This window comes from Callospermophilus lateralis, chromosome 11 (genome assembly GCF_048772815.1).
Source record: "Callospermophilus lateralis isolate mCalLat2 chromosome 11, mCalLat2.hap1, whole genome shotgun sequence".
Lineage (NCBI taxonomy): Eukaryota > Metazoa > Chordata > Mammalia > Rodentia > Sciuridae > Callospermophilus > Callospermophilus lateralis.
In genome coordinates, this window is record NC_135315.1 from 53,676,963 (window position 1) to 53,807,241 (window position 130,279).

Genomic DNA, 130,279 nt, shown 5'->3' on the forward strand with positions numbered 1-130,279 from the left:
ACAGCTTCTTTTGTTTCCTCCAGTCATTCACCTTTTATTCATCGTGAAATCATTCCATTCCCACTTCAGACTTGTTCCAAAATTGAACTGCCTTTCTGAGCAGAAATGTCCTGTTTTTCTCATATTTAAAAATGCAAATTGTTTGTTAAATCCTTTTTCCTCTATGAAAACTGAACATAGGAAACATATTAAAAATGGAGCATTTCTCCCTGTAAATATGAGTGTGTATGAATTCTTTTCCATCAGATACCTAAAATATATATTTAACATTTTGCTTGAAAATAATATCTTGACATTGCTTTCTATTTAAACTTTTGATTTTAAAACATGTTTGTTTTATTGTCTCTGTGACTTTGCATCTCTGTCAACATTGTTTGTCTGGTCCTGAGACCCACTGTATCCCTTTGGCACCCATATCTGTACTATTGTCCTTATTCTTCAATTGTTGTAATGGAAGTAGGTGGATTGCCTTGTGAAAAAGATTTCTGGAGATGCTGGTAGTAATCCTCATTTTATTTTATATTATTTTAAGAGACCATCTAGTCATTTTACTAATAAAGCAACTGAGATTCAAAGAATAGAAGAAACTTTCCACAAATCACACAGCAGTCCAGACCCCAGTCATCTGACTTGCAGTCCCAAACACTTCCTGGTGAAATTCTTCTATCTGGAGTCAATTAAAGCCATCAGGAAGAGTCTTGCAAAGGATGTGGGTCCAAGAGGGGCTTTTGTAGTCAACTGTTAACTCGATTTGTTACTACAGGTACATCATTTTGTTTTCTTAAATGTCTGTTTCTTTATTAGGCAGCTGTAAAATGTAGGTAATAATTCTCAGGAAGAGAGAACCTTTTACTAATGCTCTCAGTAGGATTTTATGGGAATTTTAGACAGACTTTTGTTCTACTTTAGAAAAACTATTCAGTAAATGGAAAGCAAGACTTTATTACTATTATTATTTTTTGGTAATTACTGCCAAGTTAAGAGGCACTTCCGCATTCACAGGTGATATAGGAACAAAGTGAAAAAGGGACGGATACAGTGAGAAGAGCAATCCCACACCCTTCCTAAATCTGGTGTTACAGCATGAATCCAACTTACCTGTTAAATTGCCTCCATGGGTCTAATTTAAATCATTCTCACATGGTGCCATTGAAGCCAAGATATTCTTGCTTTCTATTTTTACAGGAAGTTAGCATTTAGCTTTTCTTTCATACTGTCCAGGAAGTTTATATTTTTGGCTTATGTATCTCAGCTGTATCTAGTTTAAAAATCTTAATCTTCCAAGAAATTTTCTCTCAGTATTTTAGATAGCTACCATATCTACTTTTTGTACCAAATTCATGTTCATCACTATGTGTGTATACATTTTATTGATATTCTTGTTGTTGATTTTGATTCTTTACATGATTATCTAGGAGGCCATAAGTCTGGAAATATTATAATATATAAAGTAATAATCTCTATGGCTCCAGTCTTGATTGCTACCCTGTGTCTTTCATAGGGAGAAAGGTCACATCTTATTCATCATATCAAATCGTACCCACACTATGTGCATAGCATATTAGTATTAATATTGGAAATCTTCATGTACCAACTAACTAATACGTTTCATTTGTGTTCTTTATCAGTTATTAAGCAAGGAGAATTAATGATGTGGTTCAGTCTGAATTGCCCATGTGAAAATACAGCTAGTGCCATTCTTTGCGTAGACATGAAAAATTTGAGGAAGCAGGAACTTTCTAGGATTTTACTATACCCCAAATATCAGGAAAGGTTTGAAAGAAAAATTATATCCAGATTTCTGTTCACCAGAACTGGCTTCTCTGATAAGTGACAGCTTCATAGTTTTCAAGTATTATCATAGTGGCAGGTTAAATGTGATTGCTCAAGAGGCTTGAGATTATTTAAACTTTCACATCATTTTAGGAGAGAAAACAAACAAAACCTAAGGATATGGTTTGCAAAGTATTCTGTACTTTTTATTTCCTTCACAATAGGGTAGAATAGACAAAATTATAGAGGAAAATGACCAAAGACTTCACATTTTGTGCCTCTCTTCAGTCATTCCATTGCATCCGGACTTGATCACTCTTCACTTATAATTTTTGTATGAACTTCTCGACTCTTTACCCGCAATTTGTTGACCTGAGACTCTGCAATGTCAGCCCTTTCCTCTGCTTCCTCCAATTCATGCTGGATCTTGCGGAATTTAGATAGATTTGTGTTGGATTGTTCCTCCTGAGAATAAAAATGGAATTGTAAGAAGACCATACTGCACATCTTTCTAGACTAAAGACTTAAGGGATGAAAGGATTTGGCATCTATAGATAAGCAGAATCTTACCATCTCCTAGATTTTGCTTATCATTGAAATTAATATTGTGATTTAACTGGGGCTTGGTGCCTCATAAATAATCACATCCTTAATTTTTAAACCAAAGCATATTAAAAGATGTGTACCACAAATAGAACAATAAAAAATGTTAAGATCAGAGGAGAAGGAAAGAATATTAAAGTCAAAGTTGTTAATACTTGATGTTAGATAATGACTGTTCCATAAAATTAAGTATTCTTTATCATATTAAGGATGAATTTAATAATAGTTTTTAAAATTGAAATAAATGATGTATTTTATTATGAATGTTTTGGCACAATACATTCACTTTTTTCTTCATACTTTGGATGTAAAAATTGTACTGACAGACTCCCTAATATAAAGTAATCCTTACATTGTAGGAACTAAGCCTATTTAAATACCAAAAGAAATTTTCTTTAATAAAGTAAGGGTCTTACAACTTAGTAATTTACCCATGCTACAACTGCACTCATGAATAAAATGGCCTGTATTTTCTTCCCCCTGTTCTCTCTTGGATAGGTTCTGGTATGAGGGTTATGCGGGCTTCTTAACATGAATTGGAAAGCTCTCTGTCTTTTCCCATGATCTTGAACAGCTTACATAGCTGGGGGATTATCTGTCCCTTGAAATTTTGAAAGACCTATCCGGTCCTGGGTCCATTTTCAGAAGAAATTCTGAAATAACTTATCCAGCCAAATTGGTAATTTATATTCTCCTAGAAAAATCATAATTTTCCTCAGATTTCAATTTTTTTGGTAGGTTTACATAGTAATCACACCAAAATTTTTTTATGTCCATGGTTTATTTCTTTTCTTATTTATAATGTTGTGAGTTTATATTTTCTCTCACTTTCCCCTTGATTAAACTACTCAAAAGTATATCAATTCCCCAAAGTTATTAGATATTACTAAAATAGTCAAATTAGAAAATAGTACACTCTAGTTAATCAGTTTATCAATTTCTACCTTTTTTTAATAGTGCTTCTTATTTCCATTGTTTTGTTATTCATAATTTCTGGATTACACTGTCCACTTATTGATTTATTTTTATTTTTGACTCATAATGAAAGCACATACAGCAATGAAGTAACTTTCAGTCAATAGCTTTGACTTCATTATGTAGGTTTGTAAAAGTAGCATCTTCCTTGTAGTTTTATTTATAATTAATTATTCAGTAATTATGATTTTTATTTTAAATTTATCCAAAGAAATATAAAGGAAAGTTTCTTCTTTAGCATTTAAATATAGGGATTTTTGTTTATATTTTCTCATCACTTGGCAATTTTAGCAAGACAATGACCAGAGATTATGGTCTGTGTTATTTCTGCTTTTAAATTTTTGTTTCTTTGTTAAGTAAAAGTTAACTTTTAAAACCAAGCTTTTGATATTACAAATGATAAGAAATAAAACTACAAAAATGAACAGGATAATGAATCTAAATACCTATTAGCTTTTCTTAACCCAAGGACTTCATTCTTCCCTTCTACTTTAAAGATACTTACAGCCTCTTCTGCTTGTCTCTTGTAAGATTTCACTTTTGCCTGAAGTTTATCTACCAAATCCTGAAGCCTGAGAATATTTTTCCGATCTTCTTCCGTCTGAAAGATCATAAAAACCATAGGACCTTATTTCTAAAGCGCTATTGTATCATTGTATATGAGCATTTCACATTGATTTGGAAGAATGCTTAGGTGATAAAAGTTAATGCTGTACCTGGTAAGTGAGTTCCTTCACTCGCCTCTCATGTTTGCGCAGACCTTTGACAGCTTCAACATTACGCTTTTGCTCGCTTTCAACCTCCCCTTCCAGCTCACGCACCTGCAAATAGGTAGGCTCTTAGAAAGAACTTTAATCAAATCAGGCACTGGAAGCAGAAGGAAATTGATATTGGGAGACCCACCCTGGCCTCCAGCTTCTGGATTTGCTTCTTGCCACCCTTCAATGCCAGCTGCTCAGCCTCATCCAGACGGAGCTGCAGGTCCTTCACTGTCTGCTCCATGTTCTTCTTCATCCGCTCCAGGTGGGCGCTGGTGTCCTGCTCCTTCTTCAGCTCCTCAGCCATCATGGCAGCCTGGTTAGCAAATAAACCAAAAAAATCAAGAAAACTATTGCTGTAGGCAGTTGTACTGCTAAATTAATGGAGAACTATGCCTGCTACTCACATCAGTGATGGCCTTCTTGGCCTTCTCTTCTGCATTGCGGGCTTCCTGGATGATGTCCTCCATCTCTCCTTGCATTTGGGAAATATCTGTTTCCAGCTTCTTCTTGGTGTTGATCAGGCTAGTGTTCTATTTTAAAATAACATTTACATCTTCTTATTATGCTATCAAAGTACCAATTTTTGAAAAAAAATTAGGTTAAAAATTACAAGAAATGCTTTCAGTATTAAGGAATCTTGTTATGTAGTGCAAATAAATAAAATAGAAATGTTATAGAATATTGAACATCTTCAAGAACATACTTCATAAGCAGACTAAATAGCTGTATAATATTAAAATTATCATTTACCGGTGAAACCATTCACAGGGATAAAATAATAATGTTCACAAGATTCAATTTCTGCACAATAAAATGTCAATATTAATAAGAAGAGTCAGTAAAACTTAAAAAATAATAGATAATGAGTTAGCCTTAGATTATTATAGGAAGTGAGTCAATAATATTTGTTTAACATAAAATAGTGGAAGTTTTCTAAATAATACAGTAAAAAAATGATGAAAGTATAAAACCTGACCGTCATATAAAAAATTCAGGCCTATATATTCTGGGTATGTAAACATCAACCAACAGGGGAGTTCTTTGTGCTAAATCCCACCTGGGTGTGGAGGAGCTGGACACGCTCACTGGCATCCAGGAGCTCCTGTTCTGCAATTTTCCTGCTCCTCTCTGTCTGCTCCAGTGTGGCCCGCAGCTCCTCAATCTCAGCCTGAAGTAGGTTGGCTCTGCGCTCAACCATGGCCAGTTGTTCCTTCAGGTCCTCCTGGCCCCGGAGAGCATCATCCAGGTGCAGCTGGGTATCCTGTGGAATGAGAGATCATTGAGATATCACGTTCTCAGGCTGTAGTCATTCCAATTGTCCTGGAATCATCTTTTTGTTTTGGGGCAGTGCTGGGGATTGAACCCAGGGTCTGTGCATGCAAGAAAAGCACTCTACCAACTGAGCTATATCCCCAGCCCCCCGGGTCCATCTTTTGAAGCCATTTACCTTGAGTATGCCTTGAGTGTTCCTATAGTTCCTCAGGGCCTCAGCAGCCATGCGGTTGGCATGGTTCAGCTGGATTTCCATTTCATTGAGGTCTCCCTCCATCTTCTTCTTAATCCTGATAGCATCATTCCTGCTCCTGATCTCAGCATCCAGTGTGCTCTGCATTGACTCCACAATTCTAATGTGGTTTCTCTTCAGCTGGTCAATTTCCTCATCCTTCTCAGCAATTTTCCTGTCAATTTCAGACTTGACTTGGTTCAGTTCAAGCTGGATGCGCAGGATTTTCCCCTCTTCATGTTCAAGAGATGCCTTAAAGACCGCAAAAGATGACATTAGCAAGAAGCATTCTGAAGTTTTTCTGCAAGGCATTAATTTTATTCTGTCTATCTTTTTACAACCCACAGAGATGTATTTAATTTTTTCTGATTTGTTGGTGTATAAGATAAAATTCACTCTGTACCTCAGCTTCTTCTAAAGCAGCCTGAAGTTCACACTTCTCTTGTTCTACTTGTTTCTTTATTTTCTCCAGTTCATGGATACGTTTTCCTCCCTCTGCAATCTGCTCCGTGAGGTCAGAAATCTCCTCTGTTGTTTGGGTAAAAGACAGGTAAGGACTTGGTCAAACACATGCATGAGAGAGAGATTCCTCCAAGTCATGAATATTATTGAAAGTGAAAGGGACTCACGCTGCAAGTTTTTGTTCTCTCGCTTCAGGGTTTCTAGCTGATCCAAGGATTCCTCATAGGCATTCTTCATCTTGAACAGCTCAGTACCAAGGGAGCGGGCCTCCTTCTGGGATGCTTCCAGCTCAGCATGTGTTTCCTCATATTTCTGCTTCCATTCAGCCAGGATCTGAAAAATCCAGAGTGGTTACCTGCTGTATAGGGCAGAAAAAAGTCACAGAGAGCAGTGAATGCTACAGACATCACCTTATCAAAGTTCCTTTGCTTCTTGTCTAGGGCTGCACAGGCAGCATTGGTCCTCTCCACATCAAGCATGAGGTCCTCGACCTCATTCTGCAGCCTCTGCTTTGTCTTCTCCAAGGATGCACATTTGGCATTCACAGCTTCCACGTGTTCCTCAGCAGCCTGTAACCTCTGAGCCAGCTTCTTCCTGAAAAATTATATAAAATTTTAGGGAGAAATAAACATAATAACAATCACGAATTGTTAGCACACTGAAGCATATTGGAAACTTCACACTAACGTGATCTATTAGTTCAATCAACAAACATCAGCAAGCTCTTTTTATAAACCAGTCATTGAGACAACAATAAATAAGACAAAAATGTTCCCTGCCATAAAGCTTACAAACCAGTGGAAGAGATAAACAATAAGCAAGTCAGAAAAATCCATGACCACACTTTCAAATATACATATGACAAAGAGAAGTAAAGTAGGGTACATTATGGGCAACTACTTCAGGTATTCAGGAAAGGCCTCCCCTGGGAGATAACATCTGAGTCAAGATCTGAAAGAAGTCACAATGAGCTAGAGGGAGACCAGTATGGAAAGTATTCTAAACAGAGGGAACTGCACAAAACCCTAAAGCAGCGATGAGCTTGATGTGCTTGACGTATGGCTTAAGCTCTGTAATTAGTAATCATTTGTCATTTTTTTGATTTCTTAACTAGATTTTAGTCTAGTGCAGTAGGGACTACTGTTTGCTCTATTCATGAATCATTCTCAGGACTTGGTAGTGACTGGCAAATAGAAACTAGTTAATTAAGCATTGTCAAACTAATTCACTGACTGTGCCAAGTTTTCAGCACATTCTTTCAGTGCTGTGCACATACTTAGCCTCCTCTAGCTCCTCTGTGCGCTGGATGGCATCCGTCTCATACTTGGTCCTCCACTGGGCAACCTCACTGTTGGCCTTGGACAGCGCCCTCTGCAGCTCCGCCTTGGATTCTTGCTCCTCCTCATACTGCTCCCGCAGCAGGTCACAGTCATGGCGGGAGGACTGCAGGGCGTGGGCCAGGGCATTCTTGGCCTGTGGAGATAGTTATGCCTTCATTTTACTGGATGTTTAATTGTTTAATTTTTAAGTTTCAATTCAAAACCGTCTAAAAGTTGGTATAACTGGATCTGTTTATGGTCAATTCAGAATAATTGTTACCTTTACTTCTTCTTCAAGCTGCCTCTTTAATTCCTCAATCTGTTGAGTAAATGCTTGTTTTCCCCTTGATAACTGAGACACCAAAGCTTCTTTTTCATCAAGCTGGCGTGAAAATTCACCTAGACAAAGAAATGGCACATTGTTTTTTAAATGAAGAAAATATTCTGCAAACCCATGTTAAAAATAAATTTTAACCTTATCCCCCCCCAAATGAATACTCAGATTATTGAATTCTATATTGGCATCTTCATAGTCAATGCTAAATTTGGATATTTATGGTGGAACTTCCATATCAATCCATATGAATAAATACAGCTCAAATTTTTTGTCCTCTCCATAACTAATTATTTTAGCCTTTTATATGTTGCAAAAACTTTTGAAGGCTGTCAAAAAGGGAGATAAAATGTCCAATTCTACATAGTTCCACTTCCATAGACTTTTGAGAGATAGGCCTGTCCATTGCCCTAGTCGTTAATTTAATGTTGATACAAATTTTTTTTAAAAAATGTGTCCTGACGAAGAAGTCCTGAACCCATGCTGGAATGACTTCTATTCCAACATCCCCTTTGTGAAAAATAAATATTCCAGGCCTTTCTGGAGCAGAGCTTAGTTTAGTTATATGAAAATATTTATTCCAGTGTTATCCCCAAATGACCTTGCACTTAGATGGAGAGTCTGAGCCTTTCAATGAATCACACATGATCTCAGTTGCTTTTATTAGACTGCCACCAAATCATTTGTTCTTAACCATATCATCATCACCACCACTCTTAGGCACCAAACAAGAAGGGAGGTTTACCAGATTCAGTCTGCAGGCGTCCCCTCTGGGTTGTGAGGTCATTGATGAGCCGCTGCTGCTCTTCTTCTTTGGATTTCAGTTCACTCACTTGGTCCTCTAGAGTGCGGCACATTTTCTCTAGGTTTCCCTACAGGATAAAAAGCGAAAGAAGGAAGTGGAGACCCTTCAAGATAGTGATCTTTGCAGCAGCTAAGAATTCTCCCCAAATGAAATATCTAATAATTGTTTTGATTCATAAGTCAAATTATCTAATATGCATTGATATAGAAGAATTTATTTATTTTTATTTTATAAAAGCTAGTCATGATGCTCTGTGCAGTATTAATATAAAAGTTAAATAGTAGGCTTCAATTTTAAGATTCCACAAGAATTATATGGTACATACTCTAAAGGCATATTAAAAACTACTGCATTACCTTTCTATACACTGAAACCTTGCTATTGGATAATTGAAAACATGGGAGAGTTGTACTCTCCAGTTGGGGGACTGAAGAACACAAATGACCTATTTTCCAAAGCTAGCACTGTTATTATAAATGGGGTGATACGCTGCTGTGCTTTGGTTTTCTGTTTATTTATATGTTAAATGAAAATAATTAAAAAGGCTTTATTTATTTTATGCTTACCTTCCTGGATAACGGCAAATAATAAATGACCTAATGTGTATAATGTGTCCTTTGTGAACTATGATGTGTCCATATGGGTTAGTGTCATTAATGTCAGTTTTCCCATATCTGTTGTACCTTAGCTTTAGAGATGGTCTCTACATTACTAGCAAGGTCATCAATCTCCATCTTCATCTCACTCTTTTCTTTCTCTAGCTTCTGCTTGACCCGCTGCAGGTTGTCAATCTGCTCCCCAAGTTCAGCCACACTGTCTGCATGCTTCTTCCTCAGGGTGGCAGCTGTGGCTTCATGCTGCAGGGTGGCCTCCTCCAGGTCCCTGCGCATTTTCTGGAACTCAGCCTCTCGCTTCTTGTTCATCTCAATCTGGGCTGAAGTGGCTCCTCCAGCTTCTTCCAGCCGCTCACTGATCTCCTCCAGTTCCCTAGAGAGGTCAGAACGCTGCTTCTCTGCTTTGGCCCTGGAAGCCCGCTCTGCCTCAATTTCCTCCTCCAGCTCCTCAATGCGAGCCTGGAAATGGTGGAAAATACAAATTCAGTTTCTTGTGTCAGTCATTTATTTTTCTTGTTGAATTAAAGTGATGGAGATCATGTACTTACCTGTAACTCCTTGATCTTCTTCTGCAATTGAATACCAAGTGCCTGTTCATCTTCAATCTTGCTTTGCAGATTGCTCATTTCAAACTCTTTCCTTTTGGAAAAGCAGCAAATAGCAATAATTTAGTTCATACCCAGCAGTGGAAGCAAATTCCTGAGCTATTCTTTCATACTTACTTTTTGAGTTTTTCATCAAGTTGCTGTTTCTCATTTTCAATGTCCATTATAGACTCTTGGGCCAACTTCAAGTCACCTTCAAGTTTCCTCTTAGCCCTTTCTAGGTCCATACGAAGTTTCTTTTCTTGCTCCAAGGACCCTTCAAGCTAAATATAAATTATGTTGAGTAGGAACTAGAATTCCCAGTTTCCTTTAGAAGAAATAATTTCCTTGATAATGCTGGACTTACATCATCCACTTGCTGTTCAAGCTTAATTTTAGCTTTGGTCAGGGTGTTGACTTTGTCCTCCTCTGCCTGCAGGTCATCCAAGGTCTGCTGGTGGGCCTCTTGGAGGGCCTTCTTCTCCTTGGTCAGCTTAGCAATGGTTTCATCCAGGCCTGCCATCTCTTCTGTGAGGTTTTTCACCTATAGGGGTTAAGAAAGAGGTGACCTCTGCTACTGACTGAGAAGAACCTGGATACAGTACAACAGAGTATGTTGCATACCTTGTTCTCTGTGGCATGCTTCTCCTTTTCAACCTTGGCCAGTGTCAGCTCAAGGTCATCAATGTCTTTCTTCAGTTCTGAGCATTCATCTTCCAGTTTCCTCTTCTTGGCAGTCAGCTCAGCGTTGATCTCTTCCTCATCCTCAGCTCTCTCGGTCACCTCTTTGATCTTGGCCTCAAGCTGGATTTTGGTTTTGATCAGCTGGTCACATCTTTCCTCTGCATCAGCCAACCCTTCAGCTTCCTTGAAATTACAATTGAGAAGAAAGAATAAAATACTTTACACTGATAAAAGTATAAATGTTTACATTTTTTTTTCTTGGATTTCCTGTATTCACTTGTTTATGTCTTCACAGATTTTGTTTCATGCCACTTACTAAAGTGCAGTACATTTTCATATGTAGAAAAACCAAAAGTATTGGTAGTTGACCTATTCCTTTAGAAGAGTATATTCCACAATAGATTTGAAAACCTCTCTCTCAAAGGCTACCATTAATGTAGAAAGCAATTAATGACATCAGAGAACAGAGAAGTTGGGCCAAGTTTGGCTTAATAAAAGAATTGGTATTTGAGTTAAGTCTTGAGAGATGGATAGTATTTGGGTTTGCAGAAATCAACTTATTAGGAAGAAAATCATGGTGGGGGATGGGGAAGCATTCCTGCCAGAAAATTTCCACCTGCAACTGCTATTGAAACATATTTCTTTGTAGTACTGAAAGATGACCCTGGTTATGATGCTTTAAATTCAAGTTGAGGCAAAAAGTAATCAAAAAATTCCTGGCAACCCACTGTTTCCAATTAATGGGAACAGAGCAGGCATAAAATGAGAGAAACATGAAATTTATATTCACCAGTGATCCTCCATATCAACTTTTGAATACACAGAAGAATATGTTCTCTGTATAGCTATGTAGTGAATGTAGTGGTGTAGAACAGATTCTGAGTAAATCTTTGGGAAGAACAGAAAAAAATTTGGAATATATTTGAAGGGGGTAGAGACAAAAAAGAAAAAAAAATGCAAGGGGAGGCTCTTTTTTTCCTACTGTAATCTTGAAGGAGTTATTATACTGCCCAAACTTGACAGCAGAGACTAATCTTATCAGAAAAAAAAATATATGATTTTGTGATGAGTAAATTATACCAGACCAATTCAATTCTTTCTAAATGAAAAACAGTCCTATAAATTACATTTCCAAGTTGATGGAAGCAGTTCTAAAATGATTGGCCCAAGAGCGAGCAGTGAGGAGCTTGGACAGAATAGGAGAGAATTGTAAGTAGGCAGAGCAATTTAGATACTGATGAAGCAATCTAGGTGTGGATGTAATAGGGTACTGACTATGGTGATAGATCGTAAAGAGTGGATAAGAATTTTTTATATCGATAATTAACAATAATTCAATAAAATTTAGTGTTGAATGCTGCCATTTTCCAGCTGTCAATATTGTAATTCAAGACTCATGGACATTAAAAAAGTGTTCAAGGAAGCTTTAGGAAAAAAATCTCCCTCTGTGATGTCCTCCCCTTAATATTTTATCTGGGATTACTTCATGTTAAAATCGCTTCCAAGGACTTTCTTCAAAAGGAAAAGACATAAATCCTGGAGTTTAATAAACTTGTAGAATGAAAGATGATGGACATTTCTACCTAATTGTTGTGGTGCTGTATGGAAGGGATTCAACAGACAATGAAGGGATACATGGAGGGCTTCAACTTTCTCTCTCCAATGCTTGTCTGCCCTGCTGACTATCCAGCCCATTGCCCATAATGGTCAGAGTTCTAGCACCTGCATTCTGATTAGCAATACCCAACTGGTACCCCAACTTACAGACTGAACTTGGAGCTGCAAGTCATTTTTTTCTTTTAGCAGTGACACCATCTTTTCTTCTAATTCCTTCCTTTTTGCCTCTGACTTGGCAAGTTCATCTTTGGTTTTCTGGAATTCTTCCTTCATGGTGGCCATCTCCTTCTCAGTTTCTGCACTCTTTAGCAGAGGTTTGATCTTAAAGAACAGTTTCATCCAGGGCCAGTGCTTGACATTCATGAAGGCTCGTATGTTGTATTGGATACAGAAGATGGACTCCCTAAAATTCAATGACTGCAAATTAGGTATTGTGTGGATGATGAAATGAGATGAAATTTAGGCAGCAAGAGTTGGAGGTTCTGTCCCCACTCTAATCCTCACCGTCTTTGAAATGCACAGATTAAGCAAGTGATATTTTGGGGGTGATAGTTGAGGATTTGCCATTCCTCTACTCATTCCTCTACCTCATTGCTTCTCAAACTTTGGAATGAATAAAAATGACCTGATGGGATTGATAAAACACTGATTCCTGAACTCCACCTCCAAAGAGTCAGATTCAGAGGATTTGGGGTGGAACCTGAAATTGTGCACTTTTAACAGGTTAACAAGGGATGGTGATAATGCAAATCAAGGACTACACTTTGAGAAGTACTGCTGTGCCTCAGTGCCTCTCAAACATTCTTACTAAAATACCATAAGGGAAGCAGGAGGTGAACACAACCTTTAAAGATTGTGGGGTATCTGATTAAAGATGCTAGAATTTATTTGACAATCTCTAGTTTTATATTTTAATGTGGTGTGAATTTTGCATTATACTCTATAATACCACATTTGCTTTAATCTAGGTTATTTGAATAAATTATTTACCCTCATATATAGACAATTATTTATGTGTGTGTGTGTGTGTGTGTGTGTGTGTGTGTGTGTGTGTATATATATATATATATATATATATATATAACCCAAATTTATTATTTTTAGTAAAATAGAATGCCACAGAAGTTTAAGCATAATTTTAAATAGTAAAAATAAAATTTGTTTTATGTAAATTGTTTATATATTTACACATATGTGTGGATATACATAGAATGGCAATGTAAAATGCATATATCACTATAGGTCATGTATATCCTGCAGCCTGAGAAGCCTAGCACTATAGTCTTTGAATTCTGTCCCTTCAACAAATTAGATCACCAGGAAACCATATCCCTTGATGACATTGTATTAATTTACTACAACAAGTCTTTCATAGACAAATGCCCTTAATATTTTAAATCATGATAGTTCAATAATAGAAATGATCAGATGGAGGAAGGATAATACAGGATTATATCCTGTATAAAACCATTCTTGAAAATGCTATACATTTCAATGTCCTCTCTTTAATCATCTGCCTAATAAATCATATTAGAACCAAGTGCTACAGTAAAAATTTGTCTCTGCTTTCTCATTGATGTATTTTCTCTTGTTAGATGAAAACTATGAACACTTCATGCTTCTCAGTTTTTTACCCAAACACTCAGAAAATATTTCATGGTGATGATCCTTTAAGTTTTCCTTCATTTCTCTATGGGACTCTTACCATTCCTTAAGTGTCCTCAGCACAGTTGAGTCTTAACTGTAAGCCACCTCAAGTGTGTTTTTGAGGATGAAAGACATGAATAAACAGTACATTTTTATACCTTCTCTCCACCATCTTCTGGTACTCCACTCTTGCCAAAAACCCTCTGCACATGGCCTGGGTGCGGGTAATTAGTTGGGCCAGCTTGTCATCTCGCATCTCCTCTAGGAGCCCTAGAAGACCAGCTTTGAAAAAGACCTGTGTGGGGGCAGTGTTCCAGATTAGAAATGTTGCATAAAATTCAAAAGAACAGGAATAGTATCAGATTGGATTTAGAGAATGTTACCTTAGTGTGACCAAATTTGTACTGGGTGTGGTCAATATCAATGGATGCAAGGAGCTTCTCAGAAGCCTTCTTGCTGTCAATATACTGTCCTTCAGGGATAGCACTTGCGTTTAGTACCTTGTATCTGTAAAGCAAATGCAGTTTAAAAAAATAAAATAATGCTTGGTTTACTAATAAAACAAATAATATCTAAATATTAAATGATTTATTTAAAAATAAAAGTTCTTAAAAATATTATTCTTTGTTCAAAGAGGGATGACATTGCTTACATGGATGATCAACCTATTGGCTATCAAGTTGTACTCCATTTTACCATCTCTTAAAGAGTTGCAATTTTCTTTTCTGCCTCAGCAGACCCTGTTCTCAGAAAAGAACTTTATAATCTTGTTCACATTAAGCTATAGATGACCTATAAAATATAACATTATCCCCGCTTGATGAATTTGCTGTTTAAAATCCTGAGTCCAAGAGTGTTTTTTATTGAAAAATCTGGTAGAAGATACTTCAGGTATGGAGAACTGCCCTAAACACTTAAAATCAAACTTAAGGGTGCATCGAGTCTTGAGCACTGAAGCTCTCTGTCCAACTCCACCAGATGTAGACTTAGGAGAGACCTGCTCCCTGCAGCTGCCACCCAAGCTTATTCTTGGATTTACAAGACAGGCTTATCTAGGAAGGAGAAAAAGGATCTAAGGAATTGTGACATGTACCCTCTGTTTCTTCGAAACACTTGGAAGCTTATGTATGAGAGAAAAATGAAGATTGATACAATTAAAGGAAGCAATAGAACAGGAATTATTTGAAGTTGTACATGCATGGGAGAGTTACCAACTCAGCCACTTATTAAATGTCTGACTTTGGGCAAATAACTTATCTCTCTAAACCTCAGGTTATTCATCTATAAAATGAAGTCATGTTAGTGCCTACCTATACTATGTTTTTATAATGATTAAATGAGATAATCCAAACATACTAGGTATTCAAAAAGATAGTTCTCATAACTAAATTGAAATTAATGCACACACATCTGTAAACTAGTTAGGAGCTTGGTAAATTCAATGAAAATTCTACACAGTGGTTAAAATATAATATACCTATTAAATACCTTAAAGGTATTTTTGAGGTGTACACTTTTTACTTTTTTGGCTAATTAAAATTTTTTCACTAAATTGTTCTGCTTGTACTAAATTTATTTGTATAAAACTTCAAGATATGCCATAATTAAGACAGTCTGACCTCTGCTTGAAATCTGCATAAAGGATTCTGCTTGGGAATCCTTTCCTACAGATGCGGATGCCTTCCAGCACACCATTACACCTCAGCTGGTGCAGGACAAGTTCATGCTCCATGGCACCTAAAAAATACATATATATTTCACTGCAGAGTTCTGAATAAGGGGGTGTGGCAATCATGTCTTCTTCTTTCATTCTAGAACTTCTTACCTGGAGTTTTAGTTTCATTGGGAATAATACACCTCACAAAATGAGGGTGGGTGCTCCTGAGGTTGGTCATCAGTTTGTTCAAATTCTCCTGTAAAACCAGGAAAAATCCTGTCATCTCAGACTGTGGACATGGTAATGAACAGTTGGCAGTGTTTATAAAGCCAGTCTTTATGGCTGGGTTGAATGGCCTGAATGGACTGTTTTCATTTAAAAGAATAACTCAAATGCTTCTCCTGAGATTAGTTTATTCCTCAGTACATTTTTCTGAATTTAGGTTGGCAGGAGTTACTCACAGCAACCAAATGTGCTTCTTTTCAGTTTATACCAGCACTGTCCTTCTTTCTACCTACATCCTTGGCCACCCACAGACACTTACAAGGCCACTGCTACCCATACTAGATGATCACACTCTCTTCTACTAAACTCTATAGTTCTTCAAAACAAAAATGCAAGCCTGCACACAATTAAACTTTTTCTCATAAATAAAGCTCCCTCTTTCCAGCTCTGTAAAATTTTAGGACATAAGATTATCTATAAGTAAGCAAATCTACCAGTTATAATTGAGAATTAATTTAAGAGCAAGGACACCATGTGAGCTTTGTTGTAGGTTATCTGCTAGATGTCATTAGTCTTGCCAATGTCTGTTAGTCTCTCTGTGTACATGTCATTGTTCCTTGTCAGACTAACTAGATTATGAATATAGAGCATTAAGTTTTATGAAATTTCTTATCACATATTCTTCACTATTTGACTTAGCATGAAAGGTGAGATAACCATTTCTGAGTAATTTAAATCCTTTCTCTCCAAATTTAAATCAATAGAAGTCATTAGCTAATGTCAGTTCTTTCCTAATGTCTCTTGAAAAGAAGATCTTATGTTTCTGAAAACGAATTTATGGGCTAGGGGTTTAGCTCAGTGTCTAGCACATGCAAGGCCCTGCTTTCATTCCCTAGTACCAGAAAAAAAAAATTCCCAAAGTAACTGGGAAATGTAAGAACAATTTCTTCCTTACCCTGAAAAGGGCAGACACAGTCTGGAAAGAGGAGCCCTTCTTCTTGCCACCTTTCTTGGCAGCTCCGCCACTTGCCTCTGGAGAAAAAGAAGAAGTATCATTTCAATGTGGTTCTGAATCAACAGGGCTATCCTTGCCAATTTGCAGATGTCTGTGCTTTTCTGTGTTCATCAAATGGAGCATTTCCTCACTCTCTTGGTGCCTCTGTTTGAATTGTATTTTTAACTAAGTTTGCATCCACTTTTCTGTGATTCATTCTTCATTGGGAAATAATGTGAAGGCCATTCCCTTTATCATATAGAAATGGACACCCTGATATTTGGACATTTAGGATATACTAACTTCAGAAATCATCAATAAAGCAAGTATAGAGAGGCAGAAGTTGTTCACTACGTTATCTTTAAATATCTCCAGATATTCAGTGTAGTGGAAGAAGCAGAAGCAATCATAGAAGCTGAGGCTTTTCATTGGTTGAGAGTATGATAGTTCCTCCTCTCTTACTCTTTGCAAATAGGACCCCTATTTGTAGTGACTCGAGCCACACATGTATAATTATAGACCAGCCTGCCTACTCAATGCTTAGGGGAATAATGGGTTTGGCCAGCAAACATTCTGCCAGGACTATGAGTTTTCTAGCCTCAATCTAATATCACATTTTGTAATATCTACAGAAAATGTTAGACTTTGGGGCATTACCTGCTTCAGCAGTTTGAGCCCCAGAGAAGAGGAAAGCTAGAGTTTTTAATGAAGACTTCTGGTACAGCCCAACCACAGTCTCATTCAGGGGGTCCTTGTTCTTGTCCAGCCAGCCAGTGATGTTGTAGTCCACAGTACCAGCATAATGGATCAGGGAGAAGTGAGCCTCAGCCTTGCCTTTGACTACCTTAGGCTTCTGGAAGTTGGCAGACTTTCCAAGATGCTGCTCATACAGCTTGTTCTTGAAGGAGGTGTCTGTTGCCTTGGGAAACATGCACTCTTCTTCCAGGATGGAGAAGATGCCCATAGGCTGAATTTAAGACGAGGTAAAAGGCATGTGGGTAAATATGAAAAGCAGAGTACATGGGCAGTAGAGACCAAATAGACAGAGGAGGTTACCTTCTCAATGAGCTCAATGCAGGCAGCCAGGTCCATCCCAAAGTCAATGAAGGTCCACTCGATGCCTTCCTTCTTGTACTCCTCCTGCTCCAGCACGAACATGTGGTGGTTGAAGAACTGTTGCAGTTTCTCGTTGGTGAAGTTGATGCACAGCTGCTCCAGACTGTTGAACTAAATAAATAGATGTGTTTACTTCTCTCTTTAAAAAATTGAGCATTTAAAAAAATACAGTACTTTTAAATTTAAAACTTTTTATCCGATAGCCTTTAGATGATAGATGAGAAAATCACTGGACCAAAGAGATTCCTTTGAAATAAAAAGTAAAATGTATGGAAGGTTTGAAGATGTGTGGAATCTACTATTTCTCCTACTGCCGTTTTATAGAAAATCCTATTAGTATTATTTTCCCCTGCATTTGCTAAAGTTTACTCAGGTGTTTTCTTGAGTTCCTACTTAATCATCCCATATTTATTCCCATTATCTTCTACATCTTTTAGAGGGGTCCTAGTTTTCAGTGGACTTATGAGCCAACTTGCAACCCCTGAGAAATTGTTTAGGAGTCTACATTATGAGGAATTCACTTGGTCAGCACTTCAAGTGAGCAATGATTACCACCTCTATTCTTTAATGTGAAAGAAAAAAAATCATAATACCAAAAATCACGTGCAGTATGAGAACATACACTTATATTTTAAAACTCCACCAAAATGTTAACATTAACATTAACTAGATATAAAGTCCAATTATGTGGAATCTTTTCCCTTGATTTTTTTATATTTTATGTAATGTTTAAATCTTACTTTAATAATTAGGAAGAAGATAAACTTCTTAAAAACTATAAGTAGGAAAAATGTATCTCATGATCAAATATGAACTTTTATTTCATGACATCACATTAATGAGCATTAAAAGCTAATTTCATTTATGAATGCTGAATCTAAATTATAAAGTTTTTCTCAGCTTTTATTATCTGTTTAAGTATTTCCAAATGATTTCTCCACTATATTTTCAGAGCATACTTAATCACAAGGTTTACTTTGATATTTTCACATTAGCTTCATTTTGCTTTGTGGGATTTTTAGAATCCTCCTCCCTCCACAACACCAGATTAATTCATAACTCCCTTTGGATCACTTAGCAAGTCAGGTCGTCATTAAGCATTTTGTTCTCATAGAAGTGGAATTGCCACTACAATAAATGATTTGTAGCTGCCAAATCAATCTAAGTCTTAATATAACTGACAGTTGTAAGAAAAGGTCATGATATTCATAAATTCTTTCTTGTTACTATTCCCATGTCCTACTATAAAAATCTCTTCACCAGTCAGCTACATACTCACATCAAAAATCTCAAAGCCAGCAATGTCCAAGACCCCAATGAAGTACTGTCTGGGTTGCTTGGTGTCCAGTTGCTGGTTGATGCGGGTGACCATCCACAGGAACATTTTCTCATACACGGCTTTGGCCAGAGCACCCACTGCGTTGGTCACCTTAAAAGACAAAGACAGAGCTCTTAAAGTTATGTAAGGGCTATAAAAATGTTCTTTGTCCTGGTGATGAATTTGAATTATGTACCTACCTGCTCTACAGTCTGGCCTTTGGTAACATACTCATTGCCGACCTTGACCCTGGGGTAGCAGAGGGCTTTGAGCAGATCAGCAGAGTTCAGACCCTGGAGATAGGCTGCCTTGTCAGCAACTAAAAGGAAAACAAGGTAGAACAATTTTATTATGGCCCAAAGATACCCACTTCCTTAAATTTTTTAAGCTACGTGTGTTTTGTACAGTTTTTTATGTATAACTTTTTGAACTTTCTTGTCCATTTTTTCATTAAGTTAAAGACGTTGGTAATGGGTAGTTTGCTCTAAAGAACTTTAGAAATGATAGAAACTATCTAATGCCCATGTTTTACACAATAAATTATTTTGGTATAAATTAACACTCAGTTCTTAAAAGTAAATTTGTCTTCTCTAGGAAAACTCACAGGAAACAGGTTAAAAATGTGAGTCAAACAAATATGACATCAACTCAGCTGATACCTTCAGTGCCATCTGGCTCAGCTTGCTCTTCACGCTGCTTTTGCTTGAATTTCATGTTCCCATAATGCATCACGCCCCCCGTGAGCTTATAAATAGACACCTTTTCTTCATTAGTGAAGCCCAAAATATCAATAGCACTCTGTCAAATAATCAATAATGAAACTGTTAGGTTATAGTCCACACACTTGCTATTTATAGTTCACATTCCCACTCCTGACTTTTTGATCAAACTGAAACTACCAGTATGAATAGGGGACAAGAAATTCCTTAGATTGGGCATAAAAGGTTTGGTCAACCAAAAACCAGCACAGAGCAATCTAATTTTAGGTGTGTATTATCTGATGGTTCAAAAAGTAAACTTAGGGAACAAGGATAGTAAATTTAAGGCCCTTGTTATTTTGAGAGGTGGTTTGGTCCATAGAAAATAGATATAAAAATAAATAAATTGCTTAAATTCCAAAATAATAAATTTTTAGACTATTAAGGTAAATTAAAATGTTGTAGAGGCAGATCTTAACATTTTTATAGACTCCAGGAGGCATGCATATGCTCCTAACACTTCAGTCTCTGCTATTTCCATGGGATACTAAATATTTATCTAAATGGACCATTGCTCTGACCCAATGTAGTAATTCCAGTTTTTGTGTATTCTACTTACATCTGTGGCCATCAGCTCTTCCTGGTCATCAATGCTGGCTACACTGATTTCCCCTTGACTGACAAATGGGTAATCATATGGGTTTGTGGTAATCAGAAGCATTTCTAAATACATAGAAAAGAGCAAAGATAAGCATAATAATCTTCTTCATCAAAGCAAGAGATTTCTAGACAAATTCTAAGATCACTTTATGATGCTTGGTTAAAAGATGCTTGATGGGCAGTGAAGGAACTCTTAAAGGAAATTTAACACCATCTCAAATCCCTTAAAGTTGTTGTCAGGGTATCTCCTATCATTCCCTATTTTTAAACACCATTATAATCCAAAAATCATTACATATGAAAAAAGTTGTATCTATAAGTAGTAATAACAGTGTTGACTATTTACAATTTAATTTTGAAAACAACCTAAATATCATTAAAAGGTATGATATGATTAAGTAAATTATACTTATTTCTAGAGTGGAACACTATGCATCCATTAAAAGTAATAATGTGAATCTATATTTATTGATATAGAGAAAACCATGATAGGTTCAGCAAAAAATTACAAAAGGGAATGTAATTATTATTTCAGTTATGTAAGTTGTATGTGTGTATCCATGTTATGATTTACATATTGAAAATGACTAGAATAATATTTTAGTACTATAGTGATAGAAATTGGAAGTGTCATTTCAGTTTTCCTTTTTCTTTCTTATGAGTTCTTTTAGTGAGCACATACACATTTTAACAAAGTTACAAGCTGTTTATGCCATGCTGAGAATCCAACCCAGGTCCTTGCATATAGTAGGGAAGCATTCTACCATGGAGTTATACCCCTAGCCTGCAAAGTTCTTTTAAAAATTAAATAACAAGTTGGGTGGAGTGGCACATGCTTTTTATCCGGCTAGCTACTCAGGATACTGAGGCAAAAGAACCACAAATCTGAGGCCAGCCTGGGTAAATTGGTGAGATCCTGTCTCAAAATAAAAACATAAAAAGGGCTGGGGATGTAGCTCAGTGGCAGAATGTTCTGGGTTCAATCCTAGTATCACAAAAATTAAAATAAAGTATGTATAAATTCAACAAAATTCAGACATAAATTCAGAGGTAATATTATAGGAATTTTGAAAAGGAAATATGATATTTCTTACCAATTAGTTCTGGTTTCTTGTTTGATGTGATCTGATAAAAAATATGGTAACTTCTTTCAGCCTTAAGCTGAAAGGTAACTCTAGACTTCTCTAACAGATCTAAAAGAAAACAAACAATACACGGGTAAAGTATAAAAATTCCTGTGATGTACAAATTTGATTTTTGGTTAATTTTATAGCTCATGAGGAACAGAAATTATTTTCAAGGATATTTGAGCACTTACATGTTTCAATATCAGCTGAAGCCAGTTTTCCTGTAGTGCCAAAGTGGATTCTGATGAATTTACCCTTGAAAGGAAAACTAATATTATTCCCTTATTTTTCAATAATATAAAATCTTTGCCAACTCCAAAACACTTGAGATGGTAAGGCTTTAATACTAAATCAATTTAGAGACGATTTGTGTCTAGAACTAAAAACAAACAAACAAACAAAAAACCCTCCTATTTTGTAAGTGAAAGAATTTTCTTTTATTTTAAAATTTGTACATTGGATACATATGCTAGGTGATATGTTAGTTTAATTTTATAATGTATAAATATATTAAAACATCATTGTCTGCCTCATAAAGGTAAACAATTATCATCAATTGAAAATAAATGAAAAATTTAATTGTGAATAATAATATAATGACAGATAAGAATGAACTCAGAAAAGGGCACATATCTTTTAAGACAGGATTTTTGATCCATGTTCAGAAGAAAAAAGTCAGTGTAATATAATGTTAATAAAAGATTCAAAGAATGTATTCACAAGCATCCCATCAATTTTGACCTGTGAACAGAGCCAATCATAGCGTCCAAGAGACTTACAAAGCGAGAGGAGTTGTCATTCCTCACGGTCTTGGCATTGCCAAAGGCCTCCAGTAGGGGGTTGGCACTGATGATTTGATCTTCCAGAGTCCCCTGCAAAGGAGAGCGCAGTCCTCACATCTGAGGCTTAGGAATTACCTGAGAACCCTAACAGAGCCTGGATTCTGACCCTGACAATCAGACCCACCTGCATTTTGCCAGAGGTTGTGTCCTCCTTCTTCTTTTCCCCAGTAACTGCAATTGTTGCAAAGTACTGGATGACACGCTTGGTGTTCACAGTCTTCCCTGCACCAGATTCTCCACTGTCAAATCACAACAAAATCAAATGAGGTCCCAAAGCTAACAGCTATCACATTCATGAAAAGAAAGCATAAAATCTACTTACGTGATTAGGATTGACTGATTCTCCCGGTCTACAAAAGAGAAAATGTGGACATTTAGTACTGTTTTCTTATACATTTGTAAATGACAAAATAAAATGGAATGAACTTAATATTTTTAAGCCTGGGTTTTGCAATCCTTTGGGCTTTGTGAGTACTCGGTCTACTATCTTTCTAGTACCTCTCTTTTCTACTCTCTCCCCAGCTTTTGCACACTTGCACCCATTTAAAATTAACACTGCCACTTTTATCTGTCTTATGCTCAAGTCTTTCAAGAAATATTTCATTTGAGAAGATTCTGGGATGAAAGAAAATGTTTGAAAGCCAGAGTATAATTGATAATCACATGGCTCTATTTTCCTGAAGCATCAGACTTTCTTTTTAATACTCTACCATTAAATAAATAACAAAAGCAGACTTGACATTATGATTTGAGTATTGATGACAACTTTAGTTAGTTACATATTTTTTGTGGATGAAAGAAGTAATGAAAAATGGATGTTGGAGATATTTTTAGCATGTGGAAAAGTAAGAAAAATAGTAAAAGGAGGTTGCTGTGAAAGTACTCATGGGTTTAGTCATATTTTTCAGGGGAGGATAAAAGTTTGTTTCGATGTTTTAGTCTAACAAGGAATTCTTCAAGCTCTTTCCAGAGGAGTGCTGGGTATTTACGATAAGTCTATCTGAGACAATATTGTAAAAAACAGATTAACATAACTGTCTTAATACCTTATATACTTTAAAATATTAGGACTGTTCAAATTGGCACCAGGGAAAGAGAAATAGCATTTGTGGCATGTTTAATTTATGTTCATTGGTCACAATTTATGTTATTGAGAATAAAACCCCAGAAGCAAGGTTTACTCTCCTGTTTTTTGGCTTAGGATAAGTGGAGATCCAGTTTGTATGTGTGATTCTGTGTCTGAATGTGCATGTGTGTACATGTACACAGATATGTTTGTATTTTTGTTCAAATTTATTTGAATTTCTGAGTCATTCAAAAGTAAATTATTTAATCATGGACAACCTTTACTGGAGTTTAAACATTTAAGAAATCATTAGCCATTATATAATATCTCATAAATACACCTGTCTCACCTCGAGGGGATAGTTTTGAAGTATGTTGAATTTGGTTTGGTTATAGAATCTCTCTCTCTCCCTCTCTCCCCCACCCTCTCCTCTATGGTTCTGCTTTAGAAATACTATGCACACAACAAAACATCTGACCAACTCACCAGTCAGCATGAACTGATAGGCGTTGTCAGAGATGGAGAAGATGTGGGGTGGGGCCTCCTGGCGCTTTTTGCCTCTGTAGGCCGTCACCACCTCTGGGTTGTACACTGGCAGCCACTTGTAGGGGTTGACAGTGACACAGAAGAGTCCTGAGTAGGTCTTTGCAAGGAAAGAAAGAATTACTACCCAAAGGCCTTTTCTGTTATTTGCTCAGTTCCATAATTAATTGGGTTTTAACAAAAAGGAAAAATTAAAGTAAATGTTCTACATTTCTTTAAGGCATCAACATGAAAATTAGTTCGTGGATTCAGCAATGTGATAGCAACATCCTTGAGGGAAGAGACCATAATTCAGAATTCTTATTTCTCCCCTCAGAAATTGTCACAGTGCTTTTTTACATGGCAGGAACCGTAAAAACATGTTTGTCTGTTTGATTGTTTTTAAATGTGTTCTATGAGACATTTGTACTCTTTTAAAGAAAGTCATATAATCCTTTGCAGAATTAAGATAATTCAAATTTATAACAACATAAATTTAGATATTAGCTAAATGTTTAACAATAAGGAAGTGATTAAGTGAACTGTAGTAAATCTTAAGGCAACATAAAACATGTTTTTTATTTTTTTAACATTTAAAAAGGTAAACGTGACAGTATATAACAACACTGGGAATATATTTTTCAAACTATTTGAAATTATAAAGAGACAAGAAAAAATGATGTAAATATATTATGATTACAACACAGGAATTTTAAAACATTTGACAACTGGTCCAGAACAGAACAACCAGTTAAAACAGAGTTGACCATAAACACCAGATACGCCTGTGTAGGTGTTGCCCAGCTAAATATCAGCACTGGTTAAAAAAAGTATGAATGTAACATAATATATTGAATTTAAAATGTTTATTGGAAAGTGAATTATGTTCCAGGTCCCTGCCAGGCAGTAGAAATAAAACATAAATGAGATTGTGTCCCTTGAGGAATTCCCAGTCAACACAGGAGACAGTGATATAATGAATGATGCAGGAAAAACATGGCCAATGTGATTGCAGGGACCGAAATAATGGGACACACCACCAGACTCTGCCTGGGGAAGTTGGAAAGGTTTCATAGAAGAGGTGGCATTCCAAATAGAAGAAACCAGAACACATAGATGCAAATTACTGTTATTTGGGCAGAGTGAAAATGAGTGAAATTTGTCCCTAAAAATCATTTTTAAGTGAAAAAGTATAAGTTTATATTTTCCCCCCTTGGAATGATTCTGCAACTGGAATGTGGAGAGGGCTGTGGGAAAGATGTAGGCAGATAGTTGAGATATAATCAGTAACTGCTCAAATATTTAATTATAGATCTGTGGTCAATCTAGTCAACAAAGATAGTGTCCTTCCTTGGCTTTGAATGAAAAGATGTGCTGGTGTTTGCATTGTGCCTTACTAAAGTGTAATATTCATTATGTAGTTCATTATAATAGTATGAACACTTAACTAGTTATGCTAATAGTGAAAATGAAAATATGTCACTACTTGGGACTCTTTATGCTGCAGTGGAGGCCATGGGCTGAAAAGGTATGCAGTGATGGTAATAAAGACCCCTGGTAGGGGAACTCACATAGATCATCCAGGCTGCATAACGCTCTTTGAGGTTATACAACACAGCAGGCTCATGCAGGTGGGTCATCATGGCCATGTCCTCTATCTTGTCGTATTTGGGAGGGTTCATGGGAAAAATCTGATCTTCCTTCACTGTCAGAGTCTAGTAAACAAGAAGGATAACCATTAACATCAATCGAGTGACCAAACCCTCCCTCCCCCAATTCAATGAAATATGGCAGGCTCCTGGGTCTCTACTCACCGCCCCTGCCTCAGTTTTTACTGTCACTTTCCCAGCTTCTCGGCTCTGAATAGTTCCTTTGACAAAGGATTCCTTGGGCTCTGCCACAAACACTGAGGTCTTGGCATCAAAGGGCCTGTTCTGGGCCTCAATGCGCTCCTTTTCAGACTTTCGGAGGAAAGGAGCAGCCTCCCCAAAAACAGCCATTTCTGAGTCTGAACTCATGGCTGCTGATCTCAGAGGTCCTAAAGGGATAAAACATTTCACACTGTAGACTCTGAAGGGCTGTTATACCAGTAGATCTTCATATTGGTTGTATTCCATGGGCCCAGTTGGAATTTCCACTAGGCAGTTCTACTGTACACTAGCGAGTTATTGAAACAAACGTAATCACCAAAACTGAAATGCATCAAAGATCTCTATGCATGCAATACTGTATTTAGAACTTGACATCCATTATCTTCTTTCATACTCCAAGGCTCCCATTCCAATCAAGAAACTGGGTTATTATCTCAAAACTGCTGCTAAGTTGCTTGTGTCCTTGGATAAGTCACTTGATCTCATTGTCTTTAGAGATTATAATATCTCTTTCTTAATTCACAGCCCATGAGATATCATGATGATACTTTGGAAAAACAAGTTACTACTGAACAAGTAGTAATTTGAAATAGCTTAGGCTACCATTGACATATAAAATGTCAATTTACTATATCACTAAAAATGCCACATCTTGCCATGCAAAGAAGAAAACTTTATTTTTTCCTTTAGATGTATAGACAAACTTGCTCAAAGTGGATTTGGGGGGATTATAGTTTTATTTACCTTTGTTTTCCCTTTTAGTGGAGTCTTAATAAAGTCACTCTAACAAAATTTCCTTGCATAGCAAATCCAGTCAATCAGTTTAACCCAGTTAAACTAGTTAATGATAAAACCGAAAGCACTGCTCTCTTTGCTGTTATGAATTTCCTTCTAAAGAATGCAGGCCTTGGTTGCTTTAGACTGTGCTGTCTGCAGGTTGCCAATGGCATCAGTAGAATGCTTGGTTTGGCAAAGAATGCCACTACAGTCATTGCATGATCAAATTACTTGAAATCATTTTAATCTGCTATTCCAGTCTCTCTCTTTAGAAATGCAGAGTGTAGTAATGGGGCCGCTTAATGCCTTTATTACTGAAAACTAAAATTCTACAGTTTTTTTCATTTTATATAGCACTCAGCATTGCACAGAGTAACTTTTTATAAGGGCTTTAAAGAAGTTTAAAGGAGCATCTTCCTGGATACTTTTTTTCTTATTTTTTGGGCATCACGATTATTGAATGAATGCTAGTAGCAGGATACATTTTAATCAAATCTGAGCATTTTAGCAAGGGAATTTGAGTGCTGTGTTCTTCTTCTTCAGAGGGAAAATAATCTTCTATTATAAATGATTCTCTAGCTCAAATGTCACCTCACCAGTTCCTGAGTCATAAACAAGAGTTTGAAAGCCCTCCTTCTCTCTCCCTCTCCATCCCTTTACTGTTGCTGGAAGGTATTTACTGAGGTAAGCATTTCCTCAAAAGGTTGCTAAGTGACACAAACCCATTCAAGAGCCTTTTGCATTCACCTCTAAGAAATGGTTAGTACAAATCTTACCTTATTAGCAAGTGAGAAGATGTAACCTGGAAGTAAGGCAGTTCTGTAAAAGAAAAGGGAAAAGCACTTAGTTAATCAAAGAGGGATAGGGATCCTATTTGAATTGCTTGCTATTATAAGCAGAAAGCAACAGAATTCATAAGTGTAAAAGGCCAAGTAGCAAGGCAGCAGTACCAGAACCAGCAGCCGAAGCTCAGGCGATGTAGCCAGTGTCCCTCTTGAAAGTCCTGCTCCCACTTACCTTGGAGCTTTTTAAAGCAGGACGAGTCAGCTTCATTCCGAGGGCTCTTTTATATGGATAGTTATGGAAACAATGCAGCTGCCTCTTCTTTCTTAAGTCAAAAGGAATTGTTTGGCAAAAACCCTCTTGGCAATCTGGCGTCCCTGCATAATTCTCATTCATATTAAGAATGGTTGGATATAATTAGAAATATTTTTCTTATTGAGTATGTGGATAAATCTCCTATGGATAATTTGAGAAGATGATCTGAAAGGAAGATTCAGGCTCATGGATAACAGCATTGGCTGGGCAGCCAGGTTACCTGGCTTCTCTCATAACCGATTTTTGGCCTTAACTGGGCATAACCATTCAGCATTGCCTTGCATCACTTTTGCATATCTCACATGTTAAATAATACAAATAAAATACACATATTTATTTTAATTATACGAGGCTTACTTTTTCACTTGTTAATCTTTTTTTTTTCCAACAGCGAAAAATTAAGCTATGTGCCTTCCACAATTTAAAAAAGAGAAAGTCCTCTTTTTTTTTTTTCCACAGTATTATTATAGTTCTGGGAATTTCCTGCTCTTGTGAAAAAGCAGGGGGTTTTTTGTTTTTGTTTTTTATTACAACTGCTTTTGTCTATTGCTTCCATGTAGCACATCATTTCCTCTCCCTTCCTCATTTGATGTGCCTGCAATAGGAAAGGTTGAATATTTTCTAGTAATAAAAGGTGATTTTTTTAGAATACTTTCCAGTATTTTTATGTCATTGAACACAAAGAAAATAATGAAAATGTTAAATACAGAATGTATCTTAAACTTCCAAGTAATATCTTTTTGAAACTTTTGGGGAGAAACTGGAGCTAGATTCCACAAATAAACTTGTTTATATCTGGTTTTATACTTGAAATACGACACATATTTCCAGATCCAAATGTTTTTAATAATATAGTATCTGTATTTTTGATAATCACTGATAATTATCATGGCAATCTTTGCCCAAGAAGCTGCTAAAGACGTAAAAGGACATTTTTTATAATTTGAAATTATATTTCAAAAATTTGCTGGCTCTTCTGTTTCCTTCATTCACAAAATATAATATTGGTTTTTTTAGGGTAATAAGAATAGAATTTTAACCCATTTATTTGAACACTTTCATACCAAATATTCAAAAGAGGATGAAGGTCTAATCTTCAAAAAATCCATGTGCTAAAAAGAGTCTAGTTGCTAAGTTGGTCAGAGGGCACATCAGTCACAGATATGCGGAAGTGCTTGAAATATTCAAAGTCCAAGATTTGGAGCTATCACTCAGAGCTGCCTTCACTGGGACATACTATTCAGCCGTCCAGCACCTTTCCTCTGGCTGGCTGCACTCCGGGCTTCTTGCCCAGCCCCAGGCATCCTGGAACATCACCTTCCTAGCAACTCCAGGGGTCTCTTGGCTACAGAAAGCAGCACCACACTCTCAGCTGGCTGCTGAAGTCCTTCTTGGTTCCACTTAGCACATGCCAAATGCCACCATTGTGCTTGCCTCCTTTGATGATTAGAAGATAAACTGTCAAGGGCAGTTTGGTACATAGGCCAAACTACACTTGGAGGAATCCCCTGTTCAACCTTCTCATACCTGGATTCAAGGCTCTGCCCCGAATCCAGCCCTATTCAGTCATTCTGAGATTAAAGGGATCATCATTTTGTGGCACATCTGAAACCGTTTTTTGATGTGAACTCTGGTGCTACTTCCCCACAAAATAGTCCTTTTTAGAGCCCAGTCTGATATTTTTTTATATTCTCTTGATTCATGACTGCTCCCTGCGAGAATTTTCCTTATGCTTTATTAAATATTCCAATTTTATGTTGTTTATTAAATTATATTCATTTTTAAATCCTCTCTTGGTTATATATTCTGTTTCTTCAGTTTATAAACTACTTTAGGGAATACTGTAGTCTAGAGGATGAAATGGTCCATTGTATTATTTTCGAATGTAAAGAAGAAAAGGTGAAGTCTCATTTCTAGTGGTTGAGAAACACACCTTAATTTTTCCCTATGCCAGTTGGCTCATGACTTGTGACTGGTAAATGTTTTCCAAGAACTGGGGATCAAGGACTACATCAGTCAGAATAATGTACTTTCCCATTCTGCAAACAGGTCAAAGATATGCTTTCACTTTTTCTTGATTTTACTAATATTTCTACCACTATTCTAATGAGTCAGGGACTTACACTTTTCATTGCTTGCTCCTAGGATATCTGTAACATTTAAGACTGGTGATAATTCAGGCATAGAGAAAATTCAAGAGTTAATCTTAGTCTATGGAAGAAGATTCAAAGGAAATAGCAGCAACTGACCTGTGTACTTCAGGAGGGTTATAATTTGAGAAATCAAGAAAGCACTAATAAAAAGGCTCAAGTCACCTTCAAAACAAAATGATAACAAGTTTGAAAAACTATTGTGTGCAAATAAATACTTTTCAGGGAAGAAGCCATATTTAATGCATTTCTTTGATCTTCATTAACACCTTGGATGGTGCTACCATATTGTTAGCACCCCCAAATTCTAGTTTACAAGTTCCAGAATGCTTCAGATTTCTTTATCTTTGTTCACAACAATGAAACTGAATTTAATTTTTGACTACACCTAAGCTGGATATCCTTGGAAATTTATAATCTTTCCAAAGATACAGTTTCCTGCTGTATAAAATAAGAAAATGCTACCTCTTAGGAGTTATTGAGAAATAAATAATAAAAGTACTTAGAAGTTTATGACAACACCTGGCATATATTTCTTATTCACTTGATATTAACAATTGTAGGATTACTATGGCCCCCATATTTCGTTAGTTCTTATTCTGAACTCTATTTTGCAACGAAAGTATTTTCCTTTCTGATCCCTACAATGTGACATGTTTGTTCACTGACCATTTTGATGACTTAATAAAAATTTACGGAATATTATGCTATACAGTAGGCTTCAGATAAGCTTTCCACTGACATTATGTAATATCTTTCTATAATTGTCTTATGTACATTAAATCCACTTCAGATCTTACCCAGACATTTTCCCACATTTTTTGGTGCATTATAGTTGTGCATAATGGTGGATTTGTTGTTACATATTGATACATGAGCACAATATAACAATATCATTTGGCCAGTGTCACTTTCCAGCACTTCCCTTCTCTCTCCCAGACATTTTTTTATTTAGGGTTATTCTATCTGGTAGAAGAAAGTTAGTTTGACCAAGAAAGAAACACAAACTTCTTTCAGTTGTTACTTGAATATATTCTGTGAAGAAATTAGTACTTGTTTTAGGGAGTTTGTGGTGGAAATGGAAAAGAAAGGGTGATGGAAAATTGATTAACTGGTGATCTCTGAAGAAGGGAACTGAATGTTTGATTGCAAGGTGGAAGAGAAGCTGACATTTCTTTTTTATATATAAAACTTATACATAAAAGTTTTTAATTATAATAGAATACTTAGTTATATATAAGCAATTATTATATATATAATTTCTTATCTGTAGCTGGACACAATGCCTTTATTTTGTTTGTTTATTTTTATGTGATGCTGAAGATTAAACCCAGCTCCCCACACATGCAAGGCAAGCGCCCCACTACTGAGCCACAACCCCAGCCCCAGGCTGACATTTCTTACTATACCTTTTTGTACTTTTTGTGTTAGGTGCATATATTATTACTTTAAAAAATAAAAGGTAAAAAAATAAAAGGTAATGAATCATCAAAACATGGACACCTCTACAAATTGAAAGAATAGAACAGATGGGACTGAAAGAAATGTAACCATACAATTAAAGAGATGTGAGATTAAGCCCTAGAGGATTCAGGACCCAAGATGTGAGTTTTCCAGTGGCCATTTTTCTGTCTTCCATTTACTAGATCCCAGCTCCATTGTCAGTCCACATGTGGTCTGATATTGTTTTCTAGGAAATATGCTGGTTTTCTGATTCAAATTGTGTCCCTTTGCATCAGCAATCCACACGTATAAAATACCACCAATAGAAATCTATGCTTCCAATTGTCCAGTTATAGAATTTTTTAAGGATTTGACTGATAAAGAAAAAAAAAGGTAGCAAGAGGACTATGTAAATATTCAAAATTTAAAGAGATATTATGGGGATCATTCAAAAACCATTTATAATTTGCTTTTATAATATATGACATGACTTTGTAATAGTTCCAGATTTAGTTTTCAAAGAATACATTATTAGTCCTAATTTGAAATAGGTATGGAAGAGGGAAAGTTTGTATCCATGAGCACTCATGAATAAAATTGTACAGAAAATTGCTAGAAGTGCTGTATTAAAATCCTACAAAAATCCAAAGGCTTGCATATAAATCATCCTGTGAAATGTTTAGGAGAAAGGAAAATGGACCTTACTTAGTACATCACACTCAGCAGTTTCACCAGCACAAAACACATAATCTGGATGTAATTAAGGAAGGTTGGAACTCTGTGAAAAAAAACACAAACTAATTGTGGAAAAGAAAAACTAATTCCCCTTAAGACTAAACCAATGTTTGTTAGTTTTTTCCTTACTATAAAAGTAATATAGGTATATAGATATTCTAGAAGTTTGGGGGGAAAAACAACAAAAGAGTGAAAGTAAGGATAAGAAGTTGGGGTTTTGGGGGGGTTTTTTGGGTTTTGGGTGTGTGTGTGTGTGTGTGTGTGTGTGTGTGAGAGAGATTGTGTGTTTCCAGTGCTGGGAATCTAACCCAGGGCTTCATGCATGCTAGGCAGATGCTTTACCACCAAGCTATATTCCAGTATAATCAAGTTATTTCTTAATGGTAAATATAGGAAAAAATGCATTCACTTCTGCAGATCTAGGTATTCACTTACTGGCTTATATTAGGTTAATTTGATTATGCAATTAAGAGATAGAATCAGTAAGTGTATGGTTTATATTATCCTCATGCCTGTCAAATAGTAGGCATTAATACATGTTGGTTGAATGGCCAAAACATAAATGAACATTATTTTGATAATGCCAGTATGTACATAGCATTTTATAGACTGTAAATATCTTCCAGGAATCACTTTTTCTTTCTTTTCAACAGCTCTGAGATATGGATAGCACAGACGAATTCTCACTTTTTCCTTGACAAAAACCATGATCCAGAAGAGTTTCAAATGGCATGCATAATCAGAGTGGAACTCTGATTAGTAGAGCAGATTTCCTGCTCTACTCTCCATTGTTTTTAATGCCTATTTGATGTAACTTGGACTAGTGTTTATTTCATAATTGCTCTAACTCCTTTAGGTTGACTATTACATTATAAATTAGCAATCTTACAATATTGTGGGGAAGGTAAGATAATAAGTATACCAATAGTCATTCTGGAATGCAGAAGATTTTAAATGTCAAGTTTTAAAGGAGATGGGATGGAATAGCCACTCCCCACCAGCGTTTTGCTACCCCATTTGCTCAGTATTTTAAAAATCACTACATTGTGACAGTATATACAGATTTCCTTAATGAAGAGGTAGCATCTGTTGAAGGATCAATCTAGGGTGGTCCATGAAGGAATGGGTAGGATTTGATAGATGGAGATTCAGGGAAAAAAAAAAGGCCTAGGTACAAGAATGGAAGCAGAAAGAACAGAGGTGAAAGGAAGAAAAGTATGTTTAAGGAAAAGGAAGCAATCTTGTCTGACTCAGAGTCTAACATAAGTAAAAGGGAGAAGTCCAAGGACAGATTAGGCTGAGATGTGTCAGAAGCTATTGCTATGACTAACTCATTAAGAACAAATGCTTTATCCCAGAGTGTCACAAGGCTGACCAGAGCACCTGCTTTTTGCCTTTGTCCTCAGACCACTGACTACTATGCCCCCACCTGTTCTTTACTTTTCCCTTGGTGCTGCACTCTCAGGTTGGTTTTACATCCTCTAGATGTGCACTAGGCACAAAGGCCTCCCCTTATTGGACTTTTCTTCTGCCCTTATTCACTTCCTCCATCAACCACACTTGATTGTTCTGTCAGGGCAACTACCCCTTTACCCTCTTCCTTGACCAATATCCTTCCTTCCGCTGATGCTTCTGAAAACAGAAATAACCATAATTTCTATCCATTTTCTATATGACTCTGCCAGTCCCACTCACAGAAGGTGACCGCAAAGGGCCTTGAATGCTAGACACAGAGTTTGACTTAAATAGCATATTTAATCCTAAAGTAGCACTGCCATTAATTTAGAATGGTATACCATTGAGCTCTGAAATAATTTAATGGTTTAAAATGAAACCTAATATTTATTTGAGAAATTTTTTATTGACTGATGAGATTTTTTAATTTTTAATTATTTCTTTTAGTTATACATGACAATAGACTCTACTTTAATGTAATTATAAAAGCATGGAATATATCTTGTTCTAATTCAGACCCCATTCCCTCTCCCTACCACACATTCCCCTCTCTTTATTGATCTTTCTGCCATTTACCTGCAGTTATTACTGTTCAATTAATTTTTGTGGATATACACAATGTTGAGATTCACTGTGGTATACTCACATATGTACATAGGAAAGATTGTCAGATTCATTCTGCTGTCTTTCCTTGTCCCAACTCCCTCCCTTCCCTTCATTCCCCTTTGCCTACTCCACCAAACCTCTGTTCTTCCCCCATCCTTATTGTGGGTTAGCTTCCACATAGCAAACACTTAACCTTTGATTTTTTGGGGATTGATTTATTTTACTTAGCATGATAGTCTTCATATTCATCCATCCATTACCCAGCAAATATCACAAAATCATTCTTATTTGTGGCTGAATAATAATCACTGGTGCATATATACCACATTTTCTTTATCCATTCATCTGTTGGAGCACACCAAGCTTAGACACATAGCTTAGCTATTGTGAATTGTGCTGCTATAAATATTGATGGGACTACATCACTGTTATGATGAAATTTTTAAAGTCAGTTTTGAGGACTGGAAAAAGTTTTTAATTAACCCAATTTTTTATCTCAGTTGCAAGAATAAAACTCAATTAAACTACTTTTTATTTTATCCTGCCAAGATCATATCCCCCAAGACAAGGAATAAAACCAAATCTATATGCCCCCTCCCCCCCAAAAAAAAGAAAAGAAAAAAGGAGTGTGAGTTGCGGGTGGCGACTTTTACTCTTTTTGTGACCTGGACATTTCAAGGAGACTCACATATGGATCATCTTTCTCAAAACTGCTTCTTTTTTCTTTGTGGCTTTGGCTTGTCTCGAGTCGGGCAACTGGTCCAGTGGAGCGGAGCTGATGAAAACAAGGCTGCACTCCAAGGCACAGGAGTATTTTTAGGTCTTATGGAAGTTTGTTTGTTTGGGTTTTTTTCCCCTGAAGGAAAGGATGGCAATGTCATCCACAGCACTATTCCTCAGCAAAAGCTGAGATTGGATATGTATTGGAAGACAGCCAAAGGCCGAGCTTCAAAAAGCCAAAAGCTAAGACCCAGTCACTCTTCTGAACCATCTTAAGAACTTGGCAACAGGTTTCATGGATTTTTCTAATTCCTTTTCCCTTTTATAAACCATCAATGAACATAGGCAATCTTGCTTTGCTTTGATTTTTCTGTGGGAGGCTCAAGTCCTATGGTCTTTGAGCAAAAAGAAAATAAATAATCATTGAAACCCCCAAAGACGTAGCATATCCTGGAGGGAAAATATTAGTTAGTCAATCCTGAAATTTTTTCAAAGCAGAAATTATGTGAAAAACTAGTGGATTGAAAATCAAATGCCTGGATGTGTATGTGTGGGTGCCACATGTGTCTATGTATGCTACCATATTTTGAATCTGAAATGTTCCCCTCAACATGGTGCTACTGGGACGTGGTGGAACCTTTAAGAGTTAATGTTACTGGGAGATCTTTCAGTCATTGGGGGCTTGCCCTCTAAAGGAACAGTGAGACTTTGCCCCTTCCTCTTTTCTTCCTTCACTCCCCTGTCATGAAGTGAATGTGCTTGACGTGCAGCCTCACCACAGGCCCCAAAATGATAAGGAGAACAGATCATGGGGCTGAAATGTGCAAAACTGAGCCAAAGCAAACCTTTTCTCATAAAGGTGATTATCTCAAGTATGTGTTACAGTAACGAAAAGCTGAATAACACTTGCAAGTGCTTCACAAAAAGTGCCTTGTGCAGTTAGGAGAAGGACAGGAATGGCAGAGTTACCTGTATTTCTTGAATGACTCAGATTCATTATGGGGTAACTGCATGTTTAGATAGCTCCTCTCCACTAAGGTCTTACTAAAGTAATGTATCCAAGTTGGCACTTAGAAAAATAAATTAAGTTGGAAATAAGAGAATTAGACTTCAGGGAACTGTCTTCAATTGAATACTGTGATGTTGATTGAGTTACTCGGGACCTATAAGCAAAAGTTTGCCATCAAAAAGACTTTGTCCATGGATAAAGATTATAAAATCCAGCCCTCTCTCTCTCTCTCTCTCTCTCTCTCTCTCTCTCTCTCTCTCTCTCTCTCTCTCTCATGTCTTATTGATTCTTTTTCTCTGGAGAACCCTAACTAATTTAGTGACAGGATCACAGATACTGCTAGTACTTGAGTTTGTTGCCCACACTGTATTAGAAAGAAACAAACTCCATGCTAATCTTCCGTGATAACTTCCTTTTCTCCTACAACGTGTCCAAAGACTGCTCACTTTCTAAAACTCCGCAGCTTTCTGGTCTCCACTGAACTATCTCAATGTAACTTCCTTGGAAGCAGGCTCTGGAGTTGTGCTTATTTTGTAATTTTCTGCTTCACCTGTAACCAGCACAGTGATTGGCACATGGTGCTTCAGTGGCCTTCAGCCCTAGAAGCACATCAGAATCACCTGCAGGCACTTGAGTTTTGTGACCTCGTCCAGCAATTCTCCAAGTGTGGTCCCCAGACCACCAGCATCAGCATCACCTGTGAATTTGTTAGAAATGCAAATTATTGCTGGGGATATGGCTCAGTGGTACAGCTCTTGCCTTGCATGCATGAGGCCCTTCTTTAATTCAGTACTGCCAAAAAAAGAAAAGAAAAGAAACGGGGGGGGGGGGGGGGGGGCGGGGGGAGTGCAAATTATCCAGTCCCATCCTCAACCTACTGAGTCAGAAACTCCAGGCATAAGACCTAGCAATCTGTGATTTTGATATGCACAAAAGATTGAGAATCACGCCCCTAAGAATTATGATTCACATAACACAAGGTAGAATTCAGAGAACTGAGAATTCATGGTAAACTCCATGAAGTCAAAGGTAGGTCCAGTTTAGCTCACCATTGTGTCTCCATCCTGCCTCAGTGCCTGACCCATGGTCTGGATCCCTAAAAACAAGTACAATAAAAAAAAGAAATGTAACTTTTGAGGTCCACATATTGAGTAATGTGCAACTATATTTTTTCAGTGTCTGATGATTTCTAGGAAAGAACTTCAAAGAGTCCTTTGGAAGATAAATACTCCCTTCAAAGGTGCCATTTACTCCAAAGCATCAATTATTTAACAAATGATGCACTTGTGGCTCATTGAATGATTGAATCCAGCTAGAGATTTGTCTTTTGAAATAGTTTTGAAAAACAAGACAGAAGTTCAGATTTTAAAAACACAAATATCTTCACCAAATTATACGAAAAAAAATTTTCCCCTGTAGGGACAGCTTCCCATGTAGAGTACTCCAGGGTTTTCCAAGCATTCTGACTACAATGAATATGGTCTGCACTCTCTCACCCTACAGAATAAAAAAGGAAAACCCTGCATCCCACCTTTAAATCGAGGTAAAATAAACTAAAGCTACAAATGCCTGTAATTTCCAAAAGACCATGATTTATATTCAAATGAGCAGTATACTTTGCTCTTTACATAGTGTGTCACTGATACGTTGATCCTCTTACGTGAAAATCATTTAAGACAAAACAGGGAATACAAAAGGTATTCCTATTTTCAGAAAGCTCACAACCCAGAAGAGAAATGAGAACAAATCAATGTTTATAGCAGCACAAGTCACAATAGCTAAAATGTGGAACCAACCTAGATGCCCCTCAATAGATGAATGGATAAAAAAAAAATGTGGCATATATACACAATGGAATATTACTCAGCAGTAAAAGAGAATAAAATCATGGCATTTGCAGGTAAATGGATGGAGTTAGAGAAGATAATGCTAAATGAAGTTAGCCAATCTCAAAAAAACAAATACAGAATGTTTTCCTTGATAATAAGGTGGTTGATTCATAGTGGGGCAGGGAGAGGGAGCATGGGAAGAATAGATGAACCATGAACCCTAGATAGGGCAGAGGAGTGAGAGGGGAAGGGTGGGGCATGGGGTAATTAATGATGGTGGAATGTGATTATCATTATTATCCAAAGTACAGGTATGAAGACACAAATTGGTGTGAGTATACTATGTATACAACCAGAGATATGAGAAAATGAGCTCTATATATGTAATAAGAATTGTAATGAATTCCGCTGTTATATATAAATTTAAAAAAAAAAAGAGAACAAGCAAGTCAAATAACTAGAATTCCTCCTCACCCTCCTTAGTGCTCTACAGAGCCCTTGTCCAATATATCTTTTATTTGTCTGTATTCTTGTCTGTAAATTTATTGTCTGCCCTTCTTTCTAGAACCAAAGTCTAAGAGATCTGGTTTGCTACCATTTTTGATGAGCAGCGAAGTTATTTCCTAAAGCATGATGGACACAATAACTATTTCTTAGAATGCTGATGAAGAAAACACAAAGTTAAACATATGAATTACTACTTTTCAAAAATTAGATTCCACACTTAGGTGTTCATTTTCATGTTTTCTGAGGAAGAGTCGCGCTCTGGATTCACATGGATCTTAAAGGTTCTAGTTTTACTGTTGAAATTTATTATCCTGTAGCTTTGACCACATTACTTAACTTTTGACAACCTCTGTGACTTCCTCCACTGTAACAGTGTGACCACTGAAGAACACAATGGAGATAAAACACTTGGCACTGTGCACTAAGTGTGTTAGCTGTTATGAAATCAGAACATTTTGAGCCTCATCATCTCTAATTCATCCCTAGCAAAAAATAATCATTGATGATGGAAATAAAGGTCTCCATTTGGCAGTTCAAAAGAAGTCTTGAAGAAATAAGAGCCTGTTGATTGAGGTGCTTTGAAAAGATATCAAAAAGATATATGTCTTCAGGCACATTTGAGAAGATCAGATGTCCTCAGCTAGCCCTCACATCTTGCAGGAAGACAGAAACAGATTAGCACATTTTACATAAAATTTAAGGGATATCAACAAATACCTGATAATGTTGACAAATACAACATTCTCACCTGATGTTTAATATCTCCATGTCTCTTTGTTAAGACAAGCAAATCAACTTCCTGCAATATTGAAAAATGTGTTTTAATAGTTCCAAAAACTGTTGACTTTTAACCTTGAAGCTATAAATGTTTTTTATGAAAAAAGTATGCATGTTAAATGTGAACACTTTTAAATATTGTTGTTCTTGTTATTATTTGTAAAAAGCTGTGTTAGCCTCCAGTCAGAATGGCAATTATGAAGAACACATATAACAATAAATGTGGGATGTGGGGAGAAATATTCTCACATTGTTGGTGGTACTGCAAATCAGTGCAACCACTATGGAAAGCAGTATGGAGACTTCTCAGAAAACTTAGAATGGAACTATCATTTATCCTGCTTCTTGGTCTATACACAAAGGACTTAAAAGCAGAATACTACAGTGATGTAGGCACATCTATGTTTATAGCAGCTCAATTCATAATAGCTAAGCTATGGAACCAACATAGGTATCCTTCAACAGATGAATAGATAAAGAGAATGTGGTCTACATACACAATGGAATATTACTCAGCCACAAAGAAGAATGAAATATAGGCATTTGCTGGTAAATGGATGAAACTGGAGAATATCAGGCTAAGTGAAATAAGCCAATCCCAAAATATCAAAAGCTGAATATTCTCTCTTATATGTGGATGCTAACCCAAAACAAGGGAGGAAGGGGAGGCAAAGAGTAGAAATCCATTGGATTAGACAAAGAGGAATAAGCAAGGGAGGGAGGAGGGGAATAGGAAAGACAGTAGAATTAATCAGACATAACTTTCCTAGTCTTGTATTTGAATACACCAGCAGGGTAACTCCACATTATGTACAACTACAAGAATGGGATTCTAAATAGAATAAGTTATATTCTAAGTATGTATAATTTGCAAAATACATTTCACTGTCATGTATAACTAAAAAGAATAAATTTTTAAAGAGCTATGTTAGCTGACCTAAAATGGTAAACTATGTTTGTCATAAGAAGATAATTTTACCCAGCAACCTTTTGATAATTAACCCACTGTGATATGCAAATATAAGTCCAATTTGCTCCAGCAATATTAAAGAACTTTTAAAGTGAGGAGAACAGCTAAAGGGATTTCTTCCTTATAGCAATGTTTTGTTTTGTTTTGTTTTTGGATTCTGATAGCAATATGTTTTACAATTAAAATTTAAAGCATCAAAACACTTTAAGATACTGGCAGAATTTGACTTACCGTGACAGCATTGTTGTTTATTCTGTTGAAGTAATTTTTAATTCTTATTATTTAATCATCAGTAAACTACAACAAGAGGAATTTATGTGTAGGTATAAATATATGGGATATAGTCGTATAATCACTAAATGATTATTTTTATAACCATGTCTTTCTTTCCATTGCTTCGATTAGATGGTCCTTTCTTTTTATATTTCTGAAGAAACTGCAAAGTTTTCTCTTGTGTTCTATGAGGAATCCCTCCTTGAGGCGAGATGGCTGGATAATCCTGAGACCAGGTATGGGAACTCTAGTCAAATCTTGATTCTCTAAGCTTCTATTGTCATGTATGTAAGGTCAGGATAATAATACTTGTCATGCTTTACAGATCAAATGCAAAGTTGCATATAGGGGATTCTTGCAAATAAAAACATACTCTCTCTCATGTACCTGTCTATCATCTGTCTGTTTTTCTATATTACTACTGATTTTTTTATCGGCTTACTTTTATAAATCCCATGGAAAATGGTTATTGAGTGATCTCAGTGACCCAGTCTTACCTATTTACTCGCTAAACCTCAGTAACACTGATTCTAACTTGGCAAGTCATCAATATGTAAAATCACAAGGAGCTTTCTTTTCATACTTTATCACTGCCTTTCTTTTCAATTTCTTTTTTTTGCTTTGCTTTTTCTCATCAAAATACAAATCAGTAAATACACACTAACCCTGGCGCTTAGTTAGATGAGTGCCCTTATTCCTGGACAACTATTTCATACTAGGGCACTGGGGCCTTGGATGGCAAAGGAACAGCTCTGGCCTGAAAAAAAGCCTTACTAGCCAAGAAGGATCTGGCATGACCTAGCTCTAAATGTCCTTTCCCTTAGGAGACTCATAGACTTGAGAGAGCCCTTCTCCCATTTCCCAAGGCTTCTTTTTCAGCTCTCTTTTCTTGTGCTGTTTATGTGGTAGTGAAGTTTATTAGTTGGACTGCTTATTAAAAAATAATATATAACTCTATACATTGATAAACTTAAGTATGTAAGTCAATGGAGATATAAAGAGAATGTTCTCCTTTCTTTCTCCTTCATTCCACTGTTAGCAGTTAGAGCCTAGCCCTTCAGATCTAATTGTATGCAGTTTTAATAGGCACATACAAAAAAATTTTTATACACATATTTTTATTAGCTCATTTTAGTTATACATAATATTAGGGTTCATTTTAACATAATTATACAAGGATGGAATATAATTTGCTCTAATTCTATCTGCATAATAAAAAATTATTCTGTACATTTTTTTCTATGTTTAAAAATATTTCCATGTCACAGCATATATTGATGTACCTGTTCAATACTATGAATAGTATTTAACCTATGATGGTCATACCTTTCTCTCTCTCCTCTTCTCTCTCTCTCTCTCCCTCCCCACCCCTCCCCCAGTTGTTTTTGTTGGCACTAGGGATTGAAACCAGGGGTGCTTTATCACTGAGCTACATAACCAGTACTTTTTATTTTTGAGACTGGGTCTTGTGGAGTTGCTGAGGATCTTGCTAAGTTGTTGAGGTTGGACTTGAACTTGTGATTCTCCTGCCTCTGCCTCCTGAGTTGCTAGAATTATGGGCATGCTCCATGACACTATTCTCTTTACTATTACAAACAATGCTTCTGCAAACATTCTTGTATATACCCATGTACACACACACTCCTGAAAAGTACTTTTGCAATCTTGTTTTATATGATTTTTAATGCAATTGAAATTTATTTTTATAAATATGATAATCAAATCAAACTTTTAAATAACAGATAAATTAGTTCCCAGTTATTTATTAAATGTGGTTGTGGCTTGGTATCTAAGGGGGTTTGGATTTGGGACCCCCACTGGATATCAAAATTGGTGGATTATCAAGTTTCTTATATAAAATGTTGTAGAGTTTGAATATAACCTTTGAACATCTCACTCTATACCTTAAATCATCTCCAGATTACTTATAATACCTAATACAACACAAATGCTATATAAATAGTTGTTCTGTATTGTATCAAAAATAATGTTGAAAAAATGTGTCTATATGTTTGTTACAGATACAATTCATTAACAAATATTTTCCATTTGTGATTAGTTGAATCCACAGATGCAGAACCCAGGAATATGGAGGGCTGACTATAGTCCATCTTTTCCTATTTGACCTAAAATATTAACTTTATCACATTAACTTGCATGTATACATGCTTCCAGTTCTTCCAATGAATTTTTTGTCTGTCTACAGAACTGTTTGTACTAAAGCCATGCTCCAGTTAGTAGAGTCTTAAAGAATGTTTTTAATCTGGTAGAATAGGTCTCTGAACACAGAATTTTTAAAAAATTCCTTTGTTTAAGTGATTTTTTGGTTGTTGTTCTTGTTCTTACACATTTTTTTTTCTTCTGACTGAATGTTAGTATTACCTTGTTAAGTTCCATTTAAAAAAATATGCTGGAAACTTTAAACAATTACCACATAGTAAAATTGACCTTTTGTGTGTGTGTGTGTGGGGGGGGGGGTAATGCACAGTTCTATGAGTTTGAGCACATGTGTAGATTTGTGTAAGTACCACCACAAATCAGGACACAGAACAGTCTCATCATCCCTCATCAAACAAGCAAAGAAAAAACACTCTCTTGTGCTACCACCTCTTTATTGTCACACCTTTCTCAACCCTAACCTGTCTATTCTCTGTGACCATAGTTTTGTCTTCTTGAGAGTGATATATAAAAATGGATTCATACCATAAATACTATTTTGAGATTTTTTTCACTCAGTATAATGCCCTTGAGATTTTATTCGAGTTTTTGATTATATCAGTAATGTGTTCCTTTTTATTGTTGACTAGTATTCCATTGTGTAAACCTACCACAGCTCACCTCTTCCCTGTTAAAGGGCATTTGAATTGTTTGCAGTTTGGGGCTAGAGCTGCCCTAAACATTCACATGCAACTCTTTTGTGTGAACATAAGTTTTAATTTTTCTTCAGTAAATACCAAAGAGTGGGAATTGCTGGGTTGAAGGATACATGTAGGATCAGCTTTGTAAGAGCTGCCAAACATTGCCAGAATGGCTATACCATTTTGAATTCCTACCAAAAGCATATGGGAATTTCAGCTCCTCCATCTCCATGGCATTAAACATTTTTGCATGTGCTTATTTCTTGTCCTTATATTCTCTATGGTGAAGTTTCTGTTGAAATCATTCACCTATTTATAAAAGGCATTGCTTGTTTTCCTACCATTGGGTTTTGAGGGTTCTATTCTGGACACAAGTCCTTTGTTAGCGTGGATATCTTCATGGGAGCATGATCTAAGCAGTCACATGGGTCCTACTTTTAAAACGACCCCATGCTTCATTAAATTTTCAGCTGTTGCAGTTTCAGAATTCTTAATAATTTTTCAACAAGGGGTCCTGTATTTTCATTTTGTACTGGGCTCCATTAATTGGTAATGAGTCCTTTTTGTTGGCTATATGATTTGCAAATATTTTTTCCTGATCATAGCTTCTTTTTATTCTCTTAACGATGTATTTCCCACAACAAAGTTTTAAATTTGGGTGAAGTCTAATTTATTAATTTTCTCTTTGATGGATTGTGCTTATGAATCCAGGAACTCTTTGAAACATGAAGAGTTTCTCTTCTGTTATCTTGTAAATGTGTTGTAGTTTTATTTCACATTAAGATATATGATCCATTTTGAGTTAATTTTTATATAGTTTATGAGATTTAAGTTTTTACATAGGAATTTGATTTGCAATATATTTAACTTATAGATTAATTTAAGAAGAACTGACATCTTTACAATGCAGTATCTTTATATCTGGAAACATTATGATGGTTTTTTTCATTTATTTAAATCTTCTTTCATGTCCTATAAAGTTTTATAGTTTTATTCATATATATCTCACACTTTTATTACTTTATTTATGGGTATTCTGTAGTTTTGTTGCTATTGAATGAGGTTTGTTTTCCATTGTAGTTATTAATTCACTCTAGTTGAAAATTAATGTTGGAAAGGAAGAATTGAAGATGAAGAATTGAAATTGAAAAGAAAGCTGCTGTTTTTGTAAGTCTTGATCTAGTGTCACAACTACATATTGACAGCATCATTAATTGTTTGCTTTGAGCAGTTTCCCAAAGAGACAACTTCTTCTTCACTTCCGTCATTCCCTTCAGTGAACTAGGGATTGGGAGTGGATTGGGGGTTGGGTTTGTGAGGTCTACTGAAATGACACCTCTGGCCAGCACTGAGGGTCAGGAACTGGATCCAATTGCTGTAAAGTACTTAGTGCTTTTTTTTTTTTTTTTTTTTTTTTTTTGGTACTAGGAATTGAACTCAGGGGTACTCGATTACTGAGCCACATCCCCAGCCCTATTTTATATTCTATTTAGAGACAGGGTCTCACTGAGTTGCTGAACGCCTTGCTATTGCTGAGGCTGGCTTTGAACTCCCTGTCTCAGCCTCCTGAGCCCCTAGGATTACAGGCTATTGTTCTCAGTTGTGGGTTTTAAGAGCTAATTGCATCAAACAATAAACACGTTTTATCAGTTCATATTTATTTGGCTGCAAGTACCAGACTACTTAGCTGACATTTGCTTTCCAGAATGTTTTATTTTTCTCACATAACAAGAACACTTGGAAGTGAGCCATTGCTGGTGTTGGTTCAGTATTCAAAAATGCCATCAGGAATCAGGAATCCACTCTTCCTTTAATTCAGACTAATTTTCAGAAAAAAAAAAATTTATTTTAAATTCACAGGAAAGTTATGAGGACTGGACAAAAAGTGTTTATATATCTTTCATCTAGTTTCCTCTCACTTTGGTACATTTGTCAAAAGTAAAAAATTTGTATTGGTACATTAAATTTTTAATGGGAATTTCATCAGTTTTTCCACTAATGCTTTTGTTCAGTTCCAGTTCAGGATAATACATTATCTTTCGTTTTCATGTCCCCTTGGGCATCTGTTGGCTCTAACAGTTTTTCACTCTTTGTTTTTCATGCCTGTGGCATTTTTTGAAGAGTACTAGTCAGGTATTTGTAGAAAGTCTCTCATTTGGGGCTGGTCTGATGAGACCTCTTAATTAAAATGAGCTTGTGTATTGGGGGAAGAGGGGATAATGTAGAAGTGGAGTGCCCTTCTCGTTGTATTGTCTCGAGGGGTACTGTAATTTCAACATGACTTGTCACTAGTGATGGTAATGAAAGGCGAGTGACTCACTCCAGATGGAAATTCAACGAAGAGATTTTATTGGGGGGCTTCCCGAAGGGGAAGAAAAGGAGAGGAAGAGAGCAGCAGCCTGAGCCTGCAAGCTTCAGCTTAAGAAGGGTTGCTTAGGTGATTGGCGGATGATTGGCAGGGTGACCCAGGAATGGGCCAGTGGACACTTTGTTCTGCGGGGATTGGTCGAGAAAACTTTTGACTTTGGTGCCCTTTGGCTTAGTGCCCATCAGAGAGGAGGGGGAGGGGTAAGGGATTACGTGATATTCTTCTCCAGTGATGGAAACTTAACTTCAGTGGGGAGAAACCTAATGGGGGAAATAAAACCAAAAGGTAAGGCCTCCCACACATCCAACAGGTAACCTTGTGATAGTTAAATGATAATGTTAAACTTGATCACTGAAGCAATATCTGCCAGCTGTTTTTATTATGGAGAATTTGAAACATACACAAAAGTAGAGAGAATGGTCTAGTTTACCCTTATCTGTATGCAGCATCAATGATGAATGGTCTTATTTCATTTATATTTCCATCTACTTTCCAGCCCTTACTGGGCCATTTGGAAGCAAATTCTAGACATCACATTTAACCAATGACTATTTCTACCTGAATCACTAGAAGATAAGGACTCCTAAGAAAATAGCCATATGTTCATTAACACTCATTAAAAATTTGACCACAGCTTCAAGGCTATTCATATTCTTCTGTTCTGCCTCCTTGACAGTGTGGTTTTTCATACTTGCTGTTTAACAGTGGCAGGAGAGTGTCTCTGGATTTAACCACCACATCTAAGTTCAAGGTAAGACACAAGGAGGCAAAATAGCAAGAAATCAGAAGCTTTCCTAGATCCCTCCTCCCGTCACCTGTACCAGCAGATTCTAATATGTTTCACTTGGCAGGACTGTTTCCTATGGCTACCACAAATATCAGTGGCAGCTGTAAAGCTAACATCTGGCTTTCCAACCTCCTAAATTGAGGATAATGTGGAATAAAGAGATTGAGAAAAGATATTAAGTGAGTGAACATAGAGTCCCTTTCACACTAATCTGGGGGAAGATAAAGACTTCACTTGACATTTCTATCCATCCATTCTTTGAAACTTGTCAGTAGGACTAGGAGAACAGAGTGGGACTGGCAGCAAGAGTAATTGAACTGCAGAGTCATGACTGATCTCATGTTTCTCCTGTCTTTGGTTTAGTGAGGCCTTAAGGTCGGGACCTGGCTAAGCCTATTAGTGCAAGCTGAGTCCCAGCTGTAGAAACATTGGGCTGGAGCCAGACAACCATGTTATTTTTTTTTTCAATGACTCAAAAGTGCAGTTGTAAAACAATGTCATTTTATAGCACATAAAACTAGAGCAACCAGACGTGGTGGCGCAGGCCTGTAATCCTGGCAGCTCGGGAGGCTGAGGCAGGAGAATTTGGAATTCAAAGCCAGCCTCAGCAACTTAATGTGGCCCTAAGCTACTCACCAAGGCCCTGTCTCTAAATAAAATATTAAAAAGGACTGGGGATGTGGCTCAGTGGTTAAGCATCCCTGGATTCAATCCCTGGTACCAAAGGGGGAAAAAAAAAAAAAACTAGTGCAAACCTAGATTCCCCAATAGGCCAAGTATGTGCTTCAAGCATAAAGTAGTAACTCTATAAGAAATATTTAGTTTCAATGACTTTATCAAGGATATATATATGTATGTGTGTGTATATATATATATACACACACACATTAGCTTTTGTTTATTTATATGCAGTGCTAAGAATTGAACCCAATGCTAGGGTTGAACCCACATGCTAGGCAAGTGCCAGTTGAACCTACATGCTAGGCAAGTGCACTACCACTGAGTTACAATGCCAACCCTTTTAACAAGGATTTTGAAAAATAAAAAATTTTAGAAAGAAGCTACCAATTTTCAATGAATCTAATGTTCTGTTATTGTGCATACTTCACAGAAAGAAAAAAAATTCTAATTAAACTATTACATTGATCTTAAGGCATATCTTAACTTCAGAAGTGTTAAGATGCAGGGAAAATGTGTCTTAATATTGATGAAATATGGTATTTCAATTGTATTATATAATTAAGTTTTGGATTTTATATCACAATCTTTTTTAAAAATTATTTTTATTGAATTATAATCAGATCAATGAAATTCCATCTATGTATACTCCTGAGTAACCACCACCCAGATTAAGATATAAAGTATTTCCCCATCTCAGAGAGTTTCCTTGTGTCCCTTCCCATTCAACTCCTGCCCACAAAGGTGATTGCTTTCTGAATTTTTCATCATAAATTAGCTTTGTTTGTTCTGGACTTTATGTGAATACAATTCATTCAGTCTGACCTCTTTTATGTCTAGCTTCTTTAATTCAATATAATGTTTTTAAATTTAATCATGTTGTGGCATAAGTCAATACTTTAATCTTTTTTTTTTTGTATCAGAGATTGAACCCAGGGGTGCTTAACCAGTAAGCCACATCCCCAGGCCTATTTTTACTTTTTATTTTGACACAGGGTCTTACTACATTGCTTATCGTGTTGGTAAATTGCTGTAGCTGGCTTGGAACCTATGATCCTCCTGCCATAGCCTCCTGAGACACTAGGATTACAGACATGTGCCACCACACCTGGATTCATTTAAGCTTTTATAGTAATTTTTAAAAATGATTTTGAGAAAAACAAAAATCCTGTCATAGTTGGACAACTTTGGACAAAATTGGACAACATTTGGACTCTTACTTGGGGGAGGAAAGCCTGAATTCAAGTTTTCCTATTTATCTTACGTTTATCAAACTCCAATTGTAGTTACTTAGACAGTGCCGAGGGTGAAACCCAGGACCTTATGCATGTGAGACAAGTGCTTTACCACTGAACTTCATCCTCAGCCCCAAGACTACTACTTATAGCTTTTTTCTCACTTGCAGATCTTAGCTATAAGCATACATATCTGCTCTATTAAGATTCCCTACAGAAAAAGAAAAAACTATGTATACATATGTATTTTAGATATTATTTCTATGGAACAATAAATTGTCATAGTAGCAAAATGGGGCATATACAAACACACAAATACACACAGGAGCTGGTGGAGTGATTTGTTTATTTTAAGGACTGGCTCACACTATTATGGGGGCAAGCAAATCCAAAACAGCAGAGCAGCGCCAGCAGTCTGGAGACTCAGGGAAGCACTGATGCTGTAGTCTTGGATCCTAAGGCACTTCTTTGGGGACCTCAATTTTTCTCTTAAGACCTCGAATCATTTGATGAGGCCTGCCCATTATGGAGAGCTTTCTGCTTTCTTGAAGTCTACTGATTTAATGTTCAACTCATCTAAAAAATACTGATAACAGCAATGTTGAGACTAGCATTTGATCAAAGGCTGAGTGCTGTGGTCCATCCAAGTAACATGTAATATTAAATCAGTCCACCTAGGAACTCTCAGAAGAGATTTTTTATGTATAATTATGTTGATTCATACCACTGGGGACTCATCCTTCAATATTGTCAAAATTATTGATTTGTTGAGTTTATTTACTTGGAGAATTTGTGGATATTTGCTAAAGAAGCTTTTAACAACTTTTTAAAATAGGCTTTTAAGGCTATTGTATTTGAATAATCCTCATGTCTTCTTTTAGAGCATGCCACTCAAAAAAATGGGTTTTCCTATAAAGGAAATTTCACAGTAATTTTCCTCTTGTTTATCTTTGGCAATCAAAATAAATGAAATCAAGGGCTAGGGAGGCATTGACTCACTTCACTTCCCTTTGAAATCTTGGCTTTATATTTAGATGAGAAACAATAGAGGAATCTAAAGCTTCATATCAGTTTATGGGCATATTCTTTGACAGGAAAAAAATCAACAAATAACATGATGATAAAGATTTATTATAAAATAGACCAATAGCAAGAAAAATGGTATTCTGAGTTTTGATCTCAAGCAATAAGCCCTTTCTCTGTGTTCTAGGAATGAGAATGACATATTTCAAATCCAAGTTAATTCTTTCCTTTTGGCTAAATTGTTCATGATCAAATAGTCCTTTAATATGTCAAGAAAATAGTCCTTTCTTTCCCTGATCTTCTATTTTTCAAAACAGTGGGACAATTTATTCTTACTAGTGATTAATCTGATAATATAAACTCTTACATGTACAGACCCCAAATTTAGAGCTTCTTATAAAGATAAGATATTCAAAGGGAATGTAATTCATCAATGATCTTATTTGGAAAAGGATATTTAAAAGCTTAAGCAGCTCTAATTAGGTAAGTAGAATGATCATGGGCGAAATGATCATTAGATTAGAATAAAGAGTTTCTATAAGAGTAGAACAATTTGAGAGGAGCTAAGGGCAGATTAATGCATGAGAATTGAGTGGCTTGTGCTAATGGTCAAAAGAACTTCAAAGTACACATTTCAAATCAGTCAATGCTGAATGATGGATAAGGTGTGGGAGAAAAGGGAGTTGGGGCCTCTTTTACAAACACTAAAGCATTTTCCTTTAATAGAGAATGATCTAAAGTGTTGCCCAGGTAAATGGGAACCTGTTGAATTCAATTAGATCTTAAGCGCCCAAGAGAACTCTTTGGTCTTGGCTTAGTATGCCACAGACACCACTGAAGTCTACAAAGAGAAATGTGAAGAATGCAGAAAGCTGGAGAAATGAATATGGAGATCTAGTAGATTGAAATGGAAGAGGACAAGTTGGAGATTAGAGACAAGTGAGACTCCTGATTCTGTGTGAGAGCAGGGCTGAGGAGATGAAAAGAACCTTAAATAGTCTGAAAGAGTAGGGGACTCAGGAAGAGGAGCATGATAGACTAGATGCCATTTTTGAGTTTATGTAGTCCAACCTGTTACCTGATACAATCCCCCTAAATTTAACCAGCACATTTTGAAGTGGTTCCTTATACTGATAGATCTGAGTGTCCACCGGTTCTCTATACATCCTTTTTGAAAAGCAGCATTCTCTGAACTATCAGATTTATTAGATTGCCTCTCTTTGTGTTTGCCCTTTCCAGAATGTTCCTCCAGCATCATCTTTCTGCCAACTTCGCCATGGGCAGCCATCCCCATCTAAAACTTGGAGCTATGAACCCAGTCAGGCCAACAGCCCTTCTCTGGTGGTGCTCTGGAGAAGTGGGATAAAAATAGCTCCTCCTTCATCAATCCTTGGCCACCCACTTTCCCCAACCTTCTCAAAACCAGCATACTGACCATGATCTCTGCAAACGTCTTGATTGAACAGTTAGAAAATAAAATTAAAATGTTATCAAATGAAAAGCTAATATTAGCTAACCTTCTTTGAATACTTATCATATGCTTGCCAGGGTACTAAGACACTCAGATACATCAGTACAAGGAAACATTTCAAGCAATCCACAAATGTAAAGGGAGAAACAATGGAAAGAAGATGTTTGTTTGTTTGTTTAAATACAGTATATGTATTTAAGACAGTGGGGAGGGGTCTGAGATTAATTGGGGTCTAAAAATCCAGTTGAGACATCCTGGGGAGAAGGAGAAGGGAAGAGATTTAGACAGACAGTGGGTGTGTGGCTCTGCAAGTAGGCTGTGGCAGCTGGCTCTAACATCTCAAATTTGAACTGCCTGAAGGATGGATGGGCACAGGTGGTTATCTCAGGGCAGAGTCTCTTGGGGATTGCTGTGTTCACAGAGCGAGTTTCTGCAAAGTCTAACCACATTTCTACCTCACAAACTACTTGAAAGCTAAACCCATCTGTTATGATTACTAAAAGGATTTTGTCATTGTCTGGGCTCAGATATGTACCCACAAATAAAAATGCACATCCAGGGTACAAAACTGGGTCCCTGAACTTCCCTTTCTTGGTTTCAAGCAGCAAGCATTATAGTTTAACCAGATAGACTATTTATCCAGAGATGCCCATATCTGCTGTATCTTTTTAATGAGTATAGGATATTTATTATTTTTTTTTAAAAAAAAGCTCTTTAATGAAATATGATAAAAATACAAAAAAAGGCAACATCACAAGAATAATAACTTGAATTTTCACCAGCTGAATACACCCAGGTAATCAGCATCGAGGTTAAAAACTAGAACATCACTGGTGGCACCACTGCCTTCTATATGTTTAAGCTTAATCCAGTTTCTGGATGATAGCATCAATGAAATGCAGTCATCCTTTGAAATAATATGATGGTAATTTTAGAGTGAGCTCTTAACTTGGCTATGTGTTTCACTAGTGGCAGTCTCTGATTTCAGAAATGCTTTGCTCCTAAAAAACCACATCTTTAAGCAAAAATCTAAATTGCCCATCATGATAATTTTCATCTTTGATATATCAGCAGAATCTGTTAAATGAACTGGTAAATTGGTGAGAGGTAGAGGATGTGGATGTTTATTAAGCAGCAATGGGTGAATAGAGAAGCAGAATATTAGGTAGCAAAAAAGTGGGATCTGAATCTTAATAATATAATTCAGGAAACTAAGTGCATACTCAGAATGATGTTTATGTGTAAATAAATTTTCAAAGTGTTTTACTTTGTAAAGATGATTATTATGGAATAAACTGGTCTTCTTTTTGCCTTATTTTGTGCTAGCAATATTGTCAGTGCTTCTATATTTTATAGTACATTGATAATATTTGTTGTATTATTCTGAATTTTTCCTTTTATTTATATATCTATGCAGATTCAATATCTATATCTATCTGTATATAATTCATTATATATATATATATATATATGTGTGTGTGTGTGTGTGTGTGTGTGTGTGTGTATATGCTTATGTAAATGGACTTTGAGTTGAGAATGGGACCTGTGAGTATGGAGCTGGTACAAGTTTTTTAAAACATCCGTGTAGCTGTGATTTTATAGTCCCCCACACCTGGGGTAAGGAAAAAAGAAGCAGTTGAAGATTGGAATAGGAGGGCACAGAGTAGGGAAGGGGATGTTGTATAGAAAGGATTGAAGACTGAAAGTTCATGAGAGTTGGTTCTACTGAAGTCGTCTGTCAAACCAGTGGGCCAGATGGCGAGGCTGAAGTAGAGGGGCATGTCTCCTGTGTCCTGGTTCTTCTGCCTGTACCTAACCTCTGCTAGACTGAAGACTAGTAGAGTACTTACCATTGGCTTGCCTACTACTAAGGCAGGGGTGACTAAGCATTTTCCTGTTCCCTTTCCTCCAACCAAATATTGATTCTGGGGCTGGGCCATGTGTATTTATAAGTATATAACCTCAATTCAATACATATGGATTTGTCAGACATATAGCAAATATTGACGTTTGTTTTTCTGAATATCATCAGTAGCCAAAGATCTGGTGAATGTCAACTTCTAAAAAAATTTGTTAGTCATCTGTTATCATTTAGATTTGAGGCATTCCCTAAAAGCTCTTGTGTGAGACAATGCAAGAAGGTTTAGAGATGAAATGATTGGGTTATGAGAGCTTTAACTAGATCAATGAATTAATCCCCTGATAGGGATTATCTGAGTAATCACTGTAGGCAGGGTGGGTTGTGGCTTGAGGAGATGGATCTCTGGGGGTATGCTTTTGGGGTTTATATTTTGTTGTAGAGAAAGGAGCTCTCTAACTACTTCCTGGTGCCATGGCCCCGAGTTGCTTTCCTCTGCCACACCCTTCTGCCATGGTGTTCTGCCTCACTTCAAGCCCCAGGAATGGAGTTGATTGTCTATAGACTAAGACCTCTGAAACTGTGAGCCCCCAAATAAACTTTTCCTCCTCTAATTGTTCTTGTCAGGTCTCTTGGTCACAGCAGTGAAAAAGCTGACTAAACAACATCTAACATAAAATCTACCCTTCAAATATACAATATGGCATAATTAACTCTTGGCATGATGTTATAGAGTAGATCTCTGGAACTTACTCATTTTGCATAACTGGAACTTTCTACCCATTTAATAGCAACTCCTCATTTCTCCATCCCTTCATCCCCTAGCATCCACAATTCTACTCCCTAATTCTATAAATCTAATTCTATATAGAAGTGAGATCATGCAGTATTTGTCCCTTTGTGGCTGGTTTATTTTATTTAGCATAATGTTCTCAAGGTTCATTCATGTTGTCACATATGATAGAATTATTTTCTTTTTTAAGGCTGAATAATATTCCACTGTATGTGCATACCACATTTTGTTTTTTAAATACTTTTTTTTTAGTTGTAGATTAACACAATACCTTTATTTTATTTATTTTTTATTCTAAGGATTGAACCCAGTGCCTTACACATGACATACAAGCACTGTACCACTGGTCCATGACCCCAGCCCCCACATTTTCTTTATCCATTAATTTGCAAAGATTGTTTGTGAATAAACACAAAAATATAAATATCTCTTTATAGTCTTGATTTCAATTATTTTGGATAAATACTCAGAAATGGGGTTGCTATATGTGATGGTAGTTCTGTTTTTAATTTTTCTGAGGAAACTCCATACTGTTTTCCAGGTGGCTGCACCATTTGTAAATAAGTAATTATCTCATTGTGATATGGGTCATCATGGACACAATTTTCATTTCCTAAGAAATACCTCTTCCAATAGCAGTAATAGCCTAAGCTTTTAACTTTTGATAGGAAAATAACCTGAAAGAAATTGCAATACTAGCAGGATCTTGCTTTTTTATTCTTAAAAAATAATTTTTTGTGTATTAACACTGGTTTAAAATCTAGCATTTTTCCCCCTTCCAAAAGTGATTTAATTTTAAATTTATTACTTTTCTTTTTCTTGTAGTGCTAGGGATTGAACCCAGGGCCTTTACATGCTAGGGAAAAACCCTACCACTGAGCTATATCCCAGCCCCAGATTAGTTATCTTTTGCCTTGTTGTAAATTTTCATTCAGGGCAATTGAAATGTAATTGATGGTCTTTGACACTTTGCCACTTTGTCAGAAAGGACAACTGGAAATTCAGCATTTCAAGGGGAAAATATCTGAGTCCACAGCAATAGTGGGGTTGTTCCAGCAGTCTGTAAAAGAGAAACACAAAGATGTGAAAGCTCCAAATTGTAGGTTATTGACGTGGGAAGGTCAAGAAACATTACAAATGTGCTTCTGTTAGTGGAAAAGTGTGAGGGTGTCTGGTGATTGGAGACCAAGTAAATTATGGAGGGAGGAGTTAAGGCAGCAGGCTAGAGAAATTAGAGGGTGGAGACCAGTGGGCAGAGAAGACAGCAGATTTTTGGAAGGAGGACACTGGTGGTAGTCCTGCAAGGCCTGAAGAGTGGAGAGGAAAACAGGAAGGAAGTGGAGAGAGTAAAAGCAGATGGGAGATGGTGCCTGGAATATGAGAGAAGAGACCTCAGGACACTGTATAGGGATGGGAGGAGAGCTGAGACCAAGGACAGCATGGCAGATATAGAAGGGGGACAGGAACAGTGAAATTAATTTAAATAAATCTGTGAGCATTCTACCTGCCTCTAGAACTTTGGCCATCAAATAGCTCCCATGGGAAACTAGCATGTCTAGAAGGGTAATTGGATACAGAGCTTCATCTGTCAGTTTACTGAGCCTCGGAAAAGGCAAGAGCTTGGTTTCCTGACTTGTGAATAAACAATTATTCAGCTAAGAAAAACTAAGGTATTTTGTCTTATCCACTTAAGTCTAAGTCAGAGAACTGAAGGAATGGCCCTGCATCAAACCAAAGTGAGTCCATTTGTTTGATTAGCTTACAGATATTTTCATTTGTCAAGCATCCCAAAAATAATACCTGAGAATATTAGTATTGTATATTTGATATCAACTAATAATAATTAGACAATTTATTTTATATTTACTTAATAGAAATAAACATGTCTTGTGCAGAAATTTCTTCTTTATTAATTAGTTCATCAAAATATAAGGGTCTTAGGGCTGGGATTGTGGCACAGTGGTAGAGTGCTTGCCTAGCGTGTGTGAGGTACTGGGTTGGATCCTCAGCACCACATAAAAATAAATAAATGAAATAAAGGTCCATCAACAACTAAAAAAAAGAAAATTAACAAAAATATAAGGGTCTTAGCCAAGGACTTAAGATATCCCTACTGAAATGTTGCCTTTGCAATGCTACTCCTGAAAGAATGAAATAGGTTCATATGAAGGAGAAATACTTAATTTTAAGAAATGAAAGATATCTGCTTTAATGAAAAAAAAAAATGTCCTTATTTCTCTTGGGGGCTTTACTGTGTCTCTTCTCTTTACTGAGACATGTCCTGAGCAGAGTGCTAAGTAGAGTGTTACCCTTGGGAGGCTCAAAATCAGCCTGGTGAAAGATGACTGATGTTGAAAGACAAACCACCCTCATATGGAACTTGTAAATTTGAGCTGGGGACACATTTGTCACATAGCGACCTTGAAGTAAACAGAGTAGCTCCCCCCACCCACCAGAACTAGGATTTTCATTTGCCAGTGGGGTTGGATTAGAAGATCTTCCTGGTGTAGTGTGTCTCTAGCCCTCTGTGGCCCATGCCCCTGCCTCTGCCTTTTAAAAGTGCCTTGGCAAGGGATTCTCAGATAGGTCACATCTTTTAAGAGGGCAACTAGGGAGTATCTAAAATGCCCCAAATCACTTAAAATGCACAAACCATTTGGGCAAGCAGTTCTACTTTTAGAAATTTAACTTGCCCACTTAGTTGCACAGGTGCACCGTCATGCACACACAAGATTCAAGGTATCAGTGTTTGTAATAGGGAAAAAACACGATCTACTCATCATTATGAAAATTAATTCAAAGAAATACTAATCAATATTTTAAAATACGAGATCTACATGTGTTCTTATCTGCATAAGGGCAAATATTTTTCTTCCTCCCACTTTCTGCATTTAAAAAAGTACTTAGGCACATATAGGTGCTAATAACTTTTTTAAGTGAATAAAGGAATAACAAACGAGTGTCTCTCAAATGAGTTTGAAGATACCTATTATAAATTTCCCAAAAGATACCCTGTATTTCCCAAGGCCTTTTCATAATTGGATCTTTGGTCTTTTCCATCTGCAATTGAAGGAGGTATGAATATTTTATACTCCCCTGACCTTGAAGAATATATGGTTTTGGTTAGTGGCAATAAAGCCTAATCCCAAATCCTGCTATCACCCCCTGGGGACACAGAGGTGGAGGCTGGGAAAGGGCCATTGAATAAGCACCTGCAAACAGATTCACAGTTAAAGCATTCCACAAAAACTGTGCTCAAGGCTACAGGCAGCTTTGACTAGGCTTGAAAAGTGAATATGTGGGAAATTACCAGCTGTTTCATTTAAAAACATTTAACTTGATTTCTTGTTAGTTTTAACATAAACTCTTTAGCTCAGCAAAGTTCACTCCTTGAAGAAGATGAAATCATTCCAAAGAATATATGTTTGCAGTGATCATGATGGAATTTTACTTTTTCATATCAGGGAGTGTGAAAATACTTGGTGAAAAGAGTAATTTAAAAATGTTCTTTCCCAAAATTAATAAAGTAAGAGATTTCAAAGTCCTCACATTAACTAATTGTTACCTGTATTTTGATAGGTTGGAAAACACAATTTCATTTCACTTTGCTAGTTTATTTCTTTGCCTTTATGTATATTTTTATTTTCTATTCTGTATATTTAAATAAAGCACCTGGGGGAAGGTGTTATCCTCTTATAGGATTTTGAAATTTATAGCCTCACACAAGTCCTTTATAGAGGAACATATAATGCCTAATAAATATATCCACACCTGTTGGTTAAAGATACACATGCAGAAAATAAAACTGTTGCTCACTTTCCTTTGCATGTTCGTGAGAGCATTTAAGGATTTGTTTCAAAAGAACTGCTGAAAATATGGAAACTTGACATCATCATAAAACTTGCTGAGATGCTGGGTGCTGTATTTCCAAGAACACTCCCTCAGCACCCTAGATAAGCCAAGTCTTGGCAGTTCCTCTTACCAGTGAAATACGTACAATTCTACTATGCTCCAACTTACAAACTTATGAGAGTATAGCTTCTGATTGATAGATATAAGGCTGTGGGATCATGGTATTGATGGCCCTACAGACTTCTAATTGGGGGAAACAGGTTTGAAAGAGATTAGCCATGTCATTGCTTATCATCAGTTGATTCTGCTTCCATCTCTCCTGTTTTGTTTGTGTAAGAGTGAAAGGAATAGGATTTGTTCAAGAAGAAAAGAGACAGAGCCCCCACAGAGTGAGAGGGGACTGGATAGGGGTTGCCCTCTCTGTGTTCTTAACAGACTAAAGGGAGAATGTTTAGAAATGTATTGGAGATTTGGACTTCCTCATGTGAATGAAGCTCAAATCTCCTTGTGTCATTTAGATTGTTCTGTAGCAATTAGTTTTTGTTGGTGGTGGTGATTTTTTTTTTTTTTTTTTTTTTTTTTTTGCTTTCTAAGGCTTTCAGATCTAATATATTTTATTTTTTAATAGACTATTCTTTCAAAGTTTTAGATTTACAGAGAAACTAGTAATACAGCAAGTTCCCATATACCCTGCACCTGGTTTCCCTAATTACTAACATCTTAAATTAATATAGTTTATTTATTACAATGAAAAAACTATTTTGGCCCACTATTATTAATAAAAAGTTCACAGTTTATTTATATTTCCTTAGTTTTGGTCTAATACATTTTCTGGTTCAGCCATCTAGGATATGATGTTATATTTGTTGTCATGTGACCTTAGGTTTCTCTTGCTTTTGATGACCTCAACTGTTTTAAGGAGCAATTGTTTTTGTATTTTACAAGATAACTCCTCTATTTTCTGATATTTTTCTCATGCCTAATGTTACAGGCTTTGGGTACAAAGATCTCAGAGGTGAAGTACCATTGTCATTACATCACATGCCATCCTCATAACTTATGATTGGTTATGATGACTGGGATCCCCTGGTTGAGGTGGGATTTGTCAGGTTGTCCAACAATGCTACTCTTCTTTCACCCTTTCCATATTGAATTTTTAGAAGGAAGTCACATGGTCAACCCATCTTAAAAGAGTGAAAATTTATACTCTCATTCCTCGAGGGCAGAGTACCTACATGTCATCTGGAATTCTTATACATGGGAAATTGGCCTCTTCTCTACTGTTTATTCATTTATTCACTTATTTATTTGTATTAGTACAAAGTCATGGATATTTATTTTATTCTTTGGGTTGTAATCCAATACTACCTTACTTATTTTGTTACTCAAAATAAGCATTTGAGCTTTTTTGCTCAAAATTTTCCAATACCAGGAGCTCTTCCAATTGGCTACCGTGCCCCTTTTACAACAGTCTCCCATTGTTGTATATTAGGGTTATTTATTTTTTTTGTTTTATTCCTTTACTTTCTGGCATTTCAAGGTGTTCCAGGCTCATCTCATATAGTTATTTTCTCAATCCTTAATTCAGCTACTCTCTAAGGAACCCTGGTTCTCTTTATTGAATAATGGTTTTAGAAACCAATGTCTGGGCACTAGATGTGCTCATTGCTACTGGGTTGCCACAGAGCAAGTAAATGTATGTGTGTAGGCTAATGTGATTTTTTTTTCTAAGTTGCATAGATTAAGGTTCACTTTTTGTGCTATATGCTTTGTGTGTTTTGAAAAATAAATAATGTCATTTATTTACCATTAGAGTATCATACAAAAGTAGTCTTACTGGATTAAAAATACCCCTTATTTCACTTGTTCACCCTATCCTCTCTTAAAAGCCCCTAGAAACCACTGACTATTTTCACTATCTCTATAATTTTCCCTTTTACAGAATGTCATATAATTGGAATCATTCAGTATGTAGCCTTTTCCAACTTTTTCTCACAATATGCATTTAATTTTCATGTCTTTTCATATTATCTATTTTTATTGCTCAATAACATTCCATCATATGGATGTACCATTTTGTTTATCCATTCAATTATTGAGGGACATCTTGACTGCTTCTGCTTTTGGTGATTTCATAAAACTAAACATCCGTGTATAGGTAGACATAAGTCTTCATTCCTTTTTGATGTGAAACTTACATTACGTGAATGTTTTTAATGATGGGGATGGAGTGATGATGGGGAAGGAGAAATCATTTTCCCGTGGTTTACAGACTTTTAACTTTTACCAAACTTCTTCAAATGACCATATTATTTACATTTATTCTATTCTTCTACACTCCCCTTAGTTTTAACACCAAGCAGCTATAGTAAAGCAGTCAACTTATGGCCAGGAATAGGTAGTTTTCAATAATATCTATTTGAGTATGAATACCTCAAGCATGACAAACAAAGAAATCCACAAAGTGGTCTTTTTCTAGCTACCTGAGCAAAATCTACCTGCTGCAAGGAACATCAAATGAGAAATTCTTCAGTGGAATTTCAACCGATTTATTCTGGATTTCCTGTTTAAATGATGGAGGTCTACGTCCTGCCTACATTTTTATCCCACCTTTGTTGGTCTTTTCCCTGTCCCCAGTTCCATGGATAGTGCTTTTATCATGCCAACACTTGGATTTCCCTCTAATAACAGACTTCTGGTATGATTGAGGCAGGCGAATAGAAATCTTCAACATTAGTTGAATTGTGGTGTTTGCCTAATGCTGTCTATTGGAGAGGTGAGACCTATCTATCTGAGGTCTATCTGAGGGCATTTTCTATGCTCAGAGGAAAGAACCAATTGCAACAAAATGCTAAGAATTCAAGAAGAGAGAATCACCATATAGGAATCCAAGGATAAGCACTCACTGGGGAGTATCAGTTGCTTTTATAAACTCATTACCTCTTTCTTTTCTAATAGTCTTACTGTTTGTTATAGGAAGTGATCCTTATGGTGGTGGGGAAGCATATAATGGGGATTAGCTTGTGTACTATTGAACTAGTTTTTTAGCTATAAGAGCCTCTGTCAAATTACTTCCTTCAATGTATACCTGAAGCACTTTTGCTAGTCTCAGGATGTCAGCAGATGTCATATTGTAAGAAAAAACCCCCCAGATTCTCTATACCAGACTTGTTTATATAATCCATGGCTGCCTGAGACCCCCACAAGAAGCTACATCTATTACTGAAAGGCTAAAATTCTTGCAATTCTACCTTGAAAGCCTCCATTCCAAATCTCTTTCGGAGTGTGATTTGTATTTTATATATAATTTGCTAAATCACTTTATTTTTAAATACACACACAGTATTCAAAATTACTTTTGTAAAGACATGCAATGAGGTATGTGTTTGGCACATATCGTCATCCTTGTTCTATAGGAAATTGAAACTGGATTTGTTTATAGATTAAATAAAATGTTAATCTAAAAGCATAATATCAGTCTACAACTTTCTAATGATATCACCTTTGACTTTGAAATAATTCTTTGATTCATTTTGAAATAGAGCCAATTGCCCAGGCTGGCCTAGAACTTGCAATGCTTCTGCCTCAGGCTCCCAAGTGACAGGAATTATAGGAGTGTGCCATAATGCCCAGCCAGAGCTGTGGTCCTTTAGAATGAATAGGAACCTCCTATATTTCACATCAAGGCCTACAGGGGATGCCTGACTTTCCACAGTGACCCAGCAGCAGGATTGATTCCTGCTTCTACGGAGCCTGATCCAGTGAGCTTTTCCTTATTTGGCAATAAATTGTTATTTTTGTTTTAAAAAGCAAAAGCTTTTATTTAAGTCCTTTAGTTTCTGATAAAGAAGCCATCAAAAACTAAAGGACATTTAAAAATAATGTCATATAATAGCCAGAAAAACATTGTATGTGTGAAAAGCAAAATTTTAATATTCATTTTTAAAACGGACTATCTTTCAAGTCAAAATAGATGTCTAACAATGATCTACAATGATGCCCTATTCCTTTGCAGCTGATAAAAATGTTTCTCTTTTCTATCCTTAAAAAGGGCAAAGACCCCCAAAATTTGTCTTTCATTGTATAATGAAGTAAGTGAAGGAATAGAGGTGATTTCTAAATACTAGATATTATGACTCCGTGGCTTTTAAATAGTGACAGATTCTATCAAAGGGCTACTTAGAATTCCCTGTGGCCTGGTGGTACTCAAAGGTGGTCCACAGGCCAGCAACATGAACATGACTTGGGAGCTTATTGGAAAGGCAGCATCTTTGATTCTGCCTCAGCCTGCTTTTTTAGAATCTTCATTTAACAAGATTCCCCAGTGATTCCTATGCACAGTAACACATTTTTCCTACTCTGATGTCCTAAATTCATATTTAAGGCAGAGAAAATTATTTGAAAAATTTGAGACTCTCATAAGAAAATAAGAATAGCAGAGAAGGGTTTTATCTCCTATCATACTACTTCATAGACACATAATTAATGCATCCCTAAAGTGAATAGTCAATCTCTTTACCCTTATCTCCCCTGACCCCTTACCACCATTCTACTTGATACTTAAAGCTATCCTGAGGCAAATACTTGTGTACAAACCAATCTTACCTCTTACCTTTTTCAGGGCTGGAGGGGGGATCAATAGCCTATGAAAGCTGCAGATTACATCAAATGAGCTCATGCTAACTTCATCCAGTGTCTTCATTAATGACAGCTTTGAAGACACAGATATAAAATAGGAAAATATATTGAGTCAGCCGTGCAATCCTGAAAAATGAGATGCTATTTAGTGTAGCAGAACGCAGGAATCTCTAAAATTAATTCCTATATATGGATTTTTGGTTGTCATTCATATGTCAAACACTGAACTGTAACTCATGAGTCCCAAGGATAATGACCTGTCAACAGAATGACTAGAGGTAACAATACATTTCAATATATTTTAAATACACTCTGAACAAAATGCTCAAGTAAACAAAGTTACTTTGATCTCCCTATTCCAGACACATCCTGGGCACCCTTGGCAGGCTAATTTTGTTGTTGTTGTTCTTTTGAGATATACATGACAATAGGGTGTGTTTTGATGTATTATACATCCATCAAGTATAACGCCCCCTTCTTGTGGTTATATATGATATGGAGTTACACTGGTTGTGTATTCATATGAGAACATAAGAAAGTTATGTCTGATTCATTCTATTGTCTTTCCTGTTCCCATTGCCCCTTGTTGTAACAGTAAACCTGTGTCTTGTAGGATGTTTAATAATGTCCTGGCCTTCCTCCCTAGAGGCAACCCCCAATATATTGCAACCACAAATATCTCCAGACATTGTCAAATGTCCCATGAGGAGGGGAATTGCCCCTGCTTGAGAATCACTGCCCTATGCTACAGTAAATAAGCATAAAAAAGAAAATGTCTATTCCTTGGTACCTCTGCTGAGACCATGGTCACATGTACTAGGCATGGGGCTTCTACACAGAGGCTGAAAATAATCTGGAATGTTGAAGTTTGAAGATAACTTCACTTAGTACATGAATTTGATTTCTGATCCATCAGTGTTCGGGGATGTTTGATTCTGCCTCTGACATGCACTTGTAACTCAGATAGTAATTTCTTACAGAAGATCATGGGAACTGCTGTTGCCTTCAAAACTTGGAGCTCCTACGAGATAGGATCATTTGGATACATGTAGTGTCCAATCCTCGAGAGCAAAATGGTAACTCTAGTGCTTTACAAGCACAACGACCCTTGGTATCATCCTCCCTGACCATATCCCTAGGCTCTAATGGCCCTTGTAGAGAGAGTCAGCAGCAAATTCCTTATTCCCAGCTATGTTTCAGCAAGTCCTCCAGTTAGGGGGTGAACTATAGGAAGAAACAGTGATAGATTAAAACTTAATCATTATCTTAAAATCCTCTCCAGCTCCGAGATTCTACTTCAGGTCCAAATGTCCTCTCATATCACCTTTTGACTTTTGAAATAGTTGTTTTATTTCATTTTGAAACAGGGTCTCTGCTAAACTGCCCAGGCTGGCTTAGAATTTTCAGGCCCCTGGAATTCATTTAAGCACCAATTCAAAGAGTTTCTTCTGCCATCTTCACACTGGTCCATGCTTCAACCTTTTTCTGAGATACAGGTATGTCTAAACTTTAAAATTTCTTCTTAGAAGTTAGTTGGATCACTTCTTGTTCTTTTGTTCCACCATAGACCCCTTCAATCTTCTGAGTTCATTTGTTTTATTTGCCTTCCATTTCTCCTCTCTACCTGCTTTCTGCCCGAGATCTGTTTGGTTTTAATTTGTCCAACTGATCATCCATGACGTGCTCACTTTCCCAAGCTACTTAAGTGGAAGAAGATACCATCTCCATCACTACTCCTTCCCTCCCTTTCTGATAGTACAGCCAGCTTTCTGATGGTCTGACTGTGAGCACCAATGTCACTGTTCCCCTTTCCAGAACTCTGTGCCTCTTGGCTGGGGTGTGCTTCTTTCCACAGCTCTTCATGCTCATTGCATTTATTCATATTCATCTTTTCTTAATCATATTCATCAAAGTGGGAAAATTATATCTTCTAATGTTTGGTGTTTATATCCTCATTATTTGTGGATTTCATATTTGCAAATTCACCTACTTATCTGTAACCCTCAAATCAAAGCTCACACACTTCTGTTGTTATTCAAAGACATGTTTAGGGCAGAGAAAACATTGGTTTGGCAAACTCACATGTTCTAAACTGAGGTCAAACAAGATGACACTGACTTTCTTATTTCAGCTCTCAAATTGTGAACAAGTGTCCTTTTTGTGTCTATTTAATGCTACTTTTGGAAGAATTTTTGTGCTTTTTGCTGGTCATTTTTTTCTTTTTGAAATGATTCCCATGGGCAGAGTCAAGCGCTGTCTGATGTCCCTTAAGTGCCAGAAGCCTGTGCCTTATGGAGAAAATACATGTGTCATTCAGGCATGTTGACCATGAGTTCAATGTTAATGAATCTAGAATGTATATTAAAGAAAGTGTCTACAAATAGAAACATGCATAAAACAAGGTTATGTATTGGTCAGTTGGTGAAAATGTTGTGACCAGAGGCTCACAGGAATGAAATCCAGCATTTCCAGTAGGATCAATGGTTCAGTATTCGCTAATTCATTGTTTACGTGACTTTATAGAACTTAACTATAGCAAATAATAAGAAATAACTGTATTTATGTAAGAGAGCCCCTTGAAAGATACAAACAAAGCTGGTAACATCAGTTTCTCCAAAGAGCAAAACCAGGTATCCTGGGAGTAGAAATGGGAAGGGACTCTTTACTACAGTGTCTTTTGTGATTTTGTGCTGTATAACTGTATCCATCAAAAAATCAAATATAAACTTGAAAACAAACGCAAATAATAAAATGAAAAAAAAAATAATCACATTTCTCTTCATTCTTAGGACAACGAACCCACTCCTACCAAAAATCCAATCTATCATAGGACACCTGTATGTCTTTGCTGGTCTGCCCTGCCCTGCCCTGCCCTGCCCAAGCCCTACTCTTGCTTATCTTCAGTGCTGCTTCTCATTATGCCATAAGGGAACATGTCAGGTTCTCCATCTGGTCTACCCATTGCTCCTGCAGAGTACTCAGCACTTCAGATACATTGTTGTTTCTTGTTTCCTTTTGCTCTCCAGAACCATCTCTCTCCTATCTACCTAGCAACGTTCTGCTTTTCCTTCAAAATATTCAAAGGTTTTCTTGACTAAGCCACTCAAAGAGATTTTTCTCTTTTGCTTGTTGGATCTCCTTAGAGTTTTCTATCACCTACAGTCTTAACCACCTGAATTTATTAGTTGCCTTTAAGTTTCACATCTCTTCTTATCCATTCCATATTCTTGAAGGCAAGATTGGGATCTTTCTTTGAACTCCTCTAGTGACTTGCGTGTAATAGACATGCAATAATGTTGAGTGTTTTATTGATTATCTTTTATCATTTGGTACCAAAATATTTTTCATGCAGTCTTTCTTTCTAGGCAAATTCCTATCCTATTATGTAGAAGTGAAGCAGCCTGGGCAATTAAGTTTTAGCAGTAGTAGGAAGATGTGGTTTAGAGGTATGGGAAAGACTTGAGTAATCTATAGGACAGGTGAAAGTGGAATTGTTCCATCAGTCAGGGGCTGGAAATAGTGGTATTGATCTAGAAGCTATAATTTAATTTGAAGTCACAAGTGGGGAAAGATTTGGGTATAGATTTGTTGAGTTCCTACCAGATTGGGCACTGTCTATGACACCTAATAAACCTTGATATTTTACACAAGCCTGTTAGGTAGTAATTAATGAAGTCTATTTCATAGATGAACAAATGGAAGCTTAGTAAGTAGCCTAAGCATTATGCAACTGGTAAATTGCAGAATTGAGATAAGAACCCAGATCTTAAGGCCCACAACATTGTGCTGCCCTGGAATAGAACACAGAATAAACATTTTGAACAAATCTTAACTTTTCCAGGGGGTGTGGTATAAACTCACAGAATTGTGCCTCTGGATAAAACACAAGGAAAGAATGCTTTCAGATAACCCTAGAAAAAGCATTGTGCAACTATGATATGCTGTAAAGGAGAAGGAAATAGAGGTATGGGAAAGACTTGAGTAATCTATAGGACAGGTGAAAGTAGAATTGTTCTTTGTCTCTCTTCATATCACCTGTATCAGCCAGCAATGGTTCTCAATCCTGGCTGGACATCAGATTCACCATGGGAACTTAAAATGTCCTCATAGGAAGGCATCCAATGTGATTAGTCTGGGAGGACCGTGGAGGGGAACAAAACTCTACAGATTCTATTGTTCAACCAGAGTTGAGAACCACAGATATAGGACAATTGAAAGGTACATATACCAGGCAGTTTCTTCAGTGGTTTTAAAATCTGGTTCCTGGACCAGATGCAAAGCATCACCTTGGAACATGCTAGAAGGCACATTCACAGACCCCACCTAGACTCCCTAAATCAGAAAGTCTGGGGAGGGAGCTCATTAATCATGTCTTAACCCCCCTGCATGATGCTGCTGTGCAGCAGGGTGACAGAATCACTGTCTCTCTTGGAACAGACATCCACTACAGAGGAAAGACAAATAGTCAATAAACATATGAAAAGAGTCTGAACCTCACAGCCAATGAGATGCAAATGAAATAACAAAGAAATATACTTTTGATCTTTCATATTGGCAAAAATAACTCCAAAGATTAGTAATATCTAGTGTGACAGGAGGAAACCACTAGAACAACTTTCTAAAGGCAGGTCAGCAGTTGAATTAAAAATTAAAAATGCATATCACAAACAGTTGCCTTTTTGGCTTCTCTTGTATTGGTTCATAAAATGACTCATACAAATCATTCCATTATTTGCAAAGGGAGAAAAAAGAACCTAAGTATTCATCAATAGAGGAATGGCTAAGAACACTGACCACAGACTTACTGTGGAGTACTATACAACAGGTGAAAAAGATGAAGGAGGTTTATAAGACACATGTGAAACTATGCTCCAGACACTGTGTAATGCAAAGGCAAGTTGCAGAAATACATGGAAAATACAGTACCATTTAGCATAACAGCACACACTCAAATACTCTATATTTTCTCTGTGTGTGTGTGTAATTATGAAAATGTATACAAAAATATAAGAATTATTATCTTTGTAGAGAGCAAGAGCAAGGGAGACAGATCTGGAACTGGGGTATGGACAAAAAGAAACTTTAGCCATATTTGTAATTTTTAAATTTCTCTTAAGATTATGCATTCAAGCATTTCTTAAGCAATAAAATATTAGTTTTTGAGAGTGAAAAAAAATTCTTTGGATGTAATATGCCAAAATAATGGTTTGTAATAATTTCTTGGTTGTGGATCTCTGAGGTGAAAGTTTTCCCCAGTATGGTGGTACACAAATCTCAGCTACTCAGGAGTCCAGGGACTACAAGTTCAAGGCCAGCCTAGGCAACTTAGAGAGACCCTGTCTCAAAATAAAATTAAAAAAAAAAAATTCTACAAAGGCATGAAAATTTTTGTTCAATTTTAGGGAATCTCTAGAAACCCTGAAAACCACTCATAGACCCTCTACAGCTTCTTGACCCCAGTTGGAGAGTTTCCAAGCTGTGTGATCTCTGAGCATTGTAAACAATTTTACTTTTCTCCCCTGGGCTCCATGACCCTTCTTCATGGTGGTGTCCCGAAGGAGTCATAATGTCTGACAGCTATTTTTATGAGCGTCAGCAGCTCTTCTCCCTCAGATTAAATTTCCCCAGAAGGTAGATTTTCGCTGACATCTTAATACTTGGAAAGGAGCAGATGATCCTTGAGGAGTGAGTGAATACAGCATATGGTTTGCTGAGCTGCAAACAGAAGCTGATCTGTGGAAAGGAAGCTTCAAGGGTTACACATTTGCTTTTAGACATCATCAGGTTCTTTTTTAAGTTCTGCAATGTCATTCCCCCTTCACTTTCACAGAGCACCGTTTGCAGTGTTTCCACTCAGCTATTAAGGCAGAGTCATATATATATATATATATATATATGAAATGAACAAGAAAAGAATGTCTTTCAACTCTAAAATTTAATTCAATATTCCTTCCACTATTCCAAAATGATTGCAGAAGAAGATTTTTATTTGCCCTCCTGTAAACTACTTTAATTTTTTTTTAAATGGCAAAGCTAGTCCTCATAAAAGTGAAGCTCCTTGGTAACCTCCTTTTTATTGTCCCAGAGTTACCAATAGATTCATAGTCCTTGAGTCTGATTAACTGGGTGTACCTGCCTTTGCTATGAATGCCTTGCATACAGGATCCCCAAGGAAGCACTGCCACCCTCATGTCTCTGTGCCCACCCAGTCACCATTGCTCTTCATCCCTTAACAGGTTTGAGAGAGTCCTGGACAAGTTACCTATGACTAGATTTATTTCTCCTTTCTTTAACTTCCAATGCCTGCACTTACATTCAAACTAGGAAAAGAGAGGCTTAAATCGGATATATTGTTGTCTAAGAAATTTTTTATAGTCATTTGTTAAAAACATGATAGATTTTATTCAATAGGGATGCAACTGGATATTCTTGAGCCTTTCCACCTTTTGGAGAATAATTTCTGCTGCTGGCATTGGGACCTCTCCGTGGGCTGCATTAGCCTGTCTTGGGGCCTCACTTCCCACTGCTCACTCCTGAACTCTTGCTCCCAGCCACACTGGTGAACTTTCCCCTATGAAAATCCTTTTCTGCCTCTGAATCTTTGCTCATGTCCATTTACCTGCTCTTATATGGCCCCAACTATGTTCATCTTTTTGATTCATTATAATCCAGACCCAAATCTAGATCTTTTCAGAGAGAATTCACTAATCAATCCTATCAGCGGCCCACAATGCAACAGCTTTGAATGTTTGTAAAACCTTGTCTCTTCTACTCCTAAGGTCTTCTCTGCAGAAGGTTGCACTGGACCTGCCCTCCACAAACAGCACTTAGGACATTCCAGGCATTCTTTAAATTCTGAGAATATGAATAGCATTTTATTCCTATGTGTGTATATTCAAGTGTGTAAGATGGGAAAAACAAGTAACAAATTCATACAATAATTTCAGAGAGTGAAGGAAATAAAGCAAGGTGATTGGTAAATGGCTGAGGAAGAGAGAGGTAACATTAGATAAGATGTGAGTGTAGCACTTTCTGATGAGAAAGCATTTGAGTTGAAATTTATATGATAGAAGGTGCTGGTCATGCAAGCATCAGGGGAAAGAGCATTCCAGACAGAAGGAATAGCACATGTAAAGGCCCTGAGGCAGGGAGGAGCTTGACATATGGATGATTACAGGCTTCTTCCAGGCAAAAGATTTTTTTTTTTTTTTTTATGTCTGTATGTCCTCTATAGCATCTAGCACACAGCAAGGCAATCAGCTGCTAAATTGTAAGTGCTACCACAGGTGATTCCATGCCCACCTACCTTTCTGTAACTGGCACAGTGATTGGTACATATTAGGTACTACTATTAATGAATGAGAAAATGAGTTTTCCTTGAGTGACTGATTACCATATCTCTGGTCTGACAGCACTTTTGTAGCCAGAATGAACAGGGGAACTCCACCTCCTCAATGTGAGTCTAGCTCCTTTCAGATATCTGGCATCTGTGATTTAATGCCATTCATTCAAGGGAGTAGGAACAGGGCACTTCCTTTCTGGAGGAACATTGTTCAGATAAGTGCAATAGCATAGAGAAAATTGGGGGGACTTTTAGAAGCTGTTCAATAAACTGGGGGCAATTCTGCTTGGCTCAGCAGGTGGGAAGCCAGCTGGAAGTTACCATATTTAAATTTTACCTAAGTAATTATGGGGGAATGCAGTGTGACCAGTCCCTGCTGTCCCCACTGTAGGAGTTCCAAAGCTGGTACCTCTTTTAAGCTTTTGGAATGTAGATAAAGCATTCCATCATGTTAGCAGGGCACCATTTTACCTCCCCTGCTGCTGGGTTTATTGTTGTACTAATTCCAGGACTTCCTTCTGGCTCCTCTCTTACATTCTCTCATGGAGAAGCCTGTGTTACAGTCATTCAAAGTAATCCCTGCTGGGGGTGCTGGGGTGGTGTCTTCAGTGTATGGAAGAGACTATCCATTCACAGAAAGTTTTCTTTCTTTCTTTCTTTCTTTCTTTCTTTCTTTCTTTCTTTCTTTCTTTCCTTCCTTCCTTCCTTCCTTCCTTCCTTCCTTCCTTCCTTCCTTTCTTTCTTTCTTTCTCTCTCTCTTTCTTTCTCTCTCTCTTTTTTCTTTCTTTCTTTCTTTCTTTCTTTCTTTCTTTCTTTCTTTCTTTCTCTCTCTTTTTTTCTCTCTCTCTCTTTCTTTCTTTCTTTCTCTCTCTCTTTTTTCTCTTTCTTTCTTTCTTTCTCTCTCTCTCTTTCTCTCTCTCTTTCTCTTTCTTTCTTTCTTTCTTTCTTTCTTTCTTTCTTTCTTTCTTTCTTTCTGCAGTGCTGGGGATCAAACCCAGGGCCTCCCCTGTGCTAGGCCAGTGTTCTGCCACTGAACTACATTCCTGGCCCCAAGATAGCTTTTTGAGTATATAAAGTTTAATAAAGTATATAACCAAGATTTGTCTTAAAATAACACACCCCCATAAAACCTCACCCTCTCAAAACCACAAGAACAATAAGAGTTGAAAATATAGGCTTACTTTAATTTTCAGTGGAAATGTAAGAAGCATAAAACTATTTTATGTATCTTTGAAATGTTTACATGTAATTTCTCCCTTTGATGTTATGGAGGGGGATTGGTATAGAGTTCTATAAAATGGTAGAGATAATGACCACTTTGTTCAAAGGAAAACAACAAGATTCAAGTGGATGAAACAATTTCTTCCAGTGTAACTACACACGGATTCACCCTACCAAGAGGTCCAATTGTTTGACCTCTGATACTTTTGGATGTTTTAAGGGTTGTATTTTTTGTTTTTACAAATTCTGTCAGTGCTCACTTATTTCCAATCCCACTCTGCTGCTATTGCCACTGCTCTGATACTCCAGACTTGACTACATTCTCAGAGAACATCCAAGTGTTAAAAACTTGCCATGTGACTCATGAGCCAGCTGAAATCCATAGCTACTTGTTTTTGCATAGCTGCATTTATTAGCTAAAGTTTGTTGTTTGTACCAATCATCTTGAAATATTTGTTCCAACAATGAGCTGATATAATGGCTGGAGTGTCCACACTCCAGCCCCTTTTTTTGCCATGTCACAATTAATTACTAAGACAGCAGTGCCTGGGGTAAAGTTGGAGCTTAGATGGACACATGTTACCACTGGACCTAATCATTTGATGCAAGTTTTTGTCAATGGAATTGGGGAAAAGGTTGGACACTGAATTCCCCAAATATTGGCTTCGTGAATCACCCTTAGAGCATTGCCCTGCCTCTAACAATAGAGGCTCTCTGACCTCTCAAAACCCATAGACCAGGTGGTTGATAGGCCAGGAAATCAATGAACCTTGCTATAAACACATTCTGCATCTTCTCTGGTCAGCATAGGAGCTGGTTTGGGATAAGTGGAAAGGCTCTTTTGGCAGCATGGAGGTACATCCAGAAGAATTATCATTTGCCAAGCGATTAGAATAAACCTTGTTTCTAGTTGGTATCTGTTTATTTCCAGAAGAAGCAGTTTTCCCTCTCTTTCAAGTGGTCCCAGGAAGAAAAGAATGACTAGTCAAAAGACAGTCCTCTTGAATTTTATGGAATCTTCCCATTAGACCTTTATGTATCATCAGATCCAGTTTTCAGAATATGCTTCCCATCCTAGAGTACTTTTCATAAAAAAATATAATAATAATAATTCACAGTTAGGAAATTACAGCCTAAGGCTGAGGGTTTACCCAGTGAGCTGACACTCATTCTGACTTAGGTCTGACCTTTTCTTCCTTTGTGATTTGGGTGGTGTGACCCCCCAGTCAAAAATTGTGAGCTGTAGAGTCTACAGTGCAAACTAAATCCCACTTCACCATCCATCTTCCAAGTCCTAGTTGTCTGTTTCAATTTAACCCCATTGTATGCATTTACTCATACAACAAATATTTGATCACTCAATAAGCATCTACTACAATGGTGCTGATACTTACTGTGAAGGTAGAAAGGGCAAAAGTAAACAATGATTGCCTCCATAGAGTTGGGTTGGAAAGAGAATTATGAACAAAATAATAAACAGCAATATGGAAGGGGCTAGATGTGAAACTCTCACCCAGTGTGGCAGAACCAAAGGAAAAGTAATTCTTACATGGCTAGGAAAGCCTTCTGTGAGGAGGGGACAGGATCGCAATTGATTTTTCAAAGAGGAATTTGTCCAAAAAAAATTAAGGAGGAACATTTCCAGCAGGTGGAAGACAGGACCTGTCCAGAGGCCCGTACAGAGGTCTCTAGAAAAGCTTAGGAAGGCGGGAGGGGGGGGGGGCGGGGGGAAGCCAGTGGTTCAGGATGGCAATCGTATAGAAGACCGGGAGAATAAATGCAGAAGAATCTGGAAAAGGTGATAGAGATGGAAGAAAAGGCTCTTCAAGGGCTGGGGATGTGACTCAAGTGGTAGCGCGCTCGCCTGGCATGCGCGAAGCACTGGGTTCGATCCTCAGCACCACATAAAAATAAAAGATATTGTGTCCATCTAAAACTAAAAAATAAGTATTAAGAAAAAGGCTCTTCAATTAGTCTAGTTGTGGATGCTATAAATCAAATATAACCCCTTCTAAAACCCAAAGCACTACTGTTACTCTAATGCAGGTATTATACTGAGACCCAAAAGCAAGATGCCAAAGGAAAAATGTGGGTTTTGGTGTATGCCATACTGGAGTGTTTTTCTGAGCCCTCAAAAACTTAATGTATTGTGCTTGGGGTTGTAGCAAATTATTTACTCTCTCTAAACCTCAGGTTCATTATCTGTAAAACAGAGATAAAAATGGAACCTACTTTTTTTTTTTTTTTTTGGTTCCAGGGATTATACCCAGGGGTGCTTAACCACTGAGCCACATCACCTCTCGTTTTTATTTTTTTATTCTGATACGGGGTCTCCCTAAGTTGCTGACACTGGCTTTCAATTCATAATCCTCCTGCCTCAGCCTCCCCTCAGCTGCTGGGATTACAGACCTGCGCCACAATGCCCGGCTAGAATCTACTTCTTATGTAAGAATAATAACGTTTCCCTGGTCAGCATTGGTAGAGAAACCCAGGGTCAGGTAGAGCAGTTGAGGTTAGGTGACCCTATCACTTAGTTTCTGAGAACAGCCCTGGTGGGATTTGCAGCTTTGACCCCATCTCTCAGCCAAATTTGCAATGTCGGGAGGACAAGCCTGGCAGGCTCACTCTGTCCTCAGATTTCTTACCCCGTGGGGATCAAGGAGGAGGAGCCCAAGCTTTGGATTATGAAGACATTCTTGCATCTCCCTGTGTAAAATGATAATGCCAAAGATCCTGGCAGCAGGCAAGGGACTACGGACCCCATCCAAGGCTCCTTGTCCCCACATGATGACTAGGTGTCTGCTGATATTAGACCCTGGGGACTGTCTTAAAAGTCCTTGAATCTTTCTTGTGATTGTCTTTGCTTAACAGCTGTGTTGTACAAGTGAGTATGGTGTGTATTTCTGCCTCCTGGGAGTGGTTGACTTGAAAAAAAAAATGTCTTAATACATTGTGCTTTTTTTTTTTTTTTTTTTAGAACAATTTTAGGTTCACAGCAAAACTGAGTGGCAAGTACAGAGATAGCCCATATCCCTCCTCACCCACTTATAGCCTCCCCCACCATCAACCTCCTGCATCAGAGTGGTATATTTGTCATCATCAACCCACACTGGCATATCCTATCACCCCAAGTCCATGCTTCACATTACTGTTCACACTTGGTTATATACATTTCTTGAGAGTTGTGACTTTTTACACCAGCAAATGTCCCTGGGGAATGCATATCCACATGATTTGAGGAAAAGCTAGCAATGCTAATCTATTTTCACATAAATGTGTTCTTTGGAGAAGTGTGTTAAAGATTGGGTAGATATATAAAAGAAAGAAGTTAAGTCATGGAGGGAGGAAAGAAAGAGAAAAGAAAGAACCATCCACTCACCCAGGCAACTCCCACCCTCAGTCTCTGAAGTCTTTGAAGGTGAAAGTTAGTGATAGTTTATGCATAAAATGTCCAGATTCTTCTTATGTTCCCTAAATCTGCTTCTACCACCGTGTATCTGTCTCTGGGCCTTTCTCTTCCTGGAGAGATGGGATGTTACCTTTGAATCTTTTCCTTGTAGCTTTTCTCCTGCATGCCTTCCAGGGATCCCCCCACCCAAACTGCAATAGAGGGAAAATAGAGGACTGGGGCTATTCTGGAGAAACTGGTTTTTTTTTTGTTGTTGTTGTTGTTTTTTTTTTTCTCTAGCAACTAAGATACATTATTTTAATTGCTGTTGTAAAGTTCTTGTAAGGAATTCTAAGTCACCCTCCTACTTTGACAGATGAAGCCTTCTGGGAAGTTGGCAGTCCTGAAAGCCCAGGGCAATGCTGAAATGCCCTTCCAAACAAGGACCCAAACAGCTGAAGGGCTCCAGTTACCCAGGAGTGAGTGACATGGACACTTCTTTGGCCAGTTGGAGAAGGGGAAGGAGTGGGGTGAGGGAGGTGGAGAAGGGAAGGACAGAGGAGAAAGGACAGGATGGAGACGTGACAGGAGGGTTGAGGAATGATGAGCCAGCAGCCTGGTGACAGGGAGTGGAACTGTCTCTGACCATACCCTGCTGTACTCTGGGGAGCCAGGGTGGCTTCCTACTTTGAACCTCAGAGCGATATACCCACCAAAATTTGTCCACCTCTGATGAAAAGTGACTGTTGTCAATGAAGATAGCCACTTGTGTACTATCAGTGGAGTTTGTCCTACATTTTTGATTTGGGACTTAAATACTATTAAGTTTATGAATCAAAAAAAATTCATGCCCATTGTTTTTATTTTATCTTGTTTTTGCTCATCTGAAATTTGTGTATTTTTCTAAAATGACTATGGATTGACTTGGCAATAATAAAAATAAATAATTTTGATCACAAAAAAGTTGAATCAGCTTAAAAAAATTGCGAAGACAATTTTTAAAATATTTATAGAGTATATTATAGAAGACCGAATACCTAATTGTTAACCTTGGATAATTTAAAGGGTTGGGGATGGAATTAGAAAGACAGACAGACGGACAGAAGATTATCAACTTCTTTAACTATCTCTTTATTGCTTGACTTGTTAAAATGATTGTTTATTATTTTTGTCATTCTTAAAGTAAATTTAAGAAAGAATTAAAAAGTAAATCATCATCTTCTACCATTTGTTTTTTAAAAGAAAAGCTACTTATTAAGTGAAACGCTTTTTTAAATTTATTTTTTAAATACACGACAACAGCATTACCATCCTTATTACACATACAGCACAATTTTTCATATCTCTGTATAAAGTATGTTCACGCCAAATTATGCCGTTATACATGTACTCTTTTTTTTTTGCATTACAACTCTTTTTTTATATTTATTTTTTTAGTTGTATTTGGACACAATACCTTTATTTCATTTATTTATTTTTATGTGGTGCTGAGGATTGAACCCAGGGTCTCGCACGTACGAGGCAAGCGCTCTACCGCTGAGCCACAACCCCAGCCCCATTACAACTCTTAATGCACATATATACCACAATTTTTCATATCTCTGTTTGTATATAAGGCATGTTGACACCAAATTCAAATAAGTGAAACACTTTTAACTCACTATTTTTAACTGTATACATTTTTTAAGTTGAAGTTTATTTCTTCAGCAGATCTTCTCTGCCAATTTTATGTGTGTCACCTTATATGACAGAAGGTGAGTTGGGGGTTTGTTCCCCAGAATGAAAAACATAGGCCTTTCTGTTACAAATGACTATTTCCACCCAATAAATTTATAAACACACATCTTATGTAGAACTTTAATAGCTTAAATAATTTGTTTGTCAACTATGAATTCTTAAGCTGACAGAAAAGTTTTGGAAAACAATTTTTTTTTTTTTAATTTTGAGACAGAGTCTCATTAAGTTGCCTTGAACTTATGTGATCCTCCAGCCTCAGTTCCCAAGTCACTAGGATTATGAGCATGTGCTACCATGCCCAGTCTAGAGAATAATTTAATAAATATCCATTACCATCTAAGTTTAACAGTCATTTTGTTTTCATAGTTCCTTCAGCTGTTTAAAAATTATTGCAAATAATTGCCTTCATCCTAGTGGTAACAGTTATCCTGAAGTTGGTGAGTATCTTCCTGGTCCAGTGTTTTATAGTTTTCCAATTAACTCTTATCTTTTTTGAGATACACATAGTTCTAATTCCTTTGTTTTCATTGCTGCATAGCATTCCATTATTTAAGACAATTCTAATTTTTCTCTATTGTGAATGTTGTTGCTGCATTGAATATCCAAATTCATGTCGTTTTGTGCACTTAAATAAGAATCCATCCAAAGGATTTTCCTAGGAGTGGGATTACTGAGTCCACTGGAAAACCTCTTAAAAATAGAATGAAAGAGAAAGAGAGAAATGGACAGTCTTAGGCTTTGTCCCAGGATTCCAGGTCATCTCTCTTTACTGGATGATGGGTTCTCCAATTCCTTTCAACGCTTTTTTTTTTTTTTAATCCCTAATTTGAAAAATTGGAAACCTCTTCATCAAAACCCTGATTATTAAGATTTGTTGGTCAAAAATCTAAAAACTGACTCATCCTGAAGCCGAACTGAAGGGGAGACTGGTGAATAAGTCATTTTTTCCCCCTCTCCTTTCAGAATATCACACATCAACTTAGAACATATTAAACAAGATGGCAAGATTAATGAGCTTATTCAAAAAAGAAAATAAGTCTTGGTAAGTAGAATGATAAATTAAAAATCCTGAATCTTTATGAACCCAAAAGGCTCAAAGATGACATCTAATCTAAGCTGCATCTCTGGGATATTACTTTATGAGCATGCTGTCATCATATTTTTTCTTCCTTCTAAATCAATTTCAGCATGTCTGCATCAGCATACTTCAGATGATGTATAGGGAGCTTCATTTTAATCGTTTGTTGCTACAGGGTGACCTGTGGCCTTTCCAAAAGAGGTAAAATAAATCTTCCCATTGTTAACTCCTCCTACCTCATCATCAACCCATATTCATTTGAATGCCACCAAGGACTGACAGACTCCAGGAGGGTCAGTTGCTGCCCAGTACCTGTGGTCACCTATAGTTTCTTCAGCCCCTTCTGTGGGGAACTCCTGGTAAAAGTCTACAACCTGCCTAGACCTTCCAAGGCTTCCCAGTGCTCCCAATACTGCAGTCCCCCACCCCCGTGTCCCAAAATGTTATTTATGTATGCATAAGCTGTGACATGCAACCAAATTAAGATGGCCTCCTGTTCAGACCATTACATTTTAATAGTTATTAATTTTACAGTGTGTTTTGCAGCTTTTACTGCCAGCAATATTGCTTAAAATACTATTAAGTTAAAAAAATCATTCTTTTAAAAAATTAGTATGTAGAGGTGCATATGGCTATGGTAAATATGACAATCAAAGACAATAACTGGATTCAGGAGAAATTGCCTAAAACAAATTGTGATCTGTCTTAGAGTGCTATAAATCCCTGAATTTATGTGAGCGTTACACATAGGAAATGTCACTTGAGGCACATTCTTTCTGCTCTCAGTTCACCTACCTAGAAAGTCCAATGGTTAAACCAGATCAAGGATTTTCAACCCTGTTTTCATTTTTGAATCACCAAGACAGGCGTAAAAAATAGTGATACCTGGGATCTTCTCTCAATTAATTCACTAAACTAATTCTGAAGTTATAAGATAATTGATCTTCTGATTTCATGAATAGGCTATAAATACAGAGTAAATACAGATCCTGTAATGATGGAGGAGGCTCCTTGTTCTTTTTAGAAGCAACTGTAACAACTGTGATTTTCACCCACTTTCCAGTCCTGAGTCAACACAGGCCTAGAAGCTCCCTCTGCTCTGTTTGGGTTGTACCAGTTCCTACCACAATGCTTGATATACAGTAGATGCTCAATGAATAGTGGATGAAAGGATGATAGAGTGAAGTTCCACAACCTGGTTTTAAACAGGGCGTCTAGGATTAATCAAGTTGTCAGAAATTGGGCCATAGTAGAACTCTTCAGGGTCCAAGAAGTAGAGCCAATCTATTCCAGAGTATTCTCTCTCTGGTAAATAAGACCTGAATATCATTTGGTGCATTACTCAGCTTTCTGTTACTGTAACGAATACCCAAGATAATCAACTTATTTAGGCTCACAGTTTTGGAGCTTTTAGTCTGTGGTAGGGAAGGTCCATTGCTTTAGGCCTCTGGCAGTGGGGAGGGGGCAACATGTCATGGTGGGAGTGTATGGCAAAGCAAAACTGCTCACCTCATGGCCAAGATGGGAAAGAGAGTAGAAGAAGAAGGTATAGGAGTCCCACTGTCCCCTTCAAGGTCATACCCCCAGTATGGAAGACCCCCTAGGCCTCATCGTATAAAGCTTCCACTGCCTCCTAACAGCAGCACAGGCTGGAGAAGAGCCTTGGGCGGTCATTTCACATCCAAACCTAGCACTCTTTGAGCATAGGACAAATGTTAGATGTTCTTATGTTCTATTTCCATCCAACTCTGAAGGCTTGACTTCCTTTAAGACCATTTTTATGTAAAGGGTCAGGGTCATTTATCCAGAATGCCTGTTAGGCCTCCTGGCAACACACTGATAGATTTTCATTTTCCAACATTCCCTTTCCAAATATTCATGCGACCACCACCCTGTCGTTTACTCTCCTGGTTACCACAACAAACGGTTTCCTAAGTGTTAGATTGTTTTGCTGCTTGCTAATGACATACCAGGGAGAAGCACATTAATCTCCTCAGTAAGGTCACTCCAAATCACTCTGCAAGATGGGTTACTTCTGGAAAGCTGTCCCCTAGACAGCTAATCCCATCTTTCTTACAGGCTTGACTTACGGAGATGGCATCTGCTGACCTTATGTTTTTGAGAGCCATCTTATTTTGAGGACTGCTGTGTTCTGCTCACCATCTACAATTACTATGACTAAAAATACTTTGGAGGGTAGAGAGTCTTCAAGGGGACTTTGAGACCTGGACTGTGTTCCTCCTATTTTGATGTCATATTTCAAAGTAATGGCCCTGTTCCTGTGTTAAACTGCTGATTACCTGCCAGACCGACATTGTACTTCACATTTGATTGGAAATCAGTCTTTATGCTGAACCTTGTGATTATGTTGCCCTTTTCCCAAAAATGTGGCCAATAGTGATTTTCCTGATAACACCATCACCTCTTAGCCACATTCTCTGTGCATCATGCCGAGGCTACATTGTCCCCGTGGAAATGTAAGCCTCTGTCCCTGTTGATAGGCATAATCCCACTAAATGACATCTCTGTCTCCCATCCCCAATAGTATAAATTAGAGTGTCCACACAAACCTAGAATCAGAGCACGGAGATCATTATGCTAAATGAAATAAGACAGGCGCAGAAAGACGATTCCTGCATGATTGCACTTACATGTGGAATCTAAAAATGTTGATCTCACAGGAGCTGAGAATACAATGGTGGTTACCAGAGATTGAGGAGAGCAGTGGGAAGGGAAGAAGGGGAAAAATTGATCCACGGGTACTAAGTCACAGACAAGAGCAAGACATTCTGGTGTGCTATTTCATAGTAGAATGATCCTAGATAACGATCCTGTACTCAAAAAGCTACAAGAAAGGATTGTGAATGATCTTACCATGCAAAATGATAGATGACTGAGAAGATAAACATGTTTAGCCTGATTTAAACATCACTAATGTACACATATATTGAAACATCATGTGGTACCCCACTAATATGTATGATTTTTGTTTTTATGTATCACTTAAATAAAAATAAATAAAACCCTAGGATCAGAAAAACAGAAATATATTTGTGTTACCTAGGAGAAGGTGGTTGTCTAGAGCAGAAGGAAGTATGAAACATGCAGTGGCATGTCCCAATGGGACGGTGTGTGTTTCTGTGTCTTTTTAGGCCATGGACACCATGAGTTGCATGAGTGTCACTCAGAGTCACCCACGTGTTGATAGGTGGCCAGCCCCCGATTTCAGATAAGAATTTGTCAAGGCAGCATTTCCTAGAATGCTTAAATACAAGGAAGTGTTTCCATCATTTAAAAATCTAGAGTAACTCTCAGGATATACCTTTATATTAATATTCCTTAAAATTAATTTATAGTTTTCCTCCTACAATTTTAGTCTAATTGGACTGTAGGGAAGTGTGTGTGTGTGTGTACACGTGAATAGAACATTATTTATGGAAGAAGATACAACAAACTAAAGAAGAGTGGCTATGTAGGGAGTGAGGCTGATGAAAGAGACTTTATTTTCAGTTCCAAGCCTTTTGTGCTGTCAGACTTGCTTCTTCATCCATGAAATAAGAGATCATATCAGAATGGTCACATGATCCCCTGAGTCCCTTCTCTGAGAATCTGTGATTCTACTGAATTGGGGGTATGCTTTGTACTTTCTTTCTCTAATCTCTTTACTGAATTTAACTCTGTTGATTATATAGAAACACCTCATTTTTCCAGCCTGGCCTGAGAATGAAATTTTCTAAACTGTGAATTCTCTAGGTAAATGAATCTAATCTCTGTTGAGGTTTGGAGTAATTTCTAATGGAATATTTTTAAATTGTATTACATGCCTTCCTGTCCACTTGTTCAGAGCTTTATTGAGCTATATTTTACACGCGATAATGTTCACCTATTAAAAATTCAGTAGTCTTTGGTGTATTCACAGAAACATGCAACCATCATTGCTATCTAATTCTGGAACATTTTGATACCTCTATAACAAACTCTATGCTAATGAAGCAGTCACTCCCCGTTATCCGCTTCCCCCACCTTCTGGCACCCACTCAATTTTTCTTTATCTGTGGATTTGCCTACTGTAGATATTTTTCATAAGTGGAGTCATATAGCATGGTTTTTTGGTTGCTGTTGCTCTTATTGTTTCTTCTATTCTCTTAAACAGAGTGCAATCTGTGTACTTACCTTTTCTTGATGTTTTAGGCACATTATTGATAGCATACCATGCTCACGATGATCTCAAGAAGTATTTAGACACAGTGCCATTTGTCTCTAGGTTCTATGGCCCATTTGCTGTATGTGACTTTGTCAGGGCTTTTTTTGCTGGGGCCTTCAGGTGACTTCTTGAATACCTTCTCTTGTGAAGCTTAACTCTTATTTTAGTCAACATGTCCTTTCTGGTCTCCCTACTTTGCGTACTGGGCCCATTAGTACATAAATTAGACGAGGCCTATGGCCTCGTGCCTTTTCTGGACCCAGGCTCATAATGTAACTCCATTGTGAACTTCTTTAGTTTCTCTCTTTTTTTAATTTCCTCATTATTATTATTTATTTCATTATAGCTGAACATATTGATGGGGTTTGTTGTTGCATACTCATACATGCACACAGTATAACAATATACTTTGGACAATGTCACTCCCCAGCATTTACCCTCCTCCCTCCGTACCTCCCACCTCTTTGTTGTCCCTTTCCTCTACTGATCTCCCTTTTTAGGACATCCACCCCCACCTTTGTTTTCCTTTTGCCTCTTTATATTCTGCATATGAGAGAAAATATATGACACTTAAGCTTCTGAGTTTGACTTATTTCACTTAACATGATGGTCTCTGGTTCTACCTATTTTTCTGCAAGATCCATAATTTTCTTTTTCTTTATGGCCAAATAAAACTCCATTGTGTGTAGGTACCATATTTTCTTTATCCATGCATTCATTGATGGACATTTGGTATCTTTTTTTTTTTTTTATCTTGGAGTGGTTAAATAGGCCAAAATATTCCCTTCATTTATTGCTATCTTGAGCATCTTGTATCATTCAGTCAGCTAAATTCCATCTTAGCAATAAATCCCCCACAAGGATTTGATGATCTCTCTGGTTTAAGCAGTGTTAAAACCTTTGATTCCTTGTATCCTTCCTCTCTCTTTTCTTAAAATAGTCTGTAGCCCTCATGTGAAAGACCCTATCAGCTTTCCTTTCTGTAAAATTGCATAAGCATACAGGAACAGTTTTCCTTAGTTCCTTGAAAAGCACAGATAATCAAAACAGTCTTAAGTGAAAACCTCAAGACAGGGTGGTATGTAGGCAGCCCCTAAGTCCATGGTGCATGTGGCTGCCAAGTCCGAGAGCATTTGAATGTTTGACAGGGAGAGAGGATATGTGACATCTATACTGTTGTGGAAAGTAAAATCTCTGTGAGTATTTTCTTTACCCCTTGGTAGGAATGGAGTTAAGGGGGAAGAGTCTAATTTGGGGCAGCATCACAGTTCTGAGTTCTTGTCACAGTTATAGGGGCTCTTCAAAGTTTGAGTGAGATTGGCAGGGAGGGCGTTATCACCATCCTGAATTTGGCTAAGGGAGGGTGGTAGGGTCCAGCCTAGAGTATGCTGTGGGAATTTGAGATTTGGAGTCTTTTTCATTTTATGCTTGTTGTCAGGAGAAGCCCAAAAGTATAGAGACCTTGCTGTAGCCCTGAGTAATTCATAATCTGGAGAAATCAAGAAAGTTGTCTGACAGACATCAACCCTTGGTGGAGCCTGTCTTGGGCCAGGGAAGGGAACTGTTTCCAGGCAAGTAGAACAGTGCCTGGTACATAGTAGGTGCTCATATATTGCTGAATACAAAATCCAGTTGGTAGAGATGCTGAGAAGGACTCTCAGGCAGGCTTAGTGGGAAATGATGTCATTTAGGACTCATGTGCCTCTTTAGCAAATGAGCAATTGGAGAGGAATATAGTTAGTTACACAGAGAACCTGCTGTGGGACATCAGAACAGAACCTGAGCTTAATGATTATGAAGTGGGCTTAGATTGCAGAAGGACAGTGGAAAAGAGTTTGGATGCATTTGCCTCTACATAGCCTGACACCTGGGGGTTCTGTTGAACTGATACCTAGGTAGACTAGCAAGCAGGACACCCCAGGTTACAGCCGAGGTGTGTAGTATTGAAGCTGCCTCCACCATGGCAACTCCCGCAGGATGGACCTACATTTATCCAACCATGATGTCATCCCCCTCATAAGTGGCCCAGCACTGCCCTCTTGTGGCAGTTTCTATCAAATACAACTTGATTTAAAAAGGATTGGAAGCTTCTGATTTAGTGCTTATTAGCAGATACCATTAGCACTGGGGCTTTAGGCTGAGTTTATTAACCCACATGAACCCAGTCCTACTGTGATGTGAGTATAACGAGCAGGCCAAGCCAGTGTACTTCATATCTATCTGGCTTCAGCAACTGTCTGAGATAATTGAGTTAGCTTTGGGAACTACCATTACTATCCAACAATACCATACCAGGCTCTTTGTGTCATACAAGTAATCCGTTGAGGTAGGTACAGTAACTATTCACATGTTACATATGAGGAAACTGAAGCTCAGAGAGGATGTCTCACTCTGAAAATATGACATTCAGTTCTGGGTGCTGGTAACCTGTTAAGGATGGTATCTCCCTACCCTTCCCAGCCCCAGAGACTGGAAGTGAGAGGAGAATGGACTAGGCAGGGGCATTTCTATTTTATGTCTTATACATGCATTTTTATGAAAATACTTCTATAATTTAAAAAATAGATAAAATTCTGAGAACCTGAGTTTAATGATGATGAAAGAATGCTGCTCCTGCAACCCACCCATGAGAGGATAGCCAGGAAGGAGGGGGCAAGACTCGGGAACAGGGAGCAGTTGGTAGAGATGGACGTGGTTTCTTGGGAATATGGTGACTCTCTGATGACCCTTGAAGAGACAAGAGGGTAATTTTATTTCCCATGTATCTCCAGAGCCAAGTTCCAGTTGGGGTTCAGCGGCATATGAAAGCATCTTTTTGGCCACTAGTGGATATAGTGGACCTGTGGAGGTGGGTCATCCTGGGAAGGGCTTGAGCTGGGGGGTCACTGGCAGGTTTATAAAGGAGACTCTGGAGTGGGTAAAAGACTGAGTTCTCAAGCCTAAAAGCCTCTGATGTTTGGTTGTCCCTCAGTCTGCTGTCCTACCACAGGCGGCAGTACCCATACATGCCTGTAGGTGACAGCCTTTGTTCAGGAGAACTCAGGTCTGTTTTGGGTACACTGGCTCCCACTGGTTGGGAACTGTTTCCATCTGAAAGTTTGGAGATGTCACCAACTACTGATGCCTGGGGACTGCATGCTAGAGATTCAGATTTAATTGATTTGGGTTGTGTCCTGGGTATTGGGATTTCTTTTTTTCTTTTTTGAGACAGGGTAGGGTAGTGTCTTCTTCTGTTGCCCAGGCTGGTCTCAAACTCCTGAGTTCAAGTGATCCTTCTGCCTCCACCTTCCTGGTAGCTGGGACCACAGATGTGTGCCAAAATATGGGCTATAGGCATCACCAAAATTTTTAAAAGCTCCTCAGGTTGTTTCTGAGCCTGTGTTGGGAGTAAGGGCATGCTTATGGGTTCAGTGGGCAGCTTGTTTTGATTTTTTTTCTTTCACTTTACTTTGCAGAGGGAGCCTGTGCCCGTATAAAGAAAGTAGGACCAGAAGCTAGGGGTGTAGCTCAATAGTAGTGTGTTTCCCTAGTGTGCATGAGGCCCTATGTTCAATCCTCAGCACTGCAAAAAAAAAAGGAAAGAAAGTAGGACCATCAAAAGAGGTGCCACAGAGAGCTACAGAGGAGTACTAGTTTATTACAGGAAAGAAAGCTAAAAGGTCCCTCTCAAAGCAAGAAGAAGAGAAGATACAGGTGCTTAAACACAGCATGTGAAGGAGTGGTAGGCATTGTATCCCCTTTGTGAGGTGAATTAAATCCATCCGGGCAGGGGAATGCCCTAGAAGGCAAGATGATATGTTGGGTTGAGGGGATGGAGACCTTTCTCTCACATTAGCAGGGTCTTCATCATGTGACCCGTGGTAGCACTCTGGGACCCAGGACTATTCAGGGATATGGGCTGGAAGAGGTGGATTCATAGGGAGGATGAGTGGCCTCCTGAGGTGACTTGGGTACCTGCCAGTGAGAGCAAACTGATCCTGCCCAAAGCTTCTGTCCCCAGAAATGGTTTCTGCCCTAAAAGTTGCCCCAGCTCAGTGTCTCAACCTCAAAAAATAAAAGAACCATCAAACAGCATCAAGAACAGCCATTACCATAATGCTTGTTGACACTGGGGCACAAATCACACTACTGTGGCTCAACTCCAGATGAGGGGGAGGCAAGTAGCTCCCCACCCCCACAGTGTAAAAGCTAAGAGGGTGATCCAGAAAACTCAGATGAATCATAATGTATTGCAAATTAAAAAAAAAAAAAATCAAATTTAAGAAACTGTAGAGATAGCTCAGTGACTTGTCTAGCATGTGTGAGATCCTGGGTTCTATACCCAGTACCCCCCCCCCCAAATATATATATGTGCATATGTATATTTATGTTTACTACAACATGCTTATGTTTATTATATGTGTATATGAATATGCATCTAATAAATAAATATATAATAAATAATAAACAATAAAATCAAACTTAATGCAAAAAAATCCATTATGAACAAAATTTTAAATTAGAGTTGGTGCTACCAGCTTTCTTTTTCTTTGACTCCAATATGGCATAGCACCATTCTGAACTTCTCTAACAGAAGTAGACAAAGAATTTAGGGGAGCGTTCTGCTCTTCACCCACACTGCCAGAGCCATAGTCAGCTCTGTCACATAAGGATCTTTTTTCAATTTTTACTTTTTGTTCTTTTTAGTAGTACATGACAATAGAGTATAATTTGACTTATTTATACAAACATGGAGTTCATCTCATTCTAATTAGAATCCGAGTCTTGTGAGTGTACGTAATGTAGATTCACTGGGGACTGTGATGCTGGCAGAGCAGCAGTGCCATCTAGTGGGGGACTCTGATGTCAGGGAATGAAAGATGTTTGGCCGAGCAACAGAGCCTTCTGGAGGAGAGCATGGAAGGCACCACTTGGGAACTTGCACTGATGGTGGTTGAAATGGGACAGCTGGGAGACCGTGTAAACAAAGGGGGCAGGAAGTAGGAAAGTGAGCGCACTGGATCTCCCAGGGCAAGCACTAGCTCTGTTGTCCTAGTGAAGCCACAATTAGGCAGGCAGTATAGATATTCCAGTGTCCAATCAAGTCAGGTCAATCAAGGAGGCCAATTTTGAGTGAGTCCCTGGAAGTTGGAGACTGTGCCCTGAAGGATTGAAATGTTAATTCCTTCAGAGCCCTTCCTCCACCCTAATCAAGAACCTCCCCCTGCTCCAACCTGTTGCTAAGGTAACCTGTCGCAGGAATTGCCCCTCCCTACGGGGAGCTATAGGGTTGTTAATTAACGTGTCCGGAGCTGCTCCATCCTGCCTTTCCCCCTTCAGCCTGTTTCTTAGCTTTTGGCCTTCCCACGGAGCATTTCCTAGGCCTAGTCAAATGCCTAGTCCCAAAAGCAGGAAGGAGAAAGATAAGGGAAGAGGACAGGAGAATAAAGGAAGCCTAGGACGTATAAAAAGGGCAGAACTCCTGGCTTCTTGGGATACCAGGATACCAGCTATGGCCCCCTTCTCCCTCTCAGGAGAAGTTTTTTTGTGTGTGTTACCCCTGTTAAAATAAACCCTGCTTTATAAGCTTGCCTTGGTGTGCTTCTCTAACGTTCAAACTTCAACATGTGAGGAAGCAGAACTCAGTATCATTAGCACAGCAACAGATGAAGTGACCTTGAAGTGGTCACTCACCTTCTACATGACCCTATCCTTCATATTCCAGTGTCCAAGTTTCAGTTCTGGGAATAAGAATGAGAAAATCAGTTCCTGAGAGTAACAAAGCATACTCCCATGGGGAGTTCTTGTAGCTTTTCAAGCAGCAATCCAAAGAGCAGCATCTCCCACCACTCCAAACAGAGGGAGGGGAAAGAGGAAAGGATTTCTCTGTGTGGATGACCACACACTATATGACCACACACTATATACCATGTTGTGACTTTCTTGAAACTTTTACAACACATTCCATTGTGCCCAAAACTTGGCATTTAAATAGTTATACAGGTAGTTAATTCATAGAATCTTACACACTTAGGGTGGGTGCATAGGATTTTGCCAGTGCCCGAGTAGATTAATAAAAGAAAAAATTAAAACACTGGAGAGGTTTCACTGGTGGAAGTAAAATTTTGAGAAACACTCCAGGGCATGTTTCTCAAAATGTGTTCCCTAGACCCGCAGCAGCATGTCACCAAGCCCCACCCAAACCTAAGATCAGAAACTGGAGGGTTGGGAATCAGTGGTGTGGCTGGCCATAGCAAGCCCTCCAAGGGGACTCTGAAGCATGCTAACTTTTGAGAACCACAGACAAGAGTGCCATGCTTCTCAAATTCTATTGTGCTGCCAATCACCAGAAGCTTTTACTAAGTCTAGCAAGAACTAGAATTAGATTCTGATTCAATAGCCCAGGAAGGAGCCTGAGGTTTGGCATTTCTAACAAATCCCCAAGTGAATGCAATATTACTGGTCTTCAGGCTTCTTTGTGCAGCACAGATCTGGGCCTGTGTTTCCCAGATCCACTTTATGATAAAAGTCATCTGGGGTTCTTGTTAACTGTACAAGTTACCATGTCTCTGCCTTGGAAGTTCCCACCTAGTAGATCTGGCTTGGGACCTAGGAATCTGCTTTTTAAAACAACTCCTTTAAGAGTTTATCTTTAAGCAGATTGTTAAAATTGCCAGGGAGTCTAAAATGCAGATTCCCAGTCTTTAATCCAGTCAGTCTCTGAGGGTAGAACCTTCAATTTTGTATTTTTAAAAATATCAGTGCCCAGCTCAGTCTAGGAATCCTTGTGATAATGCAGGCCTTTCCTTTTTTAGGTAAGAAACTCAAAACATAGAGAGTGAGCTGCTCAGGATTATGAAAGAAACGAGGTAAAGTTAAGACTGAAACCCAGATTTTCTTACTCCTGATCCAGTGTTTTTTCACTATTTAAGGTGTGTGTGTTATTTTGGAAATGCAAGGTATTGGGGTAGGAACTAGGATATCAAGGTAAGACAATAAGTCACAACTGATACTCAGGAAGAGCAGAGGTAATTTAGAAAGTGCATAAAGGTTGGGGCATGACCCCTCCTGGGTGGTGAGGAACAAGAGAACCTGAAGTGGTCAAGATTTCAATAAGTAGAAGCGACCTATTGGGGGTTGGGGAACAAAAGAGAGCCATGCTGGCAGGTATGTGTGGGATCAGTCTAAGAAGAATGTCCTCAACTGATAGGCTGAGGGGCCCCTGATAGTGTCTGGTCAGAGGAGTGTCAGGTCAGAATCAGGTTTCACATAGGCCTAAGGAAAATTCACTTGTGTCAATTAATTTGGACTCAGTGGTGACATCATTCTCCTTGAACTCAGTACAGAGGGTGCCCAACTTATGATTGTTAGGTCAGCAGGCCTCCCTTCACTCTCTGGTTTCATGGTGGCTGCGGGGACTTTCCACCTGGCTGAGGCGACCCCAAATGGCCAACTGGAAGCTGACATGGCAATGGACCCCAACCACCATGGGTTCCTGCTGGCTGAAGCAATTGTCTTGTCAACTCCATCAGCCCTGACATGATCCCCCTAAACGCCACTCAGCCAACCTGCTGTTGTAGCTGCTATTTAGATGGCCTAGTCCCTTCTCCCTATAGTTTCCATTATTAGCATTGTTCTTGCCTTTCCCACCAGTAACTTCCCAGGCCCTCACCCTTTCGCAGACCCCTGAACCTCATGGGGAGTGTCCCCCAATAAACCTTCTTTTGGTGCCTCATTCTTGCTCTGTGATTCCTGATCTCACGCGCCCCTTTCTGCTTTACAATGATAGTTCCATTTATAGTGGTGGGAAAGCAATATGAATTCAGCAGATATTGTATTTTGAATTTTGAATTTGTACCTTTTTCCCAACAGTTATAGGCTGCACATCCTCTGCTGTTACTACACGGTGACGCAATCCAGGGCTCCCAGTCAGCCCTGGGATCACAGGGAAAACAACCAACATTCCAGTGTGCTGTGTGACTAAGCTAGGATGATTGGTAGGTTAGGTGGATTCAATGCATTTTCCACTGACGTTTTCAACTTCTGATGGGTTTCCTAGGATAGAACTGCATTGTAAGCCAAGGGGCACCTGCTTGCTCTTTGGGACTAAATAGCTTGTGAATCGTGTGCACCTGAGATCGCCAGATCTTCATATCACCAGCCTTTAAAATCCAAATCAGATTTCAGTGGAGCCATTAAATGCAGTGAGAGGCCTGTCAGAATTGCTTCTTCCTTTCTTTTAGAATAATGATTAGTATTCAAGCAGTCTTTTTATCTCAGGAGCTTAAATGATTTAAACAACTACTATTAATATTTTCTTTCATAAATGTCAAAAGCCACAAAAAAAAGCCTATGTTCATCTCTTATCCTGTCTTTCAGACAATGAAACTAAGACCATGGATTTCTCGGGATTACAAGACAAGACAGAATTTGAAGGAAGGAGGGGAGGAAACCAGGTCCAGTGACCAGGAACCCTGCTCAGAACCAGCTGATCAGGCAGCAGAAATGTCTCGAGCTCAGAGTCAGAAATTTGAATCTCAGTTTGGGGAGCTATTCTGGGAATAGAAGAGAGGAGACCTACAGAGGTTGGAGTCTCATTGCTCACAGCACCCAAGCTAGGTTTAGAGACAGCCTAGCAGGTACTGCCCCTCTGAGACCATCTTTAAGGTGGGCACAGAGGAAGTGTGGGGAAGAAACAGGTGGCCGGGAAACACCCTATTGTAACAGGACCTAGTGAGGTCACAGCTGAAATACTGATCATACCTAAGGGAGCGGCTTTATTCTGTGATGTCTATGGAATCTCTCAAAAGATGAGAACAAGTTCCACGGGGCTATGTCCTCTTGTCAATGGCAGTTCGGTGGTGGCCACATCAGATCTAATCAGTGTGTATTTATGGATTGCTCATTACACATAAGACCCTGTTATGATTGGGGTTTACTCTGGGACTGAAAGCAAATCATTTTAAAAGGTGAAAATTCATGGTTTTTTAATCTACTTTTCAACAGGGAATGAGGTGTCTAGAGGCTTACAACATTTGCTGTTCCTGGCATGTTGGTAGTTATTATACTAGTGTTCAGAAGAATGTCTGAAACTGCCTGGCAGCTCGAATGCCAGTTCTCCGTGACTGGATGTCCTTTTGCTCCTTCATCAGAATGGTCAGGAGCCCAGAACACTAAATCTTGGGATGGTAGCAAAGGCAGTCAACCTGTCTGCCCCTCTAACTTCTCTCTTCTGTGGGCTTTTTGCATCAGGGTGGGATTGTGAGAGAATATTTCCTTCCCTCCTTACCAGTTCAGAAAGGGATGCATGTCCTAAACCTACCCTCTTCTCCAAAACCTGCAAATTGCCCTGAGCACACCTGTGAGATGAGGCAGGCTTGAATAGCCAAAGCTGGCTGGTCCCTAGGAAACAGAAAACAAGGACAATTGATATTTCTAGCTGAAGACAATTAATTGAAAAGCTGGCTTTTGCCCCTGGGAATGATACCGGGATGCCCTGTCCCTCAGGTCTTGACACCTGCTGCTCTTGGGACAGAGACCCCAGGCCCAAAATAAGCACAGCTGCTGCGGATGCTCATCTCGCCCAGGGCTGAGACTGGGCCATATTTGGAAATGTGTGTCCCTCCACCCTCACCCCTCTTCTCTGAGCCTTGAGGCTTTAAAACATGAACTTCATCCCCTCCCGCTTTTCCTGGTCTAGCTTGAGGATTTCTGCTTCTATTCATGATTTGGGGCACATAGTAAAAAGTTGGTAGATAACAGATTCAGAAAGACCAATGTAAGGAGACACATGCCTGAAACTTCCGGTGGCAAAACTTGGAGGGATGGTGGCTCTGACCCTGGCCTTAGGCACTGAGGATCTCTTGCCTTCACACTGCAGCGCCTTACCCCCCTGGGCCTCTCTCAGATATCTGATCCTCACTTTAGGCTTATGAGCCTGTGTGAATTGCAATTAGCCATGCCTATCCTTGTTCTTTCAGAAAACCATAATAATAATAATAATAATAATAATAATAATAATAATAATAATAAATTCATGGCATTGTTCCCATATTTGTAAAAATAAAAAACCCTCTGGACTTCTGGGTTATTATTCTCTCTTTGTTACTGCTATGTGGAGGCAGATCATTGATATATAAAGAAAGAGAGAAATTGTTTTCTTCCAGGGCAACAGGTCTCCCTCCCTTATACTTTCACTACTAGGAATTTGATTCAAATATGTGTTGAGCATGCTATACACACAACACTGTGCTCGTTGCTAAAACCATTGACTGTTATTTCAGTTTTTGACTATAAGACTTTTTCACCCTGTCACCTTCCTCAATTACCCACTACCTCTATGGTTTGTTATTTTTTTTTCTTCTTATTATTATTTGTGTACTTACATTCCCTTTACTGTCCTCAAGCTCTGAGGTTCCATTTTACTTGTCTTTGTATCCCTGAGTCACTAGGGAAGCCTATGTGATGATAATGCTCTATTTTTTAATATTTTTAATTTAAGTTTCCTCTTTTCTCAATAAGGTGGTGTCAGGGTTCTCCATGAGGATGATGAGATCACCTGCTCTCCTAATCTCCTCAGGACTCTTGAAGGAAGGCCACGTCTCATTGCTATAACATGGAGTAATCTCTTAAATGCCCAAGAGCAGAAGCTTCTTGTTCCCCGCTGTCATGGAAAGCATGCAACATCTTAGATAAAAATAATCGGAGCCGTCTTCAGTCCTTGGCTCCAGAATGAGAGCCTCCGGAATGTCTCGGCATAGCTGAAGGCAACCAGATCACCAAGGCACCTCTATGCTTCAGCTCTTTTTAGCAGTGGGATTATTGGGAGTGGTGTAAATAGACCTCTGCGTTCTGGGTGGTTGCTCATCCCCCATTCTGAGGCACACTTGCTTTATTAAAACTCTCAGCTGTCGAGATGACCCAGGCATGGAGAAATGAAAAGCTCCCCTCACCAACTGGTGGCAGGCTGCAAACTACAGCCCATTTTCCCTCATAAGGACATGTTACTCCTATTAGAAACTGTGTCCCTCATGTCCTTAAGAGGGGAGACACCTGCCAATTATAAGTTAAGATCTCATCTGTTCCAAATAAAGAAGGAGGCTACCATCCTAGTTGGCAGTCCTTTTATACTTGACAGATCTTTTTTGAATCCTATTCTTATGTATTTCTTGTATAATTAAAGTATTATAAAAGGTAATAAAAATGGAAATCCACTGCTGGGATTTGAGACTAGAGATTCATTATAAGGAATTCAGAAAACCAAAGATTTCTGGATCATATGAAGATTATAGGAAGAAAAATAAAATAAACTCAATACCAGGAAAAAAAGAATAGAAGGCTGTGGCTATATATTTAAGAAAGGCAAAAATAATTGCAATGGCCCTTAAAATTTGTAAATTGGGGATCCCTCCCAAAGACATACACAGGAAGAAAGAAGACCCTTCATCCTTTTGCCATCCTGTTTTAGAGCTCATGTACAGAAGAGCCAGTGGACATCACAAATAAGCTAAAGGTCACCCATGTTTACACCAAATGATGGAATGGCCTGTCTGAGGGTAGACTCTCTGAGGATGAGGTAGGCCAATTTGGTAGGCAAGAGAAGGGTTATAATGGAATGCCTAAAAGATGTGAACAAAAATTGTAATCAGAAAAGAAGTACTCTTTGGGTCTATTAGCCCAGTTTTGACACTTCTTTGTCCCATGATCCACCTCCTCAAGGTGTTTCTCATATCTGTTAGGCCAGCTGCCCAGATAAATAGTCAGTGCGTTGTAGGATGAATCAGTCTTAGAATCTAAAGACATGCTCAGCTCCGCCATTTTGACCTTCAGCGAGTTGCCCAGTGTTTTAGTTTCTTCATCATCTATAATAAGCAGGTGTATTAAATCAAGTTCATCATCACTGAGTCTTTATATGGATGATAAGAGATAGTGTGTGCTGAGTGCATCAGTAAGAGTCAGTAAATTGTGGCTGATTTTATCTTCCTCCTTTCCATTGCCAGATAAGACCCGCCCCACCCCGCTTTCTGGCCTCTGTGGCCCAGCAGTTCTTTATTTCGAAGGAACTTCCTACTCTCATTTTTCTCTCCTCAATAACAGAGCTTATGGTTTCATAATCATGGGTATCTTTTACTATATGGAACGCTGGTAAAATTCATCTTAATAGTTAACTCTTAGAAAATGAATTTTTCTCATGTATATTCTTCACAAAATCAAAGCCTAATAGAGGTAGTCATAGGTAACTTCCAGAATCAAACTTCACTTCATCTCCTTTATGAGACATGGCACATTTTGCCATAAGTAGACACTGTCAGGTCCCAAAGCCTCAAGAGATTTTCAAGTTTGAGGCCCCATTCTGTATAAAATAAATCAGAAACCTCTTTTATTAATTCTTTATGTCTTAAATTCTGTCATATGAATTGACTTGAAAGATAGTTTGCTTACTTTCCCTTCCCTTCTTATCTGGAAATATTTTAGCATGTGCTTTTAAAAGATAAGGATTGTTTCAGAAAACATAATCACAGTACCACATGCCTTAAAAATGAACAAGAATCCCTTATCACCATCAGATATCCAGTCTGTATTCAGATTTAACAAAATAGAGTACACATATGTGTATCTATGTTTTAACACTTATTTATACAAACCAAGTCCATATAGTGCAATTGATAGATAAGCCCATTACATCTCTTTTATTCTATAGTTCCCCCTTTCATTTCTATTATTTTTTATTTGCAATTTATTTATTGAAAGAATTAGATGGGGAAAAAAAAGAACTAGGTGATTTGTTCCATCAATTTCCCTATATCTTGGATTTTATTGATTGCACCTTATGTCTCTATCCCCTGTATTGCTTCTAAATTGGTAACAGTCACATCCCTAGGCTTGATCAGATCCAGGGAAGCTGTTGGGCAGGCATTCTTTGTAGGTAACAGTGTGCACCTCCGTCAGGGGACATATCATGTCTAGCTGCCTATTTTCTAATGATTCTAGTAGTCATAATTCATTAAGGGTTTCTATTTCTTATCAAAGTGGTGAAATTCCAGTTCATTTCCTCTTTTCTTAATAATTGGGATATCTTTGCAGTGAGAAACTTTGTTTGCTTTCTCTGATGCCAGCTTTCCAAGAAAAGCAATCGATAGCGGTCTTCATAAATTCTGAATGACTGAATGACTGTAGCCCTTTTGGCCAGGTCTGAGGCCTGGGCATGGATCAGACTTGTTCACATTTCTGTAATTTCCTCTCAGGAACAGATACCACCAGAAAGACATCTCACTTTTCTGTCATAGTGTTGCTGTGAAGTATTGAAAATAAGTCAAAGTGACCGTGATATGGCCTCAGAAACAAAAAGCTTTGAAATCACTGACAGGCCAAATATGACATCCATAGCAGCCTATCCTAATGGCAAATTCCAGAAGCTGCTTAACTTGGTATTGAGCACTGAAGAGAACTCCCCATGGACTTTAATTCCCACCTGATTCAAACTACTTTAATTCCCACCTGAGTCAAGCTGGGTCATCTCCTAATCTTATAGAATCAGATAAATAAAGGAACTTGGCAGCCCTTTCTGATGAGTTCAATAACGACAAACGGTCCCAGGTTAGGAGACACTATGTCCAGCCATAGGTCAGCAGGATAGTTATCCTGACTTCCTGCTGTGTTTTTCTAGATAATGACAGGCCCACCCTGAATTGAGGGGTGAGGTTTGGGGTTGTGCTGCTCTGAAATACTGCAGATTGAGCCAAGATGACAGGACATGTGGGAGATTTAGATTGAACTATTAAAAGGACCTGACACTGTTTTATTCATCTGTGTATTCCTACTGACACAGTTGCTTGCATGGAGCAACCACCCAAAAAATATTTACTAGATATTTCCCCTGTAGAATATAGAGGAGGGTGATCTGGTCCATTTCCTTATAACCCTATGAAGTTGAGTCAGAGTTTTCTGAACCTAACATATGTGTTTCCCTTATATCATATTAAGACATGACTCTTTTGAAAAACTCCATCCTACCCACTGCCAAAGCAATGGCTAACCTGTCTTTTTTTCTTTTTTTATATAACCTCTCAAGTTTAAACCCGAAGCAGTCTCTCCCTCCCATATATATGCACTCATCAATTGCATTTACAAAGCCATCTGCTTATGGAGAGTTCAACACTGGGCATAAAAATCATCCAAGGAATCATTTCCAGGCTGGAAAGAGGAAGACAAATCCAATAAAATGCCCCAAACTGAAAACAAGGTAAAATTTATTGCATGTGAAAAGGAGTCACATGGAAGTTAAATGTTGGTCAGGAAGCATGAAAATATACATTTTGCATATCTTCTGTCCTGTTCCAGCAGGGCTCGATCACTCTTCACTCTCATGGACTACCATCTGGAAAGAAAGTGGACACTTTTAATCAAGTCAGGCAGCAGAGACATATTTCATCCTCTCTCCCAGCAAGCATCAGGGAGTTACTTGTTTATCTTGGTGGGACACAAAATACTTTTTGGACCTTGGGAGGATGTACCATTAAGCAATGTGAAGTCACCCTACAGCCTTAGAAACTGGCCATCAAATAGAGCAAGTCCCATACTCTGAGTAGTAATCCTCCTACTTGTATAGTGATTACAGATAAGCTCATTTGGCTCTGGAGGGTATTCCTGCAGCAGCCTCTTTTATACCAGCAGGGGGCGCTTGAGAGAGCTCACTAGGCACTCCTCATCTCATCCCTTTTCTGGATGAATGATGTTTTTTGTATTGTCAACTACTGACCTGACTTTAGTGCTCAGCTCAGAGACTTGAAGCAAATTCCTTTTTCTTCCAGAGCCTGATATTCCCCAGCCATAAAGGAAAGGGTTCCCTGCAATCACCAGGGTCAATAGCTTACCCGGCTGGAAGTGAAGTCTCGGGTCTTGGCACGTAGCTTATTGACTTGAGATTCAGCAATATCAGCACGTTCCTCAGCCTCCTCCAACTCATGCTGAGCTTTCCGGAATTTGGTGAGATGAACATTGGCTTGTTCATCCTGAAACCAAAGAGCCCAGCAGATAAGATCCTCTCTCTGAGCTCCCTGTAGGAACTAGACCAGGCCACCATTGCAAAGCTACCCTCCTCCCTGACTTACAGCCTCCTCAGCCTGCCTCTTGTATGACTTGACTTTCACTTGAAGTTTATCAACCAGATCCTGCAATCTCAGTACATTCTTTCTGTCCTCTTCACTCTAAAAATGACAAAAATGGAATGTTGCTAGAAAAGAGGGAATAGAGGTGTACAAGGCCTGGCTAGTTTGCTGGGCTCAAGTGTTTCTTCCTCTATACAGGTGGAGAATCCAAGGTGGCATGTGCACCTTACAGAGAAAATGCCTGTAGGGTTCTCTTTCCACCTACCTGATATGTTAGCTCTTTGACTCGCCGCTCATACTTCCTCAGGCCCTTCACAGACTCGGTGTTCTTTTTCTGCTCCCCTTCCAGCTCAAACTCCAGCTCTCGTATCTGAGGGAGATGGTCAGGAAATTAGTGTGGGGCTGGAGCATGAGGGGAGGCTGCTGGGCTCAGCTTGGTCAGAGCTGTTCCTGCAAGTACCCGCGTCTCCAGTTTCTGGATTTGCTTCTTGCCACCCTTCAATGCCAGCTGCTCAGCCTCATCCAGACGGTGCTGCAGGTCCTTCACTGTCTGTTCCAAGTTCTTCTTCATCCGCTCCAGGTGGGCGCTGGTGTCCTGCTCCTTCTTCAGCTCCTCAGCCATCATGGCGGCCTGAAAAACAAATCAGACCCACACAGATGAAGACAAAGCTTAGGGGCCTTGAAGCTGTTGAAACTTGGGTGCCCCAGAGGAAACTAGAGGCCAGGCTGAAGTCAAAGGATAATAAGTAGGACAATTAGTGAGCATGTCTTCCACCCTGGCAATACACACACACACATATAAATGCACGCACTTTTGTATGTGTTAATAAATATATATGTGAGAGAGATAAAAACTGTTTAAAATAACTGAGATATAAATAACCTAATAAATGAAACCCACAAGGCCTGGATGGGAAACAGTATCTTCCTTTTCCTGAAATTGAACTCCTTGGGACCTTGTCCCACTCCAAGAATTCTTTCTTTCATTATCACTGATATTTATTTTCAAAGGATCCTAAGACTTGAAGAAGACTGATTGACTACCCAGTCTCACAAATTTGGAGATTAAAGGAAGGTGTCTGGAGAATTAAGGTGGTGCTTGAACAAACAGGAAAGGAAAATAGTTTTGAGGTAGTATTCTCCCATCAGGCAGCAGGTGGTGCTATTGGAGCTTCCAGGATACTCAGGAAGTTTAGCTAGACACAGGGGAGAGAAACCTGATAGGACAGTGACAGCAGGAGGCCTCACTCCCATATCTGGAAGAGGTCAGATATTGAAGGAAAGAAAATCATGCCTTTCCATGGGCAAAATAAGCAGGATATGATCCCTTTTTTTCTTCTTCTTCTTTTTTTTAAATATGTCCTACTTTTAAATGTTGAGGGGGTAACTGCTGAGTTTGAGGCGGAGGTAGGAGTGGTATTGGAGCAACATGTTCACCCTGTGTGTCCTGGGGGAGACCCTGCCTGTCTAATGGCACTATCTGGAGATGAGGGGAGACCACGGGCTTTAATGAAGCATGGTTCTGACCGCCCTGCGGGAAAAGGAAAGAGAAGCCTTACATCTGTGATGGCCTTTTTGGCCTTCTCCTCAGCATTTCTGGCATCCCTGCTGGCATCTTCCACCTCGCTCTGGAGCTGGGTGAGGTCTGTCTCCAGCTTTTTCTTGGTATGGATGAGACTGGTGTTCTGCAGCAAGAGGATGGGCGTTACACAGCTGTGTCGGAGGCCGAACCCTCTCACCTTGTCCTCTCTGCCCCTACCTGGGTGTGCAGCAGCTGCACTCTCTCATTGGAATCCAGGAGCTCCTGTTCAGCCAGTTTCCGGGCTCTCTCCGTCTGCTCCAGTGTGGCCCGCAGCTCCTCCACCTCTGCCTGCAGCAGGTTGGCTCTGCGCTCCACGATTGCCAGCTGCTCCTTCAGGTCCTCCTGGCCCCGCAGAGCATCATCCAGGTGCAACTGAGTGTCCTAGCCAGAGGGAAAAGGAAAATTCTATTTGAAGTGGAGGTACTAGGACCATGAGCCTTCTCTCTATCTTTGAGAATATGAGGACAAGAGAGGTCTCTCCCACCCCCCAAGGGAGCTCTTTCAACCTTCAGCTGTCCCTGGACACTCCTGAGGTGCTTAAGGGTCTCTGCCGCTTGGCGGTTGGCGTGGCTCAGCTGGATCTCAATCTCATTCAGGTCTCCCTCCATCTTCTTCTTGATCCTGATGGCTTCATTTCTGCTCCTCACTTCTGCATCCAGGGCACTCTGCATGGTCTCCACTGTCCTCTGGTAGTTCCTCTTCAGCTGCTCAATCTCTTCATCCTTCTCAGCAATCTTTCTATCAATTTCTGATTTCACTTGCGTCAATTCAAGCTGGATTCGGAGGATCTTGGCTTCTTCATGCTCAAGAGCAGCCTTTACAAAACAAAAGCAAAACGAATGGTATCCATGCCTGTTATAAGTCTGCTCTATAACCTTTGGGGTAATAAAACTTCAGTGGGATATTTCCTAAATCGAACTCTATAATATTCAAAGCTACTTTTAAAAAACCTCGAATTTATCTTCAGTGCAAAAATAGAATAAGGTTCAGTGCTATTTAGTTTTGATTATACAATAAAACAATAATAACACTTATTTTAATTTCATGGTTCTGGAGATTGAATCTGGGGTTGGCGAGGAGATTCTACCATTGAGCTACATCCCCAGCCCTTTTTATTTGTATTTTGAGACAGGGTCTCACTGAGTTGTTGAGGTTGGCTTTGCTGCCTCAGCCTCTGCCACTATGCCCAACAACAATAACATTTAAATCATCATATTTCCCAGGAGCAGGAAGCACTTTACAAATATTTTAAATTCACCTAAGATTTTGTAAAATCTCATTCTTTAAATGTAATGACTTTCTCCAATACATTCAAGATAACTCACAGGTATTATTTAATTCAACCTCAGTTACACTCTTTGATGGGAAAGGGAAAGGCTTTAGGACTGTGATTTTGCAAAGGCAAAAGCCAAGATACAGAGTGGGCTCAGCTGGCCTCCCAGGCTCCCCCTCATTGTCTCTGCTGCCGCCTCCCCAGCATTCATGCTCACCTCTGCTTCTTCCAGAGCCAGCTGAATATCAGCCTTTTCCAGCTCCATCTGCTTCCTTGATTTCTCCAGCTCATGGATGGTTTTGCCATTTTCAGCAATTTGCTCTGTGAGATCCGCTATCTCTTCTGCAATGAAATAAGTTTCCATTGTACTTGGACGCCTCTACACGGGTTGCCAGGCATGCAAAGTACCAACTCAATGCTTTTTTTCACTAGTTTATTAAAATTCGAAGGACTCCTGTTTCCTAGAGATAAGATGTAGCACAGAGAGACTCAAAAAGAACGCTTGGATAGTGAACGCTTTCTGAGGGTGCCTCAGTACACATGGGTGTGGGGATCTGAATAATGGAGCCATCCCTATCTAGCACACTGGCTATGGAGTGTGAAGGAAGGCAGTTTTGGACCATCGCAGACTGTTTGGAGCAGCTTACGCTCTAAGTTCTTGTTTTCACGCTTCACAGTTTCCAGTTGATCTAATGCTTCCTCATAGGCATTTTTCAGTTTGAAGAGCTCAGTGCTCAAAGACCGGGACTCCTTCAGAGACGCTTCCAGCTCTGCTTGGCTCTCCTCGCATTTTGTCTTCCACTCAGCTAGCACCTGAAACACCAGGATGGAAGGGATTTCTAAGAGTTCTCCTCCAAGCTTCTTACTAAATATTACCATAAGGCAAATAGTCTCAGAGTTAGTACTAAGTTGGAGGTGTCTGGATCCTTCTTGATTATTGGACTAACCAGGATTTCATTCCATCAATTTACTCAAGATAATCCGTAACAATTGCTATCTCCAAAAAGCAAATGGATCTTTTGGGAAGGAATTAGTTAGGCTAAATTGCTTTGTTCCTAATATGAAAATGGCCCTGAACTTCTGTTTTATTAAAACATTGGTTCAAATCATCCTTATCTGCCATACTGAGAGGGGAGAATTCCAAAAGCCTGTCCTTAGGACCCAAGTTAGAGTACCACATAACAACCATCTTGACACACCAGTACAAGGGGGAAGGAACAAGGCTGAATGAATGGGATGAATGACATTGTAGACATTGGTTCAAATCCACTGACAATGTTGGAAAGGGATTTTCACCCCCATCCCATTCCCATTCTGTTTCACAGACAAGGAAACCACATCTTGGTGAAATTCAGAGACTTTCCCAAGGCCACCCTCCTGGGAATGGGAAGAGTCAGGTATGGGGCCCAGTCTCATCCTTCCATGACTATTAGAATTTCCCCCACATCATGGTGTTCACCCAAGAAGAAGCTGATCCCACACCTTGTCAAAGTTCCTCTGCTTCTTGTCCAGAGCGGCGGCCAGAGAGTTGGCTCTTTCCACATCAATCATCAGATCCTCAACCTCCCCTTGCAATCTCTGTTTGGTCTTCTCCAAGGAAGCACATTTAGCATTCACTGCCTCAACTTGTTCCTCAGAATCTTGAAGGCGCTGAGCAAGTTTTTTCCTTAAAGAATATGAAAGAGAAGCAGATGCTATTTAAGTTTCAATCTTCTTGAACATCACTGTTCATCAAGTTGGAATCACTAATCTATGTGATTCAAACACCCAGTGCTTTCATAAGCCCAGGAGAATTCCCTGTCTGCTCAAAATCCGTGATCAATAGTCTGTCTTGTCTTTAAGCAAGATCAAAGTTGTTTGTCTTAATGAAATGTACTAACAGTAAGTTCCTCTAATGGCACAGCACTATATTCAAAGGCACATGCAACAGGAAAACATCTAGTAACAAAAACAAATTCATCAAATGTATCCCCAAGGAGTTCTAAAGCCATATGATCACTGAAGGTTTCTGGTTCTTCTAAAGGCAGAGAGTTTCGTACTTGGCTTCCTCCAGCTCCTCCGTGCGCTGGATGGCATCCGTCTCATACTTGGTCCTCCACTGGGCAACCTCACTGTTGGCCTTGGACAGCGCCCTCTGCAGCTCGGCTTTGCCTTCCTGCTCCTCCTCATACTGCTCCCGCAGCAGGTCACAGTCATGGCGGGAGGACTGCAGGGCGTGGGCCAGGGCATTCTTGGCCTGTGGGAGTTAAGAAAGAGCCCCCAGTGGACTTAATCCTATGTGCATCATACAATCTAGGTATGTTCCTGCTAACATCACCTATGGAATAAAGTTGCAGTTTTGTTTGTTTTATCTTATTTGCAGGTAGTATATGAAAATTAGATCAAGGGAGCATCCTTCAGAGGAGATACCTTGCTCTCTTCTTCCAGTTGCCTCTTGAGCTCTTCTATTTGTTGAGTAAATGCTTGCTTGCTCCTGGAAAGTTGGGACACTGTGCTTTCCTTTTCTTCCAGTTGACGACTCAGCTCACCTATATCCAGAAGGAAATATTTTCATGGCATTCATTCATTCACCAAGTTTCTACTGTGTATAAGGCCCTGTACTAAGGTCTGGGGAAAAAATAAATGATAAGATATGGGCTCTTCTTGAAGAATAAATGGAAAGCATAACCTGATATCATTTTAAACTACTGGAAGATGGGAGTGACTTCTGTTGATTAAAAAAAAAGGTGGGGGAAATTATTGTAAATTGAAACATTACCAGTGGTTCTTAACAACTCACATTAAACCTCTCCAGTGGCTGGTATTTCCAGCTGTTTGTTGGTCATAAAGAGGAATATTTTGGATTTATATTTCTAATAATGTGAAGTTAGACTCTTGCGTAAATTAGGTAAGTTCAGGTTTATATCCTTATACAAAAGTCAGAGAAAAAAAGAGGGTGGGAATTTATGACTCCAGAGGTCAACCTTAAGGTTATTGTAGAAGTGACAACTAGCTACACTTCTCATCTCCATTGTCTTGGCTATGGATGCAGCAAAATATGGATGAGCAAAACCTATGATGACAGACCAGTCCTGGGTGGAGCCACATTTTCAATGTAAAAGCCTCAAATAATGTTCCTTTATATTTTTATGACACACCAAGAGCAATTGGCCCTGTTTCTCTCTTTATTCTCTAAAACACCCAAATGCACATGATGTGCATCAAGAAGCAGAAAGGCCATGAGTCTTAGTTTCTCGTCCTGTTTCTGCCAATGAGATTTCATCTGAAGCAGGTTGATCCTAATTGTGACAGAGCTTAAACAAGGTGATATTTTGGGTCTCTTCTTATTCTCTCTGGTTTTTACAGAACTCAGTGTTCTCTTCCTTTAGGAAACTGTAGATGGCCCCCTTTGTAGGTTATTTTGATTACTTCTCTCTTGAAAATGTTCTTTCCTAGAAATTCTCCCTCAGACTCGCACGCACGTCATTCTAGGAGCCGTGTGTTTTCGCCCTTTTGGTTTCCTGCACATCACTCACCTGCCTCAGTCTGAAGCCGAGACTTCTGTGTGGTCAGCTCGCTCAAGCTCCTCTGAATCTCCTCATTCTTGCCCCTGGCCTCGCTTAACTGATCCTCCAGAGTTCGACATATCTTTTCCAGATTGGCCTGAATGAAGTGTTGGGAAAGGGAGAGAAGGCGGGCAGAGGTCAGATGTGAAGGGTCCCAGGTGCAACGTGTCTCCCTTACGTGTCTCCCACCCTAGCCAGGCACCTTAGACTTGGACACGCTCTCTACACTGCTGGAGAGGTCGTCGATCTCGAGCTTGAACTCGCTCTTCTCCTTCTCCAGCTTCTGCTTGACCCGCTGCAGGTTGTCAATCTGCTCCCCGAGCTCCGCCGCGCTGTCCGCGTGTTTCTTCCTCAGAGTGGCCACCATGGCTTCGTGCTGCAGGGTAGCCTCCTCCAGGTCCCTGCGCAGCTTCAGGAACTCCGCCTCCCGCTTCTTGTTCAGCTCGATCTGGGTGGAGGTGACGCCGCCCGCCTCCTCCAACCGCTCGCTCAGCTCCTCCAGTTCCCGGGCATAGTCGCTGCGCTGTTTCTCCGTCTTGGCACGGGTCGCTCTCTCCGCCTCAATTTCTTCTTCCAGCTCCTCTATGCGAGCCTGTACAGAGCGAGCAGTCAGTCACTCACTCCTCCAGAGTAACTAACTCACAGTGCCACGGTTCACAGCAGCTAAGATATGAAATCAACCTAAGTGCCCATCCACGGATGAATGAAGAAAGAAAAGGTGGTACATATACACAATGGGATTTTGTTCAGCCATACAAAGAATGAAATCCTATCATTTGCAGTTAATAAGATAGAACTGGAAGACAACATGTTTTGTGAAATAAGCCAGGCACAGAAAAACAAGTATCACGTGTTCTCATATGTGGAGGTTAAAAAAAAAAAAATGTGGAATAGTGATTACTAGAGGTTGAAAAGGATTGGAGGTTGTATAAAGGCAGGCTGAATTTGATCAACGCATGCCTTACACATGCATTGAAATATCACATTGAAGTCAATGTGTACATATTAAGTAATGCATGTTAATAAAAATAAAAGAACAGGTTAGCTTCCATTCCTATCAGACAAACCTATTTATGGATTTTCCCCCAAGAAATAGGAATATTACTAAATTTCCTTTCAAATGGCTTTTTCCTTACCAGCATGGTCATTACCCCCGCAGTGACCAACCCAGGATATTTTCTACTCAACTGAATGTTGGCCCAAATAATTGTGAATTTATTGCAAGTTATGAGAATCACTGTGCATCCCTGCGGAGTCAGCTGGCAGGAAAGGAAACTGTGAGAAAGGCAGCCCCATTGTCCTGCCCATTTGTTCTAAATGGCTTAGAGCAGACAGCCCCAGCACACTGAGTGAGTGACACCCCACGTGAAAGAGAAATCCAAAGGCCTCCTACCTGTAACTCTTTGATTTTCTTCTGGAACTGGAGGCCCAGAGTCTGTTCATCTTCCACTTTGCTTTGTAGTTGACTATATTCAAAATCTTTCCTGGGGAGGGAAGTGTACACTGTATGAAAACAGAATCCCCAGTAACTAATAAAATTGAGAGCAGTAGTTTTAGGACCTACTTCTTGAGCCTTTCATCCAACTGTTGCTTATCATTCTCCAGATCTAATATGGACTCTTGGGCAAGCTTCAGGTCTCCCTCCAGCTTCCTTTTGTTCCTCTCCAAGTCTACTCGGAGCTTCTTTTCTTGCTCTAGAGAACTTTCCAGCTAAAAAAAGGCACCATTTCCTTTTAGGAACAAAGGCTTTGCAAGAGGACCCCTGGGTGCTCTTTCAGCCCTGAAGGAGTCCTGATGAACACTGTTTACTTACATCATCCACTTGCTGTTCCAGTTTGCTCTTGATTTTGCTCAAAGAATTGACTTTGTCTTCCTCTGCCTGCAGGTCATCTAGGGTCTGCTGGTGGGCCTCTTGCAGGGCCTTCTTCTCTCTGGTTAACTTTGCAATTGTTTCATCTAACCCTGCCAGTTCCTCAGTAAGGTTTTTAACCTAAGAAGAAGCCACAAGCAATTAAAAGAAGAAATAAAGTCTAGTTTGCAATGACTGCATCAAACAAGAAAGACCCACCGGGACAGTACCTTGTTCTCGGTGGCATGCTTCTCCTTTTCAACCTTGGCCAGTGTCAGCTCAAGGTCATCAATGTCTTTCTTCAGTTCTGAGCATTCATCTTCCAGTTTTCTCTTCTTGGCGGTCAGCTCAGCATTGATCTCTTCCTCATCCTCAGCTCTCTCGGTCACCTCTTTGATCTTGGCCTCAAGCTGGAATTTGGCTTTGATCAGCTGATCGCATCTTTCCTCAGCATCCAACAAGTTTTCACTTTCCTTTAAAAAACAAAAAAATCACAATTGCCTTAAATGAGATAAGATTTGCGATGTTCCAGTGTTTTTGTTCTATATGAAATCCTTTATAGAGCATCCCAACACGAAATTTTTTAAAAATCCCACAAATAATCCAGCTTTCCTAGATACATAAACAAATCTAGAAGGATATTTTTTTAAAAAAGAAAGAAAGAAAATATTTCTAAAACACTTACAGCTTGTACTTGGAGCTGCAGGTCATTCTTCTCTTGTACCAGAGTCACCAGTTTTTCTTCTAGCTCCTTCCTTTTTGCCTCTGACTTGGCCAGTTCATCCTTGGTTTTCTGAAACTCTTCCTTCATGGTGGCCATCTCCTTCTCAGTCTCCGCACTCTTGAGGAGGGGCTTGATCTTGAAGAAGAGTTTCATCCAGGGCCAGTGCTTGACATTCATAAAGGAGCGAATGTTGTACTGGATGCAGAAGATGGACTCCCTAAAAAACACGACATTGTTCATTACTAAGGGAGACTCCCTCTCTCCCCAGAAAGTGCACATTTGAACAAAGACCCTGCTTTACCTCCTCTGCACCATCTTCTGGAACTCCACACGCATGAGAAATCCTCTGCACACAGCTTGTGTCCTGGTGATCAGTTTGGCCAGGCGGTCATCCCGCATCTCTTCCAGGGTTCCCAGTAAGCCTGCCTTGAAAAATACCTTAGAGGGGGAGAAGAGTGACATTAGTCAGTTGTCTGGAGACGTTAACAAGACAAATAGGCCAGCATCTGTCAGAATTGAGGCATTACCTTGGTATGTCCAAATTTGTACTGTGTGTGGTCAATATCAATGGAGGCCAAGAGTTTTTCGCAAGCTTTCTTGCTGTCGATGAATTGGCCCTCTGGGATTGCACTGGCATTCAGCACCCGATATCTGCCATTGTAGACACAGAATTAATTATAAGCTGTTGACAAAGACGAAAACCCTGGAGACCAGCAACTCTAGGCCTCTCTTCCTAAAGGCCAGAAGACCAACTTCACAAGAGTTTAAAAAAAAAAAAAAATGAAAGAAAAGAAAAGAAAACCAAACTGCTAACTAGCCTGAATCTAGACCTTGAGTCCTTTAGGCCCTGTGTTTTTTTTTTGTTTGTTTGTTTGTTTGTTTTTTGTTTTTTGCCATTCTGTATATCAGATCAGTCCCAGAGAAAAACATGGAAGAAACAAGTGTAGTTTGTCTTGACTGAATGGCAGGTTATTTATTTTATATGAAAGCCTACAACTGTTCTTTTGAAATGTTTTTTTTCATGCCAATATTTCTCTAAAATTCTAGTCTTTGTATATCTCATTAAGAAGCATATACAATATTTTTATTGCATACCTTTGCTTAAAATCCCCATAGAGAATCCTATTTGGGAATCCTTTCCTGCAGATACGGATGCCTTCCAGCACACCATTACACCGCAGCTGGTGCAGGACCAGGCTGTGTTCCATAGCCCCTGAGAGCAGAAGCAAGACACGTCAGCTTCACACAGAATTTCTCGCAAACTGAGCACCTACTAGAGAGCCATCAGGTGCCTCACCTGGGGTCTTGGTTTCATTGGGAATTATACAACGTACAAAGTGAGGGTGAGTAGTTCTTAAATTTGACATCAGCTTGTTCAGGTTTTCCTAAAAGGAAAAGATCAATTTAACAGCCCACTGACGGCTTTTACAAAGACACAGATATGTTGCGATGAAAAATAAGTTAGGTATATAAATTTATCATGAATTCCAAAGAACAGTAAAATGAACCCTCTCCTTTAATGGTCCTATGTCTAGAGGTATAGGAAAATAACTGATTCACAGGTTAAACATTCCTAACCTGAGAGTCTGAAATCCAAAATTCCTCAAAGTCTAAAACTTTATGAGTGCTGACATGACACCACAAGAGGAAAATTCCACACCTGACCTCATGTGATGGGTCATAAGGAAAATGCAGGTGCACTACAAATATTACATAAAGTCATCTTCAGGTTATATATGTAAGATATACATGGAACATATATGAATTCTACATTTAGACTTGGGTCCCATCCCCAAGAAATCTCCTGTGTATAAGAAATATTTCAATGTCTAAAATCTGAAACACTTCTGGTCCCAAGTATTTTAGACAAGAGGAACTCAACCTGTCAGTCTTTTATCTCCCAGTGAGACAGAGTATAAAATGGTTTCTGAAATCAACTTTGGACCTGTGTCCTGCTCCTGCCACAGCATGGGCTGCTATTGCTGTTGCCTGAAGGTGAGTTGGAGAGTTGGTGCTGGGAACTCTCCTCCCTGGCCAGCCAACTCAGCCAAATGCGGTACAATTGACAATGAAATGCTAGCCCCACATAAAAATAATAAAAATTGTCCTCAAAAAGAAAAGGAAAGAAATTTTGGCTCCACATTTGTTCCACCTCATGTATGTATGATCATATTATCCCTCGACCTCAGTGATTAGTTTCAGACGGTATTACTATTCTAAAATAAACTCAGGGTAGAATCTCTCTCCATTTCTCATTTTGATATTACTTAAGTAAACCAGAAGCAAATAAACTTGTATTTTTCATACCCTGAAAAGTGCAGAGACAGTTTGGAAGGAAGAACCCTTTTTCTTCGCAACTTTCTTCTTCCCACTGTCAGCTGAAAGAAACAAGAGGGCAGGTGCTGTTGGATCTACAAAGTCTACTGGGTCCTGTGGAACAAAGGGAAGGAGATCATGTGAGGACAAGACCCTCCCTGTTTCTGGAGTTTCTTACCATCCGCAGTAGCAAAGGTGGCATAGAGGTGTGCCAGGAGCCTGTTGGAGGACTTCTGGTACAGCCCCACCACAGTCTCGTTCAGGGGGTCTTTGTTCTTCTCCAGCCAGCCCGAGACACTGTAGTCCACAGTGCCTGCGTAGTGGATCAGTGAGAAGTGGGCCTCAGCCCTGCCTTTGACCACCTTGGGCTTCTGGAAGTTGCTGGACTTGCCCAGGTGCTGATCATACAGCTTGTTCTTGAAGGAGGTGTCTGTTGCCTTGGGGAACATGCACTCCTCTTCCAGGATGGAGAAGATGCCCAGTGGCTAGATTTAAGACAAGGCAAAAAGGCATCTGGGTAAATGTGAAAAGCAGAGTACATGGGCAGAAGGAACCGAGTAGACAGAGGAGGTTACCTTCTCAATGAGCTCAATGCAGGCAGCCAGGTCCATCCCAAAGTCAATGAAGGTCCACTCAATGCCTTCCTTCTTGTACTCCTCCTGCTCCAGCACGAACATGTGGTGGTTGAAAAACTGTTGCAGTTTCTCGTTGGTGAAGTTGATGCACAGCTGCTCCAGGCTGTTATACTGATACCAAAATATAACATTCATGTGAAAAATTAGTCTACTTTCAAAAGCAGGGACCCACTAGCATTCCTGCCTATTGCCTTGGGCCTCCCCTGTTCATTCATCCTTTCAGAGCCAGTCACATTCTTCCAGGCTTTGACCACCTCTCCTCCATGGAGTCTGACCTCCAAACGTCCAACTAGAAACTGTTTCTCCTTCTCCTGAGTTCCCGTAGTCTGAGCGTCTCTTGTGCACTTTGTTTTGTGCTAACTCTTCTGTGCACCTTATTGACTCACGCTTTCCCTCATCTACAACCACAAGCTCGGCTTTTTCTTTTTCTCCTGCGTGTCTAGTGCTGTCTAGAGACTAAATACACACTTTGATGATCTGTATGCTTTTCTCATGGACGCAGTAGAACAATTATACAAAAATATTACATGATTGACTTACTACTATCAAATTGTGTCTTTATCTTTCTGGCTTTCCCTAAGTCACTGATAGTATTTTTTGTTTGTTTGTGTTAAACTATTTGGCGTTGTCCTTTAAAATTCCACTTTACAGAAGTCTTTGCCTCTCAAAATGATACAAACCCTCCCAAGATGGTCCTTTTTTTTTTTTTTTAACCTGATTCACTCTATCTAGCTTTTCTACAAAATAAACACTTTGACATCTTCCCTTTAGGATTATGAAAAAACAAGTTCCCCATACAAACATGTATAAAAGGAAGAGTATAAATCATACAAACCTCAAAGATTTCAAAGCCTGCAATGTCCAAAACTCCAATAAAGTGTTGTCTCGGGAGCTTGGTGTCCAGTTGCTGGTTGATGCGAGTGACCATCCATAAGAACAACTTTTCATAAACTGACTTGGAAAGGGCATTCACAGCATGATGGACCTGTGGGGGGTGGGGAAGATCAGCTAATAAGTAGGAAGACAGTGACCATAAGGGACTTTGGTCCCTTTCTGGCCTTGAGCTAGTACCTTACCTGATCCACAGTTTGACCCTTGGTAACATACTCATTCCCAACTTTCACTCTGGGGAAGCACAAGGCTTTCAGGAGATCCGAGGAGTTCAGGCCCATCAAGTAGGCTGTTTTGTCAGCCACTGTTAACAAAAGAAAGCTGATGTTCAGCAAGGTAGAAGAGATCTGAAAATCATGCAGTGGTTCAAAGCTTGGCTGAGCTCATCATGGTGTGTCTTACATTCCATAACATTGAGCTCCTTATGTGGGGAAGTCACTCAGAGAATATGATGGGGATTTTCTGAAGAGGCAGACTTAGGTTCCAGAAAGCCCTGGTTACTTCTCATTGCAGCTGAAAAGGACTATTCTAGGGATTCCACTAGAGTGGAAGGTGATGGTGCTTATAGGCATCTGAGGGAAAAGGGTCTTGCACCCCTCTAGGTAGAAAAGGTATTAACTGGTTTCAAGAGAAACATCAAATGGTCAACAACCTATCAGTTCTGGCCTATGGTCTGCTGTGGGGATTTTGTACCTTCTGTGCCGTCTGGCTCCGCCTGCTCCTCTCGCTGCTTCTGCTTGAACTTCATATTCCCATAGTGCAACACAGCCCCTGTCAGCTTGTAGAGTCCAGATTTCTCTTCGGGGGTGAAGCCCAGGATGTCAATGGCACTCTGGCATGGAAAGAACAGCCTGTCAGTCCATTGCCCCAGTGATGGAGAAGGAATATACCACATTTTTCCATCTCTCCCACTTACATCTGTAGCCAACAACTCCTCAGCATCATCGATACTGTCCACCAGGATTTCACCCTGGCTGATGAATGGGTAGTCATAAGGGTTGGTCGTAATGAGAAGCAGCTCTGAAATGACAAGTAGTTTGAGGAGATGCAAGGAAAATATCACTTTGTGGGTTTGAGATCTTGCATCCTGGCCTAGGACTTTAACTGCTGGAGCCAAATTAAATGTAGAATTAGTAACCTCTAGACAGCTTCACAATATTAAGGCTATGACTAAAAACATAGTCCAGGGGAAACTTTGCAGTCTCTCAAAGCTACATGGATTAAGAACTCTCAGGATGCAGCTCAGTGGTAGAGCACTTGTCTACCATGCTTGAGGCCCTGGGTTTCTATCCCCAGCATTGAAAAAAAAAAAAACCCTTAGAGAGAATATTTAAATTTTCTTGCTTCAAATATGATGGGTGCATGTCAATGTAGGTTAAGGAAAGCTAATAGGGAAAACTGGCTGAGTGAGGGTCAGGACAGGAGGCTACCCTGCCTGTGGGAAGCACAGGTTGTTTGGTATAATCATAGCCTTTTAAAAAATTTGTTGAAAAGCCACTGACCAGAGGCTGAGCAGACACAGCCAGAGAGCAGAGAAGACAGTGTGCACGGACGCCTCTGTTAGGTACAGAACAAGGAGCAGAGTGACTCTCCACAGGCTGATGCCTGGGCCTCACATTTGATGAGAGGTTGGTTTCTGTGCCAGAACACAAGGGGGCGCTCAAAGACAATTAAAGGCTTAGTTATTCAGGAGGTTTTGATAAGCCAGGGGCTGAATCCAATAGTGATTTGATCTTGTTACTGACTCTCTGATTATGTTTTTCACATTGGCATGTCATTGCCCAAACAGCCACATGATGGGCCCAAAATAAGTGTCCTTCATTGGTTGTAGAGCCACCTATGGACAGATTACATCTCTCCGTGGTGTATTGATTCACAACCCCTGGTGCATGAAGACCAAGGCGGCCAGTAACTCCCTTACCTATGAGCTCAGGCTTCTTGTTGGAAAGAATCTGATAGAAGATATGGTAGCTTCTCTCAGCCTTCAGCTGAAAGGTGACTCTTGATTTTTCCAGCAGATCTGGAACACAAACAAAGCCCTGGCTTCCAAAGTGTTCCCCAATTGCTGAGACCTCATCTGATCCCAGTGTATCTACTTACAAGTTTCAATGTCTGCCGAGGCCAGCTTCCCAGTGGTACCAAAATGGATTCGAATGAATTTTCCCTGCAGAGGGGGAAAGAGAGATCCTCCATGGTAGCATGGCCCCAATGACTCCACCTGGTTTCCAGGGCAGTATGAATGGGAGCCTTCCCCCTGTAGTTTGAACCTTCCCCCCGCTTCTCCCTTCTTCTCTTTCCAGTAATGGTGTGGCTCTGTTGCTCCTGTTCCTCATGGTCTGTGCTCCCCCATCCCTTGCACATATTTAGACAACAAAGCAACTAGACTAATTTTTTCAGCATGTGCATCAAACCATATCACTTCCCTGCTTACAGGATCCTTTAGGAGCTTCCTGTTGTACTAGGAGTAGACTCCAGATAACTTCTTGTGGCCTGTGCCCTCCTCCATGACCAGGTCATTTCTTCCCTCTTGCCTGTCTCATGCAACCTGCCCCCTTACCTCACAGACTCTCATTAGGTCCCTTCCCCAGGCCCTTCCCCACCTCAGGGATTGTGTGCTTCTCTTCCCTTCATCCTTCCTCCTCCTGATGACTTTCAAGCCTGGCTCCTTTTCATCCTGCAGATCTTGGTTCATGTGCCAAAGAATTGCCCCTTTACCTACCAACCCCATCTAAAGAACACCTGGCCCCCAGTTATTCCGTCACATGCCCTGTTTATTGAAGTTCGTGTGAAAGTGTCTTATTGTCACATCGTTTCACTGTTGCTCTCCACTGGTCTCTAAACTCCCTGGGACAGACATCTTTCCTGTCTTGTAATCTACAAATAAGATTCAATTGCAACCAACTCAGGCTTACAAAGCGGGAGGAGTTGTCATTCCTCACAGTCTTGGCGTTCCCAAAGGCCTCCAGCAGCGGGTTGGCACTGATGATTTGATCTTCCAGAGTGCCCTGATGAAGAAATCAAGGGAGGAAGGAAGATTTATTTTTAAACCCCAAACATGACAATGAAAACTTCTCACCAGTTCTGTTTCTCCTGCCTGATAGCTCTGGTGAGGCCTGTCCCTCCCTCCCTGACTTTCCAATTTGAGGACCAACCAAATCAACAGCATGCCCTTCTCAAAACACTTTCCCATCCCATCGTATTTGACACTAGCTGGGTCTCCTGATAGGACATTACTTGAACACTTGATTCTCCAGTTCATTTAGATGGCCTGTATTCATTTCATACTGTGGCTACACATTTGAGTTCAAAGGCAAATATGGACTATTGCTCTCTCCGGTTGGTATCTGATTCTACCCTTAAGGACAGGCATCCTGAGCTGCCCCCAATTTCATCTTTCTTAGTTCAGGCTTGGAGCCTTATTTCTGAAGAAATCACAGAATCTGGTCCTGTGAGATGTAACATACTGGGTTGTCTAAGATGATCACTTATCCTTCAAGATTTTATATCCTAGCCTGCCTTCCTTTCCTTGCGGAGGGAAATGTGATGACACGTAGCCTCCTAATTCTGAAGTTAAGACAGAGGTTAGAAGTACAAGCTGAACAAGTCTTTCTCCCCTCCATACTTTCATTTTGGAGTCCTTCTTCTTGGCGAGGTCTCCAGTAGCTGCAATTGTTGCAAAGTACTGGATGACCCGTTTGGTGTTCACAGTCTTTCCTGCTCCGGATTCTCCGCTATTCAGAGCCATCGAAAGACAGAGAAAGGAGAAAAAAGAAGAAGAAATAAGTCCTGTTAAACGTATAAACAGATGTCACTCATCTGGACAGCCTGAACCACATCTAATATATACTTATCAAACAAACCTGAGAGACTACTAAAGAGAGACAGAGCCCTGGGGTCTTATGCATGCTTTTGTGCCTATCCCAAACCTATCTGTTCACTGTAGACTTTGCTCCAAACACTTTTTAATGAACAGAATAAAGCAAGTAACACCTTTGGCCACAGCTACGAAAACAGTCTATTCCTTGAATACTTACGTGATCAGAATGGACTGGTTTTCACGATCTGCCAAAGGAAAAATAAATCAGAGTTGATGGCAATATAAAAAAGAGCTCCCTAATTCCATCTATCTCTCAAGCAGTCCGTTAAATTGTGCAATGTCAGTTTCATGTGGTTTAAGTTAGGGAGAACTTGATTTAGGCAATGCCATTTTGAAACATATCCTCCACCTTAGAACAACTGTCATCCTGTGTTACTGTGACCCAGAACAACAGTCAGCCTGATCTAAACCCCAGACAATAATCTCCTATGATGAGAATTGTGCCCTGGAACTGAAATCTTGAGAAACATCCAGTTTGACATGGAACAGTGGCCAGCACAAAGAATGATGGCGATGACCACAAGAACCCTTCCCTGACAACGCGGACACCTGGCTCCCAGTTATTCTGTCACATGCCCTGGTTACCTCTCATTGTTGCTCCACTGGTATCCCCTAGCAGTGGCCAAACTGCAAAATTTCCTCCACCCCTTCCCTCCCCTATAACTTCCTGAGGCTTTAAGTGGAAGACAGGTGTCAGCCTCTGCCAGGACCCCCCTCTGCAGGTTTGTCTGGAATAAACTTGTGTTGCTGTAAGCAGCTTCTCCTATCTCTCTGTATTTCCTTTGTGTGTTTCTTCCCTTGCATTAACCAGTTCTTGTAAACTTGTCTTGGCCTGCAAGGCCCTAAATGGTCTGGTCTCTTTGCGCTCCTCCCCCTCTCTTCCTTGTGCTGGACACCAGAGGGGGCAGGTCCAGGACTCAGGGACAGCTGCCCTGAGCCTGTCCAGTGCAGGCTTCGCCCTCCTGCCCCTTCCTCGGGTGCTCACCAGTCAGCATGAACTGATAGGCGTTGTCCGAGATGGAGAAGATGTGGGGAGGGGCCTCCTGGCGCTTTTTGCCCCGGTAGCCATTCACCACCTCTGGGTTGTACACCGGCAGCCGCTTGTAGGGGTTGACGGTGACACAGAAGAGGCCCGAGTAGGTCTGTGGGGGAAACCATATACGTATGTATCCATGTGTATGTATATTAAAAACTTTTGCCTTTGTTTTTATTTGTGTTTCTTTCTGATAAACTCATAACGGAGAGAAGACATGGCTTCTACATATAGATGAGGCAACTGAGTCTCAGGGAGGAGGGTGGCTGGACTTCATGCAGAAAGTGACAATGCCAATCCCTCCATGGCCTCATCTCTCCTGCTCTGCCAGCTCTCTGTCTTCCTCCCCACCTTCCTGCCAACAACCCCTCTTCTTCCTACCCCCTTCATCTCTTGCTTTCTCATCTTTTTTTTTTTTTTTCATTTCCCCTCAACAGCAGGTCAAACAAATCTTTCAAGATCTTGTCACCCACACAAATGTCTCCACCTCCCGTTCCCTCTTCCCCTCATGTCACAAATGTCCCAGGAAAGCCACGACGCCCATCACCACTGACATAGATCATCCAGGACGTGTAGCGGTCCTTAAGGTTGTACAGCACTGCAGGCTCATTCAGGTGAGTGAGCATGGCCATGTCCTCGATCTTGTCAAACTTGGGGGGGTTCATTGCATACACATCCTCCGGTTTCACCACCAGGGTCTGAAAGAGGAAGAGTTCTGGTGCTTAACTATTGTTTGTGCATTGCTGCTGCAGGTGTCCATCTCCTATAAAGACTGGCACAGCGACAGCAGGGGAACATTGGGGAACACCTGAGTGACAGCAAAGGAAGACGAGGCTACTGGGCGGCTATGATGCTGATGGTAGAATATGCTTTGTTTCTGTTCCTTAAGACTTTTTCCCTTTTCTGCTTTGATGGGTCTGGAGTGAGGGAACAATGACAGAAATGAGACTAGAGGATCTCTGAGCAGGATGTGGGGACTGAGGGCAGGAGTGGGAGCCAACAGGAACCGTTCAGCTCTGCAGTGCTCACTATGCCAAAACCTAGCTCCAGCAACTGAGGGGAGTTTTCCTACCTACTCAGAGAAAATGGCATGTCCACAGGGCAGTCCTGAGGCAGGGAGAGAAGACAGAGAGGGAGGTGGCATTGGATTCCCAGGTCAGCGGCCTCTGAGTTAGCCAAGATTTGGAGTGTTCTGAAGGCAGCTGTCCAGCCCCCTGACCCCACACCTTGCCCCCTTTACCACCCTCCCTGCACATGCTCATAAAAGTCCTGCAGCCCCACTTTACCCCTCCGGGCCCTTCTGCAAACAGAGGATTATGAGCCGGGGGAGGGGACCACAAGGCAGATGCAGTGTCTCTGTGCACTGTAATGTCTTTGCACTCCTCTCAAAAAGCAAAACCTCTTCCCCAAGGCCCTCAGGCTTCGGGCGGGGGGGGGGGGACGGGCCTCAGGCACCCTTGGTGGGAGCCGTCTTCCTCTCCTCATCCTGCCCCTACCTCCTTTCTTTATGTGACCCCCCCCTCTGAAAACGGCCAGTTTTCCTGCTTCTGTCTCCAGACAGTGTGAGTGGAAGCCTACCTTTTCCCTGCCTCCAAGCAGAAATTCATCCACACCATTCAGAACCATCCATCCTCCTTGCACAAGGCTTCTTAGACGGTCCTAGATTACCCTTCATGAAATCTAGCTCCTCATGCACCGTTTTATAAGCCCATTCTTAGCTTCTTTATCTAAAATATGTACACAGCCACCTTTGGGGGCTTCAATGCCTGGTAGCACTAGAGGACAAGTTTCAATGCCCTTTTCCTTCATCCAACTCAATGACATCATCGCCTTTACTTGTCTCTCGGGCTTTATTTTTCCTCTCTCCCTCCTTTCTTCTCCCTCCCTCACTCCTCTTCTATCTGTCTCTTACTCTTTGACTTTTCTTGGAACATTTGCAGATTCTTGTGTTCAAGATTACAGAAAATAGAAAGTCCAAATCCAGAATTTCTCCCAGCATTCATTCCCACAGTGGCTTGGAACAGATTATAGTGAACCACAATGATCATCGCATTTCTGATCCAGGCAGGCGGCTAGTTCATATGGAGCTTATGATCCATAGCATCCCTTATGTATTTTCCATATGTCCTCTGTTAGATGGCCATTGCTAGAATTAGAGAGAAACCTAGACTACCACAGAGAATATTCTAAAAGCATTCTTCCTAGTATTGGACTCCCACAACTCCACACCCTTGAGACACATGAAGCTGATCCCCTCTGGCCCAGAGCATGTGAACATTGATAAAAGCACCTGAAAGCTAATTGCTTTGATCCACCACAAGTGGGACTCTTTTCCCACCCTGCAACCTGAGGCCAGTACTGCCTTGCTTTCTCTGAGGACACCCATGAAGTCTAAATCTATTTCCTATGAGGCATCCCAGAGCCTCATCTGGAAGTGGCTGGAAGTAGGATGGGGGCATATTCAAGGTAACATGAGAAACAGAAGGCCATTGCCCACAAAGGGAGTGTACAAGTCTTACCCGGTGGTCATCAGTTTCCACAGTGACCTTCCCGTCTTGGGTACTCTTAATTTTGCCTTTGGCATATTCGTACTTTGAATCAACCACAAAGCAGTAGGTTTTGGCATCAAAAGGTTGGTTCTGAGCCTCGATCCTCTCCTTTTCTGACTTCCGGAGGAAAGGAGCGGCAACGCCGAACACTTCCATTTCAGAGTCACTACTCATGATGTCAGCTGCAAGGCAAATCCACCCATGGCTCAGCTGCCTCCAAGTCCTGGCACTAGGCAGCTTCCCACCTGACCCTCAAATGGGATTCCCTCAAGAACAAGGCTGTCTTCATGCCTGATGGAGCTCCACTCAAAGCATTTAGGCTGGGAAAATCAAATTGGCACATATTTATTGAGTAGCTACTGCATGCAAAAGGCATAGACCTTATTTAATCCCAACTACTTAGTTCTCTCCATTTACTGAACGGGTCCTAGAGATGAGCACTACTCTCTAGACCTTATTTTCCTCTTCTGAAATACCCGCGTGTAGAAGAGGGAATATTTAAAAATAAACGCCATGGAGAAACAAAGTCATTCGTCAAAGAGAGTGTGCAGCTCCTTCAGTGGCTAAGAATAGAAGTGAGTCTCTGCCTACAGCCCCTGTGTGGAAGGTCACAGTGCTGCCACCTTTCCGGACTCTGTACCTCATCTCTCCTGCCTAAGCTTTGTAGCTTCAGAGGGCCACTGGGAAGAGGGAGTAATGGGTCACCTGGAACCACCCAGAAACTTTCAGTAGCCAAGGGACATGGCTGATTCTTACCTGAGAGTCACACCCGCAGGAGGACAGCAGAAGGCAGCAGCAGCCGTGGAACTATGGACCTGTGACAGTACACACACAGAGGAGCTTAGGTACAGTTGGGACTGCCCGGTATGGTTCTATTTGGAATCAGCTCTTGATGGGAGTTAACTAATAAGAATAAAGGACAAGAAATTAAAAAAGAAAAGAAAGCATTAGCCCAGAGGTGAGCTGGAGGAATGGATAGGGATGACCCGCAAGGAGGCCATTAAGGAAGGAAAGCCTCCAAATATGCAGCAGTCCAGCTCCCCTAGTTCATTCTGGCACCTTCTTCAGACTGCAATGTCTTCCATTTAGAAGCAGGAATTGGGACAGAGCCCTTGATAAAAAACGCTTGTAGTAACAGGCTTCCTTGTTATCTGCAAATGCAAGAAATCTCTCAAATTGGCTAATTTACACCTGGTGGTCATAGCCAGTGCGATCCTCAGGGAAGAGACGCTTGACAGGTGTACAGCCCAGGTAGGGAAGACACTGAGCCCCATTGGCCCAGTTCCTCTATCAGAGAAGCAACAGGAAAACATCTGCCCATGGACAGACTCACGGGGGTCCATGGGGATCCTGCCCACGAAGGCACTCAAGCTGGACAGGAAGAGTGGGAGGAAGAGAGAGCCCCAACTTCAACTTCGGTGAGATGTTGGAGGCAGAGCATGGCTAAGCATTTGGGCCCAGGGAGACCTAACTTTACATCTAAATAATTCTGTGGAAACACTGGGGAGGAAAAGTAAGGGCCACCATATAAAAGCCAGGCAGGGCCACAGCACAGAGCAATGGACCTTTGCCAGGTTAGTGTCCTCCAAGGAGTAGGGGCTGAGAGGAGGCATGAGAGAGGAGTGTTGGGACTTACCTCCACCCACGCCCACGAGAGAGGAGCCACAGAGGGGCGGCTGCTCCCTTGGGCTTTTATAGGCCATCACTAACCCCCTCAGCTCATTCTTTCTCTATATTTGGAAAGAGAATGACCGACGCCACAAGCTGAGAACAAGCTCCTTCCACACGTATTTTTGGTTGTTGCCAAGGGAAAGGTATATATAGAAATGAGCAGGATCCATGACCATTTTCCAACTGTAGAAAGTTGGGAGTTTGAGATGCCTTTCTCTAAACTTGGGGTTGGTGCTTCCCCCACTGGATGCAAGGGAGCAGCCTCACTGGGGAGGCCCCTCATTCCCTTCCTCAGTTGGCACCTGCCTGAGCAGTCAGCTTCCCTCACCTCATGGGAAGAGGGGACATGCAGCCAGGCAGTTTGCTTAGGAATCTCATCGTATGGAAAAACAAATATAATAGAGGATGAAAAAGTTGAAATCCTCTCGGAGGATTTCACAGAGACTCTTGTCACTACGCAGGGTGCAGCAGAACTTTGTGACTGTAAAACTTATGCCAGGAATAATAACAATCATAGATAATAATAATAATTCCTGCTTCTTCCCCTTTTCCTCTTCTCCCTCCTCTTCTTTTTCACCCTGTAACTGTCTGTCTCATTAGTATCATTATTAACTAAATCCTTTCTTAAGCTCTTGTAGGACCAACAAGTAAATTAATGACAGGGAACTATGCCATCAGCCAGTATTCACAGCGACAGCTGCTTAAGGGCCCGTTGTTACTGAGATATATTACCGAGTAGCAAAGACCAGCTGCTGGCCTGGATGGGAGGTCGTGGGGGAAGGTGGTGGCCTGCAGAGGAGGGGGAACTGGATGGCTGTCTAACAAATGTGGTCATTTCTAAATCAGGATTGGAAAAATCAAGCCTTAAGAAAAGAATAAGGATATATTTGAAGCTTGTCTCCATTCCCACTCTGCTTTTTATTTATTTTCCAACGGAATCTTTGGGAGGGTGCTGCATGAGCATCCCATAGTTGTCCATTCTAGAGAGAACATGTCCCACTTCAGAAAAAAAGACTGTCCCCTCCCACAGCACCCATATCCTGTTCAGATGTACAGGCTTCTCAAAGAGCGCTGGGTGGGAAGGGTAAGCAGGACAGTAGTCCTCGTGGTGAGGGGGCATTTATTAAACACCCTCTGTATTCTTGGCTCCTATCCAGAGTACTTCAAGAAGACACAAAGGAAATGGAAGATGCGGGCTTTCTCCTGAATAGATTATATTGTAAATGATGAGTCATGTGAACTATGTAGACTCCCTTCCAAGATTTAGGCAATTTCAGATCAAAGCAGTGCATGGTTATCAAATGCCAGTTCTGTAAACGCTGGGCAAGGTGAATGGGTTGCCAAGGGAGTAAGAAGGGCTGGCCCCATCTCACCCACCACTCTTCCTCCAATTTTATTTCAAATAGCTTGCCTCTCTAGCATTGTTGCTTCTTAAGGTCCATCCATGTCCTGGACGGAAGCTGTCTCCTGAGCTCTGTCCTACCTTTCCAGGGACACATCAACCCTAGTTATCAGGCTATTGACTGCCTGCCTCCTTGGGAAACCTAGTCAGGACAGCCATGGGATAGGTAGATGTCACCTAGGAGAGCAGCAGTGTTAACAAGCCCCATGCAGCCAAGGGACAGTGCAAGGGGCCCTGTCTATATCTTGGGCAGTGACTTACTCAGGGCAGGCCATGGGATGCTTGGAGGGTGGGGGTCTGAAGTTCCTTCTTTAACACTCAGATTTGTTGGGCAAGACGTTATGGACATGAAATATGGGCTAATTCTGCTTTTTCCTGTGTGGTTACCAGTTCACCTATCCGTTTAACTACATCCATACTCCAGGAGTCTGAGAAATATCCTGTGCTTCTGTAAGACAGAACCCATGTCATGTTACTGAACCTAGTGCAAACTTTAAATGCTGGTGGCTTCCCATCCCAGCTTTTCCAAAATTACCCATCCTTTCTTCCTTCTATCAAATTTCTTATCCTCAGCAAGCAGATGTAAGGGAAACTAGGAGAAAACATGGCAGAGACATGGAACAGAATGTTCAGCTGGAAGATCTTAGGGGCTCATTTGTGAATCACTTTTCTTCTGTCTGTAAGAAAATGGAGGATGGGGAGAGGGAGGAAACTTCCAGAGGCCACAAAGAGAAGCATCAGGGATGGAACTCAACTCTATAGAAGACATCATGAGGAAGAAAGAAGTGAAGAGAACTGCAGTATTAAAAAAAAAAAAAAACAATATAAAAACTAGATGTCAGGAATCAAAGATCTGGTCATTTGGGAAATCATCTGTAGGAGAGGGGAGAACCACATTTGGCAGTGGCTGTAGGTTGTGGCAGAAAAAACAGAGTCTGCTTGTGGCTCCCAGTTCCCCCACTGCTAAGCACCACTCTCCTCAGTTTCCTCATCTGTGAAATGGGGAGGATACACCTGCCTCACAGACTAGTTGTGTGTGTTCAGTAGGATATTCAAATCTCAGGCCCACCATGCTGCATTTGGCACATTGATGTTTGACAAATAGAAATTTTCTTTTCTTCCTGAAGGTATTATATCCCAGTATGAGTGGCTTTCTTCATCATAATCGTGAATAGATTATACTGAATGTTTTATTGTCATGTGATGAGATAAAGAGATAGTCATACATTTTTACTTTATTATTATTTTTTAAAAGATGTCTATCCCAAGAGAAAATCCTGAAGAAGAGAACTTCTTGCTACTTCAAGAAGCAGCTTCAGGAGCAAACTGATACTCTCCTGGTGTGGAATTCTCCCTTTGATAAAAGGGGACAGATGACCTATTGGTATATTATTAGCTGCCTTTTGGGAACAGAAGGAGCCCTTGTCCTTTGAGCCATTCCACAGCCATAGCTAATCCCCAGGCAGAGCAGAGGGCTGCATTTATCCCCATGAGCTGCAAAAAAAAAAAAAAAAAAAAAATGTATTGTGTCTCAAGAATGCAGGCCCATTTGGGAAAAGCACCGAATGGAGCCCACTTTGCCCTTCCTGGCAGTTTCTTCCCTAGCTATTTTCCCTGTTTGATGTCTGGCTCCACAGCATGGACACAGGGGCTCCCAGCCAGGCAGCAGCATTCCCAGGCTCGCTGTCTGCCAGGGCATGAAGTCAGCATCAGTGGGCACGTAACCTTCAGGATCAAATGCCTTCTCCATATCCCACTGTGAGAGGGATTAGGTGTCACTGGATATGAGGAACTCGCTTATTCTGAGCCAAGACGATTCCCTGGCACTGAGGTGTTGGGTAGGGGTCCTGAGCCAGTATTCAGAGCCCCAGAGAGAAGTTCCAACAGGGAGAGGCCGTAAGTCTTCTTTTAGTTCAATTCAACAGCAGGCAGTACTCCGTATTTTTCTGTTATGAAAACTGTCAAACATACAGGTAAGTACAAAGCATAATAAACACACACTCATATCTAAATGAAACAACTGTTAATACTTGGCCAACTTGCCTTGTCCCTCTCTCCCTTTGCTCCTGTCCCTCCATCTCACTCTCCTCTTGCTCTCACTCTCTTGTCCATCATCTTTGGCTATAGCAATCGTGAATAAATAGCAGATATTATGAAACCTCACCCTTAAATACTTCAGTGTGTATCTCCTAGGAATAAGGACGGTCTCCACAATGCCATATTCTCACTTAATCAAATGGAAAATAATTCCGTATCATTTCTTATGTAGTCCATACTCAAATTTCTCCAGTTCTTCCCACAAGTACATCACGGGGTTCATTCCTCCCCAAATTATGATTGAATTTGGTTTTGGACATTATCTTGGTTTGCTTTGACTTTCTAGCTTCTTTTGGTCTAGAACATTTCTTCCATCTTGTTAATTTTATTTTTTAATAACATAAACATTAAACTAAGCACTTCTTATGTGCCCGGTGAAGAACATAGAGGTCTCTGTCTCTAGGGATGAGCAGAGGGTAAGACATTTACCCATTTCCAGTGTGTAGTATAAGGTCAAAAATGACAAGTGCCACCAAAATGCACAGATGCTATGGTGTTTGAATAAGGGAAAAGTAACTTCCAGCTGGACACGGCAGATGAGGGCCCTGGGATCCTTTGTGAAGAGGCATTGGTCCTCCCTTATCCATGGTTTCTCTTTCCATGGTTCAGTTACTCAAGGTCAACTTTGGTCTGAAGATATTAATGTGGCATGTGTCTGGATTCTTTAAAGGTAGAGTCCATATTCACATAATTTTTATTGCAGCATATTGTTATAGTCACTCTATTGCCGTTAGTCTCTTACTGTGTCTCCTGTATAAATGCAACTTGACCACAGGTATGCACGTGCAGGAAAACAGTGTATCTGGAGTTTGATACTCTCTATGACTTCAGGCATCCCCTGGAGGTCTAGGAATGCATCCCACTAGATGAGTGGGAACTATTGTGATATGAAAAAATGCAGTTGGGGGAAGGCTTTTGGTGAGGGGAGCAGCAGGGCAAAGACAAAAGGTGGATACTTTCAGGGAGTGAGAAAAGCCAAGTCCATAGGAAGCAAGCATTTATTGATCTCTCAAAAGTTTTCTTTCCCTGGGAGGGGGACCAGGTAGCTGAGAGGGCATAGAGGAGAGGGAGATATCCTTTTTTTTTTTTTTAAACTTCTTTTATAACTTTTGAAATATATGTTTGGTCTATGTGTTAGCTAGTCTAAGAATTTGTTAAGTTTTAAAAGATATAGTATGAAAAATGCCAATAAATTAAAACGAGTTATTATGTCTGCCTTCAAGACATGATATAGCCTGTTATGAGAGGTTGCTAGTATTGCAAGGATAAAAATTGCTAGCTTTAAAAAGAAAATCTCTGCCAGGCACTGTTCTAAGGATTTTGTGAGCATAGTTCATCCGATGCTTTTTTAAACTCAGCGAGGAAGGTGACAGAGGTACTGTGACGAGCTGTTTTCCAGAAGAGGGGGCCAAGGCTGAAGACAGGAAAAGTAACTTGCTAAGGGCAAGCAGCTAGTATTAAAATGCAGTTCTATTTGATGTCAAAGCCGTGGTATGAACCACTTCATTAACTATATGAGAAGAGATCATGGGATGGATGGCTTGGGAATTATGATATTAGTTGGGAAGTTTGCAAGGTGGACCAGAGCAAACTTCTTGAAAACACCAGACCCCAATTGGTAAGTGAGACACAGCTGAGGCTGAAGAATGACCAGGTAAGGTCACAATTCTGCACACCCTGGAAAACTTAAGGAGAGAACTAAAGAAGAGAGTGCCAATCGAGTTTGGCGAAGAGAAGATGCTCTACCGTGCCTAATTACTGGCAGCTACCATCGAAAGGCCTCATTAGACTCAGATGATTGATGGGCTCATGTGGTTGGCAGCATGAAGCAACATGACGGAAGCAGGGAAGAATGCTTTGAGTGGGACAGGAGAAGACAGGGATTCCAAGGGAAAGAAGGTTGCAAAGAGTCAGGCATGGCCCAGGGCCTCGCCAGGGGATTTAGAGATGGGCCTGAAGAGTAACCATGAGTCTGAACAATGTCAAGGAGAAGGAAGCAGATAACTTAGTTCACTGGCTAAATGCAGGGCATGGAAGAGAAAGATCAAAGATCACCAGGACATTACCAGAGGGATGGAATGGAGAACAAATGGCACTATGACAATAGTGAACACGGGGAAAAAAAGTGACAAGTTTGGAGGTCAATTATCATTTAAATCATAACCTTTAATTTGAAGGTTGAGGCTGACTTTTCATTTAAAGTACATTTTTTTTTAAGAGAGGGTGAGAGAGGAGAGAGAGAGAGAATTTTTTTTAATATTTATTTTTTAGTCATCGGCGGACACAACATCTTTGTTTGTACGTGGTGCTGAGAATCGAACCCGGGCTACACGCATGCAAGGCGAGCGCGCTACCACTTGAGCCACATCCCCAGCCCCTAAAGTGGTGTTTTTTAAACCCAGCTACATATGAGAATCACCTGGTGAGCTGTTAAAAAGAAAAAGCTTTGCATAATCAATTGGAAGATCAATTGTACCAATCAAAGCAACAAGATAAATTACTTACTTAAGAACAAACTTAGCTGGGCACACTGGTGCACACCTGTAATCCCAGCAGCTCAGGAGGCTGAGGCAGGAGGATTGAGAAGTCAAAGCCAGCCTCAGCAAAAGTGAGGTGCAAAACAACTTAGTGAGACTTTGTCTCTAAATAAAATACAAAAAAATAGGGCTGGGAATGTAGGTCAGTGATCGAATGCTCCTAAGTTCAATCCCTGGAACCACCTCACCCAAAACAAAAGAATAAACCTAACAAGTTATATTCATAACCTGAAAGTATTTCTGAGACACAAAAGTGGATTTGTTTCTTGCTATCGGATAGGATGATTCAACAGCATAACAATGCTGGATATCCCCCCATTAATATATGAATTTAATGCAATCTCAAGAAAAATAGCAACATTTTTCCTCTCTGGTGCTAGAAATTTGATTCCAAATTTCCTGTGTGTTTGGTAAGAAAATCGGAAGAGGAACCACAGAAAGCATTCTAGCAGATACTAAAACATACTCTACAGTCTGTATCACGAAGACTGTTCTGTAGGTGCATGAATAGAGACTGGCCAAACATGATATAAAGCCCAGAGAGCCCTATAGAAATACATATGGAATTTTGACACACGAAAATAGCATCTTAAGTCAGTGAGGCAAAGAGGGACTTGTTAATAAGTGTTGGTGGTGTCACAGGAGTGAGTTGCTAAGGCTCCAAACCCTTAGATCTTGTATTTGGTTGAAAGAAAATTTAAAATCAGAAACTAAAAGTTTTTCAAGAAAACTTTATTGTAAGTGAAAGTAAAGTAAGGCTCAAGCAAAGAACACTGGAGCGTAGAGGGCAAGAGAGAGAGAGAGGGAGGTGGTCTCTGAGCAGAGAATGACAAAGGAAGTAATACTGTCTCCAAACTTATTACTGTTTGATGTTTGCCTTGAGAACTAGGGACCACCTTCGGCACTCTTTGCCAATCAGGTGTTCAACTAACTCTTCTTCACAGTCAGGGGTGGAGTTTTGTTTTGTTTTGTTTTGTAATACCGGGGATTGAACTCAGGGGCATTCAACCCCTGAGCCACATTCCCAGCCCTATTTTGTATTTTATTTAGAGACAGGGTCTCCCTGAGTTGCTTAGTGCCTCTCTGTGGCTGAGGCTGGTTTTGAACTCATGAACCTCCTGCCTCCGTCTCCCAGGCTGCTGGGATTACAGGTGTGGGCCACTGCGCCTGGTGGGTAGTGGAGTTTTTGACCCCAATTATTCCTCTATGGAACTGTCATTGTGGTGGCCATCCTATTAGGGTGGCTTCATCTGTAAGTCAATCCTATGTTAATGTGGGTCCTGGGGTCAGTGGCTAATCTAAAGCTACCTTGTGCATCTGTGTTCCTAGAGAAACCTCCTTTTTGAAATATATGAGGACATCTATGGCTATAACTCTAATTTTACCCTGACCTCAGTGGACCCTATCAAGAGTAAGTTCTGTTAATTCTTTCCTCTTGGATTCCCCCAATTAGCTCCTTTTGTTTCTGTTTGCTTACTCTCAAGGTCTGTGTATACACATTTTTCTATACACAGGCTATCTTCTATAAGTTACTTTCCCATCTGCCTTAGCAGTAACTTAAAGAAAACCTTAAGAGTAAATTAAACCTTGACCTTGTTACTCATTCCACTGCTCATTACTAACTACCACCTAAGAGTGGGACAACCAGATGGCCATTTGGAAAAAGATAAATTGGGATCATACTTCAAACCATATGTCAGATTAAATAACCAGTGTTATCAGATCCAAATGTAAAGAAATGAAACAAGTACTGTGAAAAACATGGATGTCTTCCCATGACTCAACAGTCAGGAGAGCAGAATAAAAAATAGATAAATTGTGGGAGATCCACTGTAGGTGTCTCTGCCTCCTCATCTACTCTCCTTCCTCAAGCTGTGGGAAAAAAAAAAAGTTTATTTCCCCATGTCATTCCAATTCTGGGTATCTTCACTCTAATTTTTGCCACTTGTATTGGTAAAGATATATTTTACTGATGCTTTAATTTGCTTTTCTTCCATTATAAGTAAGGTCTGAGGTTGAGCCTCCTATTTGCTGGTCATCTGTGGTTCTTCTATGAATAGTCTTCATATCCTTTGTCTTTTTTCTCTTAAGATTTAATATTTTTCTATTTTAAGATCTTTCATATGTCAAAGATTTTAGTAATCTCTCGTGTATCTTGCCAATGTTTTCCTCCATTTGTTCCAGATCTCTTTGAGCCTTGCAGCAATCCTAGGGGATAGTCCAAGCAGGTGGAATTATCCCCATTTAATTGGTGGGGAAACTATGACTCAGCGGAGACAGTTGGCCCAGGTTAACTGGGCTCTGGGAGGACATTGGTTTCCTTGCTCTGAGCTTGGGACTCTGAGTGTCTCAATGCTCCAACAGAGACATGGAGCCTGTATGATGTCTTTTAGGACTATGAGGGGAATCATTAACTAAATGACCTCTTAAGTCCTCTTCATCCCTGCTATTTTCTGATTCTGTAATCTAAGGCATAAGAAAGAGACACTTGGGCAAAAGCATTGAACTTATCCTTAAGGCTTATGCATGTGTTGAAGGTGGGTGGAGAAGGCAGCTGGCTGATCCATCCCCATGTCTGACATTCTCCAGGGCAGATGTCTGCAACAGTATGTCACCAAAGGCATTTCCTTCCTGTCCTTTCCTGGACTGTGAGTGAGGAGCTTGATGCCTCATGCCGCCTCCATGCAATCAAAAGCAACCAAAGACCTAGGGCAACAAGAACTCCAGTGGCTCAGTTTTATGGCTGGAGAGGACTAGATCAAGGTAACCATTGCCGCTTCCGCCAACCCTTTCAGACACAGTGGATCATAGCACACACCACCTGAGCCTGGCTGCAGCTTCATAATCCTGCTTAGCATTGTTTTGTAGAAAGCAACTAACGTTTGACTTAAATAAACACAGGGATAAACTATTTGTCTTCCTGTCACTCAGCTATTTTTTCCTAATAGTAACTCTTCTTACAAAAGAATATATGTCCATTTAGGCAGGTTTAGAAAATAACTCAAAAACAAGAAAATAAAAAATATTTATGAGCATATTGCCATTGTTAACCACTGTTAACACAGGATTATAAAAAAAATGGGGTCAAACTTCTGCAGTTTATTTACTCACTGAAATAGCTTTCTATATAAGTAAATATTAAACCAACATTTCCCTTTTAATGGGCTCATGGTACGCCATTCATGAATGTACCACTGTTATCTGCTGTAGCTGGGCATCTAGTTCCTATGCCCATTAGCTATATTACAAAAATGTTGCGGCAAACAAATCTTTGTGCATTTTAATGTACCCCCCCCATGGTTAAACACACAAAGATGGTATAGTTGGCTTGCTCTATATTGACAAATTCCATCTAGAATAGCAGCCACACTTGCCACCAGTTCTGTGTGATGGCCAGTTTCTACTCACCCTAATCCTTAAGGGCTGACATCATTCTTTTTAGTGAATCTGAGACAAAAATGGCACTGTTTGAATTTGCTAATAATCTTCTGTATGGCTATCATCTATCTGATATTTTTCCTTTGTCTATTTATATCCTTTGCTCAGCTTTTTATTAGGGATTCATCTTTTATTTCCTATGGGTCTGTAAATAATCCTTATATATTGGGGCCAGTAGTTCTTTGTTATATATGATTTTGATCGAGCCTAGCAAAGACTTACTTTCTATCTTTAATGTCGGGTTTACAAAAGTATTCCCTACTATCTCAGTCTGAATTTTATGGTTAAAAGCAACAGAGGCTCATTCAGAACCTCCAGAGAAAGAAGGGGGAGGAAAAGTGTTGTAATAAGGTAGATGGGATCTAAAACTGGATGCACACACAGGAACTGGGCTTGGTGGCACACTCCTATCATTCCAGCAACTCGGGAGCCAGAAGAAGAATTGAAAGTTCCAGGCCAGCCTCAGCAACTTAGCAACAAAAAGTGCTGAGGATGTAGCTAAGTGGTCGCGTATCCCTGGGTTCTACCCCTGAGTGCCAAAAACAAATAAGCAGGAATTTCATATAACATGGCTCAGTTTCCATACTACTGTGTCTAATTTGTTCTTCCTGCTAAATGCTAAGTACTATATTTTAAAAAAAATCCAGGCTTAGTAACATACAATATTGATAAGGCCAGTCCTTTCTGCTTGCCCTTATTTTCAGTAACTTCCTTTTTCTTCCATATCTTTTCCATAACTATTTTTATTGTGTTTATTTTTCCAGATTGATTTCAGAATCTTTTTGTTGCACTCACCCAAAATGCCACTGCAGCTTTTTTTTTTTTAATGCAAATCTTGTTTAGGTATAAATTAAAATTCATCTCCAAAGAATACAGGTGGATGAGTCCTATCAGATATGTGCAGTCACACACAGACATAGGTCTTGTTCATCACCTCCCTAAATTCTCTTGTGCCCCTGGCAACCACTTGCCATTATAATATTATTGAAATTGTGTTAAAGATTTAATAGGAGAAAATTAACCTATTTATATTACTGAGTCTTCTCATCAAGGAAAATAATGCTACATCTTTATTCATTAATATCTTATATTTGCCCCAAATTTTATAATTTTCTTATGGATCCTGAATCATGATTACATTTATTATGTTTATTATAAGTTCTGCATGGCTATTGTGAATTTAATAATCTTTTCATTACATTTACTATGTGGCTGTCATAGTGGATAGTAACCTTGTTGATTTTTGCGAACCTATTATTAGATGCTGATTAGACACATAAAACACCCCAAAGAGAATTTAACATTAGGTATACTGGTTGGCAAACTGACAGGGGCAGAATATCTAAACACCATCCTATTCTTTGTTTATGTTCTATAAGGTTATTTTATTCCAGTGGCATTCTCCACGGACAGAGTCTATCTGTACATCCCAAGTATTTAATCTGACTTAGATGCTCCCAAATTGTACCCTGAATCAATGATTAATGAACGACTGCCCACATGCTGAGGCCCTCCTGCCCAGTCATGCCCTCCTCCATGGGGTTTGGTGCCTTCTGCACGTGCATGGGCCCACAAGAGATCCTTAAGGCCAGCAGACAGCCAAGCAAGCCATCCAAAGAAAAGCCTTCCCTGATTTTCACACTGAAGACTTGCCTGTTCCTATTCAGAAAGGGATTTGACCCTTGCAGGGCACCATGGCCCCACTTTCTTCTGTAACAAGTTGTGTCTTACCAGAGCCTGAGCTGACCCAGGGATCAAATGGTCCTCCATTTGGTTTTAATTGAGTGTTTCAAAATACCTAAATTGAAATAGGGCATTGAGGCCTGATAAGCTTTCCGAGACTGACCAAACAGCATCTCTCTTTCCTTTTTGCAGAAATTATATCAACTCAGTGGAGAAACTTGCTATCTTGGGCTGAAGAGAAGTTCTGACAAGGAGTGACAGACAGGATTGATTAAAAATTTTTAAATGGAGTGATAAAGTAATGATCAGAAAATGGATTTTGTTTACTTGAAAGACTCTCCAAATTGTTTTGTGGAAGCGAAATTGATTAAAGAGTTTCCTGATTGAGAAATGATTAATTACTTTATTATCTAAGTCTGGGTGGGAGGTGGCGGGGGAGTGGGAATTGATGTGCATAGGAATTACTTGGAGATCTTGTTAAAAATCCAGATTCTGATTAAAGAGCTCAGCAATGGAGGCGGAGACTGCATGTTCAGTGAGCTCCCAGGTGCTGTGACCCTGCAGGTCCAGCAAGGCCATATTCGCTTCACTCCAAACTTGCAGCCAAGTCCTATTTGGGCCCTTCTTCCCCTGCCCAGCAGGGTGGGTTTGGACACACCCAATACCATGATGGCAGAACCACCTCAAGTTCATCACAAGATCTTGGAGCCCAGCAAATGCAGAGGTCAAGACTCAGTACCTCTTACTCTAGAGACTGGAAAGCTCTCACGCCTCTACAAAGCTCAGCCTGGGTCCCTTACCTTTGTGTCATCCTTGAATGGAAAACGGACAATGGACCACCAACTATGGACCTGCCTGGGAATACTTGAGATGGCTCAGGTACGAGGGTGATGTACCCTATACTTGACGGTGTTTTTGCTTCATAAAGTGGGACTCTAGTGGGGCACAAGAATCACTGGAGTCATCTCAACTTGACCGAGAAGCACCACTGCTCACTGCAGCAGGTAACAGGGAACGGGCCTGTTCTCCCCTGGCTTGTTTTTACCTCAGTATCCTGGGTCCCTGAAAGCCTGTAAAAGTTTCAGGAGAAAACTTCTGTGCCTCTCAAAAGCAGGGCCAGCTTTAGTGGCTATCCTGCACATAGTGGTGGGGTGGGTGGGCACTGAAGCTATGGATTCCCTGCACCTGACAGTGGGGTGAGAAGAAAGATCTTGAACACCAGGCTTAAGTACAGCTACTGTGCTGTGACTGCCTCGTCACACCTCAGTCCTACTTCTCTGTCTGCATTCCTCTGATTTCCTCAGAGCTTGCTGAAGGTTCCACCTTCTGTGCATCTCCTTTCACTCCCTCTCCTCCATGGGCAATCTGGGCAAGAGCTCCCATCACTGTCCAAACTCACAAGTCGCTGAGTGTTACTGATGCTTTCTTCATAT

The 130,279-nt window shown here is 39.6% G+C and overlaps 2 protein-coding genes and 2 long non-coding RNA genes across 6 annotated transcripts; 2 read left to right on the top strand and 2 right to left on the bottom strand.

The window, feature by feature from the left end:
- Positions 1-1,952: 1,952 nt before the first annotated feature.
- On the bottom strand, positions 1,953-77,867 carry LOC143409401 (myosin-2-like). Of its 3 annotated transcripts, none has more exons than XM_076869628.1 (40): positions 77,856-77,867; positions 27,332-27,375; positions 25,722-25,945; positions 25,479-25,622; positions 23,872-24,028; positions 22,642-22,669; positions 22,444-22,558; positions 22,257-22,349; positions 21,669-21,732; positions 21,445-21,543; positions 20,310-20,413; positions 19,652-19,790; positions 19,193-19,311; positions 18,954-19,103; positions 17,615-17,785; positions 17,216-17,525; positions 16,520-16,596; positions 15,508-15,595; positions 15,302-15,419; positions 14,066-14,189; positions 13,841-13,977; positions 12,183-12,438; positions 10,359-10,601; positions 10,102-10,278; positions 9,873-10,018; positions 9,699-9,789; positions 9,220-9,609; positions 8,477-8,603; positions 7,678-7,796; positions 7,355-7,551; positions 6,489-6,672; positions 6,246-6,411; positions 6,020-6,144; positions 5,560-5,868; positions 5,170-5,373; positions 4,517-4,642; positions 4,255-4,425; positions 4,068-4,172; positions 3,857-3,952; positions 1,953-2,238 (listed from the first exon to the last, which is right to left on the bottom strand). In XM_076869628.1, exons 3-40 carry the CDS (start codon positions 25,923-25,925, stop codon positions 2,086-2,088), a joined length of 5,826 nt encoding a protein of 1,941 aa, XP_076725743.1. In that variant the 5' UTR covers positions 25,926-25,945; positions 27,332-27,375; positions 77,856-77,867; the 3' UTR covers positions 1,953-2,085. The 3 variants fall into 3 exon arrangements, with proteins under 3 accessions (XP_076725743.1, XP_076725745.1, XP_076725742.1); XM_076869630.2 differs by lacking the exon at positions 77,856-77,867 and adding an exon at positions 27,573-27,595 and having other exon boundaries at positions 27,332-27,374; XM_076869627.1 differs by lacking the exon at positions 77,856-77,867 and adding an exon at positions 27,506-27,559 and having other exon boundaries at positions 27,332-27,374.
- Positions 73,094-91,853, top strand: LOC143409403 (uncharacterized). Its single transcript, XR_013092649.1, has 4 exons — positions 73,094-73,135; positions 74,016-74,118; positions 76,340-76,418; positions 91,159-91,853. It is a non-coding gene; the product is annotated as an uncharacterized LOC143409403 (long non-coding RNA).
- Positions 81,721-89,302, top strand: LOC143409404 (uncharacterized). The gene is made up of 3 exons (XR_013092650.1): positions 81,721-81,854; positions 87,453-87,506; positions 89,017-89,302. It is a non-coding gene; the product is annotated as an uncharacterized LOC143409404 (long non-coding RNA).
- A 3,134-nt stretch (positions 91,854-94,987) lies between the features above and the next one.
- On the bottom strand, positions 94,988-116,192 carry Myh3 (myosin heavy chain 3). Its single transcript, XM_076871717.1, has 39 exons — positions 115,989-116,192; positions 114,024-114,167; positions 113,422-113,578; positions 112,594-112,621; positions 112,182-112,290; positions 111,472-111,564; positions 110,660-110,723; positions 110,481-110,579; positions 109,476-109,579; positions 109,253-109,391; positions 108,745-108,863; positions 108,504-108,653; positions 107,609-107,779; positions 107,212-107,518; positions 107,025-107,095; positions 106,015-106,102; positions 105,813-105,930; positions 105,245-105,368; positions 105,019-105,155; positions 104,679-104,934; positions 104,224-104,466; positions 103,958-104,134; positions 103,709-103,854; positions 103,538-103,628; positions 102,347-102,736; positions 102,115-102,241; positions 101,009-101,127; positions 100,639-100,835; positions 100,082-100,265; positions 99,247-99,412; positions 98,817-98,941; positions 97,833-98,141; positions 97,504-97,707; positions 97,304-97,429; positions 96,205-96,375; positions 96,010-96,114; positions 95,748-95,843; positions 95,511-95,648; positions 94,988-95,014 (listed from the first exon to the last, which is right to left on the bottom strand). The coding sequence occupies exons 1-39, from the start codon at positions 116,190-116,192 to the stop codon at positions 94,988-94,990; spliced, it is 5,823 nt and encodes a 1,940-aa protein (XP_076727832.1).
- Positions 116,193-130,279: the final 14,087 nt, after the last annotated feature.

What these genes read in the sequence shown, in the direction of transcription:
- LOC143409401 (XM_076869628.1), bottom strand. Translation starts at nt 25,925, where the DNA reads ATGAGTTCAGACTCAGAAATGGCTGTTTTTGGGGAGGCTGCTCCTTTC. An exon ending in CAAGAAACCAGAACTAATTG is followed by an intron (nt 20,414 to 21,444) that starts GTAAGAAATATC and finishes CTATGTATTTAG; the next exon opens with AAATGCTTCTGATTACCACA. An exon ending in CTGTGTCTGCCCTTTTCAGG is followed by an intron (nt 15,596 to 16,519) that starts GTAAGGAAGAAA and finishes CTGGTTTTACAG; the next exon opens with GAGAATTTGAACAAACTGAT.
- Myh3 (XM_076871717.1), bottom strand. Translation starts at nt 116,192, where the DNA reads ATGAGTAGTGACTCTGAAATGGAAGTGTTCGGCGTTGCCGCTCCTTTC. An exon ending in CTCGGCAGACATTGAAACTT is followed by an intron (nt 110,580 to 110,659) that starts GTAAGTAGATAC and finishes TTTGTGTTCCAG; the next exon opens with ATCTGCTGGAAAAATCAAGA. An exon ending in TTGGATGAAAGGCTCAAGAA is followed by an intron (nt 103,629 to 103,708) that starts GTAGGTCCTAAA and finishes TTCCCTCCCCAG; the next exon opens with GAAAGATTTTGAATATAGTC.